The sequence below is a fragment of the Anopheles ziemanni genome, chromosome 2 (genome assembly GCF_943734765.1).
Source record: "Anopheles ziemanni chromosome 2, idAnoZiCoDA_A2_x.2, whole genome shotgun sequence".
Classification (NCBI taxonomy): Eukaryota; Metazoa; Arthropoda; class Insecta; order Diptera; family Culicidae; genus Anopheles; species Anopheles ziemanni.
In genome coordinates, this window is record NC_080705.1 from 68254149 (window position 1) to 68394710 (window position 140562).

Below are 140562 nucleotides of genomic sequence, written 5' to 3' on the forward strand. Positions count from 1 at the left end.
TACCTTTCGAAAGAAACAAATCTCCTTCCCGATCGTCAACGCGTTACCGAACCGTTTTGATTACATTCGGATCGGTTTCGATACTGCGATTGTAATTCAATCCTTCCGCGCTCGCCGGATTGCGTGCCGTGTGAACTACGGAACCAAGCCTCGTTTAGGAAAGGCGTTCTAGCCTATTGGTGGTGTGGGAATAGGGAAGACATTTGAATAAATAAAGGGTGTGAACATATTTCACGGTTGCAAACTGGCCATTTAGCTGAATTATGGCCGATTTTCGGGTGCGCCCGGGCTTATGAATGGAGCCCAGCGTGCCCGGATGAATAAATCATTTTTATGAGAAGGAATCGGGGCAAATTGTGTGATTTTTTATCAAATACAAATATTGGTTCTAGGAAGGGAGTCATTTCTAACTCTTTTATTGTGATCGTTTCGAATCATTAATATTAATTTTGTATCAAATCCATAATTCGATGGCCTTCTTTAAATTGTACACGTTGAAGGAAATAACCGTTTTGAAAAGTTCCTCCTAGTGCCAAATATGTGATTCTTTATTGTGCTCGCCCGAAATTCTCCGAAATCAACTTGTCTGCACACTCGTCACACCCAAACAAGAACGACGATTAACGTCAAGCGCCAGCAACGGATGCTGGGAAAAGGAAGGAAATGATTCGCAAACTGTCGGCACTGTCGTCAGTTTTGTCATCACGTGTTACCGTAAAGCACAAGGCGAAGAGAAAATGCTAAAGACGTCGAAGATCTGTCGGATGCGCGAGATAACTTCCCATGTTCATCCACACGCATTCAACGTCGGTCGGAATGTGCGACAAGCGACAAACCGTTTCATTAGCGCCAGTCTTTGGGAATCTTTTTCCAGTTCCAAGATTTTCTTTTTTTGTGCCTGCATTTCGCGCATCCACGAACCAGAGCACCAGATTTATGCGATCGGTCGAGAGATTTAGCTATACGTCAAGAATGAAATTGGAATAAAAACGTGCGCAGATTTTGAACCGCGCCTGTCGCCAGTGTCGGTGCGACGCCAGCATGGTTCATTTTTCGCAACAACCCAACCCGATCGGTGTCATTAATCGTTGGCGCCAGTTAGCCAGCTTGCCAAAAACCAGAACCATAAAAAATCTACAACCAAATTGCGTCCCAGTCGGAGGGAAGCCGAAATCGGGGAACTGCCAAAGATTTGCGGCAAAGATCGCATACCATCCATTGACCGATGTTCGATCCCGCATCGGCTCGCAAACTGAATGGACATTCCGAGCTAGGATTTCAAGTGCGAGCAAAAAACCAAGCGAAAGCGAAGAAGAAAAACAACCAAACATCCCGTAGACTCCTTTCTCCGAACCGACTCAACGAGCTGCGCGCGAAAGGTGAATGAAATGATTTATGATCGCACTATGAGTATGCAAAAGGTGAGGGCTTCAGGCTTTCGGACGGGGAAGATCGTCGGAGCAAAACTCCGACACCAACAAACAACACCACGCCAGACCACGGCCCTCCCGCGAGCCTAATCCTTCACGTACCCCACCGTCGGAAGATTTCCCCCGGGCCAATGAGCCGCGTAATAGCCGTATTAAATTGGTAGTTAGGCGGAAGGGCCCAAAGACGGGGAACACCAAGGAAGTCGAAGGTATTAGAAGCGTGCGTTCGGGCACATTGTACGGAATGTTTCGGTTGTTTTTCCCCTTTCTATCCTTCCGCTTGCTGGAGCAACGATCGGTGGTCGTGGTCGATTATAGATATTTGCTTTTCTAGAAGCTTAATTATACGTAGTTAGAATCGATTGCACGCTATAATGAGAGGGCACGTTCAATATGAAGTTCTAACGGAACGTAGCCGCAAGTTCACCTGGCATTACGGTGTTGGGTTTGGAGAATTTCTAAGTGCAGTTTATATGATGTGGTTTAATATTACTGAACTCATTAATTTAATCGATGTTTAAGAAAGATTCTGAGGACGACCCTGAGGACGGCGGAATCATCAATACAACTAATCATAAGCTCTATATTTATGATGGTATTACTGGCGTTGCCGTATTGTTAAAACCAATATGCTCTAACTGTCATTTTGGTTCCTTCCTGACAAGTTTTATATTTATATCATATGATTTTCTGAAAGTAAACTAGGGGTTCCAAGTCAGGTTTGAAATTCCGGAATAAGATATACATTTTGGTTTTTAGTTTCTTCAAAATTGAAAACTAAATATTTACATTTATTGAAACTTATTGACAAGACATTCAAAAAACGTGGAAGAGTAATAAGACCCACTTATGTTTTTGTTGCCTTTTGGGCTCTCAATAAAAATAGTTTAGAAAGAGAAACGTATTAAATTTCTTCATCCATAACTGATGTCAAATGTGCATGCTTTGTACTAAACCTCAGAGAAACGAATACTCCCGCCTATACGAGCCAACAACTCCTATTGGACGATCGACGATAAGATCACTCGTTTAACTACATTAGCAGACGTACACGAGAGGAACATGCGAAAACTTCACGCGTCTATTAACGGTTTTGTGGCGCATGTTTGATAGATTCCAAACCGCATTTACGGACACCCCTAACTCCCCTCCCCAATGAGCCGTAGCACGCGCCATTTTAAATGCCGATCTTGACGACCAGATGGCCAGCCATTGGCCGAGGCGTTGATGTTTCGGTGGGTTTTCAACACGTTTTTCGATTTTCCCGCACGGCCAACCGTGGACGGCGGACCCTCTCCACGTTCGGTTCTATTTTTTGATTAACGAAAGCAAACCCCCATCCCGGCGAGAGTTGATTTTTACAATCTCCCCTTCCGCCGATATCGATCTTGATGGTTTCACCGAACAACGGACATTCCATCCAGCGTGACCGTGCGCGGCGAGTTCGATGGAAAATGCGTGTTCTAGCGCAGGAAATGGAATGATTAGCACACTTGGGTGCCTGCGTGTCCGTTTGGGGACGATCGAGCTCTGAAGGCAGTTTGTGATAAGGTGGCAAAGGAGTGGGAAAAGAAATGGAAGATCTCATGCCCTTTGGCGGCCACGAAAACGTGGATAGGTGGGATAGCACACCGACATCCAGCTCGTCTGTGACAGTGGTCCGCCCGCCGAGCCGGATGTTTCTTCCAAAGGGTTTGAATATTTGCGCCAGAACTTCAAAAGCTCTACTGCGATGAGGCGTAGAGATAGAAATAGATAAAGATAGAGATAGAAACAAAAAAGTACATTATCCCGAACGAAGCCGCCAGGATCGGATTTCCAATTTTCTAATTTTCAATTACAATTTTCCAACCACGACCTCCGTGAATTGGAGCTATCCCAGTCCGCTTTAGTTTTTACCTTCCACACTGGTCGGTAATTATCACATTTTGATTATGACTTGGCTGTTTTGTGGCCGCTCGTTTGCGGCAACCCCGGCACCACTCCGAAGGGATTGCGGCCAGACGAGGCGGGAAGCCCCCGAAACCCGCCGAAAGATAACTTCCGACGAAATCGATTACGCATCGGCATGAAATGGTGGAAAATCACCTCCGTCATTCCGGATTGATTAGCAAGAGCAAGGAGCGAGCAGGGGGCGAAAGTTAAGCATGCACGCACCCTTCCCCGGGGTCGTGTTTCGATCGCGCCGTTCTCCGTCCACCCGGTGGAGGCGCCCGGCTAGCCCGATCGGGACGCACCGGGTTCAAACATCATGATGGCCGCACGGGCCACACGCAGCCACATCGCGGCCCGAAAACGACGGGAATCGCATTAAATGGTGTGGAGCAACGCAACGCAACCTTCTCCCGGATTGGATAGATCATCAACATCACACTAGCGTGCCCATTAGAGGCTCGCCGGCGACTGGGGAGTGGAAAAGAAAACGCCAACAGCAGACGAACTGGGGAGAAGGAAAATAATGACTTACTTACTTGCTCGCCGGCCTGCTTGCTTGCGCCGTGGCGTTGTTTGGGAGCACACGGTGTGTCTTCTCGGGACAGGGGGCTCGTTACGGACTGCCATCGTTAGGCTAATTTTCTCTAATTTCAGTCAAAACAGTCGAGCCGAGGCATTAAAATGAGCCGCAATTGAGTGGCCCCAGCAGCAAGATGACAGCCTGTGTGTGTGTGTGTCTGTATGGACCGTACGAGTACCTTGAGGCCCCGTCGGTGACCTCTTACTCACGAGACGCCACGGTGTGACTAAGGGTTCGTGCGCTAGAGCCCTTCGTCTGGCACTGGGTCTCCATCGTGAAGCTATCTAGGTGGTCCGGAACCAGATACCGCAGTGCCATGTTCCGTGTCATAGCCATCTGTCTCTGATTGAACTGCAGATGTCCGATTTCGGTCATTTTAGGCCATGATTGGAACCCTGGGAAAGTGTACCGTCCCGTCCATGGGTGGGATGTCACAGGGGAAATGTTGTTTTGGTAAAAAAATCCTCACACACCAAATTGCTAAGAAAATTATCAGCAACGGAAATATACAGGAAAGGATTTGAAGGTAATTCTTTAGATCATCGCCAGTGACGCTGTTTTTGGGATGATTCCAATTTCCATTCTCAGTTTATATTTAAACCATAATTAACCATACAATAAAGGGTGTCCCAGAAAGTATAAGCACGATTTCAAAATTAGGTAAAAAATAAAACCTGTTCCAGAAACTGAATTTTTGTTTCATAAATTGTGTTTGGGTTCTGTTCTGGACTATTTGCGAAAGATAAAAATTTTAAAAATTTAATCATATTCTAATGACCGCATTTTTGATCTGTCGCCTCCGATATGGCTCAGCACATACTTGTCGTGAACGGTTTTCGACACTTTTGAACGGTTCTACACTTTTTTTGAAAACTGTTGATGTTTTCCGTTGCTTTAACATGTTTTCTCAAGTGTGCCTTCGTTAGCGCCCAAAATATCTCATTTGGTCTGGTCTTGGTCGACTCTTCGTCGAACTGATGCATGAGGGTTGACCACACAGCAGCTTGTCGTACAGTTTCCGGGCCCGATGTTTAATGCATGCAGCCTAATTTGCAGTCCGTTTCGATTTCTTTTGGATTTTGTACGATTTTAGATTCAATCTTGCCTTGTCTCATTGGACATTACTTTTTAACGTACCCATTTGTTGAGCCATATCGCGAATGGGACTTTCCTATTTTTGTTTGATTGCCTATGCTCTTTCCCGGTTCAACTGTTGGTCGATAGGACCAGGTTTTTGACCACTTTTAAGCGTATCCTCGAAGCTGGACTCTTCCCGAAACTTTTGGATGGCGGTTCGTACGGCTCCGATACTCACACCTACCGATTTCGCCAATTTCCTTAGCGAAATGTAAGGAGTCGAACACCATTTGTGCAGAACGCTTTTGCGCTTTTTGACGGAAATGCCTCGCATTTTAACAGAAACGGTTGAAAAAAATAGTTTGGATGCACTATCTAGTAGGTTTGAATGTAAACAATCAAACACCCGAAGAATCAACTGTTTGGCGTCATCCGTTTTCCAGAAACGTAATTTAGAAATCGTGCTTATACTTTCTGGGACACCCTTTATTTAAATTTTCCATTCGCAATAAAATAAATCAAGCTTACCAAGAGCAATATGAGCTCCAGAACAGTCACCAATTGGAGATTTAAAAAAAGTTCACCAATAAAAAAGTATAAAAGAGAGTAGAGTACAGTAAAAGTATAGTAGAGTAGAGTAGTAGAGTAAAAAAAGTTTATATCAAGTTCAACATAATTTGAACAATATTACACCAATGTTCTAGATTTTTATATTCCTGCCAACCTTCTTTATAAGTAAATAGAATTGACAACCTTAATTGTAAATTAGTATAAATATTGCGACCGTAAATAAAGAGTGTTAATATAAACGAAACTTAATTTGTTTAGAAATTACTTTAAACTAAAGCGCGATGAGCTAATTCCAACCGGTTTATTGCTTAGTTGCCTTTCGGTTCATATTTCATGTAATTCTAGTTGGGAATCGAGGGTACATGATTTATACAAATTACAGAACAAAATTGTTGAATTATCAAAAACCATAGAATTGAATCGAGCATACGAACAATTGTCTTATTTCTTCTAAACATTTCGGATTTCGTAAAGTTTTATTCGTTCCATTCTAATAACTATTGTATGTCGATCTGCGCTTTCCATATTACCTCGCTTTGCCGCATCGTACAATTTCACCAAAATACCCGATCTAGGCACATTTCGCAACCGACTTCCACTTCCCGGCGCCAGAATTTCCTCGAATGAACGCCGTCTGGCTGGATGCGTGCGTGTGTCGCCTCTATCTTGCGAACCGGATCGGCATGAATGACGACGACGCTGCATGAATCGCAACAGACACCCGCTGCTCGCATTAGTTCCGAAATTATGCTAATATTCCAGCATCCCACCCGAAGGAACCCATTCACCAGGCGAAACCGGGCACCCGGGAAGAACCGGAAGGAATGCGGCCGCTGGAAACGGTTGACACCAGGGCGAGGAACCTGCATCCTGCACTTATCTCGATGTTCCGCTTCCCTCTCACTCGATCGGTGCCGCCGACGTCCAGCGGTGCGTCCCTTTTCGAGTGTCCTTTTCGAGTGTCATCGGCACCGCTGGACACTGGTCGCTTCTGCCCGCTCCGAACCTCCCGTGTGATCCTCGGACGACAAAGTGTGACGTATCGCTGGCGAGACGATCCCTGGCCTACGGGGGACAGGCCCATTCATGAGTGCTTGTTGCGCCCGCGTTCGAGAGCATGTCGGACCCTTTTTCCCAGGAGCCAAGCCATGATCTCCTGTCGGCGATCAGGCTTGCGAAATCCGGGAGAACGTAACCAACCGCCGACAAGAAGCTAGAAAGGCTGGCCGCCGTCCAGGCGGCGACGTTCTCCGCTCGACTGTCGCCTTCTGGAGGACAGATTTTTTTTCAACCCTGTTCTCTCCAGTCAAACGCAGCGAGCGTCTTTGTCTTTCCTATGCCGTTCCTCGGTTTGGTTCCTGGTTGGCGCTTGGCGTTTGCGTTTTGGTGGGAACACTCCGTCGGGGATATTTTATATTTTTCCTTTTCGCCGACCGAACATGCCCGTACAAATCTGAGCATTGCGCGGGCGACAAACGGAGTCAGCGTTTAAGATAAGAATCGTGTCGTACACATGTCGGCGCGGACATTTGCCGACAACGACGTTGGCGAAGACGGAACCGGGGACTGGTAGAACTTTTCTGTGGCTCAAATTGTTGAAGTGTTCTTATTATTCAATTATATGTGAGATGTCATCAAATCCAGATTTATCAAATCTTGCAATCCTGGGTCACCCTTTAGGTAATAACAATATGATATTTATTTTCATTATTTTTAAATCGATTAAGAAAAAACAGTTTTTGCACACCTTCATATGAACCATAATATAACAAGTAAAACAAATGGCCTAATAGCATGAATGACAATATGTCATGCTTATTGGATCAGAGTATAGATCCCTTAGAATCTATAAAAAAAATTTGTCAAAGAGTTCTCCACGCGGAAAACTCAAATACTGCTATGACAAGTTGTTTGGTCAGGATACGGTTCTAAACGTTATTACACTGTTGGTTCTGAATCTGCCCCATTGCCTGGAGGTCCAGCCTCTACTAAAAGACCCAAAAAATTTTGATGATACTTAACATTTGGGAATGGTAATCGTTCCTAACAAATGGCAACTGGCGAGAATTGCAGAGATACACTTAGTCAAGAATGAAGAGATTTGAATGGGCTGAAGTAATATACTACAGAACTTTGTATCCTCTTTTTTAGAAAAAGAAAAATAGAAGTTGCTTCATAAGTCTGATGGTCACAAAGGACGATGAAAACATGAATAGTCACATAAATAAATATATTACAGTCTTAGATAAACCCATGCTTTTGATAATGAAACAGCATTATCAAGAGATAATGAAACAGCCTATATTAAAAAATCTCTTGTTGTGTACTTTAAATGAAAGTGGTAAAATTTACGTTAAATTGCCAGGATCATCAATGTACGGAAGACTGTGGGAGGAAACGTATGTTTTCGCTTTTTATTCTACTTCCGCTCGTAAAACAGGATGTGACTTTTTGGTTTTCCTAACGCTTCCATCTTTACCTTTGCGATTTTTACTTTTAGTGCCATTGAAATAACATTCTAAGAACTCCTTTTTCGATTTTTTTTATTTTACACGGTCACTCTATCTCACCTTGATTTCTTTTTACCCAAACCAAACCTACACCCATCAAGAGGACATTTCAACTGGAAAGTTTGTTGGTTTTGCTAAAATTAGGATCATTCGTCCGTAGCCGGGCCTAGGAAAGGCCCAACGTCTCTCCTCCGGTAGAAAACAGACAAAAAAGGCAACATACACACACACATCTCAAAAAGGGGAGGCAAATAAATAACAAACCTTTCAACGATCTTCATCCGTAAACCCGGGAAGGCGACGGGGCGTGTAGCGGTTGGGAAATTCCAAACCTATAATTCCTTGGCCTACTGCTAGGGATGGCCTCCAGGAACAGGGGGAAAATATAATAAACAAAATCCGCCGGAGTCACCGCCTGTCGCAACGCCAAAAACCATCCAAACTGGACGGCGACGCTGACCATCCGGGATCAGCACCCAAGGTCGGTTCGAAGGACCCAAGGCAGAGGGGAAGGGAAAAGGAAACCAAACTGAACCACTCTAGAAACGCAGCATATACACATAGGCACACACACACACACAAACACAGTCCGGAACCGAGTGTTAAAAAGTCAGGCAGAAAATATGTGAACAAAAACCCACTTGAGAGGTATTAGTTTTCTCAAATTTGAAAATTGCACTTCATGGCGCCAGCGACCCGAGGCGTCTTTTCGGTGCCATTTTTCGCCACCACTCGGACCCGGGCCCGCCTGTGCCGGGTGTTTGTTTTTCGGACATCCTCGTCCGCTTCCTCCGGCCCGTGCTCGCTGGCCCATTGACTCTTCTTCCGCCGAACGCTAATGCATCCTTCCTTCGGTTCCGATTGGCTCAACAATTAGGCATCCCTCGAGGGTGGTGGTGTTTTTCGACCATGCGCTTCGTTTCCGCCAGATTGCCCAGCACTGTGTCACTTGGCAGCAATGGTTGTTTTTCTTGCCACAATAAAAACTGAGTGTTCGGAAATTCCATCGGACACGGTAATAAAGACACAACCCAACAAGCCACCTGAAAAAGAAACACTCGCATTATGACGGACGGTTGCAATAGCCGGAAACCGGAAGTCATCGTGGGATCCGAGAAGGTTGATAAGCGGAGGCGATAAGGAAGCAAAGGCAGCTACCTTAAGGAAAATATGCGAAATCTATCACGGATGCATTTCCGGGGACGTCAAGTGGAATGCTAGGAATGTGTTCCGGATTTAAGGGTACTATTTCAAGGTCTGAAACTGCCAACTGAATGTTCTGAATCACTTCTTTCGTATTAAATATAGGAAAGGCAACGTAAGGAAGTATGATTCATTTTTCAATCTTTCTATTTCCACAACGTATGTCGACAATAGTTTCAAAATAATTTGTTATCAGCAAAATAATATAGATTTGTTCAAAATTTTACAATTACTTACAAAACGGATATAGAGGCGTTAGGGAGGATTAGCTTTACTTTTACATTCGTTTTAGTCCGATAAAGCATACAATTTCATTAGATTTAGAAATTGTTTTAACGACACAATTTCCTAATGAAACATAGCATTTTTCAACAATTGAATAATTTGCAAAATTTTCTTCCGCAGCTTAAACAAAATGAGCTGCTTGTTATTACTTTTAACTTACACTTTTCCTTTATGTTGCTTTTAACATGTTTTCATACACTCGTTATTTTTCAAAATTCTTACAGCACTCGTTCAAAAAAACGAAAACTATAATAATAATCGAAGCTTAGAAAAAAAATTGAATTCAATAGTAGCTAACTTTCAGCCCCAACATAAGCTAATTGAATTTACTTAACAATAACTATGAGAACAGAAAATATCAAAATCTTAAGAATATCAGTATGTTACAAACGGCAAATTTTATGTTTTAACTTGTAATTTTTTATGCATGCTTAGTACACATAAGCAAACCCCTGTTTTGCTATAAGTTACGGTAAAGGTGTCGTACTTTTTAAGTGTCGTGCTGGTTTGTTTTAGAGTGGACTGTTCCCGATTAAGTTTAATTCACAGAAAAGCCTGGGGATCCTTCTAGAATTTCAAATTATTCTTTTGACTCCCTGGAATCAATCGAACTCGTCCGGTTGTTAATAGACAAGTCAGCGAATTAATAAACCCTTATCGTGTCCATTCCATCTTGCACCGGGGGTACTAGGCCGCCACCAAAACGCCACCAAAATATCATAAGAAACCCATCTCTACGACAAGCCGCAACTATCGATCGCCACTATCGCTCCCAATCATCTCGGAGCCGGTGCCAGCGAGATTGAAAAAAGAAACAAATTCAGCCGCGCGCGTTCACAGCAGGACATCCGAGCAGGATATTCTGGGCCGGTAGGCTTCTTTTCGTTCGCAAGTCACTAACGAGTAACAGATACATACACAAACACACAAAAACACGCAATTCACCACCGGCCGAGATGGAAGAGGGCATGAAGGTACCACAAAACCGCGGAGGAAAAGAAAAACAAAGCTCATTTCGCCAGCGGTCAATCGTTGGGGGGTCTCACAATTTGGGAAGTTATCGTTCACAACTGAAAATTACCACAGTGATGGAATAATTGTTAAATTTCTCTCTTCTGCTCTCAGCTCGCCAGCGTTTTGTGTTGTTTTTTTTTTTTTTGGTTTCTTTCGTTCTTACGGGTCTTTCGTCTGATCTTTGGCAGGGTCTGGGGCGAACCACGTGGTACGGCGTCGAAGATGGAGCCGTGAAAAATGAAGTCCGTCGCGCCAGACGGGTGCCACAAAACCCCGTGGATCGCTGCCTGCCACTCCTTGCCGTGCCCATCTCAAATCCAGCTGGCGTCCGAGGATTTGCGCGATGATGATGGGCGATGATGTGGATTTAAAAAGCAACAAAAGAGCCTTAAGTAGATGGCCTTAGGCGAAGGCTTTAGCAACAGCAGTGGTAAATATTTTAAGCAAGCTAAAACCATTTTTGTGAATTTAAAATGTATTTTCAGTACGAGTAACATTCATTTCGTTGATAAAATATATTTTTTAAATTTAATCCTTCTCGAAAGCTTGAGTTTTTCTAACTTCAACAGCGCAGAAGCCCCATTCACCTGGCCCATCTAGGCGTAACAGTAAACATCAACCGCCAGCTTGACCCACTAACCGAGAGCGACAAACAAACAGGAAGTCATCCTGTCAGTCCTGTCCGGTAATGAGGATTCCATGCCCTTTTTGCCGTCTCTAACCATGGGCACGTTTTGCCAAGGTGCTCATTACGTTTCCGGACGGTGTGGTGTCCCATTATGGAACGATAAAAAGGAAAGGAAGTAGGAAAAAATACTCTCGGCCAAGAACCGTGCGGAGTTAGAATGGACGGTGAAATATTATAATTATGACTTGCGAGAAACGGCACGAAATAAGACACCGCGAGAGATGAGATAAAGTGGGGAAGAGGGAAGACAGTCTGGGGAACTGGAGGGCCGGAAAATAGAGGACCCAGGACCCAAAACGATCCGAAACTAATAACGGTTCGGGTAAGTCGAAAAACTAACAACACATTTACGAGCCCTCGGGGCCCCTCGCAGGACACGCAGCCAACGCACGATGATCACGGTGATTAATGGGTCGTAACGACGCCCGGGACCGGGCCGGATCCCTTCGTTTCCCACCGCGGGAGCCCAACGCCCGGGCCCGTCATTGTCGCCGCCCCTCCCCGTCGACGTCTGATGGAGGTGGTCAATAAAACAAACAACAAAAACCCTACCACCATCGGAAGTACAAAACCACCGGACTGCTACGTGGTAGGCGGTACCTGGATCCCGGGGCTTGTGTAGGGTCCGGATCATGGACGATCGGTTCCGTTCGGTGGGAAAAAGGTACCGGTTTTGGGAAGAAGATCGAAAAAATGGCCGCCAATGCACACGAATTAGAGCTACGGAGTGATCCCTCCAAAAAGCTCTGCCCTAGCTCTGTGTAATTGAATTTTAAGTGCTACTAATTACCACCGAAGACGCTCGCCATGAGCGTCATCCGACGATCCGCTCAGTCGAAACGGAAGCGTCCACTTGCGACACAAGTCTGCGTTTTTTTTGTCAATCGGCGGGTTGGAGATTTTCGGCGGTTTTATTTGTCACACAACAACCGGTAAACATGTGTAGTATCATCGGTAATTGCTCCACTTCAAACCAATTGAGCGCCGTCGTACGCACACGGTACCGTTTGTCGGCGTCTGGCGGTGGCGTTACAACAAGTGCATTCGGTGCACTCAAACCTTTAGCCAGAAAGACGTAGCCAGTTGTGGCCTAGGCTTGAAGCTGTCTGGCAGGATGACCCACAAATCGGGCTTGACCTCGTTTCCATGGGAAACAGTAAACTGGTCCATTTTTTTGGGTATTTAGGATTGAAATTGTGAATGAACGTGAGAAACCAGAACTAACGGATCCTTGAAGCACACTCCAAAAAAGTAGCTTGGCGCAAGGACGTAGAATCCTTGTGGGAAAAAATTATGAATGAAAACCATATTCTTTTTCTTGTTTGATATACCATAGGGACTAATTGAACGGTAATGTTCTGTTCATCTTTGTCATCTACCAAAGATCCCGAAGCAAGGATAGAATTTTCAGAATAATTCACTTGGTATGATCTCAAATGAGGCCCATAAGCCCTTATTCCAGTCGTATTTACACTTTTTGTGAGAGGTGTATCTAAAGTTGTGCAATTGGTGATATAAAACCCTTTTTTTTAATGAAAGATTAGTTCAAAGCGTTTTTCCTTCCATCGGCAACGCAACGGTACACAAATTCTAACAGAATTCGTGTGACACCCATCGCATACCCTTCAGGCGCAATTACAGCGTTTAACACATCAACTATAAACTCCGGCAACATATTTTTGTGGTAAAATTCCAAATGAGTCGTCATGTCTTCCACGATTGCGCCTGAAAGTTATGCAATAAGTGGCACATCAATTCAGTTTGAATATTTGTACCGTGGAATTTCCAGCGAGTGGACTGCGCTAGGTCTACCGAAAAAGGGAGTTTGTTATAAATTTGGGAAATAAGGCCCCCCCTCATATCGCACCTCTAGGTTGATTGCGTAGCCGAATTTTCATAAAATCATGCAAACATGCATGCGGAAGTTCATGTTGTACATCTTTTCTAGTATATCCATAATCTTTAATTTAACGAGAATTCAATTCATACGGTTCACACAACGGCATTTGTTTCACCCATTGCATACCTTTTAGGTACATCCGCTCACAAATGGTGCAGCCACAACAGCGATTTTGGCTGGGAGGGCTTTATTTGGGATTTTACCTTTTTTGTAAATCACACTTTCCTTCACAACAGCAACAAAATTGAAGTAGAATCGTTAACTGCGTTATCAGTCAGCATCACGGGATAACTAGACAGAGATGCAATAACTGATCACTGCCAAAAGGGAATTTAAGAATCACAAATCCAATCTGATTTAAATCCCAAGCGAATCAAATCTGATCCGAGTCCGTCAAATGGGATCCAACCCCTAAGAATCCGTCAAGGGAGCGAGTCTTGGAATCTTGAATTCTGCCAAAACAGCTGGATTCGTGATCCGATCAGTTATCATTTCTTATCACAGCTTTTCGGTTGTGGGACAGCTGTTGGCAATAAATTGAAATTATTCAATAGTGTACGAAAACGAAAAGTGAACCCGTTGCCGTTGTATGTTGTGTTCGTTAACATAACGCAGTGTTTGCGAGCAATTTCACAGTGATCCTTCAGCGACACCCGCAATCGACCTGTGTTATTGTCCGGTGTATTACTGGATTAATAATTAGGAGGTGTTTCAGGAATCAATTACATAACAAACGTGTCGAGTGTGTTCTCGACCGCGAGAAACTGCAACAAACATGGCTCGAAACATCCTTAACATTGCGAAGTGTAAGTTTGTCCCGAGAATAAATTGTATCGAGTCTTTCTTTTGCACACCGTGGCAGTGTACATTGGACTTTAACCTTCGAGACGGATTGTTTTGACAAGATGCTTGTTGTCGATGTTTTGCACAATCAAACGTAATCATCTTTGTTTCCCTGTTTTTTCTTCATTTCTTCCGTAGATACTCGAACGATTCTCAATCAGCAACAGATACGGTGCTACTCGGAAGCTTCGGCTCAGTTCCCCAAAATTACCACCCACTACACGATAAAACCCCGTGAAAAAGATCCACGATGGGCAGGTAAGAAAAACAGAAACGTTCCATCTATTGCATGCCTTATTAACGAACACATCACCTTCCTTCCAGAGGTCGACATGGAGCGCTTCGTGGACGAGGCGGACATTCTTATTGTCGGCGGAGGGCCGGCCGGCCTATCGGCCGCCATTCGTGCGAAACAAATCGCGGCTGAAAAGGGTCAGGAATTGCGTGTATGCTTAGTGGAAAAGGCAGCCGAAATGGGTGGTCATATTCTCTCCGGAGCCTGCTTGGATCCGGTCGCCCTAAACGAGCTCATCCCTGACTGGAAGGAACAGGGTGCACCGCTGAATACTCCCGTAACTCATGACAAATTTTCCTACCTCACGGAGTCGGGCAAGCTACCGATTCCGATTTTTCCCGGCTGGCCGATGGACAATCGAGGAAACTACGTCGTCCGGCTAGGGCACGTCGTTGGCTGGCTAGGTCAGCAGGCGGAAGCGCTCGGTGTGGAAATCTATCCCGGAACGGCCGCCGCAGAGCTGCTCTTCCACGAGGACGGCTCGATCAAGGGTATCGCTACCGGGGACGTGGGTATCGGAAAGGACGGTTCGCCTAAGGACACTTTTGCCCGCGGTATGGAACTACACGCGAAAACCACCATCTTCGCCGAGGGTTGCCGGGGACATTTATCCAAGCAATTGATGACCCGCTTTGGGCTGAACGCACAAAACGATCCTCAAACCTACGGTATCGGGTTGAAGGAAGTGTGGGAAATCAAGCCTGAAAACCATCAGCCCGGTTTGGTGGAGCACACCATCGGATGGCCACTGGATAAGAACACCTACGGTGGTTCGTTCCTGTATCATCTCAACGAGCCGACCCCGCTGGTGGCGGTCGGATTCGTCATCGGACTTGATTACGTGAACCCGTACCTTAGCCCATTCCAGGAGTTCCAGCGCTTCAAAACGCACCCGAAGGTGCGCGGAACGTTCGAAGGTGGTAGCCGTATTGCGTACGGTGCCCGTGCACTGAACGAGGGCGGTTTCCAGAGCATCCCGAAGCTTACCTTCCCCGGTGGGTGCTTGGTGGGCTGTGGGGCCGGTTTTATGAACGTGCCTCGTGTCAAGGGAAGTCATTATGCAATGAAGAGCGGAATGCTTGCTGCGGAGAGTGCCTGTGAGGCGGTTTTATCAGGTGCTACACAGGACAAGGTGGGCCTGGAGCCGACGGACTATACTGATCGGTAAGCAATTGTTGCACGAATCGAATCGAAAGGAATGGCGGATTTAACAGATCGTTTATAACCTTGTTGTATTATCGGTTGCAGCATTAAAGAATCATATGTCTGGAAGGATCTTTACAAAGTGCGAAACTCTCGCCCCAGCTTCCACACCGGCTTGGGCCTTTTCGGAGGCGTCGCGTACAGTGGCTTCAGCATTCTCGTTGGTGGCCGTGAACCGTGGACGTTACACCATGGATCACCCGATCACACCCGTCTCAAGCCGGCCAAGGAATGCAAACCGATTGAGTATCCGAAACCGGATGGAAAGCTTACATTCGATCTGCTCTCTTCCGTCGCGCTCACCGGTACCAATCATGAAGGCGACCAACCGGCTCATTTGACGCTCAAAGACGATACCGTCCCGGTGAAGAACAATCTAGCGATCTACGATGGACCGGAGTCACGGTTCTGCCCGGCCGGTGTGTACGAGTACGTGCCGAACGACGAGGGTGGCAACATGAAACTGCAAATCAACGCACAGAACTGCATTCACTGTAAGACTTGCGATATCAAGGACGTGACGCAGAATATCAACTGGGTGGTGCCGGAGGGAGGTGGCGGCCCGGCGTACAACGGTATGTGAAGCAACAGCGCCGTGATCGTCTTCCATTATTCCAGATCCGAAGAATGTTGCCCCAAGCCCGGAGCGAATTTGGTCGAATTTATCCGTTTAAGTAATAAAGTTTTTTTCCTATACAGTGCCGTTAAAAACACGTGGTTGAAAATGTTATTTTGTCCAAAGCTTATCCGAATGTTTAAAGAACAGAACTAGGCACTACTTATCTATATAAATTAGAAAATGCACTTGTATTTCGACGGAGGCAATAAAAATAATACAAAACATATGTAAATGGAATAACAGAAACGGAGAAAAAATTTGAAACTAATAATCACTCTTGGAATCAGACCTGCACAAACGCATAGTTCGAAATAGCTGCGTGTTTTTGTCTTTGCTTGCTATAGGATTTTGGGACGTATTATTCACCGACCGGGGTGGGGCCCTTTCAAACCTTCTTTTTCATTACTTTCATAAACATTACCATTGCTGCAACGAACAAGTCAAGGATTAAAAATGATTCACACTCAGAGGACGGTTTTAAAATACTTACTTATAAATACGACCATAACGAACACTATCATCAACCACATCCAACATCTGCATGCATTCTTTGTCTTTTCTTGCAGCACAGCCGATTCCGCTGTAAGCGTGGATGTATTTTTATCCGTCAATGTAGCAGACTTCGTGACAATCTGTAAAAAGAAAAATGGAGTTAGATTTCCCCCCGGTTTATTCGAAAAACCATTATCCATACCTCGGTGTCTTTCTTGATTATCTTATTGGCAGTTTCAGTCTGTTCCTTCAAGTTTCTCGTAAGCTGCAGTAAACGAAATCGAAAATATAATTTCGTAAACGATTGAGATAAAACCCCCACGACGCCCTTACCTTAAGCATATCTTCCGCCAGTTTCTCCTGGTCATCCGAGTATTGCTTGACCGTTTGCTCCAGATTCTCGGCCACCTTCTGACCCGCGCGTCGCCGTATCGTCGAAAAGTTTCCATTAAACAGCTCGTTGCGAAGATCTTTCTCGAACTTTTGACTATGGATTTGCCGCACCTCTCGCATGACGTCGTCCCCGACCGGGTCGACGGCTTTTGGTTTCGTTTTAAGGCGTAACTTTTCCTCGGCCGACGGTTCGACATAGTTTGAGGCTCGTTTCAGCTCGGCACTTCGGTTTTGGTACTCTTCGATGATCCGCTCTTCGGGTTTGCTGAAAATGGGTGGTGAGATTGTTATTGTTTTTCGGTTTGCGAAGGGAGTCACGGGAAACGGTTCACTAACTCGAACTGTTCATTCAATTCTTCAATCATCGTATCCAACGATCGCAGGTATTTGTTCAAACGCCAGTCATCCTTGTTCACCGTCACTATATTTTCGCACTGAGCTATGAGGGTGCGGATATTTATTTCCAATTTCGAAGTCATTGCTTTAATGTATGTTTTGGTTAGCTATGAAAGATAATCTATAAATGCACAGTTATCGACCCGAGCGAACTCCCCGGTCGAACGAACTACTCGTTTGTCGTGATGGCAATTATTTACAAATGTTACTTTTCCAAAACATTCCAGCTGTTGACAGATTGCTCCTTTTTCTTCAAATTTAGGATATGGAATACTCTTTTCACCGGGCTGCGAGAGTCCTCTGAAATTGTTAATTAGCACTATATTTATTAGTAAATTAGAAAAAATGAAGTTTTTCTCTCCTAATTAACTTTCAATTTTCGTGATTTTGATTGAAACATTGAATATTGCGTTCAAAATTCGACAATTCATTTTTAAGCGATATACTGTGGCTTTAGAAGTAGTGCTGCCAGTTCAAATCCGAAAGGCAAAACACAAAGCAAACTGCATTTTAATTTCATAAATGTTTGAAACAACAAATCTACCATCTATTTCGAAATGTTCAACAGCAATCAAATACTAAGATCGTTTAAACGCGCGCCATATGGCGCGCTGCAGCTTTATTCTAGTGGTGGGTAAACCGAATCCCAATCCAAGAAACAGTCGAAACAGTCCAAGCAGCGGATAGTGTTCCTTTGGAACTGTGGTCTTTGTGTACAAAATTTTGAAACGCCTGGTACCAGCGTATTTGGGGGAAAGGATAGTAGTTAGGACTCACACTCCTAATGCCGGTGAGCCAAGACTACCCGGCTATCTGTCTGGAAACGCCCGAAGTTCGTGGTTTTGTAAAGGAGTACAATGGTACAACAGGATGTCGAGAGAGATTAATCAAGCGTGAAATCTTAGGGAGTTCAAACGCCTATGCGCCGTATACGTGAAGCGGGTAGTCTGGTACTGTGCTTGCAATGTATTTAATTTAACTTAATAGAATGAATGAGTCTACATAGTTTTGAGACAAGCGCGCGTAAATGAGGACAATTGTTGGCCATGGCTGTACGAAAAGAACTAGTAGTATGTACACATCTCGCTGTAGTTGGATCCCTTTCTGTTCCTGATAGTGGCACCACATTATCAACCAAATTTAATTGGCGGTGAGAATTACAAACAGAGCAGAAATACCCTCTTACACGGAGTGGTGCTTCGTTAACCTTGGGGGACTCGTCGATTTACCTTTCGAGGTGATTGCTCGAGACCGTTGTATGGAAGGAACAAGATCAGGTTCCTTAAGTAGTACTGGTGGGTTTCACCACACTATCAATCAATGATAGCTGGCGGTGTTAACCAAAACTGTGCGAAAATACCTGCCCTACTCCGGAAAGTGATCTCTTTTTGCTAGTTGGGAAATCTTACCGCGTGGCCACATTAGGCGTACCATACCAAAAACTTGGTACGGTCGAGTGACAGTGTACCAGAGCCGATGGTGCGCTAGAAAGAGAGAAAAAACGGTTTTTACCACTTGGGCCGCACCAGTTTTTTGGTATGGTACGCCTAATGTAGTCACGCGGTAAGATGTACCCCCATGTGCAATCGATGGCGACCGTTGTATGAATGGAACAGAGTTGGATGCGATTGTTCTGGAGAGTATTGCCTCAATGCCCCCTTGCAAATCGCGCAAAAAACTCAATCTATGCAAACATTCTACCCAGCGTTCGATTTGAGTAAATTTAAATCAATTACATTGTCTCTAGATCGACTAGTTATGTGACTAATTCGACTCAAATCATTGTGAGTCGATTCAAACAGTTTAGGATCAAGTCAGAATCGAATCAAATCGAGTCCCAAACAAATCAAAACAGATTCGAGTCCTAAACAAATCAAATCAGATTCGAATCCCAAACAAATCAAAACAGATTCGAATCCCAAACAAATCAAATCTGATTCGAGTCCCAATCGAATCAAATCTTTAGAATCCGTCAAATGGGATTCGAATCCGTCAAAAGGGATTCGAATCTTTAGAATCCCTCTAGGGATCGAATCTTCGAATCTTCCGAGTTCCGATTCTGCCACCACTACAAAGAACCTAGGAAGGGATCTCTACTTCAATCCATCAAACGTTTCAGGCGCAGCAAAATCGCTTCATTTTGCGGCACAAAACCTATTGAAAGTAATTTATTCTAGAACGAATCGGCGCTTTTGACCGCGGTGCGTCCATTAATAGCGGTTACTCTGTGATTCACCGATCCTAGTTACCCCCCACAATCTGTTCGCCCAGCGTGTGCCAGTGCGCGACGACAGCAGGAAGGAAAGGAAGGTAGAAAAATTAGAAGGATTTTCTCGACAGAAGCACAGGGCACTTTCCACACGCGGAGCACACACAGATCCACACAGGTTCACACGGGCGCACTTGCAAACCCAAAGGCGCACACGAGACGCAGCTGCACTTGCTTATAAAAAAGGGCTCACTTGTGTTACCAAGATTAAGGCGACATTTTTTCTTCTATCCATCGGCGAACGTGTGTAGTAGGGCCGGAAAACGTTTTTCATTTGATTCGTCATCGCGTAGCCCACCCCCCCGCCGCCGGTTTTGGTAGTGCCGAACAAGAAGGAACCATTACTGTGATACAGAACAAAGGATAACTTTCGTTGGAAGCAAGCAAGTGCTAAAGCATCTTTTATCGTATCGTCGTGCTTTTTAAGAACCATCAACATGACGTGGGAACCGCAGCCGGATGGTCTGAACCAGATCATCACCTTGCTGAAGCAGTCACAATCAACGGATAATACGATACAGCGGGCGGTGCAGATGGTAAGCGTGGAATGAGGTCAACCATCGGGTTCGTCTTTCACACGTTCGATTATCTTCTCATTTGCAGAAACTCGAGGAACTCAACCAGTACCCGGATTTCAATAACTATCTGATTTACGTGCTGACAAAGCTCACATCGCAGGATGAACCGACACGCTCCCTATCCGGGCTGATCCTGAAGAACAACATCCGCATTCACGGAACGCACCTGCAGCCGGCCATCATCGAGTACATCAAACAGGAGTGCCTGATGGCGCTCGGTGATCCGTCCCCGCTGATCCGGGCAACCGCCGGTATCCTCATCACGACCATCGCAAACAAGGGCGGCCTGCAGAACTGGCCCGAGCTGCTGCCAACGCTGTGCGACATGCTCGACTCGCAGGACTACAGTGTGTGCGAGGGTGCGTTCGGGGCGTTGCAGAAAATCTGCGAAGATTCCGCCGACACGCTCGACAGCAGTGCGCTCAACCGTCCGCTCAACATTATGATCCCGAAGTTTCTGCAATTTTTCCGCCACTCGAGCCCGAAGATCCGCTCGAATGCGATCGCGTGCATTAATCAGTTCATCATCAATCGCACCCAGGCGCTGATGGTGCACATTGATACGTTCATCGAGAATCTGTTCCACCTGTCGTCGGACGAGGATCGGGAGGTGCGGAAGAACGTTTGCCGCGGGCTGGTAATGCTGCTGGAGGTGTGCATGGATCGGCTGATGCCGCACATGAACAGCATCATCGAGTACATGCTGATCCGGACGCAGGACTCGGATGAAACGTCGCTAGAGGCGTGTGAGTTCTGGCTAACGCTGGCGGAGCAAACGATCTGCAAGGAGGTTCTGACGCCCCACTTACCGCGGCTCGTGCCGGTGTTGGTGCGCGGCATGAAGTACTGCGACATAGATATCATTATCCTGAAGGGTGACGTCGAGGAGGATGAAATGATCCCCGATCGCGAGGAGGACATTAAGCCACGGTTCCACAAGTCGCGAACGCATACGCAGAAATCGTCGAGCGGTGCTAGTGCGGTCGGCAGTGGTGGAGATGGCGCAGCTCGATCGATGGAGGGCAATGACGACGACGAGGTCATCGACGATCCGTACGATGATATGGACGACGATAGCAATCTGTCCGACTGGAACTTGCGAAAGTGCAGTGCCGCCGCGCTGGACGTGCTAGCGAACGTGTTCAAGGACGACTTTCTGCCGATTCTGCTACCCATCCTCAAGGAGACGTTGTTCCACCAGGAGTGGGTGATCAAGGAGAGTGGAATCCTTGCGCTCGGTGCGATCGCCGAAGGTTGCATGAACGGAATGATCCCCCATTTGCCCGAGCTGATACCGTATCTAATTGCGTGTCTATCGGACAAGAAGGCACTGGTCCGATCGATCACCTGTTGGACGTTGTCGCGGTACGCGCACTGGGTCGTAAGCCAACCGCACGATCAGTATCTGAAGCCGTTGATGGAGGAACTGCTGAAGCGCATCCTCGACGCGAACAAACGGGTCCAAGAGGCGGCCTGTTCGGCGTTTGCCACACTCGAGGAGGAAGCTTGCACCGAACTTGTGCCCTACCTTGGCTTCATACTGAAAACGCTCGTGTTTGCTTTCGGAAAGTACCAACACAAGAACCTTCTGATACTCTACGACGCCATTGGGACGCTGGCCGATTCCGTGGGCCACCACCTGAACAAGCCGGAGTACATCAACATGCTGATGCCGCCGCTGATTCAAAAATGGAACATGCTCAAAGACGAGGACAAGGATCTGTTCCCACTGCTCGAGTGTCTGTCGAGCGTGGCAACGGCTCTGCAGTCTGGCTTCCTGCCCTACTGCGAACCCGTGTACCGTCGATGCATTTCGCTGATACAGCAAACGCTGAACCAGGATCTGGCCAGTACGACCAGCCCCGGACAGTATGAGCAACCGGATAAGGATTTCATGATCGTCGCGCTGGATTTACTTTCTGGGTTGGCGGAAGGGCTGGACGGTCACATCGAGTCGCTGGTTGTAAGCAGCAACATTATGCAGTTGCTCTATCAGTGCATGCAGGACTCGATGCCAGAGGTAAACTGGCCACACACGCACACACACACAGACGACGTTTTTGTCTATCATTACCATACACTCTTTCAGGTACGCCAATCCTCTTTTGCCCTGCTGGGAGACTTGACGAAGGCCTGCTTCCAGCATGTCCATCCACATATTGCCGATTTTCTCCCAATCCTGGGCCACAATCTGAACCCGGAGTACATTTCTGTTTGCAACAATGCGACTTGGGCGATCGGTGAGATCAGCATCAAACTGAGTAAGTACCACAACACAAACCGTCTATAGGGAAACCGAGAAGATACCGTTTACTACGGCTTCAATGTTGTTCAATTCCAGTGGAGGACACGAAACCGTACATTCCGATAGTGCTGACGCAGTTGATTGAAATCATCAACAATACAAATACGCCCAAAACGTTGCTGGAAAATACCGGTAAGTGAACGGATTTTGACCTTTTTCCCACTCACCAATCACCTTACGTCGCACCCAATCGATAAAATAAAACTTTTATTTATGTGCGCAGAGAAAAAGCCTTATTCCAACCGTTTGATAAAGTGTAACTTTTCTTTTGCGATTGTTTTTTTTTTCGTATTTCCACGTCATAAAAAATGTGAACAATTCTATTTGTATTCCCTTTTTGAATGTTCGTTTTTTCTTCCATATTTGTTAACTTTATTGTGCTATGTGACAATGTGTTGATTGTTTTGGGCGAATGTCAAACAGACCACCCATAGTTATTGGAAGAATTATCATACAACGTTGAAGAAAAGTATAATTAAAAGAAATTTTACTTCAGATTAAAAGATAACTTTATTGTTTATAACTTTATTGTTTTTACCAATGCAGTTTGTAGTTTCATTGATTAAAACGAGATGACATAATATAACAGGAAAAGTTGGAAAAATGTGTTTTTTTTTTGTAAAAACTCAATTTCCCCACCAATTACAACTGTACTGATGAAAATTTGGTTTAGCTTAAAATTTCGTTAATTGTGCACGATTTAATGGAAGAAAAACAAACTGCAAACTTGTTTTCGCCCTTAAATGTTAAACGAATTTTCTCCTACATGTTTTTAAGATTATTTAAAATTGCTTGGCCAAGATTCCGAACTTTGGCGTAAACTGTTGTGTGCGTAGAATAAAACAGATCAATGAAACCGTCCTATCCCGGTTCTTCATCCTCATCCGTACCATTTGCGCCTTGTTTTCTATTTTCTGTTTTTCTTTCTCTTTTTCCCTCTTCCTGTACAGCGATAACAATTGGGCGTCTCGGTCTCGTGTGCCCCGTAGAAGTGGCTCCTTCATTGCAACAGTTCGTTCGACAGTGGTGTGTAACTAAATTCTTTCGCAAGCTGCATATTGTTTCATGTTATTGTTGAGGCCACGTCGATTTATGTGACACACACACACACACACACCGTGCTTTGATTAGGCGCGAACATGCAAACAGTAGTTCAATGTAGTATTGTAGTCCAAAACTCGTTCGTGTTTCAATTTTCTGTAAAACTGTTATCTTACACAATGCGAGTGCATTACTGTTGAACATTATCGAATCATAGCCATTATCTCGCATACTGTAAAGAAGCTTCAAAACGAACGAACGAGTTAGGAATTAGTGAGTTCAACTTAACTTATCGCCTCTTTTTCAAATCCTCTCATCAATCCAAAGGTGCTCCTCATTGCGCAACATCCGAGACAACGAGGAAAAAGATTCGGCCTTCCGTGGCATGTGTCAGATGATCACGGTCAACCCGGTGGGTGTGGTGGCCGACTTCATATTCTTCTGCGATGCTGCCGCATCGTGGATGAACCCGAAGAAAGATCTCCACGAGATGCTGCAAAAGGTAGGTGGAGACAGGAGGATTCTCGGAAGGCAAGCTTTCTCGCTCACTCTGTGCTGTCTTCTTTTGCTTTTAGATTTTACACGGTTTCAAGATGCAGGTCGGAGAGGAAAACTGGAGCCGGTTCGTGGAACAGTTTCCGCCCCAGCTCAGCGAGCGGCTGGCGGTAATGTACAACATTTAAATCGTCAAGCGTTGCAGCAGATTAGCACGACGGTGGTACATTTTTATATTGCTATAACTCATTATCACCACGATCCGTACTCGATGAACGGTAGCAATGTTGTGGAAAGCAGTGGGGGAGGGAAGTGAGAAGCATCGGCAAATGAGGGAAATAATATCCATGAATTATCAAATTCTTGACAAGAGCTAGTGATCGGCAGCTTGTTTGATTTTTTTTAACAAAATGAATTGAGCGAGCGCTTTAATAGTGCAGATGGAATGCTATCACGTGCTAGCGTTAAAGTTAACACATTGCAATAAATTTGCGCTGTACACGTTAGAAAACAATTTGTTCATCAAACCAATAGAATTATATCTTAGAGGTAGATGGAAAATTATCGGTAAAGTATTTCTTCAGCGCGGTCGCCAATTAAAGGCTAATAACTTCAAACCTAATGCCACAACAGCAATGTTCTTTTGTTCGTGTAGAGATCCTACGAACGTCCGTCGTAAACGTGTACATCTTTGAACCGTGTGTGATATTATTTCACTCTGGCGTGCAGATGCTTCGTTGGGTTTATTTAATTTAGTTTTTATTTTTCTATAACAAGTAAAACCCCCTCCTCTAAGCGGGGTGCATGGAAAACTAGTGCACAGTTGAATAGCGATTTTTCAATTGTTTCGTTAACATTGAAGCATCCAACATCGCGATGTTTAAACGTAATCATTAACTCTCCCCCACTCCATCCTCCGATCCCATACTCCCCATCCTCCTTCTTTCCCTTATGAATAGAGAGAAGCAAAAACAACAAAGGATATAGAAACCAAAATAGGAATAGGAAACTAACACAAAAAGAGAAAGAGAGAGCAAAAGAAAAGTGCAACCAAACACTAGATGAAATTAGGCAGGCATGTGAGTAGAACACAAAAACTAATACTCTCCTTTTTGAGGACTTCCGTCACTTAGGCGGACGTAGGTGCTAGGGTATCTCCTCTAAATAGGGCGTAGGGCACAAAGAGAAGGAGAGAGAAAGGGAGAAAAAGAGCTAAATCGCTAGGGCATAGTTGAAGGGGCTAAAGGCGAAGCAAAGAAAACCTAAAAGAATAAAAAAAACAAATACAAATCTAGACGATAGGGCTGTGCGTACTCAAGTAGCATAAGTGATTCAGTGAAGCAACTAACTAGCAGCAGCAACATAGAGTGTAGGGAACACAGGGAAGCTAAAAGGAAACGGAAACATACCAAAAGCGGAATGATATCCAACATTGCCAAGTCGCCAAGAATGAGGAGATAGAGATTAGAGACTATTGATTAGTGGAAGGTGAATTTTAGGGCAAATCTTAACTAATTTCAAGACAGCATAGGGTAAATATGATAGGGAAATCTAGGGAAAACCCCCGGTAGGGAAATAATGTATGATTGGAGTGTGGATGAATGCATGTGTGCATGTGTGAAAGTTACGGCTATTATACTTTGGTTTTGAAATGCAGCGAATAGTGCAGAAAAACAAATGCATGCTATTAATTTATCGAAGTCGTGGGGCAGCGGGCTACTCATGTGTGTGTTTCCCTTAGTTTTCGGCACTAAGCCACAGCTACACGCCACAATGACAGGGCAAAGATAGGTGATATTATTAATAGGAGCAACACTGAACAAGTAGGGAACCAAAGGCAGGCAAACATAGGGCACATTAGGGCATACCGTATCCTCGCGTTCGCATTCGTTTACCTATCCGGGTTCGCGTTAACCAAAAAGTCTCCGTCGCGTCGGTTTCGAGTTCCGGGTCGCGTGTATCGTCGTATAATAAAAATCGGTCGTTCGTACAATTCATAATCCGCGGGTCGCGTCTGTTCATTCGTTCGTTCGTAAGCAGTAAATCACGGTTAAGCGTCGTTTTATTAGTCGTTGTAAGTAGTGTTTTGTTTTCCTTCCCTAGTTTCTGTACTTCATTTGTTATGGAGATAAATCATTAAACTTGTTAGCATGCATATCGGTACAAGAATTGTTTTGCTACTATCGAGATTTCCCAGTTATGTTGTTCAGCAAAGTATAAAACGTTACATTGATATACGTGTAGAATATAAGAGGTGGAATTTACGGAAGATAACTGATTTAAATGAATGGAATGTTTTTAAAAAGAAATTCAATTAAAGTAGAGATCACTGTAGAACACAAAAAAGTAAGATTACGGAGCGCAAGGCTGACGATTCCTGCAACTGGACTGGACGTAAGAAATAACTCTTGGACTGGTGCAACTTATAGTTTTTTTTTTGTTTTTTGTTTACACAATTCTTACTCGACGTACTGATCGTCCTCTTTTTAAGGCACCAAAAAAAAGTCGCAATTTAAAGACTACTGGAAATTCGGTGTATTTTGTGCCATTAGCCAGATTAAACATTTATTTATTGATTCCAACCACAAGACGCTAAACGAGAGGTAAAAGAAACTAATGTTGTTAGGGAACAATCAGAACGAAATATATAAATATATTACTTATCGACGACTTGAAAAAAATCTACAAATACACACACACATACGTGAGGGTGAGGCACAACGTCTGAGACGATAATAAGTATTCTAAAGCAACAATAACAGATACCATTCTGCAAAAAAAAAAAACAGGAACTTTACACACTCTAGCCAAAAAGATAAGGGATAGAAACAAAAGGAAATTAATCTAATTTATTAACTCAAACGCTATGCCAAATGGGAGGGCAGTTTGATGGACGGAGGCACATTTAGATCGTTAGGGACAAATAATAAGTAAGTAGGGACAACAGGTAACTTGTTAGGGATACTATCGGAAAATCAATCACAAAACTGTGCCAACGGGAAACTTCAACACACATTTCGTGTGTGTGAGGTACCGTGGTTAGCAAACTAAAAGACTGAACAGCAATCCAGAGCATATTTTCAAACAAGATAAATACACAAACCAACACATAGAGCACCAGGACAAGCGCTAAAAATCATTGGACTACACTGTAGGTAACATTATAAAGAAAAACATAAAGAACTCTCGACCACACAAAAGAAGGCTTATCAAGGTGAACGAATCCTATTTTGTGCAAATTTACTAAGGCAGTACAAGAGATACACAATTGCATAAACACTCCTATTCCATCTGTTTGTTAATACTTTTTGCAAACATGTTGTTCAACACTTTTCCTTTTACGTACATTTATTCGATGTGTTGTCCTTCTTCTATTTTGATGTTAAAAGTTAAAACAACACCACAACAACCGGTTTTGTGAACAGTTGGTTTGCATGGCAACTGTTTTTCTTCATTTAATGATGTTCAATTGAAAGGTTCAATCAGCAAAACAGACCAAAATTCAGAATTACATCCAGCGTACAGACGTAAATAGATAAATGCAGCCAAACTAAAATGTATAGTATCCTGTGTTTAGAATGTAGTAAGAAAAGCTAGGGAAACGTAAAAGACGGAACAAATGAAAAAAATCTTTCTAACTCAAAGTAGTAGGGCTGTGGCAAAGGAAAGGGTAAAACCAGATAACAATAAGATACATAAAAAAAAAATAGGTGACGCAACAGTAGGGCAACGGAAAAGGAAAATCGTGGTTACGCGGAGTAGCATAAAATGGTAGCAACATTCACTTAACATTAACTGTCAAAACAAGTTCTGAACCCTGAACCAGCAATTTAAAACTCAAATTACCATGGCAACGTTAAATGTTTCATTCGTTGCCATGGTACGGCGTGGGTTCTCGAATCCCAACCAAAGGCAACGTGCACAAAGGGGAAAAAGTCTAGTACGTCCTTAACGGGCACGCATGACCAACAAAAGACGGCCGTTACGCCAAGCAGAAGAAAAGAAGCAAAGTACCAGTAGAAGAATCTTTCGAAAGTTAGCGTTAAGTGAAAGTGGCTATCGTTTGAAATGGGCTTAAAAGACTATTAGTAATATATTTAAAGAATTCACTCAAAGCAAAATCGAAGCGCTAGGAGCTTTCTGTTCCGTGTCTCAACTGGTTTCGTGTATTCGGCTGTTCGCTGTTGTGATATTTCAGTGTTACTAAAGTAGGGTTTTCCGTCTGATTGCAGCTAAGTTTTACGGTTCCTTTTTAATGTTTTCTTAAATAGACAATTCGCTACCATCCATTGTCGTCTTTATGTGTAAACAGATCATTTGAAGGTAGGGCAAAGAAAATAAAGTAGGCGGTAGATATGACATAGAAACAGATGCTTATCTCTTAGCACCCGTTTTGGGTGGGTGGTATTTTCCTCATTTTGTATAGGGTTTAAAATATTCGTATTTGATACAGCAGTGCAAGCAGGAGCAGCAAGCAAGCATAAATAACTTGTGACAAACCAAACCAAAACTTTACTCCCGCCGGACCGTCGCGAATCGTTTAGTAAGGAAGCAAAACATAAATTTAGCGTTATCGGGTCGTCGTTCCTCGAACAAATGTGAAAATCTCTCCGCGTCGTCAACACTGTATCGGGTCAAACTCGCGTAACAAATCTCGCCGTGATCGTATTATTCGTTGTCGTCGTATTATCTCGCGAACGTCCGTTCTAACTGATAGGTGCTAGGTGATAGTAGGGATATTAACTAATTGCAAAATAGGGAAACAAGAAAGCTTAGGGACAGCAAGGGTGACAACTGAAACAAGGCAGGCAGAACTTAAAGTGATAGGGAAACCAGAAAAAGATAGAAGTATAAGGAGCTGTAGGAGTGAGGGCCAAATAGAAGCAAACCCAACAAAGAGGCAAGCCGGAATTGCTAATCAATTGTATCAAACTCAGCAGTAGAGAAGTTTGCTTTTTGTTTTTCGTAGTTTAACCAATACTTTCTCTCCTCATCTCGCTGAAACCCAGAAGCGTTCCACACTAATGTACTCAAAAAGAATGGTTGAATTTGTGTGTGCGAAAAAACAATGATAACGTGTATGAAAGGGTAATGAATGTGCAGTAATATTTAGGTAGGTTTATTTCTGTCCCATTGTCCTTGCTTAACCCTCTGTTAACTCTCTACCTGAATCCTTAAATTAAAATTTTCAAACGAAATCAAATTTCTTTTTGCCAAATGTCTCTCAAAACAATTTCCTTTAAGTGCCGCATGAGATGTAGTTTGGGACGAAATTAGCTCGTTTACATGTTCCGATTGGTTGGTTAAACGTACCAAGGCAGCATGTGTTGTTCTTCCTTTCGAAATTGTTGTACTGTCGGTGTACATTTTACTTACCCCCTTCGACCTAAAGCAGGTTAAAAACTACTCTTCTTGAACTTGTAACACATTCGATACTTGTTTAGCAAACATAACTTTAAACAAACGGTGTGAGGAATGATCGATGATTGAATGTAATTTGGATGGTTGCGAAAGAGCATAATATTAAGAAAAGAACATAGCTTTAGGAGAGCAGGATCAGGAACAAGCAGTATATAGGGCAGCAGAACATGATAGAGAAGGAAAAAAACTTAACTAGAGTTGTATATCAGAAAAGAAGTCTCATCCCCATTATCCATTCCAAAAAACAAATCCCTCCCTCCTAGCGATTGTGTGTCGTTTTGGAGACACATCATTGTCGTTCTTTACACTCCTCCTGTTCCCTCTTCCTTTTTTCCATTACAGATATCACGAGCCTAACAAAGTTCGTTTGTTGATTTTAGCAAAAGAAAACGAAACTAGTTCATACATATATCTTATCCTTTCCCATGTTCCCGCACGTGGGCAAAAGTCAATAATGGAGTTTTAAAAACAAATTTGCCTTCGAATTTGGTGGCAGAATCCATCTTAAATACAGTTCTTCATCTTTCCCGATAAATTATGATTAACTCATCGCTCGCTCGCAGCTTATATGATTTGTGTGAACCTAAATGGCACAAAAAGAGAAAACGATTACTAATGGTGCAATGTTTGCATACACAGCTGCAGGATATGCATGCCTTGTTTTCGCACTTGATTGAACGGAAGAGTTTGGTGTTGTGTAAAATAAGAAAATATCTCATGAAGTACGGTGGAGCTAGCAAAAATCGAATACAAATACCCCCACGATAGTAGAGTAATAATAATCATAAGAGCAAGGAAAGCAAGAGCGGCACGTAAAAAGAGGCAAGCTTACTAAACAGAACGAAACATCAATATCAAAAGTCCATTTTAGGCGATAGCAACATTCACTTAACACTAGCTATCAAACGCTGTTTGCACAAGTTAACACTTGTAAATTCAAATTACCATGGCCAACGAATGAAATATTTTACTTTACCATGATAATTCGAGTTTACAAGGCGAGTGCGGAAGGCGTTTCTCAGTTTGTGATGAATGAAAGTTGCTATCGTTTAAATCGAAAGTTGCTAATTGGCTTTTAGAGGATATGAAAATGTTCCTACAGCAATCCAAATTGATCGAGTTGTTTGAAAGAAAGAAAAAAAAATTGTGAAAAAAAACCGTTAGTTGTGCATAAAACAATCCACAGAATAATTTTACATTGTACTGTACAGAAAAGTAGCTCTCCGTTACGGAACATGTCAACATACACTAACAAGAAGAAGAAGAAAAAAACGACGAAAAGCCACAAAGAACGCTATCCCTAGTTCAGTCAGTATAGTTTAGTACCATCAAAAGGTACACTGGTTTAAAAAAAAAAAGGAAGCGAAAGTCATGAAACATGCGAGCAGAGATACTTAAACTTACCGTAACTTCTTTACGTTTAAGTGCATACTGGAAGAATTTGGAAAGCAATCCAACCACAAAACATGGAGCTAGGTAAGCAATGAAATAGGTCTTTTAAAACAAATTCTTTACACATATATAACTCCCCACAAACCAACGCATAAGGACATGCACACGCGCGGGGCAGATAGGGTAGAGTAGAGCAGCAACCGTAGATAGTGTCGGCATAAGATTTTGGGGCGATGAAAAAAATAAAGGAGAAAAAAAAACCTAGCAAACAAGATGCGCCAACCCCCGGGCTTGTAGTTGTGAAACTCTACAAAACAAGCGAGTGGTGAGAATGATATTGAAACATACAACATAAAATAGAATTGAAAGCTGAAAAGTGAATATACTATTATTATATTATATATCTAACATCGTTTGTCTCCCGGGTTTGTTTCGATCCATCCGAAAGAACATAATCGTCCCCTCCCCCTCCCGACCCTCATCCGTGTCATCCAGCAAGAAATGTTGCAAAGAAAGGAAAACACAGGTTAAAATACTTAATATACCTTTGTTTCAGTGTTTTGCTCGTTTTCTCTCTTTGTTTGTTTGATTTATCTAATCATAAAAACAAGTAATAAGAATTAATTTAATAATAAGTATGAATCGCATCGCACCGATCATTCATCCAATTTTCGCTCCTTACATTTGCTCCGCTCCGGCATGATGGTCCTATACGGCCAACGTTCGCCTCGGGCATGTTTCTTCTTGTATTCTTTTACATCTTTCTCCTTGCGCGGGTTCTTTTTTTCGTGTCAAAAGTTCGACAGTTTTGCTGGATCCTGGCTTGCAAAGTCGCTTTTCTCCTCGCTAAAGGAAGGCCCAACACCTAAACCGTCCTGTTTGTATTGATCTTTTCTCTATCTTTTGTTTGTTATGTTTTTTGTTCATTTTTCTTTAGCAAAGTTTTCCTATCTATGTTTTGCTTCTTCTGTGTGTGTGTGTGTTGTTTTTATTTAGTATCAGTTCTCGGGTTTCGAAGCTCATTTATAATTGTTTCTTATTGGCCAAAAATGGATCATTCCTACGTTTTCTCTGTTCGAATTTGTGCCCGAACAACAAAACCGAAAGCGCAATGAAGAAAAGAAATAATAGAGAGGAATACACGACGCACATTCGCGTCTCTTCCCTGCTTCCCCGCCAGCCAACCCAAGCACTAGTTTCTAATACGTAACCGTCTGTCGTTATTTTTGTGTTATTGTTTCTTATCGCTCAAATTCGATCAATCGTCACACTCGATCAAGGGCTCCCCCTCAGAGGCATGTGTGCTAGGCTAAAGGCATGTGCGTCGACGATGACGACTGAATGCTTTCATCTCCAAGGCCGCCGCAGTGGAGACACAAAAAAGTTAGTATAAAAAACATACATTACAAGTACAAAATCTCTTTCTTTCTATCAGCGCAGCTTGAAGCACACGGTTTGCTGTCCTACATATGAAGGCATTGTTTTCTTGTTTTGTGATGTTTAACATTAGTATGCTTGATTCGCAGTTCTGTCGTGCAATTCACTTCCTCCATATCCAGCCGGTGCCGATACGTCTTCCGGCAAACGAGCGAAAGGCATTCGTCAATTCCTACCGCCAGAAGGATGTGAGTTGATAGTTGTTGCGTTCGTTTCATTACTTTGATAAGTTAATCTGTTTGCTTTGCCATTTACACACCGCCTGCCAGCATAAGGCAATCCCTGCTACTGCGGGATGTTTCAAAATGTGCGCTCTCCCGCTCTCTTGTTCCACCATGTCAATCGCAACCACCTGTCCCGCCTGCGTTCTGCTGTGGCAGGCAATTAATTTACAAACTCTATAGGCCCATCAACGAACAACGTGTCAGAGACGGGGCAGATACGGTTGGGGTGCATCTAGTTTTGTGTTCTTTTTTTGTTCGTATTTCTTATACTTCGGTTTTATCTCTTCCTTTCTTTTCAGGACGCGTTGTGTTCGCAACGTTTGGCAAAATCAAAAGGAAGCTGCTTCTAGTACCTAATATCCGGGAGGGTCTGGAGCAGGGTAGGAAAGCTAAGACTAAAGACCTAAGACCTCACCATGCAAAGGAAATGGGACGAATGCCGCCACTGTGCCGGCTTTATGAGGTAAGCAGAGGGTTTTTGGAGCAAAGAGAAGGAGAGACAAAATGGGGGCGGGGAGGTTTGCAGCTACTTCCAAAACTCCCTCGTGGATGGGTGGGGGGTTGTTCTCGTGGACCCTCCCCCGTTCTAGACTCCTTCCAGGCCAACACTGGTGTTGTGGTAGTGGCCTCCATCATCCGCGTTCTGCTGCTGATGCGTCGCATCGTCTGTGCTTGGGGGGAGCGAGGACGGTGGCGCAGGGGACGACGAGGTGGCAGAAGGTGCTGCAGGTGCTAGGCCACCGTCCACCGCGTCCGTAAGCCCCCGGTCGGTCATCGCTTTCACCGTGGCCTCGAGCGACCGGATCCGATTTTCGTGCTTCACAATGATTGCCTTCAGCTTGCGGAATTCCTCCTCGAACTTTGTCCTCAGCTCGCCGAACTGTTGCTCCTGCAAAACAAACGAAGAGGATGTGTTACCATCATTTGCCATCTCTTGGGGTCACCTTTTTTTTAAAAACCGACTTACCGATACGCCACCAATCGTGATCTGTTGCGTTCCATTGTTGGCCGGGGATGTGCTGCCACCACCGCTGGTACCATTGTTGACCGTCACCGGTGACCCGTTGGCCGAGGCGCCCGCCGATCCCGGTGCCGAGAGGGCCGACTTGGGGCCGCCGCCACCGCCACCGCCACCACCGACGCCCGCCTTCGGGGCCATCTTGTCCAGCACGTTCGACTTCTTGGTCACCGTCAGCTGGGTGCTCTGCGCCTGCGACACGTAGCCGCCCTGCACGAGAAAGACACGATCCTACTTTCAGCGGGTTTAAGAGAGGTGCCCTAGCGCTACGAATCGGTACACAGAGCTTACAAACTAAGCGTGTGTGTTGTGCGCGTGGTTATGTTTTATGGTAGCTGGTAGGCGTATGATGTTATGCGGGAGTCACCCAATTCCCAATTCTTACCCATTGCCCTTTCGTGTTAGAAAGGGGCTGTAGAATGTCACTGGTCAGCGATAGTTCAAATCAACATGGGGGACGACAAAAGGGACGCACTTGGTATTGCTTCAATTGAAATAATGTCTTCTATTGACTTTTGTTCGAAAATCGATAGAAAATTCTAATTCAAACAGGATGTGACTAAAATGATACATCGTTGGATTTGAATTGAATTATCCAAAATTATTTGTTGGCTTCAAATGGCTCACATGGAGTCTAATCTCTCTTTGGTGTTGTAAAGCAAATTTCGATGTTTGCTAGGATCACAATATTTTCGATAAGTAACGATCTTCGGTGGTATTTCGCATTGTTTCTGTGTTCTGGTTCTTGATTGACTGATCAAAAAACCGTTGGCACACATTTAGAGGCCGAGATTCATCGACTGATAACTGAGATATAATGTTTCGATCCCTTGTGACTGGAATCTCAGCACCTTCTAAAAAAGAGGATAAATTAGACTGCACAGGAAAATGTACGATCTTGAATACCCTACAACATATTCTCCCTCTTTCTCCAGGAGCCTCTTGAATAGTAGGAAACTATCAGAGAGGGTTCCGAATAGGGAGATGTAAGTATCGTGCGAGGTTTAAAATCCCTAGTTCAAGTGTCGTTCCTTGCTCGCCGTCATCCCCATGGGAGATGAACATCGCACCGTGTGTTTAATGCAGTGTGTTCCATATCCTTCGCGGGATGGAGCTATTGTGCGTCTTCCTGTTCAAATGCATGCGACGCACGCACACCCTTCCCATCCCCCCGGGGAGCCTACCTTCAGCGAGATGAGCTGCGGGTCGACATCGGAACCCCCGATCCAGTCCTCCGCCGAGATGGACGCCTCGTCGGCCAGCGTGTCCGGGTAGAGATCCTCCTGGAACAGCTCGCTTTTGCGTGGCACCGTCATCGAGATCACCTGACACAGGCCGCTATTGTTGAGCCGGTAGAACCGCGCGACCTCGCACGTGCTCACGTCGCAACCCCGCTTCGGCATCATGCCGATGGCGCGCTGCGAGTCCGGCGTCTGGAACTGATTGATGTAGTGCACGAACGGCTGCTCGGGCGTCACCTCGAAGTAACGGATGACGGAGTCACCCTTTCCGCACAGGTAGATCAGGTTGGTGTCCGGGTCGTACAGCGGGAACATGACGCCGTTCGACGTGTCCAGGTCGACCATCACGATCGGGTCGCCGAGCGCGTCCGGTGCCCGCAGCGAGTACTGCCGCTCCGACGACCGATTGAAGCCGGTGGTAAAGATCAGCCCGTGCCGCAGGAAGATGGCACGCGTCGCCTTCGAACCCTCGTGCGCCAGCGCCTCGTTCAGCACCTCGCCGTTGCGCGGGTTCAGGATGCGGATCTTCTTGTCCTTGCACGTCGTCACCAGCTGCGAGCCGTCCCAGTTCCAGCACGCACTGTAGATCGTGTCCGGGTGGCAGTCCATGCGCACCAGCACCTCCCCCGTGCCAACGTTCCACACGACGATCAGGTTGTCCGAGCCGGCCGTCAGCAGCACGTTCAGGGCGGACGGGTGCCACAGGACGAGGCCAACGCGCCGCTGATGGTACACCAGGTCGACCACCGGTTCCGTGAGCGTTCGTGAAAGGCCTCCGTCTGGGATTTGCCATACCTAATCGCAGGAGAGGTATGGTATCGATATTAGATTCATTGCCGTTATTTTTTCCCATAAAATTCAACACTAAGCTGACAAATATGTGGTTGAGAATCAGGGAAAAACTAGGTTGTGCAGACCATGAGGAATTGAGACTTCCATTAAATTTTAATGGCTTATTTTGTGCAGCTTTGATAGGCAATTATATGGTGAGTAATAAAAGTTATGACCTTTCCCGAAACCTTCCAAAAAATAATAAAATCAACTTAAAACCAACAACTCCTAGAATGTTGATTCAAATTATCGAATACACACTAAAAATGCAACAATCGCTCATGACGATAATTTCATGTGTTCAAATTTACAGCTAGTATAACCCTAACAAACAGTACAAAAATTGAGTATATCTACAGTTTTACTTTTCACTCCGTTATTGAGTCATATACATATTTAGATACAAAAAAACTCAATGAGGGCCAATCAAAACGAGAGCAATGAACTCTACTTTGATGACTCGAATAAAATATTCTTAAGGAATTATTCAATAGCTTAATCATTTAAAAACCTTGTACTGTTCAAATTTAGCTCAATTGTAGAGGGAAACTGCGATTACAAACAATACATATTAAAAACTCGGTTATCTTTTTAGTAACAAACAAGTCAAAGGAAGTTTAAATGGGCATGAAATGATTGGTTTTGACCCTCGTAAATTGTTACTAATGTTGCAAACTATGCTGAACAATTTAAATAAGTCCATCTACTACGGATTGTTACATTACAACATCTTTTTTTAGTTTTTGTTTGATTGTTACATTACAAGTCATAAATATTGCTGCGTTTTCAAGAGAAAATTAAAGTGAAGTTCAAAACCAAGTTTATCGTATGGTGGCAACTGGCTTCACGATTTCCAATGGAATGAAATGTTACATAAAATGTATGTCCTACATGAGAATAATAGGCAGCTAAAGTAATCTCATCAGCTTTCGTTGTCGGCTAAACAAAAATTAATAGTAAACCGATACGAAGGGTTTGTCGTGTGTAATAGAGAAGATAGCACAAATATTCTAGAGCCACGGCGTCAGCTTGAAGCTAATACGAGCCGACACATTCCCTTGTCCATCTTCCTCATTTTCAGATTTATCGTTTCATGCCCTTGAGTTGCGGCGTGGAAAATTAACGATGACATACAGGACTGCGCCGACCTAATAAACAAGCGTAATGCGCCCGTGTGCCGCTTCCATCCCCATCTTCAGAAAAAAGGGCAATCAAACGCGCACTTTCTCACACACTTTCGCTTAGAACGCTCGAGGTTGCGCACCCACGAACCTTGAGCCGCCGCCGAATCGGCCCCCTTCGCACCAGAATAAAGCTCACCTTCACGACGCAATCCTCTGACCCAGATGCGATGACATTGTCGTTGTGCGGACACCAGGCGATATCCAGGACCGGGCCCTTGTGTCCACCCACCAGCGCATGATCCGCCGCTATGCGTCCGACCTGTTGTGGAGAAAGAAAGAGAAATGCGTTACGATCATCGGCTAGGAAAATCGGGTCGGGAAAAACAAGCACGGTTGGAAACAATGGAAAACGCGCACGGATGTCATTGAGGGACGAAATGAACGTTAACCTCAATCGGGTTAATGTTTACGAGTTCGGTTGAGTTTTTTTTTTGGGTTTTTGGATCAGGGACATTTTTTACTTCATTTACTTTACAAACGGTAAGATTTAGTTCTCAAGACTCATGGTTAAGGATTATTGTTCCCTCCCTGTAAGCGTAAGGGGCTTATATTGCTTTTGCGTAGCCCCAACTCATGTTGCGTTGATCCGAGCATAAGTCGTTGTGTGGTTGTGTTTGCGCCAATGAATCATACAACCCCCACCACCCCCATGACGAAGTGTAATAAACATGTTCGCCGATAATATTTGGTTTTGAAAAAAAAAAATCCTTCCTAAGCGTGTTCCGAAATTTCCGCTGATAAGATCAAAACGTTGCGATGATTTATTTATTTACAACCGCTTTATGACCAACGAAACCGATACCCCGCAAGAGCCGATACTGTTCCAGCCTTCGAATGCAAGAAATTAAAATAAACTAACGAAACACCCCCGCTGCTCTCTGGAGGGGCTTCAAAAACAACCCCGAAGGCTTAAAAATAGTTTTGCGCACGAATGATACCGATCGGCACGTCCCAGACGGTGGTCTCCCTTGGTCCCGCTATAATTAATACGAAATTATGGGCGTGAATATCGTCCCTTTATAAAAATAACACACACGTGCACCACCAAGCCTCGTCAAAAAAGGCACAAATGGCACCTGTCCATCGTGGTTGAAGGTGGAAAAGGAAAATGCTCTTCTCCACCGGAAAATGCAGCACAATTGGCATGCTCATTATCGGGCGGGATCGAGGGATCGTGAAGCGAAATGTTTACCGTTTCCGAATGCCATTTTACAGCATCCACACCAAAAATAACCCTCCACACGGTCTGACCTCACACGCCGGTTCTTTCTTTCTTTGCTCCGGTGAAAAGCCGCGGCCGACGTCTGTTTTTCCAGAAACGAACCTGAGTAGCTAAGGCCAATTGCATCGATACGGTTTGAGGGAAAAGAAATTGAGGGCTGGTGGTGGTGGTGGGAAGGATAAAAATAGCCCCCCACCATTGGGGTGGCGACCACGCGTCTTTTTCAGCAGAAACTACGACGGAAAAGTGAATCAAGGCAAGATCGGTCCGTTGCGGGAGACGGGTGACAAAGGGGAAAGGGCTTGAACGGGGTTGTCCGCGAAGGGAACCATAACACTTCCACACCCTGCCGCCCTGCCTGGCCGGACCCGGCTAATGAGGCCAACGGCACAATTAATACACCGCCGCGCACATCCCGAACCGAATCCGCGGACTCGCGCCTTATACGGGCATGTCGGGTGTTCCCCGGCACTAACGCCACCACCACCATCCACCATCCACCTTGCCGATACTCTTAGAATTAGAAGACGGTTCAAGCCAAGGGTTAAACCTGCGTCACCTTGGCCGTCACCTTTTCAGAGCAGAGTTTGGAAAATCAAACACACCACCGATCGTCCTGAGATCAAGCGATGGGTGGGATTTTTCCCCGCCCTGTTGCCGCTTCATTTTGGGGGGGAACAAAACAACCTCCCGGCACCTTCTCGCTGACCGGGTCAGGAATTCGTCGGTGCGAACGAATGGCTTTCTGTCGCGTGTTTCCGCAATTAAACCACGCGTGCAGCGGCTTTTTTTTTTGGTTCGTCCTGCCCTTCTTTCTCGCACGATCGGGATGATGATCGCGTCGATGCAAATGAAATGAAATTTATTTCAAACATTTGGATGTGCGCCAGCCCAACGGGGGATCCACACTTCTTTTCCGTTGCACAACGTCCTTCCATTTCTCGTTGAACGACATCGAATGTCAATAATCGCACTACGTTGCAGAAATGGAGGAAAATGGTAAATATTATCGCTTCACACCTCAATTTATGTCTCAAAATAAATAAAAAAGGAATTGACCATCCGAAGTAAACAACGACTGCAAATAATTGCGCACCGATGAAATTACTTGTTGTGACAAACGTGCCTCTTCGTTTGTATTGTGTTCATCAATCGAATTTATTCCATTCGTGTGCCGCAAATTTTCGGAAGGGCTACATTTTTATGTTTAACGACGGGTTCAAATCTTCTTGCTACGTGTTTAACTGGAAATAAAACTATTTTGACAAGTTTCTAAACTCACAAGACATATGAGATCGACAGTTTCTATAAACAAGTAGCGGATAAAAATTTCCCAACGAATACACAACTAGAAGAAACTTGAAAAACGTACAAAACGGCGCTTGATGACATTATTGTTCTAGAAATTAATTTTTGGAGGTATAAACAAAGTTAAAACAGAAATTTTGAAGGCCTTATAAAGTTGAGGGCCATTATTTAAAATGATTTTCACAATAGTTTGTAAAAATGAACACTTTTGAAAACGAACAATTGTTGCGAAGTTGAAAAAAAAACTTCATATCATTCGGTGACAAATGAACAGAAACTGAAAATAAAATAATTATCGCGAAATATGCAAATACCACTAATTATCCAATGACCAATGAGGTCCTGTTGATATAGGGATAAAACTCAGACAATTTTTGTAACACACAAATATAGAGCATAATGTAAATTCATTAAAACATGTATTTATGCTTCTATGGATTTTAGGCTATGATTAGAAAAACCATCTCACCCGACATAACCTTCAACTTAGATGAAAAACCTTCACCCTTTTGCTTTGCTCGGGGGAGAAAAAGAACCGAGGTTGGTTCCCATTTTCCTCCAGTGATCGAGACGCGGGGTGTGTGATGGGTGAAAGAAAAACATCGACAGCGATCCGCGTGCACATCGATCGTGGCCTTAACGGGAAAATCCACTTGAACCGTCTGAGGCGTGCTGAGGCTACCGACGGCTTCTGCGTTGGCTGAGCTGTTCGATGTCCGGCCGAAAAGAAAACGCACGCCCCGCACGGATTGCGCACACGGCCTACCGAAGACAAGCGTGCGCTTTTCCTAACCGCCCAAGGAGATGGTGGTGGTGGCCCAAGTCGAAGAAAAGAAAACGCGCTACGTGTGTGCGCGCCCACCGACCGATGAGTCAGTATGGCGCAGGAATGGGGAGCGGGCGATTTTGCTCAGCCCAGTCCTTCCTCAACATCCGACACGTTCGTCCACTCCGCTGGGGGAAACCAAAAAACTTCCCCGATTTGCCTTGCCGTCCCTTGGCGGAACACGCTGCTGATCGTCATCATGGCTCGGGTCTCGGGTGGTGCGGAAAATCGAAGTTACGTTCAGCGGAATGTGTCTATTTTTAGGCCCGGACAGAAGGTGCTATTTCGGTACACACTTTTCGGCGGTTAAACACAGCTTCCACCGAACACGCGTTCGGCGACGACGACGACGATGATGATGGGAGCGAGTCATTCTTGCGTTTTCGCTGATCAGGTGGACCAGTTAGGCACTTTCGAGCGTTCGTTCGTCGTGCGTGCGTGCATTCTGGGAAGGGATGCGTCGAACACTTTGCATAAACTACCGGCCGGGGTAGTATTTATTTGCGATAGTTTTAGCCCATATTTTCAGACACACTTTCTAACATGATCACTGATGTGTATTGCAAAGTAGGGAACATCTCTTTTTAATAAGTTAGATAACACCTTTCGTGGTCGTTATTTTTTCTTATAATTTTTGTGCTTACCTCCTCATTTTTATTTTATTTTATATTTGGACATATGAATGATAGAAAAGACATTCAAGAACCTTTCGCAAGAAGTATTTTATATCAGCCCAATGGTTTATATACATGTTTTGTTTATTTAAGCCTCAAGGCTAACTTGATATCTATAGTTATCGTCTTGATATCAATAGTCCTATTTGGACGGGTTAAATACTTTTTCGATCGCTTGGCTTAGAGGTTTTGTCGGTTCACACTGAACCTTACCTTATTGTGGGGCAACACGATGAAGGCACCGCCCCCGGCCGACTCGACGATGATGGCCAGGAACTTCGGATTGACCGCGCAGAACGTCGAGTCCCAGCTACTCTTCGACACGCGAATATTGTCGTAGCACTGTTCGCGCTTCAGCGCCTGCCCGTACACGTGCCGGAACTTGGAACTTCTCACCACACGAAACGACATCTTGCTGGTCGCCGATGTTCACTACCGTTTGCCGGTGCCACCACGACGACGATCGCCGACGATAATCTTCACTATTGCGAACAAGTGCGCTATCAAATACCGTTCCGGTCGTTTCACTTTCTTCAAACACCTTTGCGTTTAAGCCCGCGTTGTACTATTTCGTTTGATTCTTTATCGAAAAATATCGATGCTCCACGTCATGGATCGGCACACACGGTTAACACCCGGACGCACGCACGCACACACCACACATAGGATACGGTCTACAGGACGACTTAACACACGCTGAGGGAGACGTCACACGTCGGGATCACAATGTTAACCTAAAACCTTGCGGTGGAAGAGATAAGCATTAGATAAAGATAGGCGCCCACTTTTACCGAGGAAATACATCATCATCGACCGGGTTTTGGGCTGGAGGAAATCCGTCCGCAAACTCCCTTATACGGTCATGGATTGCTGCCACTGTTCATTTTGTAAAAACACCGTCAGCCTACTATTGGATCACGTCATTTTCTTCACGTCGCTGCTATTTTTTTTTTCGCTTGGTCCCTTCAATCACTAATCGCGCTTTTGATATTCCCTGCGACTGTGTGCCGCATGTACTTATCAGGAACCAGCTGTGCATTTCTGTATGTCACCGGTGATAAGACCCGTGTAGCTGGTGGTTAATTTTTTAACGTCCATCATGGAGTGGACTCAACACACCATGGAATATGACTCAACTGCTGCAAAGATCCTGCTAACGATCATCAAACGAATCAATCGAAGACATAAAAACATTACATACGGGTTGGTGTAGCATCATCATCTTGTGAGTCAGAGCTCGTTATGGTTTGAATATATCATTCACGGCAACGATTTTACTCTCAACTGTCCCGCCCTTTTTTTTTGTTGATCAAATATGAAAAAGCAAAAGGAAATGTTTTGGTGCGAACTCAAACAATACCGGACAACGAAACGGTGGCCCGCATTAGGTGTAATCGCACCTGTGCCATCAACTGATACATGATATCTCGGCGATACTATCAGAAAATTACCAAAGAAAACACCCATCCATCGGAACAGATAAGGCGTCTGCCTCGACCCCAAACGGCATAACTGGTTGAAATTTGCTTTTCGTGCGGGGAAAAAAATGCGAAAAATAATGTCTTTATCGTGCAAGGAGTTTATGTATTTTTAATCACTCCCCGCCTATACGTGAACCATAGTAGAGGGTGTTGTGTGAGTGCGGGGTGGGGCTTATCACACCTTTTTTTCTCCGACTCAAGTCAAGCCCGGCCAGCCAGCCAGCCAGCCAGCCATGACCAAATTACGGCAACACCGAGAAGCCCACCCGGAACATGTGGAGCATGTCATTACCTCGCGAAAAAAAGGGGTGATGATCTGCAGGGTAGTTGTAGTGGCTTTCGCGCGATCATCTTTGGAACAGGTAAGAAGACGCTGCTCAAACATTACGACGATCAGCTCTCTTTCGGTTGAGAAGGCTAGGTTGGGAGACCAAGCGGAGCGGGGGATGACATTTCATCTTTCACTTTCATTCCCTCCGAACAGCGGATGACTCGAATGATTTAAGATCGGTAGGATCGCTAATAATATTTGCAGTTTAACAAACTGTGACAACATACCCCCGCCCGGTTCGGGCTTTTGTTTTGTTTTTAACGTTCATGCGTTCGGTGCCATCATTTTCCAGCGCGGAGTATCGTTTTCGGTGTGTCGGTAACTATTATCAGAGGGTTTTCTTGCCTTTTAATCTTTCCCACCCACGACGGCGTAACCGTGCAGAGTTGGGCCCCGCTCCTCCCCTCTAATCGGGCATGTATTACGTCAGCGTTTGGCTGCTGATTGGTTTGCGCACATCGTAAAACGATAACACCCGATCGGCCAGCGTAGTAAATGAGCAAACAATCGTGTTATTGCTTTCCGATGGATATTGTTTGTCCCAGTTTTGAAACTTTACAACCGCATCTTTCGCTAGTTTGTGGGAAGTATTTTTCGCAAAACCAAAGTGCCGAATTCTACGCACTAACTATTTTGCAACATCACCATGAAGCAAGACGCCTTTCCTTGCACTGTCCCCATTCGGAGACGTGTAGTGACGGATTGTCGCATGCGTGAGAGATCGCACAGATCGTCTCCGCAGATCGTCTGTCTGGAAGCACGGTCTTCTCCAGAAGTCGCTGCCCGCTGCCATCCGTTCGTCGTGTCGCCTTGAGGCAGCACATTGGTCCGATGCAGGGGGTCCAATGTTTCTCTCCCTCGCCGTGCTAGGCAAATATTTTAAGCGCTCGCCTGCAGCACTGTGCTGACGTCTCGGGAGGCAAACATCTGACCTTCAAGCTGGCATTTCACACAGCACGAATCCGTCCATCATTCATATGCGCCTCTCGGTGTGCGCTGAAAGTGAGTTGCTGAACTCGCATCGCATCGCGGTGCCCTTTTCCGTGCCCGGGCCTCCGGACGCAGAAACACACACACACACACACATACACACAAAAGCGCGCGTACACGTGCCAGGCACACTAAGCGATCGTCGCATCTTCTCGCCTACTGCTGCAAACAGGCAATCTTCGTGACGATGGTGGACGGATTTCAATCTTCGACACGACGTGTCCGTTCGATTTGCTGCTTTCCACAGAAGGCCTGCTCTACCAGTAGTTTATACTGGATGAAGATGGTCTGCAAAATTGAAACAAATGAGTAACAATAGGGCCCACAATCGGGAATGGGTTCTGCATTCCCGCGGGATACGCGACGTTGTCGGGATGGTTTGTTTTTTTTTCATTTTGTTTCTGTTTCCTCGCGCGAGAGACGTATCGACGAATTATTCACCAAACCGGATGTACGATGATATCATCCGACGGGTTCCGCGCAGCAGCAAATAGATGATTGGCGCACGAAACCCGGTGGAAGTAGGAGGATGGATGGATGATCGAAAGAGCACGTCCTCGACCGTCCCTCGACAACATGGCGCATCCGAAGCGCCCGCCGCGGTTCGTGTTGGAATTTTTGCATATGTTTTACTAGCTATTTTCACCCGTTTCTAGAACAGCTGATGTGACTCTGACAAAAGAGCGGGGCTTTTCCTCCCGTTGGATGAAGGATGACCACAAGAAGCACCGGTTACTTGACCGACGAGCGAAAGTGCTGGCCGACACACAAAAAAAAGTATTCCCATGTAGACCATCATTTGAATCAATCTACATCGATAGGTGGTGGCAGACAGCTTAGAGTTTTCAATCAGAGAGCACGCCGGGCACGGCACACATCATCATCATCATCACACATCGGCGGGTTTTACGAATTTTCCTTCCGTTCCGCGAGCGCTCACACACGCGATTGCTCTCATTTCCTACAAATGCAATCAATACGCGAAACGGAACCGGCGCCCGAAATGCGTCGCCCAGCTTCCCCGCCATACCACCAGCGTGGCACGGAAAGTTTGGAACAGTTTCCCGCATGGACGATCGGCTGCAGATTACTACTGGCCGAAGCAAACAGCATACGCCGGCTGCTTGCTTTGTTTCAGGCAAGATACCTTTTCCGCTGCTAAAGAAGACAACACCCGACTGTGCTCTTTACCGTTTAGCAACATACGAACGCCCAGCCTGCTATGCACAGCAACACACCGGCATGCTAGCGGTGATGTACTGACATCATCTACCGCATCACTGGGAGGAGCCTCCGTGTTGTTCTCCTTATGATCACACCGATGCCTCCTAAGCGCGCCCGTTTGTGCCAACAGACACTGCGTCTATTTGAGAAGGATGGATTTGGCACACGTTCCGAAACGAACGGAAAGTGTGTTTGTGCGCAAGATGTGTCATCGATTGCAATCGGAACTGACGGTAGACACTGGTGAAAATTATCGAATCCGCCAAGCAAGCAGCGGGACCATAACAAAAGGTCCAGTAATACCGGCAGCAAACACCTACCCAGGGACGGGTGGCCTTACTGTAACTGTTGCAAACGGCAACACGAATATTGCCCTTTTCGTACATAAAACCTTGGAAGCCGAAGATTGTGTGGTAAATAAAGCTGCATGTTTGTTTTTCCCTTCGGTGACGTTTGGCGGGTTCTCGAACGAAAGGCTCGCGGAAGACGAGAACTGTCCCTTTGTGTTTTGTTTCCCTTTGCTGGCGGTGTCGTTCCGCATATCCGTTTTGCTAAACAAACCATTTTGACGTTCAGCGAAAAACCGACGTTGACGAGAAGGAAAAGCGCGTATGATGAAATGGTGGCATTCTCGGGGGGCACACTTTCTCCAGCCACCGAATCCTGAGTAAAAGTGACACACAAACACACGCAGGTGGCCCCAGCAGAAGAAAAAACAAACGATGAACCCACAACATCCAGTGGTTGTGAATAAAAATAAAATCAAATTGCTATCAGAGCACACCGGGCCAAAGTGGACCGTCCACCGCGGATGACCCAATTTCTCGACCCGTACGTCCGGGGCGCTGGCCAAGCGGCGGTGGCCACCCAAACCCGGCCCCGTCGCCGTCGATTGTGCTGATGAAGCACGTTGCAAAAGTGAGAGCGACGGAACGACTAGAAAGAGGGAAGAATAAAAAAAAAACATTATCTTGCACACGGCGGTAAGTGCCGTTTCGATGGTGGCAAAGGGAACCACTAGCGCACACCAGGAGTAGTCTCATTAGTTGTGAAGTAGTTTTACACAGCAACACTCTGGGGATGAGGGGCAGCAAGGGACAGAATGTCTCGCTAGTGAACAGCGCCTTGCCGCCGCACAAATCTCATACCTCCTATGAGTGGGGCCAACTCTTCCCCCCTAGATGGCCGACGTCGCAGAGCTACGCAAACGCGTTCGCACCTGGCAGCGCCTCTCACTTGACTTGCGGCGCGCGCTGTGGTTCGGGTAGACCTTGGTCAAATATTTTCAGCACGTTCTCCGGCCACCGACAACTTGAGGAGGGGGAGGCGGTAGAAGGAGAAGCGCGAAAGATCTTCAATCCATTATACCACCCACACTCGAACTCGCCCACCAAGCCAGACTACTCGTCCCGGTCACCTCTATGCCCGAAAGCTGGACTCGTCGCAGACTGGTCATGACGATCACCGACGAAATCAGGTTATCGCTCTTCCGCCCCCTTTTTTTCAGTGCGTAATCTTGATCCTGTGTCACCGCTTCATCCGGCCGATGGCGCACACGCAGCATAACCTCAAACATCCGGAATGTTTCACCGATTCCGGGAGGATTCTTCCCGGACGCGTTACGTGATCCCGGACGCGGTTCTAATGGTACGTGGAGCACTGCAAGCTGCACGAGGCAGAGGCACTTTTGCACGCCACTTCAACGCCTTATCGCCACCGCCCTGCTGTTCCGTCACACTGGTTCAGGTTTCAGCATAAATTATGCCAAGTTTTGCGCACCACAACTCGCCTGGCACGATGCGGTACCGTCACTTCCCACACGCACGTACTAAACTTAACTGTGCGCTGCGGACGCACCACGGCACGATCGGTGCGGGGTTTTCTCTCGACAAACAGGACCGCCACACGCCGAACACTGCGTTTGAAGTATCAACGCCCAGAGCTCGGCGCGACACAGAAGCAACAAAAGAAAAAAGCACCGATAAGCTGTGAGGGACGGAGTGAGTCTTGTTTATCAATCGGCACTGCACCGCTTCGATAAGCATTTCCTTTCGCTCGCCCGCGAATTATGCTTGACTGTCGCGCTCACCTACATACGACCACACCGTTCGCGATGCAACTAACGCCTAGCCGGCCGAAAATTTTGCACCGAACACGCGAAAACTGGATATATATAATTTTTAATGTACCACGATCAATCCAAAAAAGGCAATGGATTCTTGTTTTTGAGAAAAAAAACCTGTGTGGGAACGGGATAGCACTTAAGGCGAAAATGTCAAGCAACCTGTGTGGGAACGGGATAGCACTTGGGGCGAAAAAGTTAAGCAATTCAGGTTAAAAAAACGATTTGCAAATAACTGCCTAGTTCCCGAACCGATTTTAACAAACGACCCCTCAAACGATTGGTCTATTCAAGACACGTAACTTTGTTTCAAGTATGTTACCTTTTACGAAAGTTTTACATATTACTCCCCGAGTGTATTCAATGTCAAATTGCTCCGATACGAATTCGCCTTTTCGCCGGGGAGTCAAGGTTGTTTTATATCAAAGGAGCTTAAGACACCTCGGTAATCAGTCCACATAATTGCTGAAATAGCTAATTTGTTGATAACTTTTTAGTCACCGAACCTATATTCATACTTGACCCATTAAATAAATGATCTAATTACGAGAAACAACTTTCTCTCAGAGACATTGATGAGATTTTTTGTAAACAAATAACTGTGCACCAAGTTCCGACTAAACGAGGTTTGGAACTACTGCTTTAGTACCAATGTTTGCCATCAGAGGCGCTTTACCCACTCAAACTCATTTTGAATGAGAAAATAACGGAATTTGGTAATATATTTAAGTTCCGCATTTACTCTTTTACCGGAAAAAGTATTGACTTTTTAATTTCACTTAAGATAATTAGGGTAACTGTACCAATAGTGGTGCACTTAGTAATGTAAATACCAATTAGGTGTTATTAATGAGTGTTAAGAACACAATATTCTACATATTTGAATCAATTATGATCGAAACATGACTTTTCTTCTGAAAAACATCTATTTTCACCGTAAACCATACAAAATACAGGAAAAAAAGCGTATTTTTCTTCCTAGTCGGTTGCTCCTATTATGGTGGTATGGTTCCTATAGTTGTGGTATCGTGTTCCTATAGTGGTGGTAGTACGAAAAACTTGAATATATTTTGACTATAACTTATTTTTGAAGCATATTTCAAACAGAACGGTAAAATACTCCTTGACCAATGCGTTGTCATTGAAAAGACTGTATTGTTTTACCGAAATATGTCCAATTTTAATTCATAAAAAATGCTCTTAATATTACAGCTAAAACTATAGTATATGCTTTATAGCGTATCCTTCCCCCGCTTTCTTTTTTCTGTCCTCTGTTTCTTCTGCTGAGCCTTCTCTCCAGTTCCGCTTTGTTTATTTTGTAGAAACAGAATAAAATCACTAAATTTACCTTATTATATTGGTCAAAAACCGGAATAAAACTAAAATATACTTGTGAAAAAATCTATGGCTACTATAGGAACAACTTGGGTGGTAAAAGAGTAAATGAGGCCCCGGGCTAGATTCTCCTCTTCCTACTGGTTCACATTTAGCGCCTGAAGCTATGCAAAGCGCGACACATGCATTCGTTTCGAATTTTTGAACGCTAACGGTTCGCTTTAAAGACCATAACGGTTTAAACTAATCACGCAGTGGAGGTTGAATGCGGGTTAATATACTTTTACATGTTATGTTACTAGTAAGTAAACTATACCACACATGATGGACAGCATGAAACAATGAGTTTAGCCGAAGAAATGATTTGGAAACGGCGGCGCGCCCGCAGCGAGCGAAGCGAGCGGACTGCGCTAGGTCTACCGAAAAAGAGAGTTTGTTATAGTTTTGAGAAATAAGGGGGGCCCGTGGGCCCCCCTCATACCGCACCCGCTAGGTTGATTGCGTAGCCGAAATTAACGGTACACACTACGGTTCAAATACTCGTAGGTTGAATTTAACGAATTAATGTATCACCAATTGCATACATGCAGTTTAAACGTCCACAAGAGGTGTAGCCACGATCGAAAACATGGCGGCCGGGGCCTCATTTACTCTTTTACCACTTGGGTTTTTGTGCCTATAGTGGCACTATGGTAAAAACTATGAAAATATAATAAAATTATGCTAAAATGCACTAAGTTCGTGTAAATCAATTATATTGGAGTATGTAAGTAGCGAAATTATATAGTTTTAATGATTTTGCAGTGATTTATAGCCTTAGGGAAATCATGATATTCGTTATAGATTCTTAAGGAATGCAGCATGTTGGGACAACCTGTTTTGAAAATATGAATTTTGGAGCTTCTATATTACGGAATGAGATGGTTCATCTTTTGAACACTCCGCAGAAGATCAAAGAACATTTCATAGAAGAACAAATAACTCCATTGTTTATATATCGGCGTAGAGCTAGGATTTTATTCCACTAACACCACTATTGGTACTAGCTCCACTATGGGTGCACTTACCCTAATTTATGAATGTACGAATGAAACATTGTGCTGTGTACTCACTTTTTTGGTGCGTGTTTAGGGTGCTGAGGCACAATTTTGACCATATCTCAGAAACCCAAACTCGTATCGCGGCCAAATTACATAAAAATGATGAGAATAGTGCATGGAGCCATCTCTCATTTTTACTTCTTCATAATAATTGTTCCTCTCAAAGTAAATGGTCTTTGTTGCTGTTTTAGCCTGCTGTGTACTGACTTTATGGGTGCAGTGTAGGTGCTTTGCTCTGGTACCAAGTGCGACGACAACGGCGTTGAACATTTGTCGATCCGATTTGATGAGGTTAACGCAAAATGCGGCTTCTAAGCAGATTAATCACGTTTCGATCTTCCTCGTTGAAATCCGGGAAATTAATTTTTGCCTTGACAAGCGGTTCGTTAGGCTGCGTTCCATTAGATGATGGGGTATTCTGATTCTGAGGTTTCATCATGGATTCCTTTTCTGGTTCTTGTTCGATCGGGGTCTCCAATATATAACGGGTTCTATATTTATTGAAATGTTTTCCAGTTGGAAGCAAAGATTAAACTTGCTTGCAAGCTGGCGTTTTTCTCTTTATATACTGACAAGCTGACCCAACGAACTTCGCCTCGTCCCATATTAACAATGCGCTAATATTGGAATAATAAAGTATTGAAACTCAAGGGAAGCCCCATAGATTCGGTTCATGAAGATGTCGACACATAACAATAACAGATCCATCTTTAAGTCGCGGCATATCCGACAAATTCAAAGAATGTTTTAAAATTCCTTTTAAGTATAGACACTTTAGTCTTCTCCTTCAATGCCAAAAAACGCCATATCCCATCAGGCGACGTACTTGCAAACTTGTTTGATAGATTTCCCTGAACTTAAATACTCAAAATGCATATGTGTTTAGCAAGAAAGCTTTTTCTGCTACTCAACAAAATACATTCAACGCCTATTAGAACCAAATATACGTGATCTAGGCGATCGCTTGTTGATTAACCGAGATGAAATTATTCAATGATCCGTGAATTCGTACTCATGGTTTGTCACAATTTTAATCGGTATGGGTAAGAAGGAAAAAATCCCAGAACTTCTTTAAGATTGGCCAAGCGGTTTCTTAGTTTAAATTATACTTCGTATATTTGATTTGATTGTATGGAAAATGCAACTTTCACAAATCTTTCCATTTTCCGACTTTTCCTTAGACAATATTAAAGTTGTCTTTTTTTTAAACCTTCCATGAATAAAAACGAAAAAATAATCCGATTACATCGTCAAGATTGGCTCAGTCGATTTTGAGTTTTAGCATCACGAACATACAAACATTCATTTTTATAGATATAGAGAAGAGAAGAGAAGAGAAGAGAAGAAGAGAAGATGTACAGCTTGCTTGATTTATAATATTTTACTTAGCTTACTTATTGCGATATTGTTATGTACACTACAAGTTTAATAAACCAATGTTAACATTTACATTTAAAACACATTTCAAAGAACAGATCCGGCAACAAAATTACGTACGTTACGACAAGATCCAATCCATCAACAGGATATCTGAAAATATGCAAATTCAATTTTTATATCCGAATCCTTTGGATACTAAGAGATAAAATGTACCTGTTCCTATTCTAAAAAGGGCACGACTCATCCTTGCAATTGTCATGCGAGCTTTATCAACACTCCACTCTGGATGCTCATTAATTACCACCAACTCCATACTAGCGGTTGTGGCGACGATTAGTGAAAATGCCAAAGATGGCTCATATTTTGTTTGGTGTTAGTTTTTATTGACCCGCTGTGCTCATCGCTTATGCTAATCAAACGATTATTATTTGTTGAACTGCATGGCGCTGCTTACCGGGTGCGTTTTGTTGACTCCCACGGCCTAATCTCGCGACCTACACAGCAATTACGTATCACATTTTTCATTTACTTAAAGTGTACCTCTCGGTTTTGCCAAAGAGCACTGGGCCCTCCAAGTGAATCGTACTACATTTACTGGCGATCATGTATTGGCGGAACACACGCGTGCAAAGTCGTTCCCTTGCGATGGCCGATAGGTCGAAAATGAAAGATGCCATTGATCAAGCAATATGGCGCAAATGAGGCCCATCTTGTTGGTGGACTTGTGTCCTGCCTGGCATTTTGTTATGCTTCCTCATTTTACGATCGTTAACATTTGAAGCGAACTAATACTATGAATCAATTTGTTCTACATTAAATTTGTTTACCTTTTTACGTAAAGAATATTAGAATTTATTCTGAATACATTGGTATTCAGTTAACGATATTTAATTCTTTCTTCATGAGCGATCTCACTGAACCTTGTTATAAATCATGAAAAATTGCCAATTATTCATATGAAAAATGAATTGTTAGTAATAAGGTAATGTCTTCATTCATTTCAATTACGTTTGCCAGTGACCGGTTGGATTTCTCGCCAAATAATTACACCACAACCAGAACCGCCGAGGTTAAGATCGATCATCAATCATCTTCGCTGTCAGGCAAGTGTCTTCCCCTACACTGAAGCATGTACCTGATGATCCTCAATCCACGGGCAAATAATAGGAATCTCCGGAAGGGACAGCATAATCGATACCCTACCGTCGAGTAAACGGTTCGCCAGTAATGTGCGACTAATTATTTGGCGAGCTATTAATCGAATCCATGCCCATGCCACGGATCGGATGATAAATGGACCACGATCATCACCTGGGCGCTGGATGCTCCGGTGCGGCGAAGAGCGTGAAAAGTCATCCCAAAGCTAGAGTACCGCACTGCCATAATGTAAATAAAGCACAGCATTAGTTTAAATTATCTTCACAATTAACATTGAGCGTTGTAAGCTACTACCGTCCCCGGCCGTGGCAATGGCGTTGGTCTTTCGCCGGGCGTCTCTCCTGGAAAAGGGGGTCGATTCGACGCATTCGGTTCACTTTAACCTTTTCCGGCGATGCTCGTTTAATCTCATGCCGGTGGTCCGGCGCTGGGTACGATTGGACCGGGCGGGTCGATTAGAATAAAGTTCTCCTCCTTCTACGCGGCAATGAATATTTCACTCATCCAATAGCCTGCGGAGACGTCACGCAGATGGGGGTTAGTAACGGGTGCTACCAAAGTGCATCCCTTCCTAGGCGACCACCACGTCGGCCAAACACCGAGCTAGGTGTACTACTAGGCGAAGGAAAACGTTGTCCCTATATAAAGCTTACCAATTAGCTTAACTTTCATCCAGTGTTGAACAAGCAGTTCATCAGTACCGTGTTCTAGCTCTCAATTCTCAGTGTTTGCAGTCTGCAACCAATTCCAACTCTACCTAGCAAGATGATGAAGTTTGTGCTCATCAGTGCCGCCCTAGTTGCTGCCGTTTGTGCCGCTCCGGCTGACAACAAGTCTGGCCAGCAGGCGGGCAGTGGAGGCCGTACCGATGGCCTGGATCAGGCCGAGTCAGCCTGGAACAACCCGAACGCGTGGAACGCGCAGAACACCTGGAACCGGGATCCCGCTACCTGGAACCATCCGAACGCCTGGAACCATCAGGGCGCCTGGAACCACCCGTCCGCCTGGAACCGTGGTTACAACAACCGTAATGACATGACCACTGCCCGACCAGGTTCATATGATTGTGACATATAAATGGGGGTTTTGTTTTGTGTATCGAAATTATTCTTCCAGGTTACGACCCCGCTAACCGTTGGGCTGCCGGAACGGACCCGTGGAACCGTTGGGGAGCTGCCGGAGCCGGTGCTGGATGGAACAGCTGGGCCGGACGTGGTGCTGCCGCCCAATGGCCAGCTGGCGCCGCCACTGCGAGCCGTTGGAATGCCTGGTAAACCGTCGCCGGTGGACTTAATCGTGCCGATCTAATACACAAAAGTGCCCGTCATTGGTCTGTTTTTACCATTTTTGTAATCGGAAAAATAAATGTTTAACTCAGCAGATTAATTAATATCAGTGTTAACTGAATGATCATGAAAGAAATCTTCTAAAATTTCTTGTTTTCTTCTCTTTTTGAGGGCATGAATTAAGTATGTAGGTGTACGATCAGCTGTTAACAAGCTGTAGTTTCAACATCTGACGCTCATATTTGTGCCTTTTTGTATGCAACAGTATCAACTCAAGCCGTTGGCTCATCATTTTGAATTTTTAAAATAGCTTATTTGCATTATTCGATCTGAGTTAACGTCAACCGGTTTTTTGCACAAATCAGTCACATCTCTACATTTACATTTTTTGCAACAATATCAAAATTCTCATATCAACTACTGATATCGTTATCGAAGGATAACCATTTTTAACCCGCATGATCATACCACCAACATGGTATACATATAAAAAAGATAAAGGCAACAAAACAATCTAGGCGGATGATGACATCAATATAATGCGATAGAACATTTGATGCTCAAAGGTGTTTAGCAGCAACCTGCCTTGCATGAGGCACAAAAGAGCTCAACATACTTGTTACCTTTAATACTGTTGAATGATCTGGGCACCGTGTCAGCACGTATAACAAAAAAGTAATTATTCCTCGTCTATGGATATGTTCTTTCGAAAATTTCACAACTGAAAGCTTTGCCTTGTCTGTGTAATACCTACAGTTAAACAAAGTTTAATGATATTCACAAGCAGTTAAGTTTATTCCATAACTCTAGTTCAAGTTGGGGACTTTCACATCAGCACTTGGTTTCAGTTCATCGTCTTCAAACTGTGGCTTCTAATGGCCATGGTGGATCAATGGCGTAATGGGATCGGTTGCACTTGGTTTCAGTATATCGTCTCCAAGCTGTTGCTTCTGATGCCCATGGTGGATCAATGGCGTAATGGGATCGGTTGCACTTGGTTTCAGTTCATCGTCTCCAAGCTGTGGCTTCTGACGGCCATTGTGGATCAATGGCTGAATGGGATGGGTTCCAGGCTCTGAGTCCGCATGAACGACTATGACCAAGAGGCTGAACACTGCAACGAACTGCAAAAGAGTATCACTATTGTTACTAGTTTGCCATTTGATTTTAGTTAGCCAACAAACCGTTAACACTATGCTACAGTTCAATAATTATTAGACATCACAACAACTTACCATAGTGATCTTCATTCTGGCGATTGTGTCTGTTACTGAACAGCTTGCGATCCGATTATCGTCTGAGGAAATTCTGCACAAGCTTCCCATTTTTATATCAAACGAACCTTATGAAATGTATTAGTGGATCGATCGATAAAAGTTGTCATTGGAAAATTTGCATACAAGGCCTATAAAAAACACACTGCTCTCTTCAGCAGAACTGACATAGGAATGTGGGCTATCAGAAAGCAATCCAACAAAAAAACACAACCATTTTACAATTGTAGATTGATTCAAATTTGATCATGTTGACCCTTTAAAAGACATCATTGTCTGAGTATTGTGCTCGAGCATATTCATTTTTTTCGGATGATTGAGATAATACTCTATTTTTCGTTTATATTTTTAAACAATTAAACCAAACCATGCAATCCAACTTCAAAGCCTTAAGCACGAGAGTTTGCTTCTCATATGATAAAAAAAAACAAAACCTTTTTACTAACCGTCTAGACTAGAACTCCTCTTCCTTTAAGGGAAATTATTCAAAATGTTACGTTTTCTCCCTTTTTTGAGGGCATGAATTGAATGTGTGATTGTACGATCAGTTATTAACAAGCTGTAGTGTCAATATCTGATGCTCATATTTGCGCCTTTTTGTATGCAACAGTATCAACTTCAAGCCGTTGAATTATCATTTTTAATTTTTAAAATAGCTTATTTGCATGATTTGATCTGAGTTAACGTCTACCGGTTTTTTGCACAAATCAGTCACATCTCTACATTTACATTTTTTGCAACAATATCAAAATTCTCATATCAACTACTGATATCGTTATCGAAGGATAACCATTTTTAACCCGCATGATCATACCACCAACATGGTATACATATAAAAAAGATAAAGGCAACAAAACAATCTAGGCGGATGATGACATCAATATAATGCGATAGAACATTTGATGCTCAAAGGTGTTTAGCAGCAACCTGCCTTGCATGAGGCACAAAAGAGCTCAACATACTTGTTACCTTTAATACTGTTGAATGATCTGGGCACCGTGTCAGCACGTATAACAAAAAAGTAATTATTCCTCGTCTATGGATATGTTCTTTCGAAAATTTCACAACTGAAAGCTTTGCCTTGTCTGTGTAATACCTACAGCTAAACAAAGTTTAAGAATATTCACAAGCAGTTAAGTTTATTCCATTAATCTAGTTCTAGTTCGTGACTTTCTCATCAGCACCTGGTTTCAGTACATCGGCTCCAAGGTCTGGCTTGTGATGGTCAACGTGGATCATTATTTGAATGGGATCGGTTCCAGGCTCTACAGTAGCGGTATCATCTTCATCTGCATCATCTCCGGAAAATTCATGATCTTCAAGGGACTCTACATTTTCTTCGGACTCTACTTCTGGATCCGCATGAACGACTATGACCAGGAGAGCTAACACTGCAACGAACTGCAAAAGAGTATCGCCATTGTTACTAGTTTACACTAGTTTACACCGTTTACACTATGCTACACTTTAATAATTGTCATACCACACAGCAAACTTACCATAGTGATCTTCATGGTGGCGATTGTGTATGTTGTGTATGTTACAGCTTGCGATCCGATTATCGTTTGAAGAAATTCTGCACAAGCTTCCCATTTTTATATCGAACAAGCCGTATGAAATGCATCAACGGATCGATCGATAAAAGTTGTCATTGGAAAATTTGCATACAAGGCCTATAAAAAAAACTTCATAAAAGCGAAACTGTTTCTTTTTTTAGATTTTTGTGCAAAATCAAACACACTGCTCTCATCAGCAGAACGAACATAAGCATGGGCGCTATCAGAAAGCAAACCAACAAAAAAAAACACAACCATTTTAAAATTGTAGATTGATTCAAAGTTGATCATGTTGACCCTCTAAAAGACCTTACTGTCTGAATATTGTGCTCGAGCATATTCGTTTTTTCGGACGAATGAGATAATACTCTATTTTTCGTTTATACATTTTTAAACAATTCAATCATACCATGCAATCAAACTCCAAAGCGTTAAACACGAGATCTACCTAAAACAAAACCTTTTTACAAACCGTCTAGATTAGAACTCCCTCTTCCCTGAAGGGATTCTTTTGATCTTCTCTTTTGGTCCAGTTGTTCGTAAAAGTAAATTACTGAAAACAAGAAAAAAGGTATAATTTTAGCGGTTTCGTTCCTAAATCAGACGAGGAAAGGCCCGAAAAAGAAACCCGTTTAACCGGTTTCATTCGTTTACTGTCCTCTTCCTGGCTCACAGGGATTAATACACACCGGAGTTAGCTATTTCTTTCTTACTAGCGAAGTGCGTTACATCGCATATCCTCTTTTTGTTTGACTTTTATCATTCACTATTATCCTTCGTTGCGTATTTTCTGGCGTTACTGACCCGGTAATTAGGCAAAATCCCCAGACCGGCCACACATTTTCAAGTCTTCTTTGCAGATTGTGTGTGTATTGAAGTGGTTGTTGTTTCCATGCTCTTATTTTCAACATGAAATGTCTCCACGCAGGGCAATTTTACGACAACATCAGAGGCAAGCACCACTCTCAGGCTTACCACATTCGCAACGTCAAAAATGTGAACTCATGCGAACTTACCATGGCTGGTTCTTGTCCTATTTGGCTTACAAATCAAACCAAGTACATAACATTTTAATGTTTATGACAAAACGGCTGGCATTACATTAGTTTAATTTTTGTATGTAACAAAGAGCATACAATTCCTGAAAAAAATTGAAAACTATCTCAATTACGTACCACTAATCTGATACTATTTAATATAAGTTCTCTCTTTTCATCATAGGTGTTGTAAATAATTGTCCAGCACTGTGGAGAAGAAGAAAAAACAGACAAGGACGATAAAATAGGAAGAGTCAAGCGCATGTCAAACAAGTTTGGCTCATCTTGGCGCGACAACATCTAGCACACTAGCGGAATGTTTGTAAACAAATTACACACTATCATCCCCTTTGCCGGGGGAAGCTGAGACGGCAGGTGATCGCTGAGGTATTTGACAAAATTAAACCTGTTGCAGCATCCGGCAAACAGCTTGCTTTATAGGGTGTTAGTATTATTTTCCTTTTTTTTTTCGTTGTCGTCTCTTATCCGAGAACCATTTTTATATGAAACCAAACGGGAAATACCAACCATAAGCAGGCTTATTTTTATTGCATCAAGCTCATTTAAGCGTCGCCACCAAACGGGTTTTCAGCGGCACAAGCAACAAACATGACGTCACGATGCCGGCCGGGCTTTGTTTATGGTGTAAATGGTTTATTTAACATTCGGATATTTACACCGATCGGTCAACAAAAAAGCAAAATGCCGTCAGATTATTACGTAACCAAAAATCACATTTATTTTCCAACAGACTTAGATGGTATTGCCTTAGTAGCCGTGCTTCTTGTACCCATGACCTTGACCATGACCCTGACCGTGTCCGACGGGTCCGTGGCCTCCATGGCCGCCACCGTGTCCAACGTTTCCACCGAAGCCCTGGCCGTGTCCGCTCTGGCCGTGTCCACCCTGTCCGTGTCCACCGTGTCCATCGAATCCATGCTGTCCACCATGTCCCTGCACTCCGTGCTGTCCACCGTGGCCTCCTCCGAAGCCTCCGTGACCGCCACCTCCGTGCTGGCCTCCCAGACCTGGAATTGAGGGTAGATTCTTACATTGATTAATATGGATCTTCACTAACAAACTTTACAGCATCGCTTTTACGATGAACATGTTTTTCACACGGAAGCATAAGTTTGCAACTACGTGAAACATTTATTCTCAGATTAACATTTTTAAACAAATATCCAAGCTAATTTTTTTGTGCAACAGATTCACTTAACAAACTACACACGCGTTTTACCTTGTGCGCTAACCATCACGACGACGGCAACTAGCAGAAAGATGGACACCTGAAAGCGAGAACCAGAAAAGAGCCGTTCGTTAAAAATGGGGACTTGAGCGCCGCGAAATATTCTCCACGCTCGACTCGAGCTTCCGTCTAGACGAAACGCATTCTTGCTTCGTACACGTACCACAAACTTTGCCATTGTAGAATCACTGTTTTCCACCGAAAAATATTACGAGATGTTCGAACGAGAAGTTTCTGTTTGCAACTAACGACCCTTCGGAGAACCTCGCCTTCTTATATAGTCATCGCGCCGTGGGATGAGCGGTCGCTTCCGACATCAACTTTCGGCAACTGCCTCACCCGGACGGTTTGTTCTTGAAGGAACAAGCAGGCAGGCATACAAGCCAAAAAAAAAAAAATAAAACAAAACTCGCAAGACGGTGGAAACTCGGAAGATCAGCCAGTTCATCATCGTGGACGCATCGAGATTAAGCGTATCAGCGTCCGGTTCGGGCGGTTACCGGCGCACGAAGGGCAACGGGCATTGGGTATTCTCCACCGGCTACCTACTCCATCGAACCGGGGCCCTATTACGACGTAAGCAAGATTCTCCGGGCGGTGGAGAATAATTAAACAAGCGGTTGAAAACAAAACAAAAAAAAGGCAAAAGAAATCACAAACAAATCAACATCAACGCCGAACAAACCGTTCGCCCGATTCGTAAACTTACAAAAATCTTATCGACACACGAGCGGCAACGGTCAACAGGGGATGATTAGGAAGCTATTTATGTTATTTGGAAACAAAAATGTTTGAAAGTAATGATGCAAAATTGGCGGTGATTTGTTTGTCGCCTTTCCATTCATTATGCCCACCTCATTTTTAATAAATATTGTTTGCAAATGTTATGTAACATTCGTCGATTGGGAATCCCCACAAAAAAGGATTCATCCATGAGGCCCAAAAACCGTCAAACCAGAAAAACCCAGAAATTCAAATTGAATGTTTACTGTTATACTTTTCTTCTTATAGCGGTTGTGTTGCTTAGAAAATCGATCCGCGAGTGTGGATTTGAATCCCAACCGAGGCCGTCCCCAAAGACGGTCGCTACGCCAAAGAGGAAGGACGGGAAAATGTGTCTTATGGTATATAATTGATGAGACTGATCGAGTTAGTTTCGTCATAAATGTTTGATTTGAACACTGTCTGCTTTCATGTAAAAAATTACATTTTGAAATTAACGTTGTTTCATTTCGAATTGATAAGATTTATTCATCATTATATTTTACTTGGTAAAGGCCCGTCAACTATAAGCGCATGCGTTACAAATGTACTAATCGCGTTGGTGTTTCTTTCGCTACAGTTAACTTCTCTCGTTATCAACTTCTTCCAACTAATGTTTTTCCGTAGGTTAAGTTCCTTATAAAGAATGCGTTCTTTATTAGACCTTTTGTTAAAGCAATTTCACCATCACATTTAAAATGTTCTTTCAATTGAAGTAGAACTTCTCTGTACCATGCTTATGCTTCTAAGCCTTTCCGTGTCCCGACTCGTGTCCATGATGACTGCTGCCTCCATGTTCACCGGTGTGCGTGTGTTCGTGGTTGTGGCCCTCTCCGCCCCCCTCGTGGCTATGATGATGATGTTCGCCGCCCTTGCCATGTTTGCCTCCGTGACAACCCTTTCCGTCGCCATGCTTATGCCCGTGTCCGGCTCCGTGTCCGGCCCCGTGTCCGGCCCCGTGTCCGGATTCCTGTCCGGTCTGCTGTCCGGTCTGTTGTCCGGCCTCGTGTCCGCCCTCGTGTCCTTCCTCATGGTGCGCTGATGAAAGGAATTATAGTGCATTTTACATACTTTTCCTAACTATTTCCTTGCTAAAAGTCACTTTGGGTTTTCAATGGGTTTGCACTCACCGTGAACAGCTGCTATGGCAACGACTACGAAAATCGCCAGCAGCATGGGTCCCTAGGAAAAAAAGGAAAATGGAACGTTTAATTGCAACCGCACAATGAAAGTTTCTCCTGGTATTACTCACCCAAAATTTCGCCATTTTGTAGTGATAATTTGTTTCGTAAACTTCTTAGAACCTTTACATACAACCTCTGAGAGAGTGATGAATCTTGCTCTTGCGCGGTGCAGCCTTTTTATATAGCGTTCGGAGAGTAGTTTCTACGGAATGCCATACAAGCAAACGCTTATCCGAGTGCAATCAGCAACACATCGAAGTAAAAATCCCCAGTGGTTCTCTGTTGCGGAAACACCACCAAGTCAAAACAATAACAAATAGATCGGGTGAAAAAAAAACAAGAAAACAACCGGTCTTGAAAATCCCATCTCTAGCACATCGACAACAGAGCACAGGCAAACAAGTTCGTCCAAACGTCCTTGTCCTCGGGGACAAAATAAAAATAAATTAAATGAAAAAATAAATTTTCAAAATAAAAGTTTTTCCGTAAACGTACTAAAAAATAAAAAAATAATGTATGGTAAATGAGATATGTATTTATGTATCAGTTTTTCGTCTTTATCGTTATTCGCATAACATCGAGATTGCTCTCAGTTCGATCGCCATCTACGATGCTATGCGAACAACGACAAAAACGAAAAACTGATACATAAATACATATCTCATTTAACATACATTATTTTTTTATTTTTTAGTACGTTTACGGAAAAACTTTTATTTTGAAAATTTATTTTTTCATTTAATTTATTTTATACTTTTACGTATTACTTGAACAGCGAAAACAGGATTTATTCTTTTATATGAAAATTGTCATTAAGTTAGTTGAGTCGGAGTGTTATAATTCATTATCAAACTTAAGGAAGGAGTAGAAATTCACTGCCTGTTACTGCAGGATCTGGCGCAACTCGTTTTGCTTTGCTGTGAACAGGATCAGGATGTCCGAGTACCAATTATCAAGGAGTAAGAGTAAGACTGCATTCTGTTTTAACGTTTGCTATGAGCACTGAAGAAGTGCTCTCGTTCTACAGCACTGCTGCGAGAGAACACAACATGCGATCTCTCAATGTCAAATAGCGCTCTCCCGGGGGAGTTGCTGAAGGAGACCAGCACGTTATCTGTTCAAGTGTGCCAGAACGGGATCGCCAACGCACAGTCATAATCTGGGAGCGAAAAATGTGGGTATGGCTAGCACACTCTTTCATTATTGATCTCCTATCGTTTATCTCTGTCCGATTCATATTTTGCGACATCCGGGAAGGTGAATGCATAAAAACTTTTTAAAAATACTAAACTAACATTTAACATGGATCCTGATATGGTACTAGTTAAATTTTATTATACTGATAAGTTTAAGTAACTTTCCGCTAGTAAACAATTACAGCGTTGGGAATAACAGTGAACAAGTGATAAGGTGCACTTTTTAAGCAGCTATTCGCCACCTGTGGTCTTCCCATTTTCTATAATATCATATTTTAACGACGGTAAATAAATCTACAGTTTCATCACACAAATCAACAGTATCACAAAATCAACTACAACAACCAGCTGGGATTGAAGCTGTGGCCTAGCATAAATAAAACCAATGTAGGGGGCCGGGTCAAAGGTTTATCATCGCAAAACGTCTAGTGGACCGAACACATTAACAACAATTCACAACATAGCCCCAATGAGACCATCCTACGCCTGATAAGCGCTAACCTGCCGATCCTACTCAGTGACTAAGAAAAAGCCAACCGATTGCGTTTTTGCGTAATATGTAGCCGGTTTTAGCATGACAAAGAAAAATCAGCCTCGAACCGGAATGGTTTGGATTGTTTTTTGCTAACATTTTATGTACAGTCATTGTTTTTGAAAATTGTTTGGAAATCGCACTATCGAGGAAGCGGTTCTTGCTCGTTTGTAGGTTAATGTAGATTGCTCATATGTAACGGCTTTCAAGTAAGCATTTTACTTGACAAAAAATGTTCGTCAACTTTGGATAGGAAATATGAAATGACTGTTGTTTCATTTCGAATTGATAAGATTTATGCATCATTACATTTTACTTGACTAAATTCTGCATGCGCATGCGTAACAACTGTATTAACACGTTGAGTACCACGTCACCCAAAAGTGGGTGACAGCAGCAGGTTCTAGTTCTAAAAAGTTTTTTACCCATAAATAAATGAAAATGCAACATAAAAACTATGGTAGTATTAAAACTAAGTTATTTGGGAGGCTAAGTCTTAGCTTAGCCTTCGAAAACAGTCGGTTTAACCAATGTAACAAGCAAAATTTGATAAAAAAGATTGTACTAAAAAAGTGTGCTAAAAACGCTTGGTACTCAACGTGTTAAGCGCGTTGGTGTTTCTTTCGCTAAAGTTAACTTCTCTCGTTATCAACTTCTTCCAACTAATGTTTGTAATGACAGCCGAGCGGTAGCGCCGGTTAGAATATCGACCCATTTGCACCGGAGCCCACCACCTCGACGGCGTGGGTTCGAATCCCAACCGAGACAATTGAAGTAGAACTTCTTTGTGCGATGGTTGTTTTTCTAGGACTTTCCGAGTCCTAATTCGTGTCTATGAATGTTTTGTATGAATTTCACACAACATGAAGTCGTAGATACTTATATGTATTTAGTCACAAATAAGTACATTTCGAATCAGAATCGTCTACATGCATAGACAATGTACGAGCAATGTATATTCTTTGTTGCATATGATGCCGATAAAGAATGTAATATGGTTTGCTTTATGCATTTTATAGATGAACGAGCAATGTACGGATAATGTATATCAGAATCCTATATGATCCTGACTCCGGTATGACCCTTAGGCTATATTAAAGTACTTATGTGGCAGCTACAACCGCTGATCGGATTTGACGAAGCTCCATCCGAAACCGCTCACGGTCGCTTGTCACACTAGTCCAATTCCGTATCCCGGCTTTACTGGCGGCTTCGTCTACGCCATTCTTCCACCTCAATTTAGGTCTACCACACCTCTAAATCCTCCTGAGCATCTAAGAAGGTTTCGTCATATTTGGACAGAGTCCACGTCTCGGAGGCGTATGTCGTATGGCGTAGCACTGGTACTATTTATGTCCGGTATAGTCCGAGCTACGACTGTATTGCTAGGTATCGTGAGTGGAAGAGGTTTCTTGGACTGTAATATGACCGGTTGGCTGCCAGCACCTTAGCGCGAATTTCATCTCTAATGTTGTTGTCGGTGCTGACCTTTAGGTGATAGAAATAGGGGTGAAATTTTGGACGACTTCAAATGTGCGTTTTTTGCAGGGGAGCAATTGTTGGCAGGGCCACTGAAGGTGCCACCATCATCTTGGTTTACTTGCTCGATCCTTTGGTATGCTTCTGCTACATAGGAGAGTCTTCTACCATATCATATCATATCATATCAATATCATCAGCGTATGCCAGGATCTGGATTGATTTAGCAAGTAAAAAATCAACGTAGGAAAGAAGCATCAGAGTGAATGAAGCAAAGGATATACTGCCCATACTCGCATATCAGTCCCATTTGACTTTTCATCACTTTTGAGTTAGACCCATGACTAATGTTCATTTTCAATATATTTTCCAAAAAAAATCTCAAAGTGGCCATTTAGTGCATGCTAATGTGAAAAAAATACCCAATTGACTGCGTCCCATATTGAAAGTACCCGCATAACAGTCCCATATATGATTTCTTTGCTTAAAATACAGAAAAGTCATAGTTATTGAAACTTCAACAATTTTGTAATGTAAAATAATTAAAATAATCAACAAATAGTAGTAATTCAAGTGTTTTTAACGAATTATACACTGTTAAAGTGCAAATATCCGTATGGAATGAAAACCCTAACAACGATGTTTTGACAAGCAAGGTAAACAAAGTATGCTATAAGATGGGACTGATATGCGAGTACTTTTGCTTTCGCCTTCGAAAGTACCCGCATATCGTGTCCCATCTAGTTTATTTTCACCATTTTAATATCAAAAGCGTTTATTTTATATAAAACGTCATTCTCAGTGAAATGTTTATGTTACAATACAATAGTTGTGATCAACCAATCATGTATTTTGTATCACTAATAACAGCAAAACAATTTCTAAAGTAAAAATGTTCAATCGTTATTTTCTCAAAATGGTGATTTTGCAAATGGGACTCATATGCGAGTATGGGCAGTATATCGGATACACAAATATATACGATAAAACAAGTCGTAGATACCCCTTAATACAGTCGTCATTTTTAACATTGTACGGTTAGCGCTTCCACTTTTGTACGTATCGGCATTATTTAGCATCATACACAACGCTTCAATCGTATTGCAAAGATTTGTTATTTCAAGTTCAATTTCGATTTACATATAAAATGTGTTGTGTGGGTGTGGCTGCTGCCTACATATTCACCAGTGTGCGCGTGTTCGAGGTCCCTGCCTTCCTCGTGGCTATTATGGTGATGTTCGCCGCGTCTGTCGCGTCTGCCCCGGTGACAACCCTTTTTGTCACCATGCTTATTTTCATGTTCGGCGTTTTCGTTCCATGACCTTCAGCGTGTTAGGCCTGCTGTCCGGTCTGTTGCCCGGTTTGCTGTCCGGCCTGGCGTCTGACTAGGTATCTGGCCTGCTGTCCGGTCTGCTGACCGGTCTGTTGTCCGGTCTGTTGTCCGGTCTGGTGTCCGGTCTGTTGTCCAGTCTGCTGTCCGGTCTGCTGTCTGGTCTGCTGTACGGTCTGCTGTCCGGTCTGCTGTCCGGTCTGCTGTCCGGTCTGCTGTCCGGTCTGCTGGCCAGCCAGGCGTCTGGCTTGGTATCTGGTCTGCTGTCCAGTCTGCTGGCCGGTCTGCTGTACGATCTGCTGTCCGGTCTGCTGTCCTGTCTGCTGTCCGGTCTGCTGTCCGGTCTTCTGTCCGGTCTGCTGTCCAGTCTGCTGGCCAGCCTGGCGTCTGGCTTGGTATCTGGTCTGCTGTCCAGTCTGCTGTCCGGTCTGCTGTCCGGTCTGCTGTCCGGTCTGCTGTCCGGTCTGCTGTCCTGTCTGCTGTCCGGTCTGCTGTCCGGTCTGCTGTCCTGTCTGCTGTCCGGTCTGCTGTCTGGTCTGCTGTCCGGTCTGCTGTACGGTCTGCTGTCCAGTCTGCTGTCCGGTCTGCTGTCCGGTCTGCTGTCCGGTCTGCTGTCCGGTCTGCTGTCCGGTCTGCTGGCCAGCCAGGTGTCTGGCTTGGTATCTGGTCTGCTGTCCAGTCTGCTGTCCGGTCTGCTGTCCAGTCTGCTGTCCTGTCTGCTGGCCAGCCAGGCGTCTGGCTTGGTATCTGGTCTGCTGTCCAGTCTGCTGGCCGGTCTGCTGTACGGTCTGCTGTCCGGTCTGCTGTCCGGTCTGCTGTCCGGTCTGCTGTCCGGTCTGCTGTCCGGTCTGCTGTCCGGTCTGCTGGCCAGCCAGGCGTCTGGCTTGGTATCTAGTCTGCTGTCCGGTCTGCTGTCCTGTCTGCTGTCCGGTCTGCTGTCCGGTCTGTTGTCCTGTCTGCTGTCTGGTCTGCTGTCCGGTCTGTTGTCCGGTCTGCTGTCCGGTCTGGTGTCTGACCTGGTATCTGGCCTGCTGTCCGGCCTGCTGTCCGGTATGCTGTCGGGCTTGTTGTCCAGTCTGCTGTCCGGTCTGCTGTCCAGTCTGCTGTCTGGTCTGCTGTCCGCCCTTAGATCCTTGCTCTTGTTCCGCTGATGAAAGGAATCACAGTATATTTTACATACTTTTCCTAAATGTTTCCTAGCTAAAAGGGACTGTGGTTTATCAATAAGATCGCACTCACCGTTAACAGCTGCAATGGCAACGACTACAAAAATCGCCAGCAGCATAGGTCCCTAGGAAATGGAATGAAAATAAAATGTTTAATTGCAACCGCACCATAAAAGTTTCTCCTGGTACTACTCACCCAAAATTTCGCCATTTTGTACGGATTATTTGTTTCGTAAACTTTTTAGAACTTTTACATACAACCTCTGAGAGAGTAATGAATCTTGATCTACCTTGGTGCAGCCTTTTTATATAGCGTTCGGTGAGTAGTTTCCCCGTAATGTCGCACTAGCAACTTCTTATAACCTTTACATACAACATTTGAGAGAGAGATGCATCTTGCTCTGCCTTGGTGCAGCCTTTTTATATAGTCTGAAATATCCGTACAGTCACCAATTTCATCTTTAGTCCTAGTTATCTCAGCGAGTAAGTCGTGACTTAGGACAACCATTTAAACGGCATTTCGTAGACAAACTTTTATTCCAACCAATGAGTACTTAAAATTTCGAAAAAGTTATTTGTATGTCCCTTTATTCTAAATAAACCAAAAAAAAGACTCAAAATCGACGACAAAAAAGTGAGATGCTAGTTATCAACGTATCAAACTAGCCATTATTTCAAGTTATTAAGGGTCTAAAAGTATGGCGGTATCAATTTTATATCATCATTTAACGTGAAATGGCCGGTGAAACTAGGCAAAGAGCTGTATCGATAGAGAACTATCTTTTTCATGTGATGCCAAGGGAACATACCTGTGGCAAATCTCATTCTAAGTCGCAGGAACTTATAATTTGTCGAACTAACTAAGGTACAACTAGGCTAAACCCTGCAAACAGACATCTTTCGTGGTTACTCATTCGCGATGAGAGGGTGATTGCAGTTCTCCATACTTAGAGTTCTCAAACATGACGAACGAAGTGTCTAGCTTATCAATCATATGATTTGTACTTAACGCAACGCTTAAGCAGGTTTTTCGGAAATAACAATTAGATTTCATAATTGTACGTTCTAAACTTTTCATTTCCTTTCAGAATAAGGATGACAGAGGATTTACCAATCGATGTATTTTGATGCCATTGGCGTGTTGGCACAGTGTTTTATACACTATATACTGACTTTATACAGACAAAATTAGGCAATTTTGGCTCAAAAACGAATAACAATAGAGACCAAACGTCGAACTCAACCTCTGACTGTGTGATTAGCATTAAGATGCTATAGCTGCTAATAGACGGATGTAATCTTTCAATGAAATGAAATAAAATTTGACACTTCTACAAAAAATGACAGTCATTGCAATATTTCGATGCTCAACCACCCCGTTTGGATCATTGCAATGTTTCAATGAAATGCGCAAGAAAAAGTAGATGAGTAGTTTACACGTAATGTCGCATAAGCAACTTCTTAGAACCTTTACATACAACCTTTGAGAGTGTGATGAATCTTGCTCTGCCTTTCTGCAGCCTTTTTATAGAGCGTTCGGTGAGAAGTTTCCACTTAATGTCACACTAGCAAACGCTTAACCGAGTGCAATCAGCAACATGTCAAAGTAAAAATACGCAATGATTCTCCGAAACACCACCAAGCCTTAACAATAATAAATAGAATGAATAAACAAATAAAAAACAAGAAACAATTCGGAAAATTTCATCTTTAGCACACAGTGTGTTAACATAACACAGGTAAACAAGCCTAAAAGAACATAACGGCTTAAACTAATCACGCAGTCGAGGTTGAATGCGGTTTAATATACTTTTACATGTTAAGTTACTTTGTAAATTATACCACATATGATGGACAGCTTGAAACAAAGAGATTAGCCGAAGAAATGATTTGGAAACCGCTGCGCGCCCGCAGCGAACGGACTGCGCTAGGTCTTCTGGAAAAAGGAGTTTGTTATACTTTTGTGATATAAGGGGGGCCCACGGGCTCATTGATCATTAGTGTTATCAATGCTAAGCACACTAAAATTGACTGCAAAGCCAGACAAGTGTTCTTTTTCAAGGTGTACCACTTACCAATTTGCTCGCTGTATAGCATATTTTATCGACGTAAAATAAATCTAAAGTTTCATCGCACAAATCACCAGAATCGCAGAAAATTTACTGCAACATTATCATTTTTTTAAAAATTGCATTACCGAGAAAGCGGTTCTCGCGAGCGCGCTCGCTTGAATAGATTAGTTTTTAACGACTAATGATTTCTTATAAGCAACACATTTGAAATAGTGGCTCTAATTGCATGTGAATTATATATTAAAGTGTTGAATGGAAGTGTAACGGGCTAAAGCCCATATCGAGCAAACATAATATCAAGCAAAATTAGGCACCTTATCCGAGTTGTTCCTTAGAAACTGTGTATCAGTTTTGCATTGTTCAATTCTGCATTTTCTTTCAATTTTGCATCTTTTTGTGATTTTTTTTTACTCGCAGAGTTACAACACTCTGCACACACTTTTTGAATCGAACACTTTGCAAACACTGACCATTTGAATCGAAAAGGTGTTGCTGAATAAATTGAGATGTAAGGGCACGGGCACGACCGGTTCCGATTTTCTTTCGACTAGTATTTTTATGTCAAAGTGGCGATTTGTTTACTTTTTGCTCTGTTGTTTGCAACAGATTTTGTTCGTTACTCTAGGTTGAACAATACGCTAAATTCAAACAAGAAAATGATCAATTAACTCCAAAACTCATTTTGTGGAACTTTGCGTTATTACACGAGCGGACAGCATTTTTATGTCAAAAGCCAATTTTGGCAGAAAAATACTGGGCAAAGATGACAGAAAAAGCCCTCGTCTAATAAGGGTATAAGTGACGACTTGTAAGTTAGATATAAAAATATACGGAAAGCATAAAGGCATTATTCGAACTGTAGCATTGATGACATGCAACAAAATAAAAATTGAAATTTCTCGAACATTTATTTTAAATTTAAGAACAAGAGAAAATGATACATCTTCGCATAATTTAAAATATATTCGTATGTTATTTTACTTTGCTATAAAATCACGATTAGTAATCAAGGTGTCTGTAAGAAGTTATCCATTTCGAAAAAATGTCCTTCAGTTGTTCATTTGCATGAGTGATTGAGCTACGATCAGGTGTACCATCATTAGGACGTGCAAAAAGTTCTCTCAGATAACTTATTCTTCGTATAAAACAGCCAGCAGCTTGTTCGTTACTTGAAGATCGATCTGCACAGTGAAAGGGTTGGACGTTTAGAGAAGTGTATCTATAATTATCAGCAAAGACACTCGGAAATCGAAAGATGGCTCGTTTAATGGTAATATTCTTTGTTTAGTAATTAGTTGCAATCAAATATATAGTCTGGCTTCCATGTGCTTATCCTGGTGCTTCCATGCTGTACTTTCATTTTTCTACCTGTAGATGCTTGTATTGTGCAGCCTTGTATTTGCCGTAGCGCTCAGCGACGCCTACAGAAAGCAGCAGCCTTCCGTCCCGGTGGCCCATCATCATGAAGCTCCCGTGAAGTATTCTCATCCGGAACCGTCGCACGTACATCACAAGGTGCAGCCCAAGGAGCACCACACGGCCGGTTATCATCATCGGCCCCTGGCGGAGACCCACCACAAAGTCCCAGAGAAGCACGTCCACCCCGTCCCGTCCCATCAACCCGCGAAAGGAAAGCACTATTAGCCCGAAATGGAACACTTTTAACTACTGAACGACGGTTTGCTGACCAGGAAAACATTGCCCGATGGGAGACGGACACACGGAATTAGGCGTATAATTTATGTTTGATGTTTGTTTTTGTGTTTATGTGAAAAATAAAAAAAGGCAGTTATCGATTGCTAAACTCTTATCTATTCGTTTTCTGTGATCGGGTATGCGACGAAAAAAATGGAGTCGCATGGGTATGGAGAACAAAAGTTACATTTAAGTGATAAAAAAATTGCTGGCCAAGCGTTTGAAGCCATGTTTTTTTAATTACTCTAATTTCCCTTCATACATCTTCGATTACAGGTCAACGGCCTGCTAGGACCAGAGCAGGCTTAGGTTGAGGACATTCTATTTTGAGGAAAAATTTTCTGTGCATGTGTCACGTCAGCGCGTCAGCTATGAGGAAATATTTTTACTATACTATATTTTTACTTACTCTGAATTAAGAAATCGCAGCTTATATTTCAGTACCCACTGTGGGCAACTTCCAATAGGCTGCTTGTATATAGTCCATTTTTCGGTTTGTTTCCACGTTGTTTACCGAGGAGCCACACGTGAAGCTTTTTACACCGAACGAACGTTTTTTCGAGCGGCTGGAGCTTACCGTGTGTCAGCAATGCCTCTCGCTCTAATGATAGATTTCTCTTTCCTTCCTTCGGTTCACGTTCGGTGCTCAGAATTCGAGCGAACGTTCGCTAGCGCACAGAAAAAGTCGAGCGAATTTTTTGGGCATTCTTCCCCTTCCATGTACGGGTAAAAAAAACAGACCAACTGTTATAAATATGGTATACAGCGATTGCCGCAAAAAGCTCGGGCCAAAAAATTCGTTATACGCGTTCGTTCGCTTACGTGTGGCTCCTCGGTTACATGTAAGTTTGCATTGCATAACCTTCAGGCGCAACGCAAAAAAGGAAGCTTTTAGCTTATGCAAAGCTTTAAGCGATGACAGTCCTCTTCCAGCCAATTTCGCCAAGTTTCCATCATTTTGGACAACGATCAAAAAATGTATCAATCATAAATCATGTGTACAACAGAGGCATTTGAAAAATTTATGAATTATAAAGACACGCCAAAGACGATGAACAGCATCGGGAATTCCTTTCCTGTTCAAGACATCATGATATTGTATTACATCAAATAGTTTTAGGAAAAGGAAATTTCATTAAACTAGCATTTATGGATTGATTAGGGTACGAAAGTCGATGGAACACCAGCGTCTTTTAACAATTCCTTCTGGTGTCACATCTCACCGGATGTGCGCCGGTTCTAACTTAGAAGATAACAAGAATTTACTTAAGGTGAAAAATCTTCCAACGTGTGATGAGAAGAACAACACGTTTTGTAATTGCTTCGTACTGGTGTAACTGAAAGCGTTTTATTAAAAGGTTGTAGATTTATAACTTTATTCACTGAGGCAGTTGATGTTTGGCGATGAAATGACTTTTCTTATATTTACACACATTTCCCCCTTCCTAATATGAGCAAAACAACCGTTTGGCTGCAACCGTTTGTTACTGTTTGTCCGCTCCACTATTCCAGACCTGGTCGGCCGTAGCGTTGTGCGGAATCTCCACATTGTGCCCGACGAGGTACGGGTCGAAGCGCTTCAGCTCCTTGATGAAGTCCCCGTACGCCGGGTCGCTCACCGTCGCTTCCGGCACCTTGTCCTCGATGTGCTCGCCAAAGTCCTTGTCCTTGCTGATCAGCGCCTGATCGGTGGTATCTTCGCGCTTGAAGACGGCATGTCCGTCGGCAACGGGAGCCCGCTTGCCAGTGACGGCCGGATCGAAGCGCGTCAGCTCGCTGATGTACGCATTGTAGGCCGGGATGGCTTCGCTTCCCTGCGGCACGGGATCGTCAAAGGGGGCCGGAGCGCGAGCAACGCGAGCCGCTACATTGCTGAAATCCGGTGCATCCGCTGGCAGCTGCTGGTGGAGCGCATCGGTTGCCGGATCGGCCGGAATGGGAACCTTCTTGCCGGTGACCCACTCGTCGAAGCGCGTCAGGACGCTGGCGTAGTCTTGGAACTTCTGGTTGTGCTCATTGTTCGGCACAGGGTCGTTGAAGGCACCGTTGGGATACTCGGCTGTAATGTCACCCTGTGGCGCGGAAGAGCCCTGGCCAACCAGCACCAGAACAAGGATGGGCAGGAGCTGTAAAGATTTATGTGAATTAATGAAAGATAAAATCGCAAAAGTGTATGATTCATTCTTCAAATTAAAAAACTATCTGTGTGATAGTGGGCACACATCCAGATAATTCCAGTTTCGACCGAACAACAATCTTTCCCAAACAAACAGCCCCGGACGGAGAGATCCTTTTAACTATTTAGCACTAGTTGCGCAAAAGAAATCCTAGCCACTTCCTTGCACGGCCGACTTAAGACGTTTCACTTCACATTTCGCGCACGCTGCAACGTGCTAATGGGATGCAACCCCTCTTGTACGGTTCTCCGACGCATGATGCGCATGGTCGCTTTTTTGCAACCGAAAATTGATACATTAGTGTTTCATCTACCGCGCGGGGTTTGTAGTTTGTAAGGTTGCTTTCTAGAAAAATCATGCTTTATGGCGTGCGCAAACATTTAGCTCGACGACGGAGAGACGGTTTTAGCAAATATTATCTAACACTTTTCCCTTTTTTTCCTCACCCAACACACGGCTGTGTTTGCGCAGTCGTGCGAAACGGAAACATTTGCTCTCCGGCTTTGTATCTCCGGACGCAAATGCAAATATGGAGATTGTAACGATGGGCGTTGAATTTGGTACATTAGTAATATTGACGCTAGAGCCTGTTGGACGATATCGCTTGTTAATGTTTTCATTCCATTTTTTTTTACTAGATACACGATATTACAAAATATATTGAGGGAAGCTTACAGATCAGAAGCAACTCAATTATATTTTATAAAAAGCCCAAACCAAGTAACTTTTGGTTCTTCAAGTGTAAATATTATCCATTTCCAATAATTTCTTGCTCCAATGTTTAAGCGGCTTACGGATTTAAATGGCTTTTCTTATTATTATCTTCTCCTGCATCCTGAGAAAAACGCGTACCTTCCTCGTTGTTTAAGTTTTGAACCGTAAAGAAGTAATAATTTTCTACCTATTTTAACAGCTCTTCACTTGGCATTTCTCCATTGCTGGGATGACAAATTGAACAAATGAGTTATCGCTTCGACCCGATTCCGATTCGAAGACGAAAACCAATTACCGCCCGGTCTGGTTATGGAGAGCCCGGTGGCCTTGAATGCAAAAACCGGGCACCAACGTAATGCAGGCGGAGAGCGGCACACCAGGTTGGTTGAGCAATGAAGGTGAAACCGTTCAATTATCGACAGAATGCTAACCGGTGGCGCACCGGTTTACCGGGCGTACTTTTACCCGCCGCTGAGGACCACATTCCACCCGGGGGTGCCATCCGTTTTCGGTGACAAATATGTGTCCCCGTTAACGGTTTGTTTGAACCGTTGGTACGAGACTTCTTATTAGAGCGCGTGTTTGTCTCGAATCCGCTGAATCGAATATCCTACGAATTGCCAACTTAATTCCGTGCCGAGCGGACCAGTTTTACCGGTGCCGGAGGGATAGAATTTACGATTCTCCGAAACGGGGGGGCGTGAAGTGGAATATTTAAGTTCAGGAAGCAATTTATGCTAACCACGGAGCTTGGAAGGAAATGGCTCCGATGGCATGAAACTTGAGCCGTGCATAAATTTTTATACTACCCAATACTATCACTTTCTAACAGACTCGAATCGCAAGGAAAAAAAAACTGCAGCTTGCTTGGATGGCATTTAACGAAGTTTAAAAAAAAAACGGCTATTTACTGAACAAACTCTGACGAGGAAGCAACTCACTTTGATAAGTCCATTCATCGTGGCCGTGTGATTTGTTGGCTTTTATTTTCGCGAAAACACCGGCAGGAAAAAAGAACCTTCAATCGAAACAGAATCTCACGTTAATCTTGCGCTCGTCCGTGGCTTCGCAAACTCTCAAAACACTAGACACCGACCGAGATCCGAGCACCGCACAGCTCCGGTAGCGACGAAGATCGAACGTAGACTGACGCTTGTCACCGATAAGGTGATAAATTTTATGCAAAGAGCAAATGATCGGTGTTTATGGTATTTTTTCACACCTTCCCAGAGATCTCCCTCCACCGGCGTTTTTGAGTGTTGAAACGGGTGCGATGATGATGATGATGATGATGATGATGCTGGGAGGTTGTCCGTGGAGTGCTGTTCGCACCGATGACGTGATATGTGGCTACCGCATGGTTCGTGGCCGACGATAGTTGGTGCTTACCACGCGACATCGAGCCTCAAGCTTTTCACATGAGTGTGTAGGCAAACAGATGGAGAGGCTTCTTCGGCAAGCGCAAGCCCGATCGCTGGTGACTCAAGCCGTTCGTCAACCTTGTCTACAACGTGATCGACTTTTTGAAACCGATAACGGAATCGGGCCGGGTACTCGTGGGGCGATGCACCTAACGATGCAACCGATAAAGTACCTTCCGCAGGTAGGTTGGATTTTCCGGTATCCGGTTCTATCCGTCGATTTCGCCCGAGACCGGTCTTCCGGTAGCCCGTCCCGCCCGTAATGAGCCTATAAATAAGCAGGTGGCCATCGGAAAACGATCGCATTACACTCGAGGTCAACCATCGAGACGGTAGTTATCGAAGCGCAAAAGCAACAATGTCAACGTCAACGTCCCTCCGACTGTCCCTGGTAGTGCTGGTGGTGCTGGCTGCCACCGTCGCCCAGGCCGCCATCCTGACGCGTGCCATCGAGGCGCAGAAATCGTTGGTCGAGCGCGAGGAGCAGATGCTCGACCAGGCGAAGCAGCAAATCCAGCAGAAGGCGCAGGACGCGTACGACGTTTCCCGCGGTGCCGTGTCCAGCGTGGCCGACCAGCTGCGCTACGTTGTGATGTATCCGTGGCGCATGGCCAATGAGGCGCTGGAGAAACCGAAACTGTACGCCAAGTACCTGCTCTCCAAGGTGCCACCGGTGTTAAGCGCGGAGGTGACGACGCCACCACCCACGACGGTCGCGCTGACGGAGGACACGGAACCGGAAGTCGAACCGACCAGCGAGTCCAACCGGTTGCCCCTGCTGGTGTCCAGTTTGCAGTCGCTCTTCAACGGCGACACGACCGAGGACGATCTTCCACAACCAAAGTAAGCATGTGGGGCCATATTGATTGAATTCCTTTTGCTAATTTCATCCGTTTCGCTCCTTCCAGTCCATACGTTGAGGTGATCGAGATCAAATATCAGGGACCCAAGGTGGTGTCTTCGCAAACCCCGGAAGAGTTGCTGCCCCTTGCCGAAACCGAGGACGTTGAGCCAACCAGGGATGTTCTGCTGGCATAAACAGCCACATGGCGTGGCAGATAATATTAATATTTATACAACAAAACACCATTGTCAGTAATAAAACAAAGAAATTATTAGAAAGTAAAATTACCGAAAACCTGGACAATTTTTTAAACTCCTTCCGACTCCTTGTGTTCTCTATTTCATGTAAAATAAACCAACAAACAGCGGTTAGTGATATTTCAACATTGCTTTTCGTACAAAGAGTTTATTGCTAGTTTCGTGTCAATAAATATCTTAGTTCACTGGCGTTTTCGTTTTCCTTCATCTGCTTTTACTGGCCACCGGGCAGCAGTATGCTAACACAATTAGCGACAGTGTATTGTCGAGGGGAAAAGTCTTAACCTTAGATTACGTCTTACTACTCCCTATCATCTAGCGTTTGCCTAAACTGAATTCACTAACCATCATATCGTGGCCACAACCTAGTCCGTCCGGCCATTTGCCGTCTGGATTGCATCAGTAATAGGTCAAGGCGCGCTTATTGCTCTGCAATTCATTTAACATAATTCACAATTCTTAACACACACGGCTTCCATCATTATTGTTTTACAATAATCGTCTGGTACATCGTTACGATGTACGGAAGGAGAAAGACAGTGTGTGTGTGAGAGAGAGAGAGAGCATATGCAATATCATTCACCGGTTCCGGATGGCCTCTACCTCCGCCGCTCGGTGACGGAATACTTCAATTGCACAATGCAAAAAAAAAATCGCATGGCGTTCTGCTACATTCCTTTCGATTCCATATCGATACTATCATCCCTGAATTACGCCGTTCACTTTCTTGACTAACACTAATATCACATTTATATTACAACAAAATCTCAAGCTCAAACGACAACGCGCGCGTCTTTTCCGCGCCAGGTCCCCCTTATCTTAACGCATCAACACCCGGTACCGCTTGGATGCCTCGGGCGTGTGGACGGAGGCGACCGATAGCAGCAGCTCCATATCGTTGGCAGTGATGTCCATGGCGGTGGTGATGGAGTTGGTGGTGCAAAAGTCCGTCGCCAGCATCACACTGGCGATCGTTTCCGACTGCAGGTACAGTTCGCGCAGTTTCGATTCGATAAACGCCATACACTGTGAAGTAGAATAGAAGAAGCGGATAGATACGTGAAAACTTCGGGAAAATGTTGTTCAGGATATCTTTAGTAATAGAAAGAGTTATCGTACGGACTGACCGTGAGATAACTTATGTCGAATTTAAAGTCTACCAATGTTCAATGTGTATTTATGGACTTTATTGCAATCCTTTATACGCTATCTGAAGAAACGTAAAAAAAATCATTCCTTATTACCTGATACGCTGATATTCCTGCCGACCACATCGCATTCACTGCTTCCAGCATGGCCGAAACGCGCTGCGACATGCCGACAATATCACCGTCGACCTGGGACTGCGACGAATGGAGCCGCACCTCGTGCGTGTCCATGTTGGCCACGATGGCATTATTCTCCGTCAGGTGTTGCTCGTACAGCGTAAACCGTGCCGCTAGGTTGAGGTCCCGCTTCAGTGTCGCTTCCCACTTTGACGGCGGAGCGGTCGTGCCCTGCAGCACCATGTCCGGCATGTAGTGGTCAGTGATGCAGCTAAACAGAGATGGCATAAAACCGGCCCGGAAGTATCGAGATCCCTTGTCAGTCTTGTCTCCACTGGTGCCGCCGCCGGTAGAATCACTCACGTGATGATGATGATGATGATGATGATAATGATGATGACCGGCACCACTACCTGAGCTACCAGAACTACCACTGTTGGCACTGGTTCCACCACCGGAACAACCGACACCACCGTTGGAATTACCGCTACTGTTGTTATTCTCATCGTTTCCAGATCCGGTCGTTCGCATTCCCTTTGGAAAGGGAATATCGACAAGCTTGAGGACACTGCCCGGATGTTTCGCTCGCAGTTCGTCGTTTTCGTCCAGCGTGTCCATGTGATGCTGTGACAGTACGATTTGAGGAATGTTTTCATGGGACAGCATCGAGGAGCTGGGGGTACGACCGGATACGGGCTCCTTCTCTGCAACCCTCCTGTCGCTATTTTTGGGCGGCGCATCTTGTGGACAATTTTTCCATAGTGTTAAATCTTCCAAAAATTCCATCTCGGACGCGTTCGTTGGCGTCTGCAGGCATACGATCGTGGGTATCTGATGGCAAACGTCGCACTCTTGCGCATCACCCTTTCCCGCCGTCTGCTCCTTTTCGGCAACCGCGGCAAGAAAGCAATCCGCTCGATTCCGCTCCAGATGCTCCTTCGTACTCTGGTCCAGCAGATGTTGATTTGCGGGCAAGTTACGATTTAAAAAGTTAACCGCTATCTGCCGATACTTGTCGAAACTGTTAATCTTCTGTCGGCAGCAGTGCTTCAGCGGTTGACCGAGCGCTGGCACAAAAGAAGAGGGATGACCACCTTGCTGTCCCGGCTTCCGATGGATGTCCTTAAGCATCTCGTTCTCACCGAGCACAAACACGACCTCGTTGCCGTTCTTCGTGTCGCTTTCCTTTTCGCCGGGCGAATCCTTCACCACGTTGTAATCACCGCGAAGCAAATGGATGTATTTGAGCTGTTCAAAGGCGATTCCTTCTTTGGTTTTCTCCACGCCCCAAATCAAACGCTGCTGTGGCTCCACGGTGGCCGACTGCGCGCCCAAGCTGTTCTCCGTAATGAGGTAGGACAGCCGGACCGACTCGCAATCAGCGTCAGCGTTTTGGCCCTCGTACGCTAACGCTTCCTCCGCCAGCTCCGCCGCGTGATCCACCTTTCCGATCTGATAGCGCGCCTCAAGGTACTGCTTTTCACGGGCATTCATTACGAGCCCGGTGTCCATGCTCTTGTTCCCTATCCGTAGCTCCTGCCGCACGAACCGTGAGTCCCGGTAGACCAGCACGTTTGGAATGTCATTCATCACGTTCTTTTTGAGTGCCTTCTGCACTTCCTCACTGCCAGCTGCCACCGACAATTTTCGTCCCGGTGCATCGTCTTGCAGCCCGACATCCTCCCCACCTTCACCCGGGGCCAAGCAGGCGAGATTTTTCATGAGCGTTGTCGATCGAACCATCCCGCTGCTGGACGACGCCGCTCGTGGAAGTGGCCCCGATGGTTTTAGCAGCAAACTTGAAGCGGAAGTTTCCTTTGGTATGCCTTTGGCATCCTTTTCCTGACCTCCCACCATCGGTGGTTCACTGCACCCGTTTCCGCTCGCGAGCTGCTCACGCTGCGATATGAATGCCGTTCTAATGTTCGCTTCATCGAACGCCTCGACGTACACGGTTCGCTTGATCTCGGAACAACGTATAAAGTACGACAGTACATTCAACAACTTCTCGAGCGTGTTGCCCAACTGGGAGCTACCGCAGATGATCGTTTTCGAGAGCTTTGTCGGGTAGCCGACGGCTCCGTAAAGATCGCCCAGCTGTGCCCACAGCACGCTGTACGGATGATTGGCGGTGATTTCGTTCATACGCTCCTTTTCTCGCCGGATCAGATCAAGCTTGCTACCGGAGAAGCCGGCGTCGTCACTGGCCGTCATGGCGGCGATCGTTCCCACCCAACCGAGATGGTGCGTTAGGACGGCCGTGATGACTGTGCTAATGAAACTGAAACAATATGTAAATTTCCAATTATCTATTTTCAGTTATATATCATTCCATCCATCTCGTGGAGAAGATACTTACAAATTTGTATCCTTTGTATCAGCTAACGAAAGCAACGAACACAGATCGTTCATGAAGGTACTAGCCAGGTCGGCGAGCGTCCGATCGGTCAGCTTACTGCAGCTGAGTGTCAACCAGACGGGCTTACTCAACCGGGGTGCCGTAAAGAGATCGTTCAACCACTGTTGCGTCGAATGCCACGCTCCAAGCATTATCTATTGGGAGGAAAAAAAAGCGGCATGAGTGAACAAATGTCTCTTTGCGGCAAGAAGAATTATTCATACCTGAAGAAAAAATTTCCATTTGATGTAAGCCTTCTCGACGGCCACCCGTACCCGACACAGGATCGATTCAAACACGGTCATGTGCTCGGAGCAGAACGTATCCGTGTCCTGCAGCATCGTTTCGTTCAGTCGCACGCATACGGCCACTCCTAGCCGCAGTCGTTTGCTCGGTGCCTTCCCCTGGTAGTTTGTGGCCGTCGAGAGCAGCTCACCGTTCAGTGCCTTCCGCCTGTTTAACTCGATCGTTTCACTATTGCGCCGGCTACCGGCAGGCCCGTGGTGGGTTGTCCCTGCGCCACTCGCCAACATCAGCTGCCCCAGCTCATCCAAGTTACCAACGTGATCGGCGATCGTGTGGCGCGTTTCGAACGACGTCGAGAGGTTCTTCCCCACCCGCCGATGAAAGCTTCCGTGCGAATGGCAGCCCTCGAGACTGACGCAGTTCGGTGACGGTGGAATGTCCATGCTGAAGTTGTCCGCACTCATCCGCCGGAGGCAATCGAAGTCGCTGTAAATCGACGATAGGCTGCTCCGGTGCGAGGACGAGTTTGGGTGCCGCGACGAGCTGGAAGACAGTGCCCACGGGTCGGTTCCTCCGTACCCCGAATCTATGCCACTGTTGGACGAGTGGCGCAGGTCGGCGAATCGATCGAACCGATCGTAAAACTCCGCCGGAATCACCGGTCTATGTCGGTGCAATAGCGACGGGTCGTGCTGGGTGGCGGTCGAGGAAGAAACGGTGAACGAGTGCAACGATCCCGTTCCGAGCGAACTGAGATCGCTCACGGAAGGATTGAAGTCGACGCCACCGGTGCTACTCCCGATGCCGTGGCCTCCGCTGGAGGCGTTTATAAACAACTCCGATCCGGGGTAGGTCGACACGGATGATTTCTTCGCCCCGCTAGGCACGGGAGCCGGAAACACCAGCGAGCACATCAAAGTTTTGGGCGTCTTCATCCAGTGCACCTTGAAGCTGCTACCACGAAACGCAATCGGAGCCGAACCGAAGATCATCTCTTCGAATTGTTTGATCTCCTCCTTCGTCGTCCCATCGCTCCTGGGGTCACTTTGCTGAAGAGAGCGAGAGCGGAATTGTATTTTTTTTCGATCACATGAAAAAAAACCCACCCTTACTCACCTTACGCACCCGATACACAACGTTGCAATGGTCACACTTTTGCACCTGGGGGATCGCTGCCGGATGATTCTCGCTGGCGTACGCTGCACTATTGCCATCCGACGACACCTTCTCGAGGGCACTCGAATCGAACAGGAGCTTTCGGCCACGCAGATCACACTCTTTGAACACCAAAATGCGTACTTGATCGGCACTGAATGGAAATTGTCTTTACGGGAGAAAAAGGGAGCAAAGAATTTAATTTAGTATGTTACTTTTAAAGTTTGTGTGACAGAAAAAAAATATATTTCACTGATTGAACAAGGAAGTGAGACATTTTGTAACATTGTATGTCACTTAGATTGAAGATACTATACAGCGTGAAGCCTGCAGCAGACACCGATAAGATTCTAAATACAAATATAAATTCAAATACAAATACTTGGGATATTATTTTACTCCAAAATCCGAGAGGCCCCGGGTCAGAACACTGTGATCTAGAATTTCTGGTGATTATTTAGTTAAAGAGATTGTATAAAAGATCTCCTACATAATGAATATGTTTGTAAACATTTTTAGAACTAATACCGATCTCTCTTTTTACCAGTCTTGATCTATACATGAGAGATTCATAAACATTCATGAATGCTTGCAGTTTCACCGATCTCCAATGAATGATTCATAAGAATAAATCACATCGAATGATTCACAAGGCACACCTCTACCGGCTACAGGTAGGAAGTGGTTTACCACCCCGTAACCCAATTTATCCGATAATGCTGCTTTAGAGCTTTCCATAAAAATCTGACCAACTCTCAAGTACGGCCATGATAAGACCACGCCACCCAGCAACTCCCAGCACAGAACAGAGGGCCCCCGATTAGGTCATTACGACGACCACCGTCGCTCGATCTATCAGGTGTCTGCCATCAGATCAATGGGCGTTTATTACCAGGATTGTAGAATAGATATGCTCCGTCCGGCCTGGTAGCAAGGTGTGCACAGCTCAGGCCGGATTATCGCTCGGTTGATTGAGATTACAGCAAGTCAAACCATAAACGAGGATGAAAGTTATGATTGCAATTACGAGGCAACAGCTCGCAGCACGTGCCCAGAGTGACCTAATGGAAACGTTACCGATTTATTTTTTATCAATCCCATCCGAAAAGGCAAACGAGTAGCAGACATATTATCGTCAATATTCGATTCTTTGGAGCGGACTTCTTATCCGCGATTGGAAGATTATGGTGAAGTGTTAAACCTTGATCCTATAATTGGTTCCTCGTGAGGGGTCCAGGTACGTCCCTGACGTGCATGATGAGGTGCACACACCGACAGCCGCCCTTTCCACACCGAAACCTTTACCGTAATCATCAACAAGAGCCATCCAACGGTGGAAGCAGGAGAATGCCTCCGATAAAGTTCAGCCATCCTCACAAAAATATAGCGAAAATCTCCCGTAAGATAAGCCAATGCGGATATTGTAGCCCCTATCGCACACTAATCGCATAAAGCGTGACCGCTACACACACGCGACACTCACAACACTTTGGCCAGGTCCGCGTTCCAAAGTCACGCGGAATTCCTTCATCAAGTCACATGACTTTTTACCTCACAACGCTTCTCCCTTTCGCGAAGGATTAGCCCCCCCTTCCTCTCTCCATTTTCGACGAGCGTTGACTTAGACTTAGTTAAAAAATAGCTTTATCAAAACCGATCACCGATCCAGCGATAAGGAGCCGGCTACAGTTTAATCCCAGTGATTGATAGGCTCGGAAGCCCGAGGTTAAGCGGTACAAAACAAATTAAAGCTACAATAAAATTGAATCCTGGCATCAGAAACACAATACAACAATTTCTTGCACTACGTAACGATCTTAGTAGATTTTGGAAATTTGAAGAACAACGAATTTACTACAACGAATAAAATAAATACACAACCAAGTAAACAAGCAAACTAATATATGAATGAACAGGTAGTTTTGATTAAGTACAATCAAGTAACCAAAATTAGTAAACCCCAAACCAACTAACAACCATCATTACATTCCTCACAAGTAGGAGGGTGATCTATCAACGAACAGGCGTTTGACACTTTTCTTTCTTTTTTCTTGACGCCGGCATCAGCAATTTGCAACGGTTCGAGATTAGTAACATCCACTCTCCTTATCTAAATGACTAATGGACTGCCGGTGGTGGTCACGCGTCCGGTATCGGAGTCGCTATGTCTCGTTGGTTGGAACACTTACCCTCCCGCCTTAAGCTTGTACTTATATTTCATTTTTTTCACAAGCAGACTGTTTGACTCGTCCAAACATGCCAAACGGTGATATTTAGATACGGGGAAACAAAAATGGAATGCTCGTCAACGATAAAAATATATTGTAAAGATAATAAGCTCGCCGATAAAAAACAAACCCCAACAAAAATCATGCATCATAACGTCAGCTACCCGTCACGTGGCGGTCAATTTAAGTACATTCTACCGTTTCCCCCCGTGACTGGCTGTAAACAGAGATATACACAATTTTATTCTACAATTTTTATTCGTTTTTAAATTAAATTAAACAACCGGGAGGCAAACACCCACACGTACGCATACCGGCGGTACGGTACTTTGCAACAATTATCTCACCTAGTAGCACCTTCCGGGCCGAACGAAACCGAGCGGACACCGGATTAGTGCAAACAACGGTGGAAGCCTCAGCTTACCGTTTACGACAATTCGCGGTCATTCTCCACTTGAAAGGGGGGCGACGATCGGCCTGGCTTTTGGGGATGTCAACAATAAATCAGATTCCACCAGATGGTTAGAGTCTCGGCAGAGGGAAAAAAAACCACGGTAGAATAGAAAAGATTGTTTTTCATTGCATGTTTATGCTATTTAAAGCGTGCCAAGAAAGCAATAAATAGCTTTGCTGGGATAATTCCGCACCTGAGATGATAGTGTTGCGCCGTCGCAGCGCATTTAAGGTTCACCAAAGTGCGTTGTCCCGATAAGATTACTGTGTTTGATTAGGTAATCTGCCTGTGCCATGCTGTTTGGTCAACAATTATTTAACATATTTATCTATTTTTACGAAAGACTACAGTTCTTATACACCAATGCTTTCTATTTAAATATAACAAATTACTGTTTAATTTTCAATTATTAAAACAATTAATATACTTCCTATTACCAAACCACATTATATTCATTACTTGCTTTTTTTTTAATAGTTTCAAGCAAGGGTCAGAAAATTCTGCGCATCATTTGATTTAATGTTCGGTTTGGTTTGATTCATCATTATTTCTTGCGTAGAAAAATATGTCACCTCCTTGGCATTAATGCACAATAGCTAAAAAATCATTTGATGTCTTCAAGTGCAGATAACAATTATATGGAAAGTTGCACGCTTTACAAAATACGATTCAACATTTAAATTTTTACAAAACCATAACATCAAAACAACAATAAATTAGTTTGTTTTCATAGTAGGCAAAAGTACACGTGTTAGGCAAATAATGTTACAATTGTAATGAAGCGTTTTATTAAATATATTTTTTAAACTTGAAAAGGAAAATGAATAAAAATAAAAGCTCCCTTGTCTTATTCCAACCGTGCCACAGTTGGGCTGATAAACATGTGTGGAGGCTGTGGTTTTATCCAACCGACCCAGGTGATGCCGCGGACGTTGCAACGACGACAATGGTAGCACATGACCAAAAAGCACATTAAGTACATGTCATTCACCAATTTTTTCACACGCAAACACTCGCAGATGCTTGTGTGGAGTGCAGTACACTCGCTGCAACAATGGACGACATTGAGATGCATCATTGCATACAGGGATTCGTCTTTACACTTGCAGTCATTAATGAATGGGCGAATGAATGAAAACCCACCGACAAAGAATTTAAAAATGCAACCGATCCTCCCTTTACGGCATTGGCCTATTTTGGGACCGACCAGACACGACTAAGACATGATCGTGTCGGGGGTGATTCGGTTGCATCCTAATTGGATCATGCGACCATGCATGGGCGATCATTCAGGTGCATATTGCAACTACATTCTTCGTTGTGCGTACTTTAACCTGTTTGAAGAGCGGAAAATTGAAACAATTTTTCATCCAAACAAGAGTCGTCTATCCCATAACCCCTCGTACTCACCCCTTCGGTATGGTATCACTAAATTTACTGAACATTTATTTCCTCTTCGGATTGTCACCACGAGATGCACACAGCACGACGGTGATATTGCGGACAACGCGAAATCCTAGCGTCTTCTGGGGCACCACCTATGTCCCCTTCGAATTTTGACGAGGGCAATTCGCGATCCGATATCTTACCCCACGGAGTATCTCCCGGATTTCCCCGTTCACATTCCGCTCCGTCGGTGGTTTCATTACGCAAGGAAATAGCACACCGTGTTGACCACGCGCGTTTTCGTGATGGCGACGGCAGTCTTGTGACCGGCGAGTGACGACCGTACGGCGAAAGAAGTAATTAACACCGGGTCGCTTAAGACACGGCCAACGGGAGCATGTGTACCTTTTTGCTTCGCCCCCCGAAGGTCCTCGGTAGAGTAAGGTGAAAATGGAACGTTTGCTTGACGAATCTCGTGACTCTGGTTGTTTGCTTTTCGACCCAGCCGATCATCAAAACGTCTGTGTGGCGAGCGTGCTTTTGCGAAACAGGAGACAACAGGTCTACGGCAAAGTTTCACACTTTTACGCAAAACTTAATGCGCGCAATGACGAAAAAGAAGTTGGTTTTTTATTTGTATGAATGAAATTGTATGAATTAGCGACAAAACTTTCCCGCCATTACACTACAGACTATCTAACTGTTACAATTCAACCAAGGGAGAATTTGTTTCCAACGAAGCTAGGTTGAACTTATCCTTCTCCTATTAAGTGCGGCAAATATTGGCATGTTTGTTTTTTATTCATGATTAGTTTTTGTACCATTTTTTAAAATTTGCATTGGAAGATTGCATCCGTCTTCTAGCAGCTTTACACACGAAAATTATTTCCTTTTTATGGCATATCATTCCATATTCTGATGTTCGAGCAGATATTTTCATTCCCATTAATTTAAGTTTCGAATTAAAAACCATAATGCTTAGAGAACACGAGAATAGATTATAGATTTAAGTAATGGCAATAGTGGGTGACAAGCAATTCGGAACTTGCAATATAATATTGCATATAATATTGCATTAATATTGTGTTATTGGATCAAAAACAAGTCCAAGCATTTATTTTATAAATAAATTTAGAAAAATATTCCCAATGAATTTCGTGTCACCCACTGTGAGGATCATTGGCAGTCAGCGTATTAACACGTTGTCCTTCGGTATGCTACATGGCGGGCTGCATCTGACAGAATAAGGACTACACCCTCGATCACTCGTGTGTTGGTAGCCAGGATTCGTCGTGCTTCCATTCATAAAAGCGCAACAGACAACAGGTGAATGCGATGTCGAATGAAACAAACACGCTCCCTTCAAAGGGACACGATCGTATCCAATGACGCAGGACGATACTCAATCATCCCGATCCACATCATGTAATCAACATCGAAGGGATTCGTTCGTCATTCGATGACGCCACACGGAAGTGTATTGCACAAGGCGTCAGTGGCGTCTGGTGCATACGACGATTGACTAGACTCTGTTCGTCTGCTCTTGACCCTCGATGGACTGTTAACAGAAAGGGATAAATCGATTGATCTTCTTGGCACTCATTGTTCCTCTACGCCTCCAAAAATACATCTCCCTCTTAGTAGTAGTTGCTAGAGCCAGCATAGACGCATTTCGGTTTCGTTGCTCTAAAAATACTAGCATCGTGCAAATAAAAAATGTAAAAAACACGCACACACCAGACGCTACTATAACCATCAGTTCGCGCCCGCGATCGCGGTAAACAGCACACGAAATCAACACGAAACTGACCCTTAGGCACGGGGGGTTGGAAGAGTATATATATATTCAGCACATGGTGGAGCAATCAGAAAAGTGTGCACCACAAATAAACGTACCCAATGCAAAACAGGGGAACGATCTGTCCATCCGCGGATCCGTGGAGAGGACAAGGAGCAAAACGACAAGAAAAAAAACCGATCACGACGCGATCGAAGACGATCGGAGGAGTTTCCCGCGAGAGAATGGGTGGATGTGATGGGGCGTGGTAGCAAAAGCACGTGATTTGTCGGTTCCCGTACAACGACCACACGACGCCCCGCGATCAGACCGACGACGTGCGGATGACACTGATGGCCACCTTCCGACCGAACGATGGCAAGGAAGGATCGCTAGTCGGTGAGTGTGGGGGTTTGGGAATTTGCAAGAGAGAGGACGGGGTACTTCTTGGGCGCCCGTGCGTCGGTCACGCACGCACACAGACGTTGACATTCGAGCGCGAATATCCGGTCGGTTGCTATTTTTCTTCCCCTCTTTTCGCTTTTGCTGCTTTTCGGCACATTTTGAAGGTTTGTTATTGTTGAATCGAAGACGGAAGAAAAAAGGTGAGCCTGCGCGGATCACAGGTGACTGATCGCGGGAGACCTTTCGGCCGCCATCTGGAACGTTTGAACAACTTTCCTGGCTTGGGGTTTCACGTGGACATGATAAGTGGACGAAAGGTAAATGTTTTCTCTCCTTTGTGTGAAAAAAGGGGATATTTCCATGTTTTTTTTTGTTACATTGGATAAATAAGGACTACATAGATTTCCAATACTATAGTCTAACTAGGAAACGGTTTAGTTCGTCACGCATGTAACAAAACCATACGTTTGAGGCAAAGGGCACCTGACCGCGAGACGCACGTCTTCTTGAGCAAACCTTTATCTTTGGCGTTTATCGGGCACCCACCCACCCCTAAAGGGAAAATAAACCACCGGACAAAAGGCAAAAAATCCCCCTACACACATACGGGAAACCCCTCAAAGCTGTGCCGGTCTAGGCCTGGGGGGCAAAGAACAACATGTTGCCCCAGGGCGCCGCAAGCCGGAAGGAGATAGTCACCGGCCGGCGAGACAAGAACGGATAGATTCTCGTGACTCGGGGAGCGTCATCGTAGCCGCGCCGAAAGTCAACACCCCGCGAGAAGAACACCCCACACGCCCCAACCAGAAAAAGGGAGGGGGAGGGGGGGAACGGTTGATGGTTCGATGGGTCGCATACATCATCATGATGTTTGCTTCTTGTGTTCCACACTCTTGAGACGCGCGGTTGATGATAAATAACGGACGGTCAATTTTTGTCTGGCTTATCACATGCTTATATTCGCGGGAAAAAAGAGTGTTTACCAATCGAAACAAATTCGCACAGCATTCGTAACAGATTAAGGGGGCCGAAAAAAGATGAAATTTCGAGGCCCGAACAAACAAACAACATTCGGAAGGGATGTTCCTGCGTGATAGGTCAACGGTTTCTTATGCTATGAGTGTCATGTTTTCGGCCTTATCACGCAGGAATGTTGGTTCGGTGTTACGATGGTCGGGCGTACGATAGCATCTCCCGAGGAGACAGCTTCCGTGTGCGTCATGTAAAGCTATTTTAATTCAGTTGCGCACCTGCGTTTGATTAATTCTTATCTTGGGCTGGTAGAATGTCATGAACTTTTCGCACGGATCCCACGTATATCAAAAGAAAATAGACAGTCGGATCGATGGAATAACAGTTTTTTCAACGAAAATTAACGAGGACAATTATATTATAAGACGAATTGAAATTTAATACTTAAGAGCCAGTATTTTCTTTCCTATTCTGATCCATTTATAGACCGTTCAATTTGATTTGTCTGTTGTAAAGTACATCAATAATGACATTCATCCTTCCCGATGTTGATCATCAGTCTCTCATAATATAAAGGAAAATAAAGATGTTCAAATGATTAACACATATTTTGCATGACTCTTCGCATCACACAGGGCCATAGCGAGCTAGTGAAAGTGACATTTTCTTGTCATTTACACCCCTCCAAAGGTTCGTTCAAGGTTTTGCTTATATAAGACGCTTAAAAAACGTTCATAGGATCAATAGGCATTTTACTTCGCTCATATCGATCGTAGTACAATTCTTGTACCTTCCAATCCTTCCATAATGCCAAACCGTGCGTGTCGTGTGTGGTCGCTTCAACCGAAGCCATGCTGAACCAGCAAAAAGTTTACTACAAATAGAGCATAATAAACCCAGAGGAAACTAAACCTCGCCGACGTAACTGTGCAAATGAAAAATGGTAAAAATGTGATAGGAAGGCTTTAAAGACTTTTGTGCCTACTCACCCGGGGCTTGTTTTCTGTGACGCTGAGGTTGTACTTCTTTTCTTGCTGAACAGCAGTTTATTGAACAGTGCCATTATATATTTATAGGTCCAAACCCGACTAAATCGATTGGCCGCAGCGGAGACAGACGACGGCAGCCCGGGCGTTGACGGCGATGGGCAATTGCTGTGGTCGCCACGTCGCCCATCAAATTTGTCCACTTTCGGGATCCCGTTACACTTCCACTTTCTTTTTCTTTTACTTTATTGAGCAAACAAGGGCTTGCGAATAATTAATTAAGATACTAGGACAACTATCGCAGTTTTGTGTTTTCTTTCCGCTTTTTTGCACTTGTGCTCACTGTTTTAAATTGCCACAATTTCAATAACGTTTGTATTCCACTGTAGCACGGTTTACAACATGCTGCTACCACACGCCTTCCTTGATCAGCTGCTCCATTTCGAGAGGATTGTTATGTTTTCATCCACGGCAGCTTTACAGGTTGCTTTGTTACCCGTTGAACAAACTACGCACGACTTGCAGTTAATCCGTCATTTTCACTCATCTTTGTCTGCGAAACCCATTCGATGGCCACCCGATTCCGAGATTGACGTCCGTGTTTCATGTTTCCCCGTGGGAACCGATTTGACTTTCGTTACACGACCACCGCAAGTGAGCACGAGCTACGCGAGATGTAATTACACCAACACCCGGCCGCTGGTGTTGCTCGATCGCAACTGTCAGCCGTGACACACGGGCGGTTCGGTTTTTGGTTGCAGAGTAAAATTATAAACGGGTTGCCCACCACAACCACCGATCCGACTATCCGTACCGCCGCGTTCGCGCCACTCCGCCGGACTTCCGCCTTCGATTACCCTTCGACGCTTTCGACGCTGGTTGAGGGGCGCACGCGCACCCAAGGATGTGCCCGATGCGACTCAGACGAGTGCGTCTGCTCTGCTCTGGTGCCGCCAGTGTGCCAATTCATCCATATCGCACTCTACACCCGTAACGTAACCGCAACATCTGAGATTGAGTTTAATCTAACGTGCTTTTTCTTACCACGCTTCCTCCTGCTCCCCCCAGCGTTCTTGCGGGTAAGGGATCGTAATGGATCACTTGTCGGCCGGTTCACATCTTGATCGGACTGTCTTATCGGTAGCTTTAGGGTATTGCGCTCCGGCGCAAAGGCAACGTACAGCGACGGTTCGACGGAGACGCCCCGCGGGGTGTGAGGAGGAGTCATGCAAACATCACTGTTTGTGCCACCTGTCCGATGGTGGCACGCCGACCGCCTTTCGACCAGATTCCATCGTCGGTGGAGCCGGATCGAACCTTGACACCCGACGACGAACGTTGGCGGACGGGGAGAGTGGTATGACAAACAAAAACAATCCCTGACGCTTGCTTACGTAGTGCCGACCGCACGCCAGTCATATGATTGAACTTCCACCACACTGCCGCCCGCCTAGTGGACGCACACTGTTACACAGTTACGTTACGATTCGGCCGATTTTATCGATTCCAAAAGGTAAAAATGCCCGAAAACAACAGGCCTCCTAGCGCACAGGAGAATCGATGGTGGACTTAAATTGTATTTCAATGTAAAGGAAAATACCGCATGTATTCAGGATCCAAGCAGTTAACCGCACAATCTAGTTTCTAGAATCTTTCGTGTACCGCCTCGCAAATCTCATCCGGAACGCAAAACTTCCCACGAACGAAATTTTTGCAATATTGATCTCGTGTGATTGTTTCGTTGCTCGCGATCGCGACAATCAAGGATAATCCGCAAAAAGAAGCAAGTTAAACGAAAGTTAACCGGAACGAAAGCCAAACGAAACTGAAATCGAAATGAAAGTAGTACACTGCTGCTAAAGTACGTAAAAAATAACAATTAGCGCCAAGGTCTATGTAACGAGGTCCATGCTATTCAAAGTGCGCGGGGCATAGTTTGACAATTCGAATTTAATTTGTTTCCCTTCCAAAAAACAGATTTGCTCATGCCCAATGTGTAAAGTTTTATAACAGAGAAAAGAATGTAATTTCCTGCCTACATTTATTGATCGGATGAATTCTGCAACTTTGTTCTGTCTATACAGCTCCGGTGAAAAAACCAGTTTTGCACTAACCTCCCCATTTTTACACAGACCCTGATCTCTCTGTGACAGCGTTGCGCAAAATTGCATCCCTTTGGGAACGGATTCCAATACATCCGCCTTTGTGAATACAAACCGTACGTTAGCTAAGCGGTTTACTAGGCAACACCGGCTTAGTACACTTTTTTTTGTGATTTGGAAAGTAATAACCACAACACGTGAGGCATAAATGAATTAAACACTATTAGCATTTATTTCCCTTTGATTTTCATTGTTGCAAACCTTTCATAAAGAAAGATCTCCTCTATTCGTAACTTACAAGAAAAGTAAGTATTATAAGTATGGAGTATTTGTAAAAGGTAAATTGTTCCTGATTTTCGTGCCATTTGAAGCTCCTATTGCTTTGAGTTCATGTGTGCGTTTTATTTTGTTGTATGCTGAAGAATAGAATCGTTAGAAAAGATTTAAGAGTCATTTTAGTTGGTGAGATAACAAATCTATTGAGCAACCCTCTCATCGCACCGTCTGACTGTTTTTAAAATGTTTGGCAAAAGTAGTATATTCGTTATACATTCCAATGTAAGCACGGTAGCTGTGGGGAAAGGAGCAGCTTTGTTTTATTCTGTGAAAGAGTTGCTTTACTTTAGTAATAACCGACGGTTCTCGATTGTGTATGTGTAGGCTGGATAATGAGACGGAAAAAGTTCCTTATCATTCTACCGAGGCATAATCTAACGGACAACTTCTAACAGTACTCAAATACACCCCTTAGTCATATATTTCTGTCCTATGTTCTGCTCGACTAGTTCGCTATGCTGGGCTTGGAAAATTCTTAATAATTGTTATTCATGAACTATTTTTGCATTTATCTTTGTTCACTGTTTTCAATGTCTTCTAGCGTCTTATTGCTGTTGCCTATTGCGTTTCTTCCAGAATCGAAGCCGCCTTCGATTTAATACTTTTTAAAGATTACAAACCACTACGCTAGGAAAGACAAATGAAAATAAATAATTTGACAACTGTATGCCACATGAGTCCGAAACGCATGACGCAGGAAGAAATGTTTTTTGGAGGATCGGGAGAGAATGAACGCAGTTTTGCCTGCACCGAACGGCAACGATTGAGAATATATTTTAAAACTATATCACAAAGTTCATCGATCAAAACACGCTAGCCTTTGTTTCGCTGTCAAACTTCTTCAACTGACAAAACATTCTATATAACATTGCCAAGCAAATGAAGGGGAAAAAAATGAACGATCGGTGTATAATTATGATGCGTAATAAATAACGTAGTATATACTAAACGATCTTCCGAGGAAGCTGGATGAAGTTATTCGTTCCGAACATATGCCCTACTTCTCTACCTATTAGTGTCAACCGCATCCACGTAGCGATAACAGTCTTTAAAGCATAACATTTACAACTAACCATCAAAGCAAATAATTATTTGGCCAAACCTACTGAACCCACTTAATTGCTAGCAATGAGGAAGCTAAGAATTTTTGTTTACACCCCCAACCGCTTTCGCTGAAAGCCTCCAGACGGGAAATGACCACCCAAGGAAAGCAAAAGGCGCAACGGAATTTTCCGTCAAAACGAGTACGCCCTTCTATAGGTCCTTCTTCTTGGCAAATTCATTCGCACCCTCCCTGTCGTCACATGGAAGCAGGTTGTTATTATTCGTCAACTTTGGTGAACTGTTCGCACTCTTTGGGAGGGAAGCATTGTTATTGCTGAACGATTTCCGTTTCATGCTCGCAACATCGATGTCACCGGCGTTTATAATATTGTTACACTTGACAGGCTTTTTATCGACTGGTCGGTTGTGTTCTAGGTTGTTCGGAATCTGACCGGGTTGAGCGTGATCTTCTCCATTGGCTGGGTCGTCCGTGGACGCCTCACCGGACGACGACGACGGCTGGCGGTGTTGCGAAGGGACAGCAGTAGATTGATTTGGTTGCATCTGCTTTTGCAGGCTGGTCTTCAAGACGGCTTGCCCGTCGATGTTGGCGATCCAGAAGCGACGAGCTGTCAGCATGCACACATCCTTCACGTAAAGCACGCAACCGAACAGCTTGGACAGCACACCGTACACGGTATCATACTCGTTCGGGATGATACCATCGACGGAACTTTCGAAGTAGCTAAACATGGGAAACCATATGCGTGTGCGGTTCGAGTCGTGCGACATCAGGGCCTACGGCAGGGATGGTGGGAGAACGAGGATCGCATGTGGAAACAATAAACAGCATTAGCGAAAAGAGGATTGAAATCCGATAGAACCTTAAAATATCACACTGCAGACGTACCTGATTGTTAGCTAGCGTGTGGTAGTACAAAAATAGCCTCGAAGTTATGTAGAACGCCACGAACACGTCGATTGAGTAATGCTCGTGGGCGGCCAGGATGAAGAATATTCCAAACATGTTCAACAGCCAGGTGAGCGTATGCAGGAAGTATAGGTTCCGTGGTGTATCTATGTGTGATATAATAATTATCCAATCGATAGAAAAACCGGAAAGAGAAAAGAAGGAGAAATTAGAAGCATATATCGTTCAGGTGGGTGCGAAATATGTTTCAAAATGACCGCGTGGCCTACATACATTCGGTGATGAAGAAATTTAGCAGCGTCAGTGCTACCGTATGCCCGCTAAACATGTAGTCCCCGCACGTCCGGACACCCTGTATCGACATTCCGAGACCACTCCAAATTGTGTAGGCACGACTGATTCTCAGGTAGATCATTTCCGTTATACGAACGCTGTGGAGGAGTTAAACATTCGGTAAGAAATGTATCAGAAACGTGTCAAGCTTTTCAAGTTCATTAGTTGCAGTTGCAGGAAAATCTTTTCAAACCCCATCCCAGCTCTCACTTACTTGCTGTCGTCGAATTTGTGATCGTGTGGTGTGCATTCCAGATGCGTTCCAGGGACGCTCAAGGACGTGATTAGCATCGTTACGCAGCGCAGCAAAAACACGGTACCGGCTAGGGCGAAGAAACGTCGCAGCAAGACCATCCTGGAGAAAGTTGTGCATAAGGGAACGAAGCACGAAAACCGGAAAGTCAAAGTGATTGATTGCATAAGGAAACCGTGCATGGGCAAACAATGATACCTACCGGTGTTTGTGTACCACAAGGACGCACACCCAGATGCAAAACAGGATCGTACCGGTCACTTCGCACATGTGAAAGGCCCACGGTATGTGGGGCACATTATCGAGGAAGATATCGGGCAGTGGTGGGTACTTTTTCATGTCCGGTACTCGCTCGTGCACCACCACCATCACGAACGCTGTTATCCAGGTGACGAGAAAGGCGTAACCTGTAAAGGATAAGGATTGGAGCAAGAAATGAGACCCATGGTGGAGCATGAAAGCCTAGAAGGCCACAGAACAAAAACAGAGGCGAAAGGACTACACCGTCTTACATATCACGGTTCGTCAGGTGAAAGTGTTGTGACCGGCCGGGTTGGCCGAGTGATGGTAATTACTGTATGTGTGCAAACGCCATTAGCTCCAGCCTGCGAGGCTCGCTCCGGACAAACAGTGGCCCCATTTGCTGGTAACTTTGTATCTTTGTTTCATCGTTCGCCACGATGACGCGCGAGCGTCATGTTTTACACAACGAATATTTTTATACCGAAACCGACCACCGCGGTCAGGTCAGACTTATGCAACGGCATTGGTCCGGGAGGCGTTCAGAAAAAAAACCAACACACAAATCGCATTACTGCTCCAACGTGGTGGAGGATGTTTCCAAAACGACTTAACATGGGCGTTTTATGGGCTGGCGCACTTTTCCCAAAAATTAAGTCTGTCTTAATGGCCGGTTCTCTTGATCCCGCCAGGATGATTCGAAGAAAACAAGGTACAACTTAGAAAGATGCATGTCTGGAGATGACATGGTTCGGCATTTTCTTCCAGGAAACTAAGTAGCAGCAACAAGCTGGTACTGCTAAAATAAAACAAAATTGCCTTTCATTTCATGATTACATTGCGTGGCAGTTTCTTTTCCCCTTGCATGAGCATACAAATTAGATTATAAATCACCCGGTCATTTTGTTTCCTAGACGAAATGCTCAATCGAATCAACAGCTAGCACCTCTGTCACGGGGGATTATCTTAAACCCATTTTCCTATTATCTCAAAAATTATCAACCGCACAGCGACAAACACATGGTTCACGAGGGTAAGGGGTGTTAAAGTTAACCCTAACCTAATGCCTCTCCCGATGGCCATGAACGAAGCAGCAAATGGCAACAAAACAGCAAATTAGTTTACTTTAGGTTCAGGTGTTGGCAAATGTTTTTACAGAGCTACACTTTGAGAAAGTTTCCTCAATTCCCATCAATCTAATTTGAGCTACAGAAAATATGAAATTCTTTGCAGATGAACAAATGCTAAAATTACATAATCATGCTGATATACTGTTACAACACAACTGTTAGTTTGTCACAACTCTTCTGGTATTTTTTGTTGTTGTTGTTATCTATTTAAACAATTTAGCTAACTAACAAAGAGATTTATTATCATAACGAGTGCTATTTGCTGTTACTGATGGTCTCACTATCTTTATTCCTATTGGTAAATTGTGTAGACTTACAAATTAGCAGTTCTTCTATCTTCTTTAGTTGCAATCAACCTTCGATTTCATACTGTCTAAATTGTTTAAAAATTCTTGAAAATAGTTTCCAACACTTTCCTAGCTAGTTGCTGCATCAAACATCATAGAAATCAAAAGTATAATAATATAAATAAAAAACTGGATATATCCACCAAAACGAAACCATACAAGACAAGTTAGAATATTAAATTCAGAAATTGCCTTGTATAACAACACCCTTTCATTTCACAAATCTATTTTGAAAATTGGGTTTCTTTCAAATTGATTCATTCAAATCAAAACAGATAAATTCACGGCCTTGCGGTTACAAACAGTCCCTACCCAAACGTGGTGCAATGACAAAGTTTATCAAGATTCAACATTAAATTTTCAATACACATTTCATGGGTCAACATACGAGTCGAAGTTTGCCGACCCCTGGGGTTTAGATAAAAATCCATCGAATTCGTCCCGAGACAAGCTGGTGACCGGTGCGTGTGAATAATTGGAAATACATCCGTCGACCCGGGCGGGTGGTGAAGAGAAGTGCACCGCTAGGGGTTGATGCTAGCAACAGACTCTACGGTTACTTCCGTCCAGGTGGTTAGTGAACGCCGTTTTATCTTATCGGTTCTCGTAGGAGATGGCTTTCCTTACACCAGACGGAGCATCGGAATTACTCATACCAGGCGGCCAGCGTATCAGCACGACGATAAACAGATGAAGGACGAGGACGAGAACAAAGGACCCGTGTCTTGCGTTTTATTCCGGACCGCTGGGTCGATGCTTTTGTCGAGAGGACTTTGAGTCGCGGCAGACTCCTGCCACAAAGTGTACCCTCGGTGGACTTCAACCTTTGACGGAATCATGCTTTCGAATATGGAAACCGGGGAACATGATTCATGCGAGTGTTGACGACTTATGATGACGATGTTCGAGAAATGCCGCGACAAGCGAACGATACACAATGCTGCCCCGATGGATCGGATCTGTGGTCGTGTTCCTTCTCCTTCGATCGCCATCAATACAAGAGAAGACGTTGAATGGCATTTGTTTACTTCTTTGCTCCCTGTTTCCCCGGTCACACCCCGCGCCAACCAAAGGCCCTCGACAAACGGCGCACATTTTACGTGGTTGATCATCTGTGTGTTTTCTTTTTTAAAGTTCCCCCACCACACTAGCTGCGCAATCATTCCGATGAAACGATCCGAAAACAATCCTGATAAACACCCGCTGATTAAGTTAAAGGGTGTCAAAACATCGCGACGTGTTGGAGGAAAAGAGGAAAATTACGCGCAAAACGGTACAGAAATGGGAACATGGTGGTGGTGGTGGTCAATCATTGTTTGAGGTATTAAAAAGTAAATAACACTACCATCGAGCATGCAACACGCCGGGTGTGGGTTGGACAAGGGAAGACCTCAGATGTCTTTGAAAATCGAATTAAGGTCGACGCGTGCCTTCAGTGGCGTTTGCAAACAGATTGGACGAGTCAGCTCTCCATTTCCATTCGTCAAAGTGTCCTCCAAGTGTGATCGGTGTGCCGATGGACAGTAAATGGTCGCTGGACAACCCGTAATGTAATGTGCAGCGTGAAAACGTGAGCAAATTAATAAATCCACCCTCCGCATCGATTAGGTCCGCGGTGTGGCCGCAACCAATCCGGCCGCTTCCAAAATAAACGCGGCACAGAATGGCAGGTCAACAGGTGCTCTAAAAACGACCAACCTCAATGACGCAGTTTATTACAAGAGTTTTTAATTATTGCCCCAAACTTCATTCTCCACTCATCCTAATCCCTCGATAGTAAGTTAAAGTTAATGTGCTTTTGGCGAGTTCTTGTATCGGATAGCGCTTTTCTAATTAGAACAGCCGTATGAATCTTGGATAATGTTTTTGTCTTGTTCGCTTGTTAGAAGATCTCCGAGTAAGAGGAATTTCTTTGACGCAAACCGAGCGTTTAATCGATCACGGTCGAAGAAACGGTCGGAATCGAACGCACAAGGTTTCGTGTGACGTCGGTAAACCTGGGGCAGGATAAACAGGCCTTAATCCGTGTCGATTGAGATAATGAGCGCCACAAAATTGAACGACGAAAAGCCATTCCATTCATTATTGCATTGGCAGAAAAAAATATTGTAGATGGATAAAAAGAAAGAAGTTCTTTAACGTTTACAAAAATCATGTCATGCTTGCGTAAGACACAATTCAACGCAAAGATAATGTATTGTTCTTATTGTATTGTTGTACACGCTGCATGTTTAGAAATAATAACATCATATTATCATAATTTGCCTACAACTGCAACAAATCAAAAGCTATGTTTTGTGCTTGATACTTTATAGATATACCATTCTGAGCATAAGAACATAGCAAAAACAAAATTGAAGTCCAGTTAAAATTTAAAAAAAAAACTTCGGTCATACCTGTCCCATGAAGGGGTTACTAAACTTGTTTCCTTTAAGGTCGTGGATACTCGGTCCTCTGTTCCCGGGGTGGGTGATCGGTCTCGTTTAGGGTTTGAACCCACGTCGAGGCAAAAAAAATAGAAGGTTACCGACCATATAAATGTTTTTGCTAGTTCGGAAAAACCTCCTGTCCAAAAAAACATCAGTGGATTGTTGCACTGAAAAAGAAAATCAATACTTTGCAGTTTCAATTTTCCGACGGGCTACCAACACGAATGCCCCCAATCAGTGAACCTTATTGCGCGGTACGGTTTCTTGCTGCCTTCTTCCTTCAAGGGGTATTTAATTTCTGTCAATTATCGCAACTTAAACAAATAATTTTCCAGCAGGATTAAAATGCTGATATGCTCCGCATTTCCGCTCTTGATTTCCATTCCCCTATCTCTGCATGTACCTATACCTAAAATATATTTTGCAACATGCTAGAACCTGTACGCCACTGATGAAATGGTTCGCTGTATGTACGGGAGATAAGCCCGCAGGTATATCATGCACGATATCTGATAAGAAATATCCGAAACCCCGCTTATTCATCCGGGAATTGATTTTTTTGTCTCGTTCTCTTTTATAAAAGTGAACTGCAGTTTTAAGTTGCATGACAAGCCACCGATGAGAAATGTTGGTTCCCAAAAATAGGCTCGAACAAATGTCTACCCGTCTACGGGTTTCAACTTGATTGTTCTCAATCGTCCTACGTTCGCGTGTGGTAAAATTATATTTGTTCTATTTTTGACCATCGTGTTTCGGAGTCGTCATATCGTACGAATTTTATTTCGTTCCCAATCAAATCATCCCTTCGAATATGAACAGATCTCGTGTCGGACAAAGCCGGACCAATTTGGTAGGTGAGAGGTAAATTGAGTTAGGAGCCGATTTAGAAGCGGACACCGGAAGCGGATGAGTCGAGCTCGTGACATCTCACGGTGCTGTACATTATCGTGTTTCCACCAAATGATGGCATGGAAGTGATTTCCGCGGGACATGCATGACCCTCCCTTTGGGCACCCAATAAGTCCGCGGGTGGATTATGACGGATAAGAAGGAACATTTTTGTGTTGTGAAACGCGAGCGCGAGGGTGCGATGTACTCTCAATTAAATTCTTTCTCGTATGTTCTCGTGGTGGCGAAGGGAATTATACGCATTGTGCAGCCAGTGGCTATCGAAAGGTTCCCCTCTTCGGGCGGTCTGCTCAATTGGATGCAATAGCCATCGAATTACACACCGTGACCCAACGCACTGCAATGTGATGCATCAGGGTGTAGGTTTGGTTTGCGTCGTGGCAATCAAACATGATCTTTTTTGATCTTTGGTTCTATCTGCATGTTGGTTACGGTATGTGCTTGTGAGAAGTTAAAATATATTTTTAAAACGTACCTAGGCTTATCATCGTTTTGAAAAACTCCGGTTGAATGCACGTGGCGCATCCGTCGATGGACATTGGCGGTGATATACGCTCCAGATCGCTGTAGCTAAACCCGACCGAACCGTAACTCGTGCCCATGCTCGATAGGAGATGATGATGATGGTGATGAACCGGGCCTCCGTGGGCCACACTGGCCGGACCATGGTGCGGATGGTTGGGATTGTGGTGGTGCGCCGGATGCAATATATCACCACCGTGCAATAGGTATTCGCCACCGACCACCGGATTGTTCCACATACCGCTCATCATTCCCAACGGCCCCAGCGAGGCGAAACTTTGGCGCTGCAGCAGGCGTATTGCGAACCAGAATCGCTTGATGTCACCGAAGCGCAGCTCCGACGCACAGTGTTGCGGAAGATCCTGCATATCCTGTTCGGTAAATGCCAACAGACACCGTCCATCAATGTCCTCGCGAGCGAGCCATTCGGTGATGCGCCGCGACAGCCCCTCCTTGCGGGCCCATTCGCTGACATTCTCGCTCGTCCAACTCAACACGTTAAGGTGCTGGTGCTCCGGCATTATGTTGTTGGCGGTGGGCATGCTGCTACTAGCATTATTCTTCAACAGATGCCCAAACTCGAACGCATATTTTTGCGATGACATCGAACCGTGCACCGCACTACGGTAAGCAATGGAATGCCGTGTTTCGTTCACAGTTCCGGTCGTAGCGGATACGGCGGAAGTAGGTTAATTTCACTTTTCTCACACACCACACGTTTGTCACACTTCTTCACGGTTTGCTCACGCCAAAGGCATCCGTGGCATTCGATTCGATTGTTTGGCTAGCGAATGGAAGAGTCCAAACGCACGACGTCATTAACTTCGAACGCAAAGGCGCGGAAAGTCCGGTTCCACCCCGTTACACAGACCAAAGGCAGTTTAGTGGCAATGTTCTTCAAGTTCTGCTGACCACATCACGCACTGTGCTTTCCAAACACGTCGCCAAGCTACGAATTCACGAACTCAACTGACACACCACGCAAAATCTGTGCCTGCAATGTTTTGATTTTTCATCTTTCAAGGGTGTTGCGTAGTAGGTGTGCTCATACCGTTTGACAGTCGGCTCGCACTGTTTGACAGTTAACGTTGACGGGACGTGTTCAATTTTCTAACCGCCTCACGCTCCGTAACAAAAATAAAAAGAAATTTTACTATACCATTCTATGATTATTCAACTATTTGATTCTAGTTTTACCATATCACTCACCTAATTGCTCATTATAACTGCGATGTGTGTTTTCATCTAACATTCTAATTTTTGTGGTTTTTAAACAGCTGTTGTTACTTTAGTTTCTACAGAACTGCCTACACCGTATTAAATCGTAGTGAAACGAAATTCAAAAGTTAATAATCAAGTTTTAAATTTGAAACACTAGTACACTTACAATCGTCATTCGTTACGCCATGAAATGAAAGGGCTCCAATTTTCTTCTCTGTATGTTTCTTTCAATTGCATATTTGCCATCATCATCACTACAGTGTCCAATTTTGTAGTAAAAAGCGTTCGTTTTGTTATAATTAAATCATAAAACAAAACATCGTCTATTGACCATTATTTATTTTTCGTTCCTCTTGCTTTTTTTAAAATATAGCAATAAATGTAATAATAATATAAAAGCGATAATATATAATCATAGTAATAATGATAAGAATGATTACATTTTAAGCTGTTACCTATGAATAAATTGTAGAAACTCTTCCAAATACGCTCGATCCTTTCGGGACATGTAAACAAGACGTGTAAAGAAATTTAATCAGCATGCAGTCCTGTAGTCCTTCTTCTCTTCCTTACAGAATATGTTACGTTGAGAGGGTGTGGACAAACGTGCATCTAAAGGAAATTCCTGTTTTTGTTATCACGTTACTAATGGACATCGGAAATTTTCGAAGCACACACACTGCTTCGTACTATATACCGGGATGGACTCCTGTGTACGTAGCCCATCTTTCAACAACAGATCCCCCGTCGACCAAGTTCAGATTGAACAATTTTAACATTAATTGTAGTCATTTTCAAGAATCACATTTATGGCCTAAACTCTATGCCGAACACAACGTTATCCACTTGGACATTTACACTCCGATACAGGACTTTTGTTGGAAAGTATTATCGAAACTTTATATAAGTTACGCACATCGCGCGCCAGTTACTCATGGCTTATGATCAATATTCTGTTATTTTAGATTTCCGGTATTGCGTAATGAATTTTAAGCAGATTTGTCTGAGGGAACCAAAACGCTACTACGTAATGAAAGCAAAGTACTTTAAATCATTCACCACCATACGCCGGGGGCAGAAATACAGATACGCGAAAAACCCAAAAAACATAATATGTAAATGAATAACTGAACGTACGATAAATGTACAAACAGGCATACTTGTAAATATAGTTAACGAGGAGTTCTCTCCTAAGAGACAGCTGTACAAGACAAACGAAAGCAAAGTTCAGACAAGATATAAACACGTCGCATTCCATGTGTGATAGATATTTGTAAATATTGTTGTAAGTTATTCTAGTAATCCTAATAGTTCCCCCATGTTTCCAACACTGTCTGTTCATATTCACCATCATTATCATTCGAACGTAAGCATCATCACCTCCATTGGTGACTATTTACTTTGCGTTCCGCATTTGCAAGTATGCATCATTCCCTTCATATGAATCTATATGTTGTGTTCTCTTTTTTCACGTTACTTTTATGTTCGCCATCGATTTACATTGAGATAAAGTTCCATTTGTCTTGTCGCGTGTTATTTTTTCTTTGATTATTTCATACTACACAACACTAACATAACAGTTGCAACAAGATTGGAAGTGACGGAGAGATGTCGTAATTTTTGCTTTTATCCGTGTGCATATGCTTTGCGCCGTATAGCATGGTTCAAGTGAAATGTGAATGTTTATGTATCTTTTATAGATTTTACTGCCGCCTTGCATCGTTCCCATATCGATCTTCAGTGTATGTACGTTGGACATGGTAAGCCTGTGCCGCGTGAAGGTTTTCTGCTGCTTGAAATGGTGGTTATTTGATTTTGGGATATTTTGTTACCGCTACTAACTAAGAATTTATCTTACTTGCTATGAATAGAACTTGTGGCTATTTCTGCACGCGTGAGCGGCACTTTTCGGCTCCTTCACTACATCTTATCTTGCTGTGTGATTTTTGGAGAACGGCAGGTAAGTTTTATTTTAATTCCTGTGTTTTATATTGAACTGGATTTTATAGTGTTTTTTTCTTCTTCTTAACTTTTCAATCTGACTGTGGCAAAATGTGGTTTACGGCAAATTTACCTAGCACACTTTAGAAGTGAATTTCCTTTAATTCGTTTTGCCCAACTCCCATTCGTTCTAGTGACATTTGACCACAATCTACAATACACGGTGACTATCTAGCACTTTCCGTCCTGTGCCGTGCAGGGAATCAGTGAGTCAAGGTGGGAAGTAGAGCAAGTGTGTTTAAACATATTAAAGGATGACAGTCCAAATGAACAACGATTAGGGTTTTATACTTTTGACTCATGCCTATCATCTAACTCGAATTATTTATTCATTATTATGAGTGATAAATTCTTGACAAGAGCCCGACTGTTTTCCATCCTTCCCGATGTTATCTAATCACCATTGTATGGTTACGATTGTAACATAAACAAAGCGAGTAACCTCTCTTAACATAGACAGCGATTAGTGGACAGTTCAACCCAGAGTGACTTAAAAAGGCAAATTTCGATAGAATTGCATTTATAAAAAAAGGCAAACATTAATTATACTTCATCCCACCATCTGGCCTATATAAGTACTTCGTGCTTCTAGTGCATTGTTGATTTAAATCAACCCTTGAAATGAATGTTGTTTTTTGCCAACTAAATTCGATGGTTTTTAATTTTATCCTCGACAGCAGGTGTACCCAAGTTCCATTAAATTTTCATACACTCACTCTCTATCTCCCTCATTCACCAAACCAAACACGATTATTCATACCGCATTATGACAACTAGTAACAGAACGTATTCCTTTTTTTTAAATTCCACTATTATCACGTAAAATTCATCAAACCGGATCGGAGTGGAACGTAACGCGAGATGAAGGGTGGACGATTTAGCACGGAACAAGCTTGTTTTATCTGGCTGGATAGGATGTGGACCTGCACCTTAGCCTAACAGGGAACTGTTTTGTTTACTGCCTAGCAAATTCGTTGATACTACTGCTTTTCCCGATTTTTTTTCTAGTCGCTGCTCGTCCATTTTCCTGCACGACGAAAATGAATTTTGTTTTACAAAAAACAAACAAACATACGCTCACCACAAACAACCAATTGGTTGTTTTTAATCGTAGCAGAATAATGTAGAACATAATATGTTGTTCCGTAACTTTTTGCTGCCTTACTCGGGACGTCATACTTGCGTTGGTTAGCAAGTATAGCAACGGAAACGAGAGGTTTACCCACTACACTCTGCATAATATTTAGCATAAGGTGTTTAGGAATCACATCACATCGAGTGGAACCAACATTCGCAAAAAGGAATCTTTATCTGCTTTGGAAACTGTCTATAGTCAGGATTTGAATTTTCAGATTATGAATTTACCATTGACTCTGAATACTCAAAAAGCAAGTTGTAACAAAACCACTGAACCGCTGCTTTTCTATCAAGTTCCAACTTGGGAATCCCATTGCGAGCGCCCAAGCGAAAGTCGTTCTTAATCAGTGTACGTTACCCAAGTTCCGATGAGTTGTCACGTTGACTCGCTGACTGTTCAGCAGTCTTAGTCCTTACACATCGAGGTGTCCATCGGGCTGGCCGGCTGGACGAAGGATGAATTTCCGGTGAAGGAAATATTACTGCTAGTGTTGTTCGAGTTCGACGAACCGATGCTACTGTTGAGCGAAGTGGCACTCATACCAACGCCGCTGCCTCCTCCACCTCCGCCACCGGCACCTCCTACGCTACTGCTGCTGCTGCCAGCACCCAGCAGCGGGAACAGACCACCGACACCACCACCACCACCAACCGAGGACGAATGCGAGGAAAGCACGTTCGGTGCGGATGTGTTTAGTCCGATCGGTATTGCCGGCTTAATGAACCGCTCACTGGCCCGCCGGCTCACCAGCTGGCCACACGTGATGCAGCGAGCCAGCCCGCCGGGGCTGATGGGACGTTGGCTTGCGAGTGCCGACACGTTCTCGTTGAACAAGCGCTCGTCCTCAAATTCGAGCGACGACTCCGACTCGGACAGATGCCGCGAGAGGGCCTCGCGACGCTCGACCTCCAGCTGTAGTTTGCGCTGCAGACGTTTGTTCTCTTCGCGTATGCACTTCTCCTCGTGCGCGTACTGCTGCGTTTTTTCTTTGCTCTCCTTCTCGGCCGCGGCCAGGTTGCTGCGCAGCTGGTCCACCTCCGAGCGTAAGTTTGTAATGTGCGCCGTTAGCTGCGAGGCAGTATCGTTGCCATTTTCATTACGATGATTGCTTATCTCTCTGCAAGTTTTTCAAACGAAGGAACATTTCAATTTAAAAAAAAACTAATCAATGCCTGCTGTGTTAGCACTAACGTGAAACTTACTTTGGACTGGTCGGATCCGAGACGGGTTGATCGAGTTTGATTTGCAGCGAACGTTTCTCTGCCTCCAGTTTGTCCATACGCTTCCACAACTTGTTCACCAGCGCCTCCTGCTCCTGTTCGAGCGTATTTTCCAGCTCCACCATTTCACGTCGAAGCTGCTCCAGGTGGTTTTGCTTGGCGGACGTTTCCGCCTCCAGCTTCTCGATCTTGCGCATCAGCTTGTTAACGAGACACTCCTGCTCCTGCTCGAGCGTTTGCTCCAGCTTACACTTCTCCTGCCGCAGCTGATCGAGCTTGCGCGACAGATCGTTGGTGAGGCATTCCTCCTCACGCTCATAGTGATGCGCTAGCGTTTCCTTCTCCTTCTTTAGGGCCTGTATCTTTTTCAGTAGTGTATTGGAAATGTACTCCTCTTCCTGCTCGGCTTTTGCTTGCTAAAAAAAAAGAACAAAAGGAAACGCACGACGAAGCGATAAGCGGTTGTAAATATAAATATCATAACACACCCTTTCCCAATCGTTGCTGATAGAATGTATTCACGGGATTGAAATCAATCGCCGATTACCACATCAAGCAATCCCCGGATGCAATTGTATGGTCCGCACCCGTAGATCCCGTGTAGCGGATGATGTAGTTATAGGCAAGATGCGGTCGCATCATTTCCTCCCTCCCCCTTCCGACATATAGCCCACGGGGTTGGGTGTACATTACAAATGTTGTTGTTGGCTTGTTTACTTACGATGATAACTGACGCTTGACGTAGGGAACGGTTTTCCTCTTGGATGACTTTTACTCTAATTTTATACGTTTCCAGTTCTACCTTCAGCACCCTACAATATAGTGAGAAAAAGATTAGCGATTGTAGGATTGTTTCTAAACGATCAATCCATAATTGTACAACTTACTTGTTCTGTTGGGTAAGGCTTTCGATTCGTTTTTGCAGCTGTTCCCGAGATACTGGGCTTGGTGGAAGCATCGCTCCCCCGTCAAGTGAGCTCTCCGACTCACACGGGCTGTCCATTTTGTTGGTCTGGAAGAAATTTGGATACAGATAACCATAAACTTAACCTGGACCGGAAGGAAGTGCTTCGGGTAGGGTTTAGTAAAATCATAAATAATTAGGCGCTTGCAAAAATAAGAAGGTTATCCAGCAGCTGGTAACGGTTGCGCCACAAAGCCGAAATGCACGATCGACGTCTGTATGACTAATAGCCGATCAAACAGCCGGTAGATAATAAACATTCGTTTGTGTGATAAATGTTTATCAACAGTTGGAAAAAATAAAACTGCGTTTTTTCGTTTATCAATTTGGCTGCTTGATTGCGAATCTACTGGTGTGCATATTTGCCTGCGTTGCAAGTACGGCACACTTTGATGTGCAACGAGTACGATATTAGAAAGCATCGGCAACGAGTTGGGTTGACAGATGAACCTTTACATCGAAAACACCCCCCACGATGGTCGGAAACCGCAGCAACAAATGGCCGTGGTATTCGTAACATTTGTGGCAGAGTCGCGGTTCCGCCGTCCCCGTAGACTTGTGCATGCAATCACAAACCCCGCTCCTCGAAAATCTCCCCTTCTCCCCTGGCGTATCGTCTTTCTTCGGTAAGCATTCCCGTGTCGTGCAATCGCACCTTGAGATGTCGTTCTTTGTGCCACTCGCCTCCTTTTCCCTGCCTCCTGCTCGGATGGCACACATCAGTTCCGACGTTTCGATTCTTATACAACTTTTTTAAGGGACAAGCACCTTAGTACGAAAACCGCAAACGGGGCTTACCAACGCCATGGTACACTTGCAGTTATCCTTTTGCCATTAGCAGGAGAAAATAAAATGCTTCATAATGTCACCAGGTTACACTTTTACACGGCGAATTGGGAGCTAAATGTAATGCTAGACTAATGATCGACCATCGCAATTGACCACGTTAAGCAGTTGGGCTTGCCGTGATGGCATGAAACCGAAAACAGCTTATACAAAGTTTCGAAGCAACACCGACAGCAAAAGACCTTTCTAACAGATTGTTTCTTAACCCCGTACAGATTCGACTTACATCCAACTTGATTCAGGAACTTTTTCCGTGCAAAGTGCCGACCCTTTGGGATGCACACTCTTTATGATGATAACCTAGATGCCTTTCACTTGTCTGACTTGCACTTGAGATATTTTATTTCTTGATCTGACTACTTTTTCACTGTTCTAAATTATGCCCTCTTTCTTGATGCACACCAAAATTACACTGTAACCGATCCGAAGACTGCTACTGCTACCCGTGGATAAGAAGTCAATTGCAAGGCGTTTTTGGAGGCCAAAATCATAGTCAGTATACTTGGTCGCATCATTCGCTGCGTTTGACAAGTCATCTACAAAAACAGGAAAAATTTGACAGTAGGGTTAATTGTGTGAACAAATGTGTGAATTAAACATGGCGGACCACATAACACTTTTTCCTAGATTCTAGACCATGCCTAGATTTTCGCATTCATGTGGACATCAACAATTGGCACACCACAGATCAGTAAATTGCTAGTTATCTGGAGATTATAAATTTTTGGTAAAATAAATAATTCAAAAAATTATCTAGATCTTGATGCTAGTGACATTAGTTTATTTATTTTAAATAATTTGACAGCAATGTCATCGAATGCGAGCTTGATGTTTTCCACCTGTGATGAATCATAATTTGTGTTTTCGTCGGAGATAAATATAAAAACAACTTTAGTGAGTCATTTTGTGTGTGGAAGAACCAGAATCGTGTGTTTGAGAACATGTTTTCCAGTGCTCCGAATTATACCAAACTGAAGACGAACCTTCGTCTAGCCGTTAATCGGCTAAAGTTGCTTGAGAAGAAGAAAACCGAGTTAGCGCAGAAGGCCCGTAAGGAAATTGCGGACTATATTCAGGCCGGAAAGCCCGAGCGGGCCAAGATCCGCGTTGAGCACATTATCCGGGAAGACTATCTGGTCGAGGCGATGGAAATAGTGGAAATGTACTGTGATCTGATCCTGGCGCGGTTCGGTCTCGTAACGCAAATGAAAGAGTTAGACGAAGGTATCGAGGAAGCGGTCAGCAGTATAATCTGGGTGGCACCTCGTCTGCAGGCGGATGTGCAGGAGCTGAAGCTGTGCTCGGACATTTTCACCATGAAGTACGGCAAACAGTACGCTAAGCAGGTTCGAGCTGCAATTCCTCCCCACAAGGTGTCGGATAAGCTGATGCATAAGTTGGCCATCCAGGCTCCCCCGAAGCTGCTGGTGGAAAAGTATCTCATTGAGATAGCAAAGATTTTCAACGTAGATTACGAGCCCGATCCACTGATAATGAAGGATGACCGCTCCAGCATTATGGATGGAGACATTCTTATAGACCTAACGGACAAGAATAATCTCGATGGGTCGACTGGTGGAGCAGGCACGGGCAGCGGTAGCCCTGGTGGTTCTGGGCCGGGTGGCAACAGTGGAGGAAGTGGCGGAGGTGGTGGCATTGCAACACCAGCTGCTGCAGCAAACGTTGGATTCGTGGCATATCCACCACCCTTGCCTCAACTACCCGTGGCGCCGCCAGCTGTACCGTTTCAGTATCCGGTAGGTTCTCCAGTTAACTGATGTATGAATTGCCTCATTGACGAATTGACGTTCCTATTTTTAGGCTGGACCAAGCGGACAAAACTTTGGCAGTGCTACAGCGCCACCGTTTAACTACAACATTCCTCCAAACTCCTCGGAGAAGGAGGAGATTAAGGATTTGAACATCAACTCCAACTTTATCAACGAAGAAAAGGGAGCAAGCACTTCAAGTGGTCCTCCTCCATCTTATGCTTCGCTGAGTCCGGATGATAATATGCAGGTAATTTACAATTCCTTCCATTCGTACTCTAGCTTTGAAAGTAAATCTATTGTAGTAACATTTTTGTGTATTTAAATTTGCTTGTATTTTGGCGATTTTTTTGTGAGTATAAAATACGTTTACTGACTGTTTCAAAACGAATATATTATCCTTCTTCGATGTCTCTAAAACATATTTTCATTTAACCATCTTTTCCCCCTTCTGTGTCTTCCTATTTTGTATTAAGAATTCCACCAAACCGAAACCACAGCCACGCTCCAAGTTCTCACCGGAACTCAACTTTCCTCCACTGCCGAACGTGCCACAAGATTTGCCCGACGTGCCGGACGACGACGAGAACAAAAGTAACAATGACGAGATCGATTTCGATGACCTATCTCGTCGTTTTGAGGAGCTGAAGAGGAAAAAGTAATTCGGACGCATTAACCGTCCGCATACCGCAGTGCAAGCTTTACCCGTTCGATCCAATCGCAAGGAAAATATATTCTCTATAGCCAGCGGTATTGAATCCTGGAAGGATCTATCCATTGAAGGATGAAATGTATCGCTGATGTGAAATTGTGCATCTTTGTTTATCTTGTTTTTCTTAACGTTTACAATGAATATCATTATGTTATAACCATAAACTGAAGAGAAAAATTATGCAATTATGTATTATTAAAAATAAATCAATTAATGAAACATAATTTTGAAAATGATCGTAAACTGCTTAAACCACCGTATGCCAGAATTCCTTATTCCAGCTTATAAAATTATACTTTGTGGCAGCAGCATGGTACGAAACATGCTATCATATCTGTTCCAACGTGATTTGGCCATCTTGTTCAAGACCTTTTGGATGATGGTGTAAAAGTCCAATCGGAGAAATTTAACCCCTTCACAGTCCTGCCAAGTTGAGAAAATGGCTCAAAAAATTGTCACACTGTTTTTTACATTTTTGTATAGTTTTTGGCCTAAAAACAAAAACAATATTTTCCAAATTTTTTTGGGATCATGATTATGATCACCAATAATTTTCTGATAATAAGCAAAAAATTGGTTCAATTACATCGATTAGTGTCAAACATATGATTAAAAGTTTATAAAACCGTAAGAACATGTTTTCGAAGCAGGTACACTCGAAATAAACAACAAAACGACGAAATAAAACTTTGAAGGGGTTAAAAAAACGTGATGTAAAAGATTTTGAAATCCAATTCAGGAATGTTTTATACTGTTTTTCATCACGGGATTCATTCCAGTAATCTGCTTTGATCTCCATTGTTGGATACAGGAATCCGTACTCTTTTTTAAAGATTTATTTAGGCTTCCGTATACATTACAAAGTTTGGAGCTGATGAAGTTTGAAATTATATTATATTGGGGCGTTTAACGAAAACTGCATAATTTTCAAATGGAACTGCTACCCTATAGGTAAGGGGATGCGTTTCTAAAGGGATAACTGTTTCAGCAGCTGTCACGGTATTCTCACGTAGTGGTGGAAATTGGAACTCAATCAAAGGAGCATATCCTTTCATTAGCTCCGGGTTCCAAAGGAAAAACAATATTATTTTAATTACTTCGTTTGCACTCCCATGCACAACTTTATTTTACGCATTCTATTAGAAGAGCAGATTTCAGTCCGAAACGATTGGTTGATCTATAGCAATGAAACAGTTTCATTCCTAATAAAAATATTCCACTTGGGATAGAAAACAAGATAATATGAAAATTAATAAATAGTTCGGGATTTTCACTTCATAATCCCTCCTGGATCAAGTTGATATTCCTTTTGCGCGAGAAATTTTCATACATGCAGCCTCAGGAGCCAATCATGGCTAAATTTGGATCGGATCGGAAGGTTCGCTGAAAGAATGGGATTAACTCACTAGCTCCAATTCGGGCCTCGCATCTCTAGTCTCACAGCAAGAAGATGGCGGATCGTTGGAATTCGCATTCATTCGGTTTCTAGTGGTCCCGTGGATGTTTCAGTGGTCCCTCTGGCATTAGTGGTCCCTCTAGTCTGGTTATGACGTCATAAGTTTTACCCCCGAGTGTAATAATTTCCCGATGAATCTGTGCGACACATGAAAAGCATACGTACATTCGCAGATCGGACATATGATGATGCTGAATATAAGGTAGCGCTGTGCCAAATTGGACCAAACCCAGCTTTGGCCAGGAGTAGACGTGCAAAATTGATCTAAACAAGTGTGTATAGCGAGCGTAGTAATGTGCTGCAAATGTGAAGTAGTTTTATGATTAAGACTTGTAAATATAGTTTTATAAATGAGAATAGGAGCGTACATTTCAATGAAAATGTATTTTAATGGACTAGTTTAGTGAAAAAAGGTACAGAATAAAGAAAGCCAACAGTGTAGCAGTGTTGGTAAGGCAAGTCAAGCACCAGTGAATTGTGTTGGTTCAAAGGACCAGTTCTCCGAGATTCCCACAGGGGGCTTCGGGTGTCATAGCAACGTCAGATAGAGCAGTCAGGCGTTCTCCTTCGCCCTCCGCGTCGCTGAAGAAGCGCGTAGGCAGAGGAAATTGTTGTGCACAGTCGCGCATTGTGAATATTGACTCTAGTTGGTGTGCAGTGCTGGTGCAACCCAAAACAAATTAAATGGCCAAATAGCTCAAGAAGTTCTTTCTGTCAGCCGGTGTTATCGCTTCACCCCCCGTGGTGCGGAAACAAGCAGCAGAAAAATGGCCCAGTATTACAAAATAGTGCAGTCGGATGAGCTGAAAAACTATCCCCAGTTAAACATTGACAACGGTATCCAGCTCGTGATGGGGGATGATGTGCAGTTTGGCTCACAGCAGGTCATACTATCGCAGGAACAATCGAACGAGCTGCAGTTAATCGGAAGTGACAATAATCAGCACCTGCAGCAGATCGTGTACCAGGCAACTCAACAAGTTCCGCAGCAACAGCAGCAGCATCATGAAGCGAACTTTCTAGTGCAGCAAGAGGATGGCACATTGACGGATTCCTACATATCCCAAGCCATGGGAACAGTGGAGCAAGTAAACCAGCATATACCCTCGCAGCCACAGTTACAAACGAGCCAGGTTCAGGGAATTCCACAGACGCCACCACAACAGCAACAGCAGCAACAACAACAACAACAGCAACAACAGCAGCAGCAGCAACAACAGCAGCAACAGCAGCAGCAGCAACAACAACAACAACAGCAACAACAACAACAACAACAGCAGCAGCAGCAGCATCAACAGCAAATTTTTTACACGGACGAATCGACAGGACAAATTTTACACACGGGTAACATTGTGCAAACCCATGAACCTCTAGTTGATACACAGCAGCAAACGTCGCTCCATGCACTGCAAACGCCAGCTGAGCAGCAGCAACATCAGCAGCATCAGCAGCAATTATTGCATCAGACTCAGCATCAAATCCATCAGATGCAACCGCAGCTGCAGCAGCATGCGGCTCCACCACCACCACCACCTGCAGCTACGCAAACGCAACTTCACACGTCACCGCAGCAGGCTACGCTAGCCGGCGCCCCAAACCAGCAGGTAGTGCAGATTGTACAGGGGATTCCGCGGCACGGGCAGCACATAATTTTGCGCTCAACGGATCAAAGCAAGCACCAACTCACGATTCAGCAGGCACAGAATCATGTTTTTAACAACCCGACGCAACCGGCACAGCTAGTGATGCATCAGCAGATGCTTCAGCAGCGACAATCTCAGGCCCAAGCGCAGCAATCTCAACAATTACAAACGGTACAGCAGCACCAGTCGCAAATCGTTTACAGCGAACAGCTGCCGCAACAACAGCAGCAGCAAAATATGACCATGACACAAACGGAAGTGCAACAGACGGGTGTTCCTCAGATCCAGGGAGTTAAACAGCAACAACAAATGACTTCACACCAGCAGTTGCAACTGCAGCAGCAACAAAATCGCATTCACATCGGTAAAGCTGTCTCGTTGATGCCACAGCAACAGCAGTTACTTCAACAGCAGCAGCAGCAGCATCAAAACCAAGGCCAGCAGGCAACCACTATGCACCTGCAACAACAGGGGATGGCTGGTACTCATGTGATACATTCCGGTGGTACGCGGCAATGTTTGATTATAACAAAATCTCCACAGCAGCAACAGATCGGATCCGCGCAAATCGTTGTAAGCCAGCAGCAGCCAATGCAGATGCAATCAAATCAAGCCTCGATTGTACAGCAGGCTCCTTCACTCGTCTTCCAACAGCAACAGCAGCAGCAACCGCCACAAGAACAGCAACAACCTTTGGCGCAGCAGCAGGTGATTCAATCTCCTCAATCTCCGAAACCCCCCGTAGGTCCCCGGATTTCTACACCATCACCACGGGCCGCTCGGCCGGCGCGATCTCGCGTGAGCAAAGCGGCTAGCCCCAGACAACCCCGGTCGGCGGTGGGAGGCATCGGAACGGTACAATTGCGTGGTATACGGCCGCCCGGGTCTAAAATATTGGTTAGTGCTCCCGTACGCCCAACCGGCACCGTTGTACCGGTAACAACGGCCATAGGCACGGTGCCGGGCACATCCTCACAACAGACGCTACAAATCATAAGCAGGTCAAATATTGTGTTAGCCAACAATCCACGGGCAAAGTTCTATACTGTGGCCGGAACCGGTGGGCAACCGCCAAGGCTGGCGGTTATGCATCGGGGAAATATTTTAACTACCGGACCAACAACCGTCAATCAGGTACAACAGCAACAACAGCAACAGCAAGGGCAGGGACAGATACAACTAGGACAACAACAACAACAACAACAACAACAGTTGCAGCAACAACAAGTTTCCCTCGGGCAACAAGTGGTCGGTGGAACGGTCCAGCAAATGGTGCAAGTAAATCCGGTACTTTCCCAGTCGTCATCGCCGCTGGGTAGTACAACTACGACAACAACGATCGGTGGTGTGGGAAAGCCAACGGCCAAAGTACTACCCACACCCAACACCTCTGTGAGCGGTGCGGCAGGAAATGTAACGATCGTGAACCGACTCGAAGATCTAGAGGATAGCATTCCGGCGTCGGTTTTACCCCAACGGACGGTCGATGAAACACCCGGCGCGACAACGACGTTAAGCAGCAATAATGCCGGTGCACCGAACGTTACTGGGGCCATTTTCGCCGTTCAGCAATCGCAGCAGATGCCTCAGCAGCAAGGAACAATGGTCGATCAGACGACGTTTGGTGAGACTGGTGGTAGCACCAGTTTGATACAGCTGGCCAACGGTCAAACCGTCACGCCGGCCCAGTTTCGCATGTTCCAGGAAAAGCAACAATCCCGCCAGCAAGAAGCCATACGCGGTGGCTTCAGTCAGGTAACACGCGGAAGAAGTCCGATGCGTGGAATGGTCATACGGCATCGTGCCCCAGCAGCCTGTCGGCAAGTGGTCGGGGGATTGCACGTACAGCAACCGAACCAACTCGTACCAATGCAGCCACAGATCACCCTTGCCCAACCGCAGCAACAGCAGCAGATTCAGCTTCCGCCCACACAACAGATCATCCAGCAATCGCAGGTCATTCAACCGATCCAGCATCTGCAGGTGCAGGGCCAGCTGAGGCAAATCACGTCGTCGACCACCCTCCAGCAGGTGCACGCCGGTTTACCGGAAGGAGAGTACCGTGAAAGCGCCCGTATGCTGGTTATCTTGCAAAATGGCGAACAACGGCTGATCACGTTTACATTGCCGAAGGAAAGCTGCACCGTACAGGAGCTACTCGAGCAGGTCGGTGTGCGATACTCACGCGATAGTAACATCCAGTGCATTTCGAATCCGGGCGGAGATGTCGACTACATCGTTACGGTTGGCATTCATGTGTCCGAGACGGCCGACGTTATCAAGCAGGCCGAAATAACGATCCGGAATCAAGCGCTCCAGCTACAACAACAGCAGCAGCAGCAGCAGCAATTGCAGCTACAGCAGCAACAACTTCAGCAACAGATTTTACAGCAGCAACAACAGCAGCAACAGCAGCAGCAGCAGCAACAACAACAACACGCAATGATACACCAGACGAGCGTAATGCAACAGCCTACCATGACAATAACGTTGCAGCAGCAGCCTCACCAAAGTCAGTCAAACCAGCTGGCGCGCTTCAATGACTCCTTCCGGCAGACCCTCACTCCGATAACGATTGCTACCTCGACCGTGAGTAGCAATCCTCAGCAGGTGATGACGCCCGTCTCCGCGACCGCCCTGGATGGTTCGGACGTTGCAAAGCGGGAACCACCGATGAAGCTGGTTAAAGGTTACTATGCCGTATGCGTCGGCTGTGGCTATACCAGCGTGGACCATGCCAAATGTCAACGCTGTCGGCGGGTATTTACCGAACCACCGCGGCGCGTCCCCGAACCGTCGGCATCGCCGCATCTGGCTCCGCTAACCCCGTCCGCTACCTCGACGCCGCTGACGATTTCTCGTAAGAACGAAATCTTCAACAAAAAGCAAGCCATGAACAGCCTACTGTCTGTCGGGCGGGGCCGTGGAGGAAGCACTCGCTCTGGTCGTGGAAGGGGACGCGGTGGCATGACCAAGGCCCACGACATCGAACCCGTTGTGTTCACGCTCAGCAGCGACGAGGAGGATTCTTCGTCCGCTGATCGTACAAAGCATACGAGCAAAAAGGCTTCCAATTCGCCCTCCAAGGTAGGTCAACTTTTCGATTGACTTTTCATGTGGGAAAATTTCACTGTCGATTATTCATGGTCGCTCGGCGTTATTATTTTCCCTTTTTTGTTGACGCACGAAGATGTTATAAAGAAAATGTAGCACCCAGCTATTCTTTCTACCTGCACACTGTGTGTTTCTCTCATCAAAAAAATCTTTATATTTTTTTGTTTTTATGATTTTAATAATTTAAACATATTTTCTTTACAGAGCCACACCTCCCAGCTTCTAGACAAACGGGATCCTTTGCCATGTGAACCGACTATCAGCGACTCTGAAGTTGGGCTGCCTGCCGGTAAGTAGAGAAAATATCAAATCTATATTGCAAGCACTGCAATTAATTTCCTGGCAAAACACGCACCACCCTATGAATCTGAATTTGTTATTCGCTGTTTAAATTGAACGAATGTTTACTGATGATATTTACAACTGATAGCAAATCCGTTCAGTCATATCCAACTTCCCAACAACCATATTCTATATGGGATGTGAGTTATGAAAACAGTTTGCATTGAAACATTGTTTGCATAAAAAGAAAACGTGGTACACGTTACTTTAATTTTTAAAGTACCCTGTACCATGAGTTTAAATGGCGTCCCACTTGACCCAACTTTTCGTGTCCCTCTAGTGGATATTGGTGTAAACGCGAGATTTACCTTGCACACGTTCAACTTATTGGGCATTTGCAATCGATATTGCTTGCGCTCTAGATGGTGTAGTAAATTTAAAGAATTAGTAAAGTGTTCCTTAAAATCGCGAATAAATAATAATTTTAAAACAACTTGAAAATTCTCTAGGTTCGGTCATTGCAATGAAAAGATCTAGTGGGTCCGCTATGGTTGATTTTTGTAGAACCGGTTCGTATATCAGAATGTGTGTTCGTGAAATTGCGAACCGGTTACCAACCGGATTGTAAGTGTGTTGGTATGCTCAAGTGATTCGTCACACACACCATTACATTATCGAGCGTGAATACACGAGATTTGTCGTCGATGACAGCGACGGAATCGGTTCAAACGGTTATAATCGGTTATATAGCGATTCCGGCAGACATCGTGATACACACCAGGACGCTTGAGAGTTTAATTTGTTGTCAATAGTGTGGAAAAGTGTATTTTCAAGTCTCACTATTGGAGCTTCTCACCCAAACCGAGCCCCCGGTGGTAGGATGGATCGAGGTAATTGCAATATGGCTCTGGAGGCACTGTTTAAGTCATGTTTTAGCAATCGAAAACACGCGTGTGTGTTCTATCGCTGGGTCGGTGTTGAATGGGTTGAATAGGCTTTACCCCCGGCATTTCGGTTTTTTCTCGCTCCACAGACAAACCCCGGCTGGACATTACGGACGTGAAAAATCTTCCGGACGGCCAAATCACTCAGCTCGATTGCTCGATCATCCGGATAGGCACGCTGAAGTATGACGCGAACGAAAAGGTAAGCCAACTCGGAGTGCGCACTTCCGTCGTCGAATGTTCCCCAATCGAATGGTTCTCGTGTTTTTTTTTTGTTAGGTTACGCTCTCGTCAAAGGGCATTCGCATTTACGCACCGAATGTGAAGCGTCCAACGGATTACGTTAGTTTGGATCTGCAAATGTCGGAGATAGCGAAGGTGCTGATACATTTCTCGAAAGCACTGAACGTGATGATCGTGTTCACGCTGCCATCGTGTGGTGCGTACGTGAGGAAACATCTGGAAATGGAGCTTAATGATGATAAACGTAAGCGATCAAACCGCATTTCCATAAGGGAGACGACAAAGAGATGTTGTGCTTTATCGATCTTCTTTTTCTGCGCTATTCCTAGGTCCCTACTTTAGTCCCGTGAGCCGTGAGAATGAAGCGCACCGGAGAATCATTCTGATGATGGATCGTGTCAGCGAGGAATCGAAATCAATTGTAAAAAATATATTTGTTGGCCAGCAGATGGAAGAAGTAAGTGCACGCGATGCGAATGCCCTGCTGATCCGGTCGGCTCCCCGGCGTTCGGTCGATACGTCCTCTGCCTCTACCGTGGCCGCCACCACAAACGGCGGACGTCGCAGCTCCGACGATCTCGATGCGACCGAGATCCGAAAGATTCTCATCTATCCACCCGGCAAGGGTGGCATATCAATCAACACGGAGGACTACATGTGTTTGGCGAAGGATCAGTACTTGAACGATGTGATCATCGACTTCTATCTGAACTATCTGAAGCTGGAGATGCTCAACGAGGACGAACGGAACAGTGTGCACATTTTCAGCTCATTCTTCTATAATCGGCTCACGACGATGTCGACCCGGCAGCGGACCCACGGTGGTGGGGACAGGGATGTGAAACAGACGGCGGCCCAGAAGCGGCACGCACGCGTTGCTAGCTGGACGAAGAAGGAAAACATTTTCGAAAAGAAATACATCGTCATTCCGATCAACGAGCAGTCGCACTGGTTCCTGGCTATCATATGCTTCCCCGGGCTCGATGTTCCCATGTCGTTGATCAGCGATGCCCCTTCGCCGGCCGTCACGAAGTCGAAAAGGTCGACCGCCAAATCGAAGCATAGCGTAACGCTGCAGATTGGAAACACAACCATAACGCCGGTATCGAAGCGTGGCCTCGAGACGATCGCACTCGGTGACGACGAGCTGTGCGAGAGGGACGAAGCGGAGGGCGACGAGAGTGAGCTGGCCAGCGAAACGGAGGAAACGGATGAGGAGCCCACCGACGAACGGGCACCGATAAAACAGTGAGTAGGACGTTTGGAGTCGGTTCTCTAGCGGACATCATTCAATTGTTCCCTTCTTCGCACGTTTCGTTACAGACCATGTATACTGATTTTCGATTCTTTAACGGGAGCTTCGAGAAGTCGCGTTGTCGCCACACTGCGCGACTATCTAACCTGCGAGTATAAGGCAAAAATGCCGGGAAAGCCGGCAAAAGTGTTCAACAAGCACAACATGCCCGGCCACTGCGTGAAGGTTCCGCAGCAGAACAACTACACCGACTGTGGGCTCTATCTGCTGCAGTACGTGGAGCACTTTTTCTTGGTAAGTTTCTAATAGCGTTTCCGGCCTTGTTCATTGCCTTAATCGCAACTCTTGGTCATTCTAGGATCCAATAACAGATTACCACCTGCCAATAAAGCAGCTGCAAAACTGGTTCGATACAATAACGGTGACCAAGAAGCGGGAAGACATTTCCAACCTGCTGAAAGAACTGCTTCAAAAGCACAATCCTGACGAACTGCCGCTGCCGCCCATCGAACTACCAACGCTCCAAGGTAAGATGGTGCGATTTTCTTGTGGTACTTTGTACTGTAACTAAACAAATGTCTACCTTCTTTTTTGCAGGTAAACTAATAATCGATCCGGACGAAAGCCTCAATGATCCCGAGTTCGAAGAGGAGGACATGGAAGAGGAGGAGTTTGTGAGTGCGCTCAACGTAACGCCGGACAGCGAGGACCAGGAACCTCCTACCCCCGAGACGCCGACACCCGCGCCCGAGCCCGCTAGCAAAAGTCTACTCCAACCGGTCGGCTCGAAGCGAACGTTCAAGATAAAACGCATGACAGGCAGCCAATCTCTCGCTAATCGCTCGAACAGTGGGAACAGCCTGCTGGACGAAACGGCGCTAGTGGTGGCAGAAAGTACTAGCACAAACAAGCGACCGCTGGAGACCAGTTCCGGTAGTGCGAACAAACTGAACCAGCAGGATTGTGGGCGGCCCAAGGCACCGCGAATCAGTGATAGTCCGAATAAGGTAGTTACTACGCAAACTTAATCAACCACGTCAACGGTGAAGTTAATCGTTCTAATAAAACTAAACTCCTGCACACATCATCGGCCGGCTGTACCACTCTGTCGAGGTGTGTAGTTTCTCTTATATCAATGTAACTGTGGGAGAGGAGGCCTTCTTTTGCGTGAGTCTAAACTGTTTTAGGGTGGACATGATTTCTATTAGTAGGACCCCATTTGTTTTCCCGTCGGAGTTGGCTAGATTTGCCCTATACTTTGTATAACTTTCTTATATAACACTGTACGTGTTATCGTTGACATTGTTTACGGAACGCCCGTAATAGCACCCCGATCCCCCTCCCCCCTACCGAAAGCTCATGTATGAAGTTATTTCGGATTTTGTTGTGATCACTCTATTCGTTTGGATTCAGGGACCTTTAGTAGCGTTAGTTTCTGTTAGATGTCAGGTGAGCTGGTGGATTGAGGTTAGGGCTGTGGGGGTTACGCTAGCAACACAACCACCTAGAAGATGCGATCTACCGTCGCTCAATACATGGCAACGGTTGTTGTTACACCATATTTTACATTCTGTTCCTAATTCTTTTCATCATTAATTATGCTCTCATTTTGAAACGTTATCCACATCGTTAGTTAGAATACATAAATTGGTTTTAGTTACTTCTTCGAATGTCGTGTCACGATTCAATTGATGTAAAATGAATATGTAGTTCATAATAAACAACCTGCAAATTAAAAAACAAAAGGAGGTTATAATTCTTCATCCGAAAGCGCTCTATACATGGCAAAATTAAGGGCTATGTAATACAGTTTCATTTTCCTCTAATATAACACTAATACAAACATTTCGAAAAATACACACTAGATATACCTGTTTAAGCCCACAAAACCATAGGTATACGTATTCGTATGTGTCGATATTTATGTTTCCTTGGAATATGAGATTGTTTATTTTTCTCACACCTCTTAATTACCTTCGCACATACCAAACAGTCCATGTATGATGACAAAGTGGCTCTACCTATAGGCCTACCGTGGTCTGATCCGGTCAGATTCTATACATGGCATGTACTGCCGTCGTGACGTCACGGAAAATCTGTTCTACCCTCTCGATCCATGTAATAATTATCAGTTTCCCCCTCTTTTCCTGATAATCGTTGCACGCTGTCACTGTAGCGTGGTGGTAGTGTGCACAGGGTGCTGCGATTCGTTGTGTTGGTTTTAAACAGTAACTATGGCAACGTCAGCAGTAGGGTATGGTTAAGCGGTGAAGGGTCAATAAATCAAACCATGGAAGGGAGTTGGGGTATGCTAATACAATTCAGACAACATCTGTTGGATTTTATTTTGCTTACTTTGTGCATAAGCGATAGACTTATCCATTCGGAATAAATCATTTAAGATCGAAATTGATGTCTTTACTTGGAAGTTAACCTGTTTTCCGTGTATTCATTGAACAAATCTCATTTGATTGCCAAGAATAATGAATATCTTGATTGCCAAGAATAATCAATTTTTTGTGCTTCTGGATACTTTTGATCCGAAGAGGTTTCATACATGGTAACAATCTTACATGGAATTTACTCCCAGCTTGTACGCTAACCTTACTTTGCACTGGCAACAGTCCGTTCGGTTGCTATACATGGCGTGTAAGCCATTTGTGACGTCACGGATCACGAAAATAGGCCTCCTTGGAGAGGGGGTAATGTGTGTGGCAGAGAGGGAGAGGTAGTGAGAAAGAGCGAGAGCGAATGACCGACGTCTATTTTAACCTTGTTTACTTTGATTAAAAACTTGACTGGTTGGTCGTTTCGTGGCCGGAATGGGGTGGAATAGAGAGTTCTGCGTTCTTGCCGTTGTTTTGCAGGGTTTCTCGATTCAAATGTTCAAGCAACTTGTAAAACGATAGATTGTTTGGTTTTTTTTCCATTTAATTAATATTATATATTTTTGTGGAAGTATATATTTTTCAGTTGAAAATGATCATATCACACTGTGATCAACGACCTCTCGGACATACACAATTTGCAGTAAGGGTAAGTGAATTCAATGAAAATTTTATTTCAAATTCCATGTACTCGGAGCTGGATCAGCTAACAAACAACTAACAGAGATTTGGTCAGAGAGAGAGAGTAAGAGAAACGTTCAAAGGCGGCAGTTCGGGTTTCAAGGCACTGTCCATTCGTTTCCCGTCCTTGGTGTGCCCACACTTGAAATTTCGCATCGCAACGTGGTTCAAAAGGATGACCAAAAATATATATTCATTCCCACATCGAAATCCCACATCAATTGCTTTCTTCCAGCGCGTCACAGGTCTGCGTTGCCTTCCTCTGCGGGGGTGTCTTCCGCTGCTTCGGTACCCTGCGGAGGCGCCGTCTGTCCACCAACCGACTCCGTTTCCGCCTCGTCAGGATTTACCTCGTCAGGATTTAACTCGTCAGGATCCACCTCATCGTACTGTCCCTTGGCAGTGTCATCCGCGTTGTCTTCTCCCAAAAGAGCCTTCTTCTTCTGGAGCAGTATTTCTCTTATTATGTCTGCAAATGCAAATGAAATCATCAGAAGAAGTGACTTTGAAATTTTGGAACAGAACTCCATCGTGACGACGTTTCTACCTTCGAGCAATTCAGTCGAATCGATCCACTGGCCTATCTCGTGGGCGACTTCCTTCGCCAGCCAGGGTGTTATTTGTCGCTCGAATTCCGCTCGATCCTTCTCCGTCTCGAGCTTATCGACCGCCGCGACAACCTCCGGCACGAGCTCATCCAAACGACCCTGGAGCAGCTTTGCCGCCGTTATACGCTCCTGCATCTCACGATCGAGATCGTGCGCTATCTTGTCCTGCAGGAAGCGACTTTCGCGCTCCTTATGGCGCTTGCGCTCTTCCAGCTCGAGCCGGCGCAATTCGGCCAGTTCGGCGTCACGCAACGCGAGGATCTTCTCCTGCTGCTCCTTCATTTCAGCGATTTCCTCCTCGTGGAGCACCTCCACCAGGGCCTGTTCGAGCGTTCGGCTCACCAAAACCTCGATGATCGGCTGCACCTCGGTGTCGAAGTCGAAGAGCTCACCGTCCAGTATCTCGGTCGATGCATCGCAGCCGGTCTTAGCGGGAACGAACGGGGGCGAAGGTGGCCGATGCAGGAACAGGTCCGTCTGACATCCGGCATCCAGCTCCGGGGGGTGTAGGAAGAGCTAGCAGAACCCCCATGGGGCACAAAAGGAGTCAGCAACGTTAGTACAGCTGAAGGCAATATTTCGTTCGACGGTTACTTACCTCCTCGAGGTACTTCTCCGTCTGTACCGTCTCGTGCCGACGTCCTCGAACTGGTGGCGGTGTGCCAATGATGCCCCGCTGATTACGCGAAACGTACTTCTTGCGCAACATCTGACGCCGCCGCGCTTCAGCTTCCTTCTGGGTACTATCACCATCACCACCTCCCTGCGTACAAAGGAAGGTCCAAACAATCATTAATAATGGTAACAAGATGAGTGAATTAAGATTTTCTCTATTTTTATTTTTGAACAGTATATAGAAGCAGTATAGAATGAAACAGGGTATTATGTAGAGTTAAAATTTGCTTGCGATTGTAAACAGGGCTAATAGGATTGGTAGTTCAATCTATCGTCGATTAACAATCGGCAAACTTTATTAAATTTTAACCTCATTCAACGAAAAGAATTCTCTCTCACGTTTGCTAACAATATTTATCTAAATTTCCAGACTGAAATCTAGTGGTTTGATGTTTCTTCCTCATTTGTATTATTACGTAAATTTTATACACAAATTTATTAAATTTAGGCAAACTTTATTAAATTTTAACCTCATTCAACGAAAAGAATCTCTCTCACGGTTGCTAACAATATTTTTCTAAATTTCCAGACTGAAATCTAGTGGTTTGATGTTTCTTCCTCATTTGTATTATTACCTAAATTTTATACACAAATTTACCATATTGAACTAAATTTGCATGTTGAATCTAGATTTGATGTTTCTTGATTTTCCTGAATATTTATCAAAAATTATAAATTGAAATCAAGTGGTTTGATGTTTCTTCCTCCTTTGTATTGTTCATTATATTTTATACACAAATATTTTTAAAAAAATTTCAGACTAAAATCTAGTAGTTTCTTCCTGCGTTGTATTACAGCGTTTTACATCTCAGCTAGCAAACCCGGTAGTGTACGTATAACATCAAACAATGGTCGCCTACTGTAAAGTAATTGATGTTGACTCGTCAAACCTCCAAATTGCAACACAAACGGGTCAAGTAGACAATTCATCGCTTTCTAGGATCTACCAGAATGATAGCAGGCGTTGAATGTTTATAATGGACTAGAGGTACAGGATAAAGTAGGCTATGATCGCTTTTTCGCATCAGAAAACGAGCGCGAATCACAATAAACCTCGCAAAAGTTTTTTTTTTCAACCGGAAAGTGATTTTCCCCTACTTTTACCTGCACCCATCGACTGGTCGTGTCTACTACAAACATCCATACGACAACTATCATTTTGGTAGATCCTAGAAAGCGAAGAATTGTCTACTTGACCCGTTTGTGTTGCAATTTGGAGGTTTGACAATTCAACATCAAATACTTTACAGTAGGCTAGTATTGTTTGATGTTCTGCGTACACTGCAGGGTTTGCTAGTTGAGATGTAAAACGCTGTATTTATTATTCATGGGAGCCTTTTTCAAAATAAATTCATGGAACTTTCTATCATGATAAAGCGTGCCATGTTGAAGCCGGATGTGAAATAAAACTCGTTTGTAGATCGATACCATAAAAGCCTAAAAGCTTGACATGGATGAAGAATTTTTGTTTGAAAGGAGTGAAAAGAAAAAAATAGTTAACAGTGAAAAGACTTAATTATTATGAAAAATATAATAAAACGAAAACCATGTGTATAAAGTATCTCAGCAGTAGGTAAATATAAATGTGCTGTTCCTCAAGAGTTTACAGTTATATTTTTTCATGGTTTGAAATCGGTAATTATAAAATATGTAAATATGATCAACAATATTTTACACAAGAGGGAAAGGGACGCGGTTTGGAATCGAAAAAGAAAGCGATATAAGAAGCGGCTAACTCTTGTATCAGGCGGTTTGTATACAGCGTATCAGGCGATATTGGTTGCACTTTGAAACGGTTCGAGACAAAACATACATTGCAATGAATTGGATTAATAGATGGATGGCGAAAGGGAGCAAACAAGAGAGAAAAGGGAAACGGAGAAGAAAATGTGTTTTGAAGCTTATCGCATGCACTGCAGAGTGTGCAGGGGTAGTTGTTGCCCCAAAAAAAACCAGGAAAAATGGAATGGAAAACAACACCGAGCGCCATATTGTGTCGCGATCGCCCACGAAAAACCCACCCGGATGGAGCCGTGCGGGGGGTTTTTCGCACTGAAAAACTCACCTTTCCTGATAGAAGACCAGCGTAACCGAAATATGGATTCCACTGGGGCATGTTACGGCAGTTGTTAACATGTCCCTGTTTGGAAGGGGTTTGCGGGTGTTTGGGGATGGTTTTAGAAATTATGATCAAATAGCGTACGCGAAGGGGAAAAAGGAGGAATTGAGAAAAATTTGGTAAAAGAAAATTAATTTTTTTGGCTTAATTTGAAATCTACTCATTAAAAACTGAATTTTATAATAGAAAACAGGGGTTTGGGATCGAAAGATAATTTCCTCAACCGTATATCTTGGATGGCTTCCACTTACCACTTGGAGATTGGTGCTTGAGGTATAGTTGCTACCCCGGACGACTCGCCGATCGTGCATAACATTCTGGTAGGCTACACCCTGCTGGTTCGGTTGCTGTTGTTGTGTGTCTCTGCGAAACGACGGCGGCCCCGGGCGGAAAGGATGGCATCGGCATCGATGTGGAAAATGAAAAGGGAAAAAGGGCAAATAGTAAAGAAAACACGCGTTCACGCATCGTTCGAAACATTAGGACACACCACCTACGCAAACTCCCATTACGAAAAGGTGAACGATCCCTGGCGCGAACCCTTACTATGTACTAGCCAGGTTGTGTGATTCTCTATCTTCCTTCGCTTTCCCCACGCTCTCTTCCTTCCTCCCCCCCTTATGTCTATGTGTAGGTAATTAGTGGGCAAATGGTCAACAGCACCGAATGGTCGGAATGGAAGAAGCGCACGCTCGAAAGAAGAGTGTTTGCTCCTTGGGCCATTGGCCATTGGGCGGCTTCAGGTAAGAAGTTGTCGAACCCCGTCCGTGTACGTGTTTATTTGCATACAACGCCCCCGAGTGGAGCTCGAGGTCTGCCCTTTTCGGTTATAGCTGAAGGTCCGAGGAGTGGATGTGATTTAGAATTGCGCGAACCATAGTGGCGCAAATATTGAGGGAGCATTTTTCTAACAGTGCTTTCAGGGAAATTAAATCATTAAAAGTAGTATAAGTCAATCGATAATTTTCATTTAGCTAATTGAATTACATCAAAAGTATGAAAATTATTTGTTTTCAATTAGAACGGTTTAACTAACAATTTTATTCCATTTTGTTCATCTGTGTTCTATATCTTTACTTCAATGAAGACACGTTTGAAAAGTATAAAATTACTTGATAGGACTAGGCTAACCTACCCTATAATCGCATGCGTAATCTTGTCAGAACGTAAACAAACGAATCAATAGTTCATTCGATCGCGAATATTAATCGAAATTCTGTGTTTATTTAGTTTAGTTTTTGTATTTTCAACAGTACACAACAAAATAATAGCTGTAGCTTCAAGAAATGTTGCAACTTTTAGCAAATTGCAAAACATAAATAAAGCACAGATGAGGCTTGACCCGAATATCGACGATACACCCCCAGAGAGGCCAGTGATAACGCTTCGTTTACCGTGCCCTTAAGGAAAATATTAAGGATTGAAAATCTGTATTTTTTTTGTCATATATTCCTGTAAAGCGGATCCATTGATATACATTTCTGAGACGTTTCATATTACCCTAAAAGCCAGATAGGAATAAACAAAATTTATTATCGAAGAAAAACCCGTACGAAAAAAATGGTAAAAAATCACCATGCTAATAACAATGTTCGCAAACCAACAATTAGTCGAAATCCCAACCCGCTTCGTCTGCAAGAAGTTAATTTGCACACCAGGCTCATTGCCGCCACGCTACCTTATGATTACCGATGAACAAAGCGAACTTAATATACGCCGTTACCTTCCCCGATCGGTTGGTAATGTTTAACTGCGTATCGATTAATGGAGTGTTCGCTTATTTTGAAGAGTGCTTGATGATTTTTGTACATCGCACAGGGTTGTAAATCATTTTTTAATGATTCGGTTGCGGTGCGTAAGCAAAGTGTGTGAAGGGCCGGAAAAAGGCACGGTTCTCGAACGATGTTCCACTATGGCCACAACGACCGGCAATTGTCGTGAGGGTTATTAGGGAGAGGGGTATTTAACTGGTTGTCCTAAATAACTCTTACAATCAAAGGACCGAACACCGGTACCGGGTATGCGTTTGTGAGAAGGAGGTCCAAATATGTCACTCATTTTGACGCAATCTGTTTGAAAAAAAAATGTGTGCTAAGTATTAGGGCAAGTCCAGTGGTTTTTTTTTTAACACCGGTCATTAGGCGGAAATCGACTACATGACGGCTGAGGCACCAGTTCCGGGGTTTCCCATTCTCCTGCCCGAGGTTGTCTGCCGGCCAACTGACCTACAAAAGATAGGCAACTGGGTGCCATCGTCGACGATTTATCTTTTCCCGCTGCCGTGGAAGGGTTCTCCACGCTAGACAATGCAATGACCCGGCAGTAGGTCCAGCAGTATCGGTGGAGTTCTGGTGCAGAGTTTCCACCATCGAGCCAACATAGACACGGGATCACGTGGCTCGTGGCAGTATGTTTGCGTGAAGCAGCGTAGCAGCACCCATTACTGCTTTCGCTTTAGCTGATTGCACGAGAATCAACGAGAGCGGGACTAGATAGTGGCACCAGAAAATGTAGCAAAATGAGTTTCCATTTTGAGCCTCACGGAATTAAAGTCACGACGAGCCTAACAGGCGTGCCAGTTTTTGGGAGGGGATATGAGAAATGAACTTCTTTTTTCAAATGGTTTACCGTTGTCATTATTGTATCTTCAGTGGGGTATCATTTGAGAAATGTTTTGCACGAACTCCGAACGCGCAACCAGGCGCCTCCATCGAGGTGCCCCACCCCATTTGGTTTCAAATTTCCCGCTTCACATTTTGTTTTGAATTATTTTGTGCGCCTGTGGGAAATGTGTGGCAAAGTGAATCAATACCGGTGCACAACCAGGCCAATCCGATAATATTCCCCTAGGTCCCGGGGATTCCGGCCGCTATAGTTAGCGCTCGTACCGTTTTCTCTTTATACCGCAGGCGAAAGATTAATTATTGAAATCTAATCAACAACTATCGCCATTTGTTCTGCGCCATTTGTCCTACAAAGTGCGTTCCTGCGCCGTTTGTTGTGTTCACTTTCGTCTCATTTGACCTATTTCTGTGTTTTATGTTCAGACACTGGTCTGGTGCGGAAAAATTCCTCCTGCGACCCGCAGCACGATGCAAGTGAAGGTTGTCGATAATCCTTATTTAATTCTAGCGCTCGAGAGGTGGTAAGAAATGGTAAGGATGAAGGTCGCATGTTTTCGGGATTTTTTATGATCGATAATATTTGAATATTGTTATTGTGGACGATTGACCGCCAAGATTTGTTTTGCTCATAACAATTGGTTTAACACTAGAACTACCGGACCAGTAATTTTGATGGTTCCGGTATTTTTTTTTAATTAAAAATTGCTAATTTTTATGTGTTCGAAAATAAAATTCTTTTTAATTTTGAACATAATTCGCGGTAAAGTTTTAAGCGTCAAAATCTCGGTAGTTCTAGGGTAAATGATTTGGAGGGAGGGTCTAGGGAGGGTAAATGGTTTGTTAAGATTTTTACCCCTTATGGCCTTATCACACTGGTCACCAATGTTGGCATGGCCAAGTCAGTTTGACATTATGGTGTCACTTGGTAGTGTGATAAGGTAGGCCATCTGGGAGTGAAATTTTATGTCATTCACATTCGGTTCATGTGGTTTTCGGCAGTTCAAGATTGAAATACCAAAATATTATAAATTAAATAGGCATGTGATTGCATTTACTAAAATCAAGATACATGAATCAATTCCAAATCTAGCTTAACATTCCAGATACAGCAAGTTCCACACAATGACTGCTCAGTGATATGAGCAAGCCCATTTCACCAACGAACCCCCAGCTACTCTAACGTATTTCTCGTTTGACAATCCAGTGACTTTGCCATGCCATCGTGATAACGCAGTTAGCTTTCAAAAATCTCTAAAAATCATAAAAAAGCTCTAAATATCCGAACTAAAAGTTTTTTAAATAAATTCTTCATCAACGAAAATGTTGAGGCTTAAAAAAACTGAACCTGTTCGTTCCTTCTGTATTTACTTAGCCACTTGGGTATAATTCATCTGTCAGGAATGTCACGCCATACCGAGGGTAGAAAGCCCGCGACCAAAACCCAACACGTTCGGCTGAGGTTCCGAGATGGTCAACTTTACAGAGGCGAACGTGTTAAAGTAAAATGTTATGCAAATTTTCCAATGGTATCACGAATAAAAAGAGTAAGTAAGGCACATTGTGTGCGTGTGTGCAAGAGTCCTTCATCGCCGGCGAGTTAGCGGTCACACAGCGATACAAAGTTGGTACTAGAGTGGTTAAGTTGAAGAACAGTAAAAAGCTTCGTTTGGGCGGTCTCGGAAACGAAAAGTTTTAAAAATCATTAACGATTCCCCAACGGTTCGGCGGATGGTGGATGGGCCTCTAACCTTGGTTCCCACCGACCGGCCCGAAATAGCGCCAGGGTTGGGCGAGGTGGGGGTGTTCCAAGGGGATCCCGCCTTGGACGGAAATGAACGAGTGAAACCACTCAGCACACTGGCACGGCAATTACCTTGCCACGCGGGACACCGTCCGGTGGGTGTTGGTGGTGGTGGGTGGCTGGCCGTCGATCGATTGCAGTTCTGCCACCTTGCGGGCCACCACCGCTTCCGCTCGGCCGTCGTCCGCGTTCGCCGGCCTTGTTGCCGCGGGCTTGTTGTAATGGTGGCTGCCATGCTTGCAGACGTACTCGCCCGGATGGTTGTGGTTCGGATGATTGATGTCGTTGTTGTTATTGTGGTGTTGGTGGTGTTGCTGTTGTTGCTGGCCGTTGCTGAGGCTGGGCGCCGTCAGGATTCTTGGCCGGCTCTCGAAGGCGTACAGACGGCGCTGGCTCGAGGCGGGCAGCGGAACTGGCGGCTCGCGGGTCGGCTGCAGGAAGATGCCCTTCGGGACGGTCGTGATGAACAGGGGACGCTTCCGAACGTTCACTTCCTGCGTGCTGCCCTGTGAAGGTGAACGAAAGCCGATCGTTGTCACAACTGTTGTGGGTCCTTCTGGTCAGTTCTTCTTAGTAGAGTACTGTTTCTTCATCCGGACGACTTTTAAAACATTCCTTTAATACACGATGTCCTTCCAAAGGGTTCACTTAGCCGTTATTCGCCATCGTTCAATAATTTAAAACCGGGTACATGCAATTAGTGACATGCACGTACGTTCTCTAAACAAATTCCTTTCGGTCAGTGGGTCAAACTGAACGGTGAGTCAAACTGTGACATACTGTAGACCTTTTCAACTATACTTATCGAAAAAAGTGTTCCTCGAATAACATCTTTTTCGAAGAGACGATACAAACCACGAAGGCTCAACGTCTATTTAATCTATTAGAAGATTAGGTTAGGTTAGGTTGTAATAAAATTATTTCAAATTAATCAGATAAATCTGAGCCAGAAAATATGTTTCAAATCGTTCACCTTCATAAACATAGGGAAGAACTAACATTGCACGTCACGCGAAAACAAAAACGACAGCAAAATATTGACTTCCTGTTTCCGTAATAATAACGTGCCATTAGTGCGATTGAAGAGACGCGATAGTGTTACATTTTGTTTGCCACCGCCGCTCGTCCAAGGACTTCAAACCCTTCAAGGAGGAGCCCTTGAACACTGTGTGTCGACGTGTTTAATGATTAATAGAACAGGGAACAGGGTTTTCCCCGGTGAGGACGAAGTTACTGGCCCTATAAACCTAACCTATATCCCAAGGCGACTACCATAGGGCTTGAGGGAAAATGTCAGAGGTCCCTGCAAACGGGAACAAGCAGTCAACAAAGACTTGAGTGACAATGGAATGGCATTAAACATCATGCATTAAAAGAACTAGCGGACGGGTGGAAACCGATATCCAACGCCAACCATGGGGACAACATAACCTTACATTTTTGGACGATCGCTTCGACGAGTCACTCTGAAGCTTCCTCAGCTTCGCGTCCAGCTCCCGGCTGAACTCATGCTGCTGTGGCTTTCTCCGCTCCGTTTTCTCCCCCGTGACCGCCTCCTGCCCTCCGTAGTTGGTGCCGGACTCCTGACCGATGCCGGTGGCGCTGCTGTTGTTGTTGTTATTTCCGTCCCGGCCCCGGTTGTTGCGGATGAGCTGCTCCTCGAGCTCGTGCAGCAGCTTATAGTCGGGGTGCAGATCGACGATGTGCTGACCCTCGATCACCTCCCGGTGTGGTCCGTGACGGAGCGGGCGCACGATGGCGTTCGGCTTGCCGATACTGCCCGCCCGGTAGAGGTCGCTCGGTACGATCGAGAACGCGGGACTCTCCAGCTCCAACAGTTCCTGCTGCTGATTCTGCTGCTGGTGCGCGGAAAGTGTGGGCATCTTAACGCAGGTCAGGTCGGGTCAGGTGCTCCTTAGTGGACACTGCTAGGTCTTTTATCTCGGAAGCGGCTTTCTAGAGAGGTTGTAGTTCATAGCCACTCTCATTACCTTCCAAAGTAAGGCTCCAGGACTTGGTGCTCCTTTTTCGACCGGGAATTGGGTGAATAATTTAATGTACCCACTCTGGACCCACCGGTAGTGCTTGACCTGTTTCATTATTTAGCTAAGGAGCGAAGGGTCACCCAATTCCAGGCCCACTTTCGCCATAATTAGACCACACTCCATCGCTCCACCTATAAGGCGGGTAGGTTAATTCGACGCAAATAATCCCAACCCCCGTTACACTTCACTAAATCGCCAGACCGCAAGATGGGGTGACCTATTTCCAGTTCGTCCGAGAAAACTCACTACCACCCGCTCGTGGGTCTACGCATTGTACTCTTAAATAATGTATCACTTTCCGAACCGAATTGAAAAGACAAACTCAAGTGACTCAAGGTAATATTCTGCGCGGTTCGCGGTTTCGGTCCGTCGTCAATAGGCCAAGGGAAACCGAGTTGCTGGCGGTTGTAAAACTTCACGCCACTGCACTTTCCATCGCTCACTCACTTGTGTGCCGTCCAAGAACACACTGCACTGACAGGAAGGTCCTTAAGCTGGTAGAAGGGTAAAAAAAACTAAACACTAAAGGGTTCTTCCTTCATCGTCCGAAGGGAAAATAAAATTCCAACCGCACTGGCCAACGTTTCAAGTACGAATGGCCAGCGTATGAACGTTTCAACCGTGAGCTATGTGGTCAGGACACATATAACCTTCTGGAAAACTGGCCAACCGGAGGGGGTCCTCGGGTGAGAGTGAGAAAGAGAGTGAAACTTTCCCGAGGACGAGAAGGTATTTCTTGTTTCATGCCACGCTTTCGCTTTCCATACCGACAGGGTGTCTCCCGGTTCGGGGGCGCAGGCCATCGGAAAAGCCGCGGAAATCCCCAAGCCAGCATGTGGGAATGCCATCGTTCCTAAAAAGGGTGTTGTTTTTTTATGTTGCGGTCAGAACTAGTGTTTGTGGTGGGGGTCCCGACGAGGTGGTGTGAATTCTGCCACCGCACTCTAAGTGTGTGTGTGTGTTTGTCGTGGAAATTACGAGCCCTCGATGGCAAGTTCGCGTGTCCAGCACGTTTCGGACTCCAACTCTTATGTACCGCAACGCCACATCACACTTGGGGCTTATGTGTGAGTGTGTGTGTGTGTGGTCACTACCGGGATCGTTTCGTTACCGGCTTTTCTGGCTGGCGGTCAACGGATGGGATTTCCCTTCTCCCCAAGGGGGTCCCTACCGAACTAAAACCGCTTGGTTCGTTTTTTATATATATTTTGACATCCTCGGTAACATTCTGCGTGCGGAGGTAGCACGCCGGAATAGATGGTACATAAAAGTTAATATTTTAATTACCAGCTACCAGCGGGCAAAAATGATCGAAAACAAAGATCTAAGTTGTATTTTTGTTCGTTGCAAAAGCTTTTGCTGCTCGAAAAGGTGGCAGAGATTTATTAGAACAACATTTTAAAAGTAATCACGAAATGCTGAGCGTTATTAAAAAATAGTGAAAAATGCTATAAAATGAAACCAAATTCTACCAAACAAGGAAACACACCAAAAAAACATGCTTATTCACTTCGCTCGTTAGATTTTCTACATTCCTCATAATGCTTATTAGGAGTAAGTAACCAGGTAGAAACAAAATATATAATCCACACACTGAAGCTAATGGGTGTCTCGGGGGTGACCGGTTAAACAGTCTTCCTACCTGATCACGCCATTCGGTTGGAAAATCCCACTTGAAAAGCTCATCAATTTTCCAAATGTCCGCCGTCTGGAGTGGCTCGACGTCTGGACGGTATCCCCCGTCGAGGGGTTTCGGAGCGAAACGGAAATGATAAACAAATACACGAAAGCTCCACCTCGCGGATGTGATTATACGTTGCGGGCTCCAGTGGTCACCATTTGCGAATGACACGATGGTTCTTTCTTGAAGGTGTTGTAGTCCTTGCGTGGGACTCCTTCCGTTCAGTAGCGAGACTTTTTAATGCCCGGAATTCATGTCACTTCCATGCGTGAGACGACAGTTCCTAACGATTGTGTGTTGGCCTAAGCTGGCAGAGTGGAGTCCAATTCAAGTTCACGACCAAAAAAGGATAATTCTCCACGCCATCGCCCAAGGGGGTGGCGTTCCCCGAGGGACCCTTGGGGAACGAGATTCGGCGAAACCGATAGTTCGCCCACCCCTGGGGGAAGTTTATCTCACGACAGGATATCATTAATTTCAAGGTTAGCCGTGACTCCGGCAGGTTCGTGAGGTCATTTAACCGGGGACCGTCTGAGGATTTCGCCCTAGACGTGACCGCAAGTGACCGCTGCGTGTGGCGCGCGATGAGTGCCAATGATTCATCCGACGGTAAAAGCAACCGAACCGGGGCGAAGGTGTTGAAGTGCTTCCATTTGTTCCTGCGTGGACTCGGAAGATGGAAACATTTCGGTGCAAACGAAAAGAAAACCGAGCGATTCGGTAAGGTCCTTTGAACTTCGAGTCGCCGAAGTGAAAGCAGAAACTCCCAGGAAAGAGAGAGGACAAACGAATTCAAATCGCTCGGGTCGGTGCGCGGGTGCCTAAAGTAATAGTTGGTGGAATAAACCCTTGACCTTCAAAGGACAAACTGTGAAATGTCCTGCCTAGTAATCAACCACTGGTTTGCCAACCGCCTGAACCGCTCACCGTCCCATCCGGTCGGCTTCCTGGCCGGTGAAGAAACATGGAATGTTGTGTCATGTACCGCTGCGTGATGGTGTGGCTATTTATAACACTCATCCATTCTAACGCCGCCATTGTCAGCGAAAGAGTTGTTCCACGTTAGGAAGGTATGACTTTCCGTAGAATGATTTTAGTAAGAGCTTCAAATTGGATTGCACCTTTTTAGAGGTAAATACTTGATTCATTACACAAGAGAGCAAAATATTATCATTATCATGGGTTTACTTTGTTGAAGTTAATTTAATTTCACACAGAATTTCTTGCAAGATACCAAATCAAAAGGTCAACGTAAATGGAGTTTAATTTTTAAGTGTTGGCCATAGTTGTATCCGTCATGGAGGTACGGTCGATGCAGGTTAGACCGCGGGTGGTGAAAATCCGCCCTCGCTAGTGATTGACTGCAACCGGAACGAGCCCATTCCGCGACACACCCGACCTAGCGAAGGTGATTCGCGGTCAATTTGTGTGTTCTGCTGCAAAAATGTAGGCTCTTACCCGCTGGCGGGTCAGAACGGAACCAAAACGCCGACCTCCAAGGGAAATGTTGTTTTCGCCCGGAACCGGAATCGTGATCCAATCCTTTTCGAATGCGCCGTTGACATTTTTCCCAACAGAAATAGGCACAACGTAAATTGCAACGGCTCGGGTCGGGTTAAAATTGTCTTCCGGCGCTCGCGGTTTCCACCGTGAAAGGTTAAACCGTAATGACCATGCATTCCGGAAGGTGTAGCAACATTTTCAGGGCCGGGATGGCATGGGCTTGTTTTTGTATTGTGAGATACCACAGGAAACTCTTTGCCGCAATCCATATGGACATTCTCTTGGCGGGAAAATGGTCGTACTTTGGACGCAAGCTGTTGAAAATTACTTTCCATAATGCCTAAAGGACGGCACAAATTGTAAGAAAGCGATCCAAAGAAAAAAAGAGCGTTTTCTTTTGTCGTGTGTTTTTCCATCGTTGGGTTTGTCTTGCGGCCTATCGACCGGAAGGGATACGATGAAGAAGTAAAGAAGATATCGCTGAGAACGCAGAGAAGGTTTGTGCGTTCGATATGGTGATGTGGTGAGGCTCATTTTCCTTACCCAAGTCCGGTCGTTGTACCCTTAATTTATGCTCCATTTTATGGTATGCCGCAATTAGGTTGGTTGATTTTTTCTTGCCCGATGAATTATTGACTGCGATGAACCATTGTTCGATTATAGTTAATGCGCAGGATATCTTTCGATGTCGTCATAGGCAATTTTACGCTTTTACATGAAGGAAAGTTTTCAAGATACAGCGTAGACAAAAGTTTTAGACCAAACACTATAGGAAATCCCATTTTAGAATTTTATGTTTTAAGCTATTCGTCAACTCTTGGTCTCATACGAACCAAATGAATCAAAATAATTTCGGTATTCTAAAATAATTCCCCATTTAATTGAACAAAAACACTTACCCTCTCCGGTCGTTGCTCATTCGCATCAGTCTCTTGTTGTTGTAGATGGCACGTGGTGCGCTGATCCACGTGTAAACGTTGCGCGATTGCTGCTGTTGCGCGCGGGAATGTTGGCTACATTTGGCATCCTGTTTCTGTGCATTATTCTGTGCCCCGTGAGGGCCGTGACCGTGGCGTTGGTGGTGGTGATGCTCGGGGAAGTTTGGCTCCAAGAGCTGCGTCACTTCTTGCCTACCGATTCCGCTCGGAGGACCACATTTTTTCTGCGCCACCAGCGGTGCGGGGCACGTTGGCATGGTCACGCTTCACACACATACACAGCCACACGCACACCGGCAGTCCTGGAGTTTTCCACCCCTTCTCACTCACTCGCTGAAGAATTTTTCACAAACGTTTCACTTCACACCGTGGGCTCCCGGAATGGCTAAGCAATGCGAAAATGTTCCTGGCTTCCAGTTTTCCTCCCGTTTTGGCTGCCAGGGTCATGCCATTCTAATGGATGGAACATTTAGAACCGAAAAGGGGAAGTAAAACCAACATTGCAGAAGGACGAGTCAATTGTCGCCGAACGAAGTAGGCTCGCTGCGATGGTTTTTACGAACGAATGCACCGATTTTCTTTGGCTCCTTCGGAAGGGGGCCGCTTTCTTAAAGTTGCCCAGAAAGAACGGGGCAACGCAATAAATAATTGTTACACTTGAAAACTATGCTGAATGTCGCTGGTGCAACATGCAAATCATCGTACCACCGTTGGTGCTATATGGAAAAGTTTACGGAAAACACCCTGCGAGGATTGAAAATGAAGGAAAAATTGGGACCATAACTTTTTTTCGTTTTCTTCCTTTTCTACACAACTATGCATTACAGCGAAGGCGAATGTTGCAATTCTTGGGATAATTTACTGAATGTTTTCCCACTGCCCTGTGGGCACAGCGTTTTCCCAACCTTAGCTTTAGTAACTTGTAAGAGATGTTTTTACAATGGCTTTGGTGAATTCATATATCGTTTTACGTTTAAAGCTAGTTTACTATCTTCATTAACGATACCTTCACGTTGACAGTTTCTCTTTTCAATTAAATACACAGAATCAGAGCAGTTGAATTTTTTTACTCCTGGCAAAATAACCGACAGCTAACCGTATCCTTCCGCCGTGGATAGTTTACTGAGCAGAGTTGCTTTTTTCACCGCTTTGTTTGTAAACTGTTTACGCCTGCTAGGGAAAAACGCCATAGCAACAATTCGCGCGCCATTTTTACCTATCATCGGCAGCGCGATGAGGAACGAATCCGTGTTTATTGTGTGTTATGATACAAAGTCCAACGTAGACATTTTGGTTCCAAAACGTTTACGCCACGCTTTAACCCTATAGTTTGCCGTGGTTGTGTATGGATTGTAGAGGCATGGTTTACGCAACATTTTTAATTTAATGTTTTTTGCTATGTTGCGGTTGCTTGAGAACTACATAGAAATGATCCCAATCTTTGAGAACTTATTAGACACCCAAATTCATATGGATGATGGTTGCTAAATCAATAATTTTATTTCGATTAAAGTACTTGAACCATTAAGGGTTGAAAGGTCTCCCAACTGTTTTCTATACCTTAGTTGCAGTCATCGCAAATGTAGTTATCTTGGCCGCGTAAATTCTAGTGCTGCCATCTACCGGCGTTGTTCGAAATCGATTACACTCCGTGCAATATTATTAAAACTGGTTTGATTTTTAGTGTTTAGGAGCCGGAATGTTGAAAAAATGTAAAATTATGTAAACAATTTTAATGATACAAAAACTCATGCACTATAAAAATATGTAAAAACAATAAGAAAAGGAATAACAAGTCTTTCGTTTCTCAAGAAATAAGTTTCATTAAAATATCTTTAAGCGGAACAATGGTAAAAATGAACGTTTGGATGTTTCAATGAATCGAACGGCCAGCAAAAACATTCCTTTGTCTTAATATTAAATAAAAAAAAACTAACGTCTCTCGGTCCAACGTTGGAATGTTTCAACACAGGGTTGCGCTAGTCTAGTTGAATTTGATTTAAATTCGGCAACCTTTCACGCACCCCGAGCAAACACTCAATGTTCATGTTCACTTACTCTCAATACATATATCGTGCAGTTTCTGCCCGCAACAGTCCCCTCGGAAATCACTTGCGCCGTTTGGTTGACCTTTTTCCCATTAACCTCCGCACTTTGGGCACTTCGGGTGTTGGTGACTGCACAGAAAAGGGATCTACTAGTTTTTTTTCGGTTGTTCCTCTTAACGACGTGTGACTTTTTGGAATCAATCGTGAACTCCTTCCTCGCAGTTGATGGACAGGGGGTTTGCTGCAGTAGGGGTAAGGTATTGCATTGGGAATAAGTAGTAAGAAATCATGACTTTCATCTGCACGTCGATATGTCGTCGCTTCGGGTAGGAGGAGGAAAGGAGCTGAACTAGTAAGGCTGCTTTCCGCTCTCGCAAAATCATATTCAACGTGCCCTTCGCCCACCAACCGGCAGCCGCACGGGGGCAGTGGAGAGCACTGTTTCGTGTGGCCGAGCTGTTTGTGGGTTCGTTTTGGGGCGCAGAAACATGAACACGAGCACGAAATCCAAATAAGAATTAAACATTGTCCGTCCGTCGCCTGCGTGCCAGCGATTCTTCGTCGGAAAAAGGGAAGTAGGTGTAGGGGTGTTTTCCCTTGGTGAAACGGGGGTTCGTCCTCGATGCGGTTGATCGTGGTGCTCGAATTCCCGGTACCTCTCGTGGTGCGCCATTCGAGCTTGGCACGAGAGGCGACCGATCGAATATTAGGAGCATTATGCTTTCCGGCCAACTGCACAAGCACAACACAACACAAGCACAAAAAAAAAGCAGAACTGGTGCACAAGCGACGAACCTCCGGGAAAAAACGGGAGCCAAAGCTCGGGACGCGAGGGACACGATCGGACCAGGGAACGTACGGAGACGGAGACAGCGACCACATAAAACACATGATATTGTAATTCGGTAGCAGCGAAACAATTGCTACGATTATTTTCCTCCCAACTGTTCTTTGGCTTTGAATTGTTTCATTGAAAATCGCACATATGGATGGAATAAGTACAGTTGGTAGCAGACAAAAAATTCATCACGGATGATATTTCACATAGAATGGTCCAATCTCCCGGTGGGGTATAGTCATGAACAATTTACGTATAGACAATTATTCCTATTGCTTTTTGTGGTCAAATTGATTTGTCTCAAGTTTTTGCAGCTTTTTAGATACAATTAAACTTTCAGGCAGTTTTAAAATTCAGTTCCTTTTAAAAAAAAATTTAAAAAAATTGTGAAAACTGAACATAAATATCGTTTTTGGCGTGTACCTCACTGTTCATGCCTCCCGATGTCTTTCATTATCAATAGGACACAAGGAAACTCGTAGGCAGGCAAACAAAAAAATAAAACCAAATAAAACTCGTAAATGCAGTAAGTGACCGAACAAGAACACCGGGCAGTTTTCTTTCATTTGGCTCGCGGAAAACGGTAGCGGTGGCGACTCGCGACATCCTCTCGCCGGTGGTCAGTGCCATTCCCGTTCGTCGGCGCGCCGGGGCAGTACAATAAAGTGTGCCCCAAGTGTGTACACGACCCTGGCCCTGAAGGTGGGGGAAGCTGTGCGGGCAGCGGCGGGGTATGCAGGTCACGCAGTGCGATTTCGTGAACATTATCGCGGAGCGCAGAAATACCAGTAGCACATTTATAATAGTCGACAAGTCGAATCCAAATATGAATACGATTGTCGTCGATCCGTTTTACCGCCCCGGAAGGGAAGGGGGAGGAATATCATCCCCTTTTCGTCGGGAGGTCCCCGGTTGTGGGGGAAGGTGTGATGGGTTAGGCAGCAGTCGACTCGGTGTGCGTTCTTCGTCCAGATGATGCCCAATGAAAGCAATGAAATCGCGATCGGTTTGTGGCTTAAAGAAGCCACAGTGTTCAATGCGTTCTTGCATCAGAAACGGCCTTCTAGATGTGTGCTTTTTCCAAGCGTCAAGGAGAAATCTTTCAAGTGGAAAAGCCCATTCGGATCGCTTGGAATACAGTCACGACTTTCTTACGGCGGACGGCTATACGTAGACAAGAAGAATGTCCACCTGGATTAGAGCAGATCCAATTCTGAGCAAAAGTTGTGCATGGAATGTAAATGACGGTGGATTTTAATGATGGAAGAAAGTTTACAGAATACACACAAAGCTGCTAGTATTTCACTTACAAGGAGTGACACTATTACAACAAATATAACTATTTTAATTTTACCTGCTTACTTCACGTATTATTTAAAGCCATGGGAAGATAATAAAGAGAAGAGAATGCCTTGTAAGAAATATTCAAATCTTGCAAAATTTGTTTAATGTTTTAAACTTGAAGACAATTTTAAACTTTATTTAAGGTATTTGTAACCTGCCATCTGCATTAAAAAAATTTTCTAAGTGGCTAATAACCAAAATGTTGTGAAATGTATGAAAATGACAGAGTTCATTAATCAAAAAAGAAATAAAAATGGTATGATAGATAATGATAATTTAACAGCAAGATATAACTTTGGAGTTATAAACCGTCAAGAAATTTGTCTCCTACTGTGAGCATGAAAATTATGTTTTTTTCTTGCCAACTTTATTAAACAATTAAGTTAAGACCATTGTTAAGTGAAGGCTAGGTTTTACTAAACGAATTCTAATAGATGGAAGATTGAAATAAAAAGGAAAATGTAGACAATGAGAACTGTTTTTACAGCGGTAGAACGTAACGAATAAACACAAATCAAACTGTTTTGGAAATTGAATAATCTGTGCAACTGTTGTTTCGTTCGTTAAAAGAATGGACTTGGTAAATAAAATATGTAAAAAAAAGAAAAAATTCCCGTAACACTTCAATAATTCAAAAAATTGGCCACGCAATGCCCCGAATAGGAAAAAGAAAGGAAAAGTAAAACATGTTTAATCACAACCCACGAACAAGCTGTTACAAACTTGCTTCTAGCACGTCCAGCTAAAAAGGAAAATTCACACTCCCCAAAACAGCAGGATATTATGTTTCGGTTTGGGAGCCTTTTTTTCGCAAACATTTCGTCCAAGTCTGTCGGGGTCGGGACCGGCATGTCGGCAGCCCCCGTTAGCAGCAGGAATCCACCGTTGCGACTGCGAAGAATGTCCACACTGTCGCGCTGCGCGGCATGTTCGTGAAGGTGAAAACCATGCCACAAGGCATGCGGCCACCGTAAGTAGTACTAATTACACGAAACTGCCCCGGCTCATTACCGACTTTTCCGTGGGGCCCCCGTGGGGTGAAGCAAATGGGAAAGCAAAAATCCCGGAGTGCGGACTGCACGAAGGAAAGGGAATTACCGGCCCTTCGATGATCTTCGCCGGGTTTTAAGCTAAAGCGCGATCGCGTACGCGCGTGCGCTTGTGCGCTTTGGCGCACTGATCCTCATCATCATCATCATCATCTCGGGCGGATCGGGATGGGGATGATGGCCGCTGAAACGGGGGACGGAACACGACGACCGAAACGACACACGAAAGCTCTCGTCCAGCTTCTGCCTGTAGGGCCCGTTTGGTCGCGGTCAGAAATTAAGATGTTTCCCGATGATTTGCTGTGCATTTCGTG

The 140562-nt window shown here is 44.5% G+C and overlaps 15 protein-coding genes across 16 annotated transcripts; 7 read left to right on the top strand and 8 right to left on the bottom strand.

The window, feature by feature from the left end:
- Positions 1-13819: 13819 nt before the first annotated feature.
- On the top strand, positions 13820-16242 carry LOC131283413 (electron transfer flavoprotein-ubiquinone oxidoreductase, mitochondrial). The gene is made up of 4 exons (XM_058312769.1): positions 13820-13998; positions 14174-14293; positions 14360-15494; positions 15579-16242. Exons 1-4 carry the CDS (start codon positions 13968-13970, stop codon positions 16114-16116), a joined length of 1824 nt encoding a protein of 607 aa, XP_058168752.1. The 5' UTR covers positions 13820-13967; the 3' UTR covers positions 16117-16242.
- Positions 16243-16327: 85 nt separating this feature from the next.
- LOC131281214 (vesicle transport protein USE1) lies at positions 16328-17612 on the bottom strand. Its single transcript, XM_058310478.1, has 5 exons — positions 17374-17612; positions 16978-17302; positions 16847-16909; positions 16643-16784; positions 16328-16578 (listed from the first exon to the last, which is right to left on the bottom strand). The coding sequence occupies exons 1-5, from the start codon at positions 17514-17516 to the stop codon at positions 16538-16540; spliced, it is 714 nt and encodes a 237-aa protein (XP_058166461.1). The 5' UTR covers positions 17517-17612; the 3' UTR covers positions 16328-16537.
- A 1949-nt stretch (positions 17613-19561) lies between these two features.
- LOC131281413 (transportin-1) lies at positions 19562-24408 on the top strand. 2 transcript variants are annotated; one of them, XM_058310743.1, is made up of 7 exons: positions 19562-20244; positions 20381-22300; positions 22370-22541; positions 22622-22717; positions 23536-23611; positions 23954-24128; positions 24202-24408. In XM_058310743.1, exons 1-7 carry the CDS (start codon positions 20140-20142, stop codon positions 24307-24309), a joined length of 2652 nt encoding a protein of 883 aa, XP_058166726.1. In that variant the 5' UTR covers positions 19562-20139; the 3' UTR covers positions 24310-24408. The 2 variants fall into 2 exon arrangements, with proteins under 2 accessions (XP_058166726.1, XP_058166725.1); XM_058310742.1 differs by having other exon boundaries at positions 19562-20238; positions 20306-22300.
- An 8673-nt stretch (positions 24409-33081) lies between these two features.
- On the bottom strand, positions 33082-47142 carry LOC131285465 (coronin-1C-A). The gene is made up of 6 exons (XM_058314357.1): positions 47015-47142; positions 41113-41640; positions 37006-37128; positions 34798-35649; positions 33563-33823; positions 33082-33484 (listed from the first exon to the last, which is right to left on the bottom strand). Exons 2-6 carry the CDS (start codon positions 41308-41310, stop codon positions 33182-33184), a joined length of 1737 nt encoding a protein of 578 aa, XP_058170340.1. The 5' UTR covers positions 41311-41640; positions 47015-47142; the 3' UTR covers positions 33082-33181.
- A 5643-nt stretch (positions 47143-52785) lies between these two features.
- Positions 52786-53308, top strand: LOC131282032 (bifunctional endo-1,4-beta-xylanase XylA-like). Its single transcript, XM_058311414.1, has 2 exons — positions 52786-53074; positions 53137-53308. Exons 1-2 carry the CDS (start codon positions 52786-52788, stop codon positions 53292-53294), a joined length of 447 nt encoding a protein of 148 aa, XP_058167397.1. The 3' UTR covers positions 53295-53308.
- A 4633-nt stretch (positions 53309-57941) lies between these two features.
- On the bottom strand, positions 57942-58647 carry LOC131294174 (holotricin-3-like). The gene is made up of 2 exons (XM_058322219.1): positions 58414-58647; positions 57942-58201 (listed from the first exon to the last, which is right to left on the bottom strand). Exons 1-2 carry the CDS (start codon positions 58598-58600, stop codon positions 57942-57944), a joined length of 447 nt encoding a protein of 148 aa, XP_058178202.1. The 5' UTR covers positions 58601-58647.
- Positions 58648-69253: 10606 nt separating this feature from the next.
- On the top strand, positions 69254-69908 carry LOC131281556 (histidine-rich glycoprotein-like). The gene is made up of 2 exons (XM_058310897.1): positions 69254-69413; positions 69518-69908. Exons 1-2 carry the CDS (start codon positions 69399-69401, stop codon positions 69785-69787), a joined length of 285 nt encoding a protein of 94 aa, XP_058166880.1. The 5' UTR covers positions 69254-69398; the 3' UTR covers positions 69788-69908.
- A 1414-nt stretch (positions 69909-71322) lies between these two features.
- On the bottom strand, positions 71323-73812 carry LOC131294175 (uncharacterized). Its single transcript, XM_058322220.1, has 2 exons — positions 73671-73812; positions 71323-71964 (listed from the first exon to the last, which is right to left on the bottom strand). Exons 1-2 carry the CDS (start codon positions 73686-73688, stop codon positions 71323-71325), a joined length of 660 nt encoding a protein of 219 aa, XP_058178203.1. The 5' UTR covers positions 73689-73812.
- Positions 73813-74508: 696 nt separating this feature from the next.
- LOC131294176 (uncharacterized) lies at positions 74509-75188 on the top strand. Its single transcript, XM_058322221.1, has 2 exons — positions 74509-74993; positions 75059-75188. The coding sequence occupies exons 1-2, from the start codon at positions 74509-74511 to the stop codon at positions 75186-75188; spliced, it is 615 nt and encodes a 204-aa protein (XP_058178204.1).
- Positions 75189-75590: 402 nt separating this feature from the next.
- On the bottom strand, positions 75591-88737 carry LOC131294989 (uncharacterized). Its single transcript, XM_058323051.1, has 6 exons — positions 88527-88737; positions 80284-80484; positions 79139-80192; positions 78876-79069; positions 76496-78797; positions 75591-76277 (listed from the first exon to the last, which is right to left on the bottom strand). The coding sequence occupies exons 1-6, from the start codon at positions 88598-88600 to the stop codon at positions 76071-76073; spliced, it is 4032 nt and encodes a 1343-aa protein (XP_058179034.1). The 5' UTR covers positions 88601-88737; the 3' UTR covers positions 75591-76070.
- Positions 88738-92154: 3417 nt separating this feature from the next.
- LOC131289951 (ceramide phosphoethanolamine synthase-like) lies at positions 92155-100015 on the bottom strand. The gene is made up of 6 exons (XM_058319346.1): positions 99053-100015; positions 93725-93929; positions 93484-93624; positions 93210-93367; positions 92916-93082; positions 92155-92803 (listed from the first exon to the last, which is right to left on the bottom strand). Exons 1-6 carry the CDS (start codon positions 99702-99704, stop codon positions 92216-92218), a joined length of 1911 nt encoding a protein of 636 aa, XP_058175329.1. The 5' UTR covers positions 99705-100015; the 3' UTR covers positions 92155-92215.
- Positions 100016-103121: 3106 nt separating this feature from the next.
- LOC131294371 (coiled-coil domain-containing protein 6) lies at positions 103122-106915 on the bottom strand. Its single transcript, XM_058322423.1, has 5 exons — positions 106716-106915; positions 105567-105691; positions 105401-105491; positions 104662-105095; positions 103122-104576 (listed from the first exon to the last, which is right to left on the bottom strand). The coding sequence occupies exons 2-5, from the start codon at positions 105680-105682 to the stop codon at positions 103865-103867; spliced, it is 1353 nt and encodes a 450-aa protein (XP_058178406.1). The 5' UTR covers positions 105683-105691; positions 106716-106915; the 3' UTR covers positions 103122-103864.
- Positions 106916-107361: 446 nt separating this feature from the next.
- LOC131284790 (IST1 homolog) lies at positions 107362-109185 on the top strand. The gene is made up of 3 exons (XM_058313652.1): positions 107362-108246; positions 108311-108508; positions 108735-109185. The coding sequence occupies exons 1-3, from the start codon at positions 107431-107433 to the stop codon at positions 108918-108920; spliced, it is 1200 nt and encodes a 399-aa protein (XP_058169635.1). The 5' UTR covers positions 107362-107430; the 3' UTR covers positions 108921-109185.
- A 2008-nt stretch (positions 109186-111193) lies between these two features.
- Positions 111194-119203, top strand: LOC131294178 (polyhomeotic-proximal chromatin protein). Its single transcript, XM_058322222.1, has 9 exons — positions 111194-111428; positions 111588-115156; positions 115388-115472; positions 116499-116611; positions 116689-116896; positions 116982-117900; positions 117976-118201; positions 118266-118434; positions 118505-119203. The coding sequence occupies exons 1-9, from the start codon at positions 111194-111196 to the stop codon at positions 118933-118935; spliced, it is 5955 nt and encodes a 1984-aa protein (XP_058178205.1). The 3' UTR covers positions 118936-119203.
- Positions 119204-121214: 2011 nt separating this feature from the next.
- On the bottom strand, positions 121215-130685 carry LOC131294179 (radial spoke head protein 3 homolog). The gene is made up of 7 exons (XM_058322223.1): positions 130239-130685; positions 128875-129308; positions 124629-124740; positions 124324-124398; positions 122182-122346; positions 121523-122099; positions 121215-121444 (listed from the first exon to the last, which is right to left on the bottom strand). The coding sequence occupies exons 1-7, from the start codon at positions 130683-130685 to the stop codon at positions 121215-121217; spliced, it is 2040 nt and encodes a 679-aa protein (XP_058178206.1).
- Between the last annotated feature and the right edge of the window lie 9877 nt (positions 130686-140562).

Excerpts from the sequence above, each read along its gene's own strand:
- LOC131283413 (XM_058312769.1), top strand. The coding sequence starts at position 13,968 with ATGGCTCGAAACATCCTTAACATTGCGAAGT. Across the intron at positions 13,999-14,173 it reads CATCCTTAACATTGCGAAGT|ATACTCGAACGATTCTCAAT; the intron begins GTAAGTTTGTCC and ends TTTCTTCCGTAG. Across the intron at positions 15,495-15,578 it reads CCGACGGACTATACTGATCG|CATTAAAGAATCATATGTCT; the intron begins GTAAGCAATTGT and ends TATCGGTTGCAG.
- LOC131281214 (XM_058310478.1), bottom strand. The coding sequence starts at position 17,516 with ATGACTTCGAAATTGGAAATAAATATCCGCACCCTCATAGCTCAGTGC. Across the intron at positions 17,303-17,373 it reads GAATTGAATGAACAGTTCGA|CAAACCCGAAGAGCGGATCA; the intron begins GTTAGTGAACCG and ends ACCCATTTTCAG. Across the intron at positions 16,785-16,846 it reads TAATCAAGAAAGACACCGAG|ATTGTCACGAAGTCTGCTAC; the intron begins GTATGGATAATG and ends TTCTTTTTACAG.
- LOC131281413 (XM_058310742.1), top strand. The coding sequence starts at position 20,140 with ATGACGTGGGAACCGCAGCCGGATGGTCTGAACCAGATCATCACCTTG. Across the intron at positions 22,301-22,369 it reads TGCAGGACTCGATGCCAGAG|GTACGCCAATCCTCTTTTGC; the intron begins GTAAACTGGCCA and ends ACACTCTTTCAG. Across the intron at positions 23,612-23,953 it reads CAACAGTTCGTTCGACAGTG|GTGCTCCTCATTGCGCAACA; the intron begins GTGTGTAACTAA and ends ATCAATCCAAAG.
- LOC131285465 (XM_058314357.1), bottom strand. The coding sequence starts at position 41,310 with ATGTCGTTTCGTGTGGTGAGAAGTTCCAAGTTCCGGCACGTGTACGGG. Across the intron at positions 35,650-37,005 it reads CAGAGGATTGCGTCGTGAAG|GTATGGCAAATCCCAGACGG; the intron begins GTGAGCTTTATT and ends TCCTGCGATTAG. Across the intron at positions 33,824-34,797 it reads CGCAGCTCATCTCGCTGAAG|GGCGGCTACGTGTCGCAGGC; the intron begins GTAGGCTCCCCG and ends TTTCTCGTGCAG.
- LOC131282032 (XM_058311414.1), top strand. The coding sequence starts at position 52,786 with ATGATGAAGTTTGTGCTCATCAGTGCCGCCCTAGTTGCTGCCGTTTGT. Across the intron at positions 53,075-53,136 it reads CATGACCACTGCCCGACCAG|GTTACGACCCCGCTAACCGT; the intron begins GTTCATATGATT and ends TTATTCTTCCAG.
- LOC131294174 (XM_058322219.1), bottom strand. The coding sequence starts at position 58,600 with ATGGCAAAGTTTGTGGTACGTGTACGAAGCAAGAATGCGTTTCGTCTA. Across the intron at positions 58,202-58,413 it reads CGTGATGGTTAGCGCACAAG|GTCTGGGAGGCCAGCACGGA; the intron begins GTAAAACGCGTG and ends CCTCAATTCCAG.
- LOC131294176 (XM_058322221.1), top strand. The coding sequence starts at position 74,509 with ATGTCAACGTCAACGTCCCTCCGACTGTCCCTGGTAGTGCTGGTGGTG. Across the intron at positions 74,994-75,058 it reads GACGATCTTCCACAACCAAA|TCCATACGTTGAGGTGATCG; the intron begins GTAAGCATGTGG and ends CGCTCCTTCCAG.
- LOC131294989 (XM_058323051.1), bottom strand. The coding sequence starts at position 88,600 with ATGGCACTGTTCAATAAACTGCTGTTCAGCAAGAAAAGAAGTACAACC. Across the intron at positions 79,070-79,138 it reads AATGGAAATTTTTTCTTCAG|ATAATGCTTGGAGCGTGGCA; the intron begins GTATGAATAATT and ends TCCTCCCAATAG. Across the intron at positions 78,798-78,875 it reads GATACAAAGGATACAAATTT|TTTCATTAGCACAGTCATCA; the intron begins GTAAGTATCTTC and ends ATATTGTTTCAG.
- LOC131289951 (XM_058319346.1), bottom strand. The coding sequence starts at position 99,704 with ATGTCATCGCAAAAATATGCGTTCGAGTTTGGGCATCTGTTGAAGAAT. Across the intron at positions 93,930-99,052 it reads CAAAACGATGATAAGCCTAG|GTTACGCCTTTCTCGTCACC; the intron begins GTACGTTTTAAA and ends TATCCTTTACAG. Across the intron at positions 93,083-93,209 it reads AAATTTCTTCATCACCGAAT|ATACACCACGGAACCTATAC; the intron begins GTATGTAGGCCA and ends TATCACACATAG.
- LOC131294371 (XM_058322423.1), bottom strand. The coding sequence starts at position 105,682 with ATGGACAGCCCGTGTGAGTCGGAGAGCTCACTTGACGGGGGAGCGATG. Across the intron at positions 105,492-105,566 it reads AGCCTTACCCAACAGAACAA|GGTGCTGAAGGTAGAACTGG; the intron begins GTAAGTTGTACA and ends ACTATATTGTAG. Across the intron at positions 105,096-105,400 it reads GTCAAGCGTCAGTTATCATC|CAAGCAAAAGCCGAGCAGGA; the intron begins GTAAGTAAACAA and ends CTTTTTTTTTAG.
- LOC131284790 (XM_058313652.1), top strand. The coding sequence starts at position 107,431 with ATGTTTTCCAGTGCTCCGAATTATACCAAACTGAAGACGAACCTTCGT. Across the intron at positions 108,247-108,310 it reads CTGTACCGTTTCAGTATCCG|GCTGGACCAAGCGGACAAAA; the intron begins GTAGGTTCTCCA and ends TCCTATTTTTAG. Across the intron at positions 108,509-108,734 it reads GTCCGGATGATAATATGCAG|AATTCCACCAAACCGAAACC; the intron begins GTAATTTACAAT and ends TTTTGTATTAAG.
- LOC131294178 (XM_058322222.1), top strand. The coding sequence starts at position 111,194 with ATGGCCCAGTATTACAAAATAGTGCAGTCGGATGAGCTGAAAAACTAT. Across the intron at positions 117,901-117,975 it reads GAACGGGCACCGATAAAACA|ACCATGTATACTGATTTTCG; the intron begins GTGAGTAGGACG and ends GTTTCGTTACAG. Across the intron at positions 118,202-118,265 it reads ACGTGGAGCACTTTTTCTTG|GATCCAATAACAGATTACCA; the intron begins GTAAGTTTCTAA and ends TGGTCATTCTAG.
- LOC131294179 (XM_058322223.1), bottom strand. The coding sequence starts at position 130,685 with ATGCCCACACTTTCCGCGCACCAGCAGCAGAATCAGCAGCAGGAACTG. Across the intron at positions 129,309-130,238 it reads CGAAGCGATCGTCCAAAAAT|GGCAGCACGCAGGAAGTGAA; the intron begins GTAAGGTTATGT and ends TCACCTTCACAG. Across the intron at positions 124,741-128,874 it reads ACGGTGTCCCGCGTGGCAAG|AGACACACAACAACAGCAAC; the intron begins GTAATTGCCGTG and ends GTCGTTTCGCAG.